Source organism: Malaclemys terrapin, chromosome 15 (genome assembly GCF_027887155.1).
Source record: "Malaclemys terrapin pileata isolate rMalTer1 chromosome 15, rMalTer1.hap1, whole genome shotgun sequence".
NCBI lineage: Eukaryota > Metazoa > Chordata > Testudines > Emydidae > Malaclemys > Malaclemys terrapin.
Window position 1 is genome coordinate 2,310,562 of NC_071519.1, and position 133,204 is coordinate 2,443,765.

Consider the following 133,204-nt stretch of genomic DNA (forward strand, 5'->3'; position numbering starts at 1 on the left):
CCGCTCTGCAGCACAGTAAGGGGGCCGGGGGGTCAGAGAAGCGGCAGGGAGGTTCTGGGGGGGGGGTAGTCAAGAGATAGGGAGCAGGGGGAGGGTTGGATGGGTCAGGAGTTCGGGGGGGCTGTAAGGTTTTGGGCAGTCAGAGTACAGGTGGGGGGGTCTCAGGAGGGGGCAGTTAGGGGACAAGGCACAGGGAGGCTTAGGTAGGGGGTGGGGTTGTGGGGGGCAGTTAGGAGCAGGAGTCCCAGGAGGGGGCAGTCAGGGGACAAGGAGCGGGGGGGGTTGGGAGTTCGGGGGGGGGGCTGTCAGGGGGCAGGAGTGGGGGAGGGATCGGAGCAGTCAGGGACAGGGAGCAGAGGGGTTTAGATGGGTCGGGAGTTTGGGGGGGGGCTGTCAGGGGATGGGGAGTGGTTGGATAGGGCGTGGGAGTCCCAGGGGTCTGTCTGGGGGTGGGGGTGTGGATAAGGGTTGGGGCAGTCAGGGGACAGGTAGGGGGTAGAGTCCTAGAGGGCCAGTTAGGATGTGGGGAAGGTCTCAGGAGGGGGCAGTCAGGGGACAAGGAGCAGGGAGGCTTAGGTAGGGGGTGGAGTCCTGGGGGGGCAGTTAGGGGCAGGGGTCCCAGGAGGGGGCAGTCAGGGGACAAGGCGTGGGGGGGAGGGTTGGGGGTTCTGAGGGGGCAGGAAGTGGGAGGGAGTGGAAGGGGCAGGGGCGGGGCTCCTCCCGTCCTCTTTTTTGATTGTTGAAATATGGTAACCCTAGCTTGGGCCCAGGGGATTGTGGGATCCGGGCGAGCCCAGAGGGATTGTGGGATACGGCGGTGCTTGGGCCCAGGGGATTGTGGGATACAGGGGGCGGGCAGAGGGATTGTGGGATACGGGAGTGTTCGGGCCCAGGGGGATTGTGGGATACAGGGGCCCCAGAGGGATTATGGGATACGGAGGTGCTTGGGGGTTATGGGATATGGGGGGGCTCAGGGGACTGAGGGATATGGGGGACCCAGAGGGATTGTGGGATACGGGAGTGTTCGGGCCCAGGGGGATTGTGGGATATGGGGGTGCTCAGGGCCCAGGGGATTATGGGATATGGGGAAGTGGCTCAGGCCCCTTTTTCCCCATATCCCATAATCTCCCTCGTGCAGGGGTGGGGATATTCGAACCCGTGACCTCAGGGTGCCTGGGGGGAGGGGACTGTGTCCCAACTGTCACTTTTGATTGACATTGCGGCGCAGCCAATCAGGAGAGCGGGGGAGAACGGAAGGGGGGGCCTCGGCCTGTGATTGGCAGTCATGGGCGTGGCCTAGGCGTCGGGCGTTTCCCGCTCTCGGTTTCGGACGGGCAGAGGCATGCGGCGGGGAGGGGCGGGGAGAGGGCTTGCGCCCAAATGTTAGTTGGAAGAGAGAGGCGCCTCCTGATTGGTCAACGGGAGTAGAAGGCGGCCTCATGATTGGTTGGAATTGCGAAGGGGCGGGGCATCGCCCTCGGATTGGAGAGCCCGGCGCTTGCGTATGGATCCCGCCGCCGCCATTGGCTCCCCCCCTCCTCGTGCTCCCACCGACGCCTTCGGATGGGCCGCCGGGTCGCGCGCGCGGCGTCTGAGCAACGCAACGCAACGCCGTCTCCGATTGGCCCCCCCAACCTTTCCTCCGCTTCCCATTGGCCACCTCCCGCGGGGCCCCGTCCTCCGATTGGCCCGTGGCCCCGGGCGGGCTCCCGCTGATTGGTTGGCGAGGCGCGCCCCTTCCCCCCCCCGCCTGCGCGCGCGCTGTGTGTGTGCGCGTCGGGGGGGGGCGGCCGCTCGCTCGCTCGCGCGCGCTGCTGTGTGAGGCGGCGGCGGCGGCGGCAGGTCGGGTCGGGTCGGGTCGGTCCCTGCCTCACGGTGGCGGAGCCGGAGCGGCCCGGGGCGCCTCCCATCCCCCCCCCGCTGCGGGGCTCCCCTCAGGCCGGGCCCGGCGGCGGCTCCTGCTGCTCGGCGGCCGGGCGGCTCCGGCCCGCGGCGGGGCCTGGGCCCCTCCCCGGGGGGGCGGCGGCCGGGCCCATGGAGGGGCTGCCCGTGGAGGTGCGGGGCTCCAACGGGGCCTTCTACAAGGTGAGGGGCGGGGCCGGCCCGGGGGGGGCATTATGGGGGCCGGGGGGCTGTGGGGGAGGGGGGTTGGGTGGGTGAGTGGGAGGGGGGTGGAGGGGGGTGATGAGGGAGGGGTATGATGGGGTGGGGGAGGGCCAGAGGGTGGTCATTGGGGGTGAGGCAGAGGGGTTCAGGTGGGGGGCTGTGGAGGTAATAGGGTGCGGAGGGAAGCATATAATGGGATGGGGGGTTGGTGTAGGCAAAGGGGGGAGGTAAAAGTGGGGGCAAGGAAGGGGTGGTGATGGGGTGAGGCAGAGGGGGCTGGATGGGGGCAAGGGAGGTAACTGGGGGAAGGGGAGGAGGTCTGTGGGCGAGGGAGGGGTGTGAGGATGGAGGAAATGGAGGTCTGGTGTGGGGGGGTCTGGCAGGGGTAGGGCACAAAGGGGGTTTAGGGTGGGGGAAGGGGGATGTAAGGGGGCATGGTGGGGGGAGGGAGGGGAGGCAGAGGGTTGGGTGCGGGAGGGTAGGAGCAAGGGAGGGGAGATGTATGGGTGGGTGGTAGTGGGGGTCTGGTGGGAGGTAGTGGGGGTCTGGGGAGGCATTGGGAAAGGGCATAAATTGAGGGCAAGTGAGTGGTTTGATGGGGGGCTGTGGTGAGGAGACGGGCTCAAGCATGGGAAAGGTGTACAGTGGGGCACAAGGCAGGGGTATGAGGGGAGGTAATGGGGTTATGGTGGGGGCAGTTGGAGGAGGGGGTTATGTGGCTGTGGGTTTATGATGGGGTATGATGTGGGAGGCTTATGGGGGGGGTCTGTGGGAGGGAGGGGAGGTAATCTGGGGTATGACGTGGGATTATGGGGCAGTAACTGGGGAGTGGGGCTATGTGGTTTGGAGGTTATTTAGGAGGAAGTGAGGGAACCAGGAAGGTTTTGAGGCACAGAGTGGACTAGAGGGCTCTAACTGGGGGCAAGACGTGGGGGGAAGGGGGTATGTGGGGGCTCACGGGAGGACATGAGGTATGGGGGGATTGGAGGAAAGATGTTGGGAGAGGAGGATTATGGGGGGAGTGGGTGGGTGTTTGGTGTCCCCTGGGGCGTGACTAAAGGGTCTGGGACTCTGCATAAAGCTGTAGGGACTTGTGGGAGGGGGGATGGAAGTGCCCCCCCCCCCCCATTAGCAATGAGGATTTCCGCTCCTAGGGATCCCCTGCAGTAGGTTACAGGGTCACTGGGGATCGGAGGCCCCCTAATATGGGATGGAGGGTCACTGAGCTGGGTAGGCATTCTTAGGATAGCGACCCTGCTTCCCCGATCCTTTTGGGGGGCGCTGACTGAGTGGGGCAATCAAAACCTGGATTTGGGGGGGTCTCAGAATGGTGGGGGTCTGAGAATGCAGTGTCACTGTGGGGGTGGGGAATCCCAATTTAGCCTGTGGTGCACTGTGCCTACGTCCCCCTTATCTCTAAGCTCCACATAGGGGCCCCCCTTCTTTCCTCCTTTCCCTCTGCACCCCTAGAAGTTTTGCGTTTGCACTGTGGCTCTTCCATCGGGCTGTCCTTTTCCCTCCCCACTTTCCCTTTCATTTTCCCCAAGACAACTCCCCTTTGCTCCTTCTCAGATGCGTCCCAAAAGCTCAGCCCTGCCTCCTAAACCCAGACATCACAGGGGTCAGAGCTCCCCTCCAACAATCCGGCAGGGTTCAAAATCCATCCCTGGGCAGTCGGGTTGTAGCGGACCTTTCTTGTGTGTGAAAGGAAAAGTGAGAGGCTTGAGACGCAGTCTGAATCAACCAGATGTTCATTTCAGCTCCTAGTTCCTTGCTGCCAGAGCGCCACAGGCAGGTGGATGTGTCTTGTACGGGGACCCAAAGTCAGTTGAATAGCAACCCCCCCCCCCCCAAATTTCTAATGCCTAATCAGTTGCTACATCTTCATTTCTGCCGCGAGATCCCTTGATGACGTCAGGTTGCGCCCCAGTCTGTATTTTTTGCGAGTGGACTGGAAACCGAGGATTTGAGTTCTCTCGCCTGGTGGGGAGATAAATATCGTGATTCCCCCCCTCTATAAAATGGGGGTCGTACCCACCTTAGAGAGCCTTGAAATCCGTGGTGGGCCCCATTGTCCAGCACTCTCAGTCATAGCAAGCACAATCCCTTTTTAAACAGACCTAGCATAGGGGGAAACCCACCTCAGAGAAGCGAAGGGACTTGCCCAAACCACACGTCAGGGTGGTCAGGGCTGGGAATAGCTTCTGAGTCCACTTTCTGCTAGCCCGTGCTACCTCTCAAGTGTAGCTTTTGGACCAGGTTGTGGTGGGCGGTCAAAGTACATTTCCTAGCTTCTGAGGCTACGAGCCATTGTGATGATTTTGTCTGACCTCCTGCGTAATTTGTGCTTTGTGGCTGCAATATACTTATTGCCTTAAGGAAGTCGATTTTATTCAGGAATGGCTTTCCTTTACCGCCCCAGAACAAAGTGGGATAAGACTTTGGCAAGCCGTGTTATTTTAATGTTTGAAGGCTGAGAATATCAAAGCCCGTAAAGCTTGGTTATTCTCCAAAAAAATCTCTCCGTGGGCTCCTAAACCAAAGGCAACGCGCAGATGCCGTTCTTCACCTGGGAACTCCGAGGCGCGTGCTCTCGCAGTGCCATCTCATCTTGCAGAGGAGGGTGGCGTAAATTTATGACCCTGTGTAAAAAATCGAAATGTTGCAGCTGGAACCTAGAGGGGTATTCCTGTGTCTGCGTCTACCCCTGGTGCCTGATGAGTTAATGTCACTAACTTAAGTCCAGATCTTCCAATGGGCCCGGGGACGTTGGGAGGCTAAATCCCTTTGAGAATCAGGGCCTTGTTTCTCAGAGGCAGAGCCCAGGGGTGCATGTGAGAAGAGCCATTGTTAGGTAGGCACCTTTCTGATTTGAGGTATTAGTTAGATTTGTACTGAAATCTGCTGTTCCCACAGAGGGCCTGGCATCTCAGCTCCGGACTGTCGGATCCTCTTATGCTATGGGCTGACCAAACATAGTAAGAGAGTCCCTGCTCACAACTGAAACCAACAAGACAGGAAGGATTGTGATTCCCATCTCCCAGCTGGGGAAACCGAGGCTCAGATTTGGTGACTTGCCTGTGGGCGTGCCGCGGGTCTCTAACCCTGATTTCCCGATTCCTTTCTCTTGCAGCAGCACCCAGGTTCAGAGCCCCTTTGCAAACATACACTGATTGTAGGGCAAAGCATGAGGATTGATTTCAATGGACTTTGCAGCACTGAATTCTTGCATCCTTTTGGCTTCCCATGCCTTAGTGGACCACAGGAATTATTTAAGTTTATGACCGGCTTCGACTGTTCCCCATTCATGCCGCCTTCTAACAGGCTATGGATCCAGGTAGTATTATCAGACAGTCTTGTTTTCTGCAAGCTCCTCTCAGTGGCGTGTTTAAATATGCCCATGATATGAGTTCCGTTACAGAGTACTTAGGGTTGTTGAGTCAGATTGCCCAATTTGCCAGGCAGGCTTAACCCTACAATTTTGCACTTACGGCACCTCCGTGGCAGAGCAGCGACAGGAGACCCTCTCGTGCCGTCTGAAAATCTGGTCTCCTCATTGAAGTGCTTGATAATTTAGCTGGTGAAGATGGTCTTGTGGTAAAAGCTGGGACTCCGGAGAGCCGGTTTCAGTTCCTGCCTGTGCCACACACTTTCTGCAGGAGCTTGAGCATATCGCTTTAATCTCTGGGCATCTGTAAAATGGGGCTGTTTCTTCCTTTGTCTTGTCTGTTCAGAGCATGCACTGTCTCTGACTACGTGTATGTCTAGTACAGCTGATCTCTAGCCCAGTCTTCCCGAGCCGCGAGACCGTCATGGTGACAGCTGGCACAGAGTCCCAATGCTGTCCTGTGTGTTCCCTTCATGCTCTCATTGGCTGTAGTAACGTGTCCGGTCTCTCGTCCCAACGCCAGAGTGGTTATCCCTGTCTGATCTCGTTCCATGCGGACATGGCATAATGTGACTTAGGGTTCTTAAACCAGGATTGGGACCCCATGATGCTAAGCGCTGTACGTTCACATGCAAGACCATTTCTGCCCTGAAGAGCTCACAGTCTCAATAGACTAGCTAGAGGGGTGGTTATTTTCCCTGTTGTACACATGGGGACCTGAGTCTCAGACTAGTATTCATGTTTTAATATATCAGGCTTTTCATCGGTCAAAGTGCTTTACAGAGGAGGTGTCAGCATCATCCCCATTTTAAAGATGGGGAAACTGAGGCCCAGATAGGGTAAGTGTCTTGCCTAAGCTCACCCAGCCCGTCAGCCCCAGATCCAGGACTAGACCCCAGGTCTCCAGTGCTCTATCCGCCAGTCCAGTGTTTTAGGTACAAGCCCAACCTCGGTTCATAGCCCCAAACTCCTCAGCTTGGACGTGAGGTGAAATTGTGTTTACTCCTTTTTGACCCATCTTGACAGTAAATTTGCCGAAAAATGTCTATCAGCAAGTTCAACAGGGTTAGAAACAAAAGGTTGTCTAAAGCCGCAGCCCCTTTCGAACAGGTCATAGCGAATTGGATTATGAAACCTGTTGCTCTTTCCCGTATTTAGATTTTGAAGCAATGAATGCTTTAGAAAGCGTAACGCTGGGAGAATATCGGGTGCAATTGACTCTACCCATCAATATTTCCTTTCCTTTTTGCTCCAAAATTAAAACATTAAAAAAAAAAATGTTGAGGTTAGCAGCTTGAAGCAAAATATTTTGTAAAACATCTTGATTTTTGGCTCCTAGTGACAGACCTAGATTGCGTTAACTGCTGTACAAACATCACAATGAATTTACAACCTATTTTACATATTTTATTTTTATGGCCCTTATTCCCACAGTACTTGACCACTTCACAGTTTTTAATATAGGGTAGGAATAGAATAAGATTAGTCCGCTAGATGAGTCTTTTAGTACCCAATATTTTCTCCCTTTGAAGGCACTTATACAATGTAATCATGTCGTCTCTTGATCTTTTTGATAAGTTAAATAGCCTGAGGTCTTTAAATTTCTGAGTATAAGGCATATTTTCCAGTCCTCTGATCATTTTTGTAACTCTTCTCTGTACCCTTTCCAGCTTTTTTCAACATTCTTTTTAGAAGAATGAGTGTCCATCATGTGAAAATTGGGGGGACATCAAGAATTGAAGTGCCTGAAATCACCCATCATTTTGGCCCAAGCCCTATGTCATTTTGATTGCGAATCTCAGTCAATTTCATGTCCGAACAGTTGCGAAGAAAAGACAATTGTCCCTAGTCTGGATAATGCTGCAGGTCACATTTCATAATTGAATAACTTGGAGAGGGGCTTGTCTTTCATTCAGGGTGGCAAAGCCAGGTTGGTCAATTTCATGGTTGATCCTCATCTCTTCCGTTAACAGATTCTCCTAGGTTGTGTCGAAGCTTTAAATCGAGTTTGAGTTGAAATTTGCTTGAGCTTTAACAAATGTTTGCCATGTTTCTTTTGCAGCCCCAGATATTTGGATCTAAGCTTTCCGTTAAATTAGAACAAGAGGTCAGTCATTTTAGCTCCTGGGATGTTTCTTTCCTATATTGGAAGAACGCAAGGATTGACCTGTTGTAGAAACCCGTATCTTCTCTCACGTCACCTACCGAGCTTTCTCTCTGGGCAAGTCATTCCGTGTCTGTGCCTCATTTGGGATGAGCAGCCTTTTCTCCCACCCTTTGTTTGCTTTGCCACTTTAGATGAGGTGGTCTTTGGGGCAGGACTGTTTTTTCCTGTATTGCATGTATGTACAGCTCCTAGCACAACGAAGCCCTGATCTTAGTAAGTGCTGCTGTAATAATATCCCTGGGAGTCTGCAGACTGTCTAAGATATCCAAAGAGTTCCGCACCTCCATTTGACATTTTTTAGGGGTCGACAAATGAAAAAAGGTTGGAAAACCACTATGATACGCAATCAGTTCTTTGCTTCTAGGTGTGTATTGTGCAAAAGGAGTAACTTTTAGGTGCTTTCTTAAACTGTCTTTAGCTTTCTTAGGCTGTCTTATGGTGTAAAAAGTAGATTTTGCATTGAACCCTCCACAAATTTCAAAGCACGATCGACCCAGCTGTTTTTAATCTTTGATCATATATTGTCCCCGGGAGTTAAGACTCAATTGTGTTGGGTTTTTTTTTTTTTCAGAGCAGACTTGCCTGCTTTATCTCATCTTCTAGTACTTCCTCATCAGCCATGAGTTGCTACAAAAATCTGCAGCTGCTCTGATTTTTATTAACCACGATGCTTTTAAGGGCCAAACTTGTCTCTCTGAAACTAGGGTTATGTTAAGCACCAACACGTGTTCTCCATGGTCTCAGTAAGGAAATAACTTTTTCTTAGTGACATTTGGCAACACTTTGAGCGGGTCCCTGGTTGTAGGAATTTGAGGATCGGTGCTGGCCTTAGGAAACAGTAAAGCAAAGACGAGAATTGGATATCTGTAAATAGTACCAGACGTTCGGAAAAAGCGAGAGCCAATGGGCTGTTGCAGGACTGTAGTAACCTGATCTGGGCCAAAGGGGTGTGTGGTATTGTCTCCGCTTTGCCACAAGGCTAATTTTAGACCTGTCTTGCCCCAATGGGAAAACAGTCGAACACCAACCGGTGTCTGGCATCAGCGGGTCTGCAGATCAAAGGTGTAAAAAATTCTTCATGGACTAATTCTCTGCTTAGAAAGGGGGGAAGGAAAGTTTTGTTTCAGATGACTTGCCTGCTTTTGTTAGGCTTGCTGCTTCTGCCTTCCTTCCCTTTCACGAGTAGGGGGTCTCTGATTCCCGACCGACTTCCGTTCGCATTTAAGATGAAGGATCTCTGGACTCTTGCGAGTGAGAGTTGTTAAGATTTCAAAGGTTATTTTCCCCTCCTGTACTTCACTGCCCAAGTCCCCTTTCGGTTTAAGTAATAGCGACCTGTCAGCAGTCGCTTATTCCACCAAAATCCGGTCCCGACTGGGCCTCAAGAGACCCGAATCCTATTTCTGGCTAGGCCACGGGCCTGCTGGGTGACCTTGGTTAAGTCATTTCACTGCCCGGTGCCTCAGGTTCCCCATCTGTAAATTGGGGGGCATGGTATGGACACCTCCCCTGTAAAGCCCTTTGACATCTAGTGATGAAAAGAGCTAGATGGTCTTGTTTGATTTGCCTCATTTGACATTTAACTGCCCTTAGAGTTAGTTTTCCTTGTATCTGACCTAAACCTCCCTTGCTGCAGATTAAGCCCATTGCTTCTTGTCCTACCTTCAATAGACATGGAAAACAATTGGCCCCCGTCCTCTGTAGAACATATTTGAAGACTCTTATCAGTTATTCACCCCTCCTCCCCCGCCCCTCCAGTCATCTTTTCTCAAGGCTTAAACATGCCCAGTTTTTTTCAAGCTCAGCAAAGATCAAGTTTTCTAAACCCTCGATCATTTATGGTGCTCTCCTCTGGACTCTCTCCGGTTTATCCACATCTTTCCTAAAGTGTGGGCACACAGAATTGGACAGAGCACCACAGCTGCGGCCCCTCCAGAGTGGGACAGCTACCTCCCGTGTCTTGCGTGCGACACTCCCGTTAAGACCCCACCCCCCGAATGATAATCCTTTATTTCAACCGCATCACACGGTTGATTCATATTCCATTTGTGATCCCTCAGTCCACTTCTCCCTTCTCCACTGCACCAAATACTAACTGGATCACGTTTAGGGCCTCTTGCCTTTTAGGTACGCAAAGCTACCACCGTGTCGTCGTCCCTGCTAGGTACAGGTTTGCCCGTGGTTCGTCGGCATGCTCATAACGCTTGCAGCTGTGCTGTAAGAACGCTATAATCCAGTCTCATGCTTCAGGTTTTCAGCATGTTGCCTCTGGGGTCAGGAAGGAATTGTTCTCCCTGAAGCACAATTGGCTAGACATATTCAGGGTTGGGTTTTTTTGGCCTTCCTCTGAAGCATCAGAGATTGGTCACTGGATAGGGTGGACCAGTGCTTAGAGGTGGTAAAGAAAGTCCTTTCTAGTGGCTTGGCTGGTGTGTTTTGCTCCTTTGCTCAGGATCACACTGGTCTCCACATTTAGGGTCAGGAAGGAACTTTCCCTCAGATCAGATTGGCAGGGACTTTTTGTGGGGGGGGCGGGGTTCGCCTTCTGGGGTCAACTGGGTATATATTGCCTAAATCATTTTCCTCCTGTAGCAGGGGCCATGGGCACTGGTGGCACTTTGGCCTCTCCTGTTCTCTCTCTCTGGCGTCTAGTTGTCTCCTGAGGACTGAAATGCTTCGGTTAAGCTAAAATTGGGCTCAAGGTTAAGGGTATGCGGGTGGGTTTCCGTGGCCTGTGTTAGATCATACAGCCTGAGCTCAGGTTATCGCTCCTGCCTGGCCTTCAACTGTGTTAAAAAACTATGACAATCCCTCTTTCTGTATGGTGATTGTAAGATCTCTGAGCACAGAAGGCTCTTCAATCCAACAGACTAAAGTGGAACAAGAGCCAATGGTGGAAGCTGAAGCTAGGCAAATCCCAACTGGAAATAGGGAGCAGGTTTATAGCCTATCAGGGTCCTTACCCATTGAGGCAGCTTCACAGGGGGCCTGGTGTACATGGACCGGTCCCTGAGATCTCGTTGACCCAGTTTAGGAAGGCAGCAAGACAGTATCACAAAGGTTGAGAAACACAGGACTTGATGACTTGTTGAGGTCCCTTCCAACACTACGTTTCCGTTTTTGTGGTGGATTTTGTCCATCTCTTGGAATTTTTAAATTGAAGTATAACTGGGTTCAAAAAAGAACTAGATCAGTTCATGGAGGATAGGTCCATCAGTGACTGTTAGCCAAGAAGGTGAGGGATGCAACCCCATGCTCCCTAAACGTCCAACTTCCAGAAGCTGGGGCTGGACAACAAGGGATGGATCACTTGAAAATGCCCCCATTCTGTTCATTCCCTCTGAAGCATCTGGCACAGGATAGTGGGCCAGATGGACCATTGGTCTGACCCCAGTATGGCCATTCTTATGAGACGGAATATCTTTCTAAAAGAGATGTTTTTAGTCCAACCACAAACGTGTAGGAATCACTGGCTGAAATTCTCAGGTGTCTGTTGCACAGGAGGACAGACTGGAGAAAGATTAAGACCAGAAGAGATGGATTGACCGCGACTAGATGGGTGGCGAGTGGAGGCTACTGGGGGTGAAGCACAAAGTTCTAATTTGCCCGTTTGCCCTTCCTTCCTTTGGTCCATAATTTCCCCTGATGTCTCCTCACAGATTGTGAGCTGCACAACAGATCTTTGTGGCTAGAAGGGACCACTAGAGATAAAATACAGGAAGTCAGACTATCTGAGGACTTCCGTAATGAGGCCAATAATTTGTGGTGGACTAAAACATCTCTTCCTGAAAGACAACCATCTGTTCTTGATACGAAGACCTCAGGAGGCAGAGAATCCACCGCCTGGGACTTTGTTCCAGTGTTAATCGCCCTTACTGTTAAGAGTTTGTGCCTTATTTTTAACTTGAATCTGTTTGGCCTTAGTTTCTGGCTGTCAGTTCTTGTTCTGCCTTTCCGTGCTAGGTTACAAAGCCCTGGAGAAAATATCAGGTATTAAACACCGTGATCAAGTCACCTGTTTGATCTTCTCTAGTCTTCTTAAGTCTCTCACTTATTTTCCAGGTTTGGGATAATTTGTGTGGGTCTTTGCTGCACCGTCTCCAGCGTTCAACCTTTATTTTAAAAAAGTGGACATAAGAATTGGATGCAGTGTCCCAGTCTTGGTCTCACTGAGTGACCCAGATCTTGCAGGGTTTGAAACTTGTCTTTGAAACCTTAGCTTAGTTTATTTAATGGGCTCTCAAACTGGGGGTCCTGGTCACCTGGAGAAGGCTGCGGGAGACTAGCAGGACAATGTTCCAGTTCTCCATGGCTAGACGAGATGGGAAGTGCTTGAAACTTTCATGGACTATCCCAGAACTCTCTCCTATTGCAACATAGAATCGCTGCATGGGAAAGGCTGAGACGCGCTGTTTCTTTTAGACCCCAGCAGTGCGTTGAGAAGCAGGGGGTGTGTGTGGGCTCTGAGTGGAAAGTGGAGATAAAATGTGCCACTTTGGTATGAGAGGGGCGCTGATTTGCTTCACGCTGAATGAATGATAAATGAGACGCCGTTTGCCAGTCAGTTGGCTAACTCGGGAATGAGACTGACGACATATATAGCCTCAGGCACAACTGCATTTAAAGGGGACCGGCCTGCCTGCTTGAGACAAATATAGAACTGTTACTCCTAGAGGATTTAATTACCATCTCTGGATTGGGGGGCAAATGTGTGGTGGTGCTGGGGGTCTGTGTGTGTGGGGAGCGGGCGAGGGGGGTTTATTCAGTTTCTCTGGTTAGATCAAGATTTGTAAAGCGAAACCCCACCCAACTTAGCGTCATCAGCAAATTTGATAAGCATCCTCTCCACTCAGTTATCCAAGACAGTCATGGACAATATCGGATCGTAACGGACTCAGTACTATATGCCCCCCCAAGTTTGGCAGCGAACCATTGATAACCGCTCTTTGAGTGCGGCCTTTCAATCAGTTGTGCGCCTTCCTTTAGACTGCACTTCCCTAGTTTGCTTTGGAGGCTGCCATGTGGGACGGTGTCAAAAAGCCTTCCTAAAATAAGGGATATCTCCTCTACAGCGCTCTCAGAACAGAGTCTCTGCCCCAAATTGTTTACAGCAGGGGTGGGCAAACTTTTTGTATACTGGGCCATGATTGCTCACAGCATTGGGGTTGGGGTGCGGGAGGGGGTGAGGGCTCTGGTTGGGGGTGCGGGCTCTGGGGTGGGGCTGAGGATGAGGAGTTTGGGGTGCAGGAGGGTGCTCTGGGCTGGGACTGAGGGGTTTGGAGGACAGGAGGGGAATCAGGGCTGGGGCAGGGGGTTGGTGTGCGGGGAGAGGCTCAGGGGTGCAGGCTCTGGGCAGCACTTACCTCAGGCATCTCCTGGAAGCAGCGACCATGTCCCCACTCCAGTTGCCCCACTTGCAGGCGCCGCCCCTGCAGCTCCCATTGGCCACAGTTCCCGGCCAATGGGAGCTGCGATGGCAGCGTGCAGAGCAGAGGCTCCTGGCTGCCCCTACACGTAGGAGCCGGAGGGGGGAACCATGCCGCTGCTTCTAGGAGCCTCCTGGAGCAGCTCCCAACCCTGCTCCCCGGCTGGAGCGGGGCAAGCCCCAGATCCCACTCCCCAGCAGGAGCTCAAGGGCCGGATTAAAACAGCTGCTGGGCCGGATCCGGCTCACGGGCCGTAGTTTGCCCACCCCTGGTTTACAGTCTGTGTGATGACAACAGATGGATACAGTCAGATAGGGGAGTACAAGGAAACAGGGAGACAATATTGAGTTTGAGGAGGGGTATGAAGGAGGTTTCATTCGTTTTTTGGGTGGCGCGTACGGAGAGTTCCGTTGGAGAAAGCACAATGGTGTGCATTTGAAAATTTAAGTGGTGGTTTGGAAGCTGGCATTGTGGGCTGATCGGAAGCGAGTGTCGGCATCTTGATAGCAGATAGCTTTCATCTCTAATGCAGATATCTTAGAGGTATCTTGGGTAATATCGGCCTCTGTAATAACTTGTCCAGGGAAATAATTGTTCTTGCTCGAGTCCCGCTTCCCTGATCTTTAATGTTTGAACTCTGAGTCAGGGTTGTCTGATGCCCTGTTCAGAGTTAGTGCCGGAGTTCCTGCGTTTGTTGGTGCTGCTCCGATTCACCAGTTGTTTTCCAGCACTTAGGAGCATTTGAGCTGCTTTTGTTGTCGATGGTGGCATCTTCTGCATGACTTCCAAAACGTCTGTCTCGCAGATCATGTTTTACCATTCCCAGCGGTGAATCCCCCTTAAAGCCCAGCGAGTCAGAAAAGCACCTGGCGTGAAACTTGTCCCATTTCAGGCTGTGTATTCAGAACAAAGAAAAAGAAAGCTAGCTATGGGGCTGAGATTCTGATCTTGCTCCCTCTAACCTTGGGCCGTGGCTTTATTTCTCTGTGCCTCCCTTCCCTATATGTAAAAACCTCAGATCTCCTGAGGAATTCTCCGTTTCTTGATGGTTTCCAATCAAGACTGTTTAGGCTAAAGATACGTTTTAGGCAGGCACAAGTTACTGGACTCAGGATACTGGGTGAAACTGAAATGCCTCCGATATACAGGTCGTGCTAGGTGATCTAATGGTCCTTTCCGGCCTTAAACGCTCTGAACTTAACTTCGGTGCTGTCATTGTTTGTTTCTATATTATCACTCCCATCCCGTAATATCTGAGCGCCTCCTGGAAAGAGATACTATTTCCCTCCCTTCCATAGGATAAAGCTATTTTCATTTTGTGGGTGAGGAAACCGAGGCACAGACAGTTAAGTGGCTTTCCCAGAGTCAGAGCTAGGAATCTACCCCAGACCAGAGTCTCTATCCAGAGCCTTAATCATAAGCCCGTTTGAAGAATTAGCTTCTGAGTGGGGGGGTATGGGGAGGTGTCTCTCTAAGCACCTGTTCACCCGTTCAACCAAGGCATTCCTGTCATAGAATCACAGACTAGCAGGGCTGGAAGGGACCTCAGGAGGTATCTAGTCCAACCCCCTGCTCAAAGCAGGACCAATCCCTAGACAGATTTTTTTTTTTTTTTTTTGCCCCAGATCCCTAAATGGCCCCCTCAAGGATTGAACTCACAACCCAGGGTTTAGCAGGCCAATCCCTGGTATCAGACTCCAAATGAGTATGTCCAGAAGGTGTTGACTGGGGGGGGTTAAAACATCCGGAAAAGGGAATTGGCTCTGGATTTTGTAGTCCCTATAAAAAATAAAATGATAAATACTGTAGCAATCGTCACTCTTTTGTTTTGTTTTGGGCAGTGTTTAGCGGCCCAACTGGGATGAGGGCCCCATCCTACATAACACAGAATATATTGTAATGCCTTTCTGGAAATCAACGGTGGTGCCTTATCTGGAGATGACCTTAAAAAGGAGGTGGCAGAGTTAGAGGGGGTTCAGAGAAGGGCGGTGAAAATGATCGATAGCCTGGCTTACATGAAGAGAAATTAAGGCCAGAATGGCCCATCAGCTCATTAGCCCGCCCTTTCCATCACGGCCACTGAACCCCGCTGTCACCCCTGTATTGAGCTGATGCCCTGGATTATATTAAAGCGTTACAGCCCTCGGGAGGTCAAACTGTTGTGTGCCACAGGCAGAGAATATGAGCTGACTGAGGTGACACCAGTGCCTAAGGCAGGGAATTAATTAGGTGAGATGTACCCAGATTATCCTAGCAGATAACCTGCCCCCCCTAAGCTGAAGAGGAAGGTGAAAGCCCCCAAGGGTCCCTGTCAATCTAACCTGGCGGAAGATTCCTTCCCACCCCTGAAAATGGTCATCAGTTTGTTGTGGGATTGTTACCCGAGAAAAGGGAGGAGTTAAGAGAACACAAGTCTGTAACGTAATGACGGGGAAAGAGACGGTAGAGTGGGACTTTCTCTTCCTTGTCTCTCAAAACCACAGCAAGGGGACACCGAGCGAAACGGAACGGCGGCAAACGCAAAACTGAGCAAAGGAAATGATTTCGCCCCCCCACGAGGCGTGTGATTAGCTTGTGGAACTCGCCGCCACATGAAATCAGTGAGGCCGAGTTTTTAAGGCCGGGAGGGATTTTATTCAGGAGCGCATCCCTGCTCCTGCAGCAGGCGGGTCTTGAGGCTTTTAACAGCGTGCTAGCGACAAACAGGCAGCTGTTGGCTGGGGTGGGCGGCGGTGCCGGGAGAGCGTCTCTCTCGGCACCTGTTAGTCCCGTCACCGGTTGGACTGGGGAGGCATTCTTGTCCCTGGCCTCAGACTCCAAATGCAGAACAAGATCGCCTGCCCCCACCGCACCTCGCAGAGTCTCCTGGGAGATGCTGATGGCTACAATCAAATAGCCCCAATCAGGAGTAGCGCCAGGTGCTGGGTGGGCCTCCTGGCCGAGATCTGGGCAGGCTGCCCCCCATTGGGCTGGGCCCCCCATTGGGCTGGGCACTCCACAGCTGCAGCGAAAGACAGCTAACAATCGAAATAGACAAAAGACTTTTAAATGAGGAACTGAAGCCAAACACCGTGTCGGTGGCAGAGCCCGGTTCCGAGCCCAATCCTGACAACGCATCCTGGGGATTCTAGCCGAAACTTTCAAGTGGCTAGGAGATTGCGGGGGGGAGGGGCTGATTCTGCAGAAAGTCCAGTGCACCCACCAAAACTTGCCCTGCACTTCCTGAAAACCAGGGCGCCCTGTGAAGATGCGTCAAGCAGGGAGAGGGGGAAAGTACGACAGTCTAAAACCCTAATCACTGTTTGGGGGAGGGAGGATGGTTATAAATGGAGCGCTGGATTGATACCATCTAGCTCTTAGATAGCACTTTTCCTTACTAGACTTCAAAGCTCTTTACAAGGGAGGTCAGGGGTGTCGTACCCATTTTACATATGGGGAAACTGAGGCACAAGGCCCATGTGGTTTGCCCAAGGGGGTGAAAGGGGTAGTAGCATAGGTCCCCCATATTCCCCCTAGAGATCTGGGGGCTGGGGTGTGTCTGCATGAATGAAGCAACAGGTCTGCTGTGCCTCCCCCCTCAACGCCACACAGAGCCCTCTGCTGGGATAGGGTTGGCTGGGGGGGTGAGGGGGAGCAGTGCCGCAGGGTTTGGAATTGACACCCCATTGAAATGCATGGGCCAGTTCCCCTTGCTGAGCGGGATTGGTTCAGGCTCTCTGCAGACTCAGGCAGCCTGTCTGAGTCAGTTATCCTGGGGGCAGTTCACCCTTCTCTGAGTTATAGTTTCAGGCAGACGTCGCTGTGTCCATCACACTCCGGTCACATGTTCGGGTGTTTCTTCACAACCGTGAGAGCTAGAAACTTATTAAAAAAAAAAAAAAACGAAACCCTAAATGCTGCTAAAGTCATTTGACTCCAGGAACCAGGGCTCTGGACACAAGGCTGTAATGCTGAGCTCTTAATTCTGCACATGGGCGGTGTGTGGCTGGCTGCAGATACAGCAGATTCTGCTTATTAGCAACCCCTTGGTTGCCAGCAGAAAGTTGCAATTATCCACCGATCCCTGCTACTGCCCTGCCCACAGCCTCCCCATGATGAAGTCGTTAATATCCAGGTTTGCTGTCAAACGGAACGTACTGCCCTGAGGATCACTCATGCTTTCTTCCGTTCTCCCTCTGCAGGGTTTCGTGAAAGATGTGCACGAAGACTCGGTCACGATATCCTTCGAGAACAAGTAAGTATCCGCCGGAGACTCCTGGTGAGAGGGAGCAGTCCTGGGCCTAGCCTCCGTTTGTCCTCGTTCCAAGCTTGGGCATCTGGGGGAGAACTGAGACGTTTTCAGACCGAGGCCATTACGGTCGCAGATCCCAATCCTACCTAACCCTGCATCTCCTTTGAACAATTGTCAGCTGTTTTCAGTGGCTGCTTTTCTGTGTCGAAAATAGTTAGGCCCTACAGCCAAGTTGGTGGCAGACTGGGGATAGAACCCAGGTGTCCTGGCCCCCCCAGTCCCTTCCTGTGACTACCCATTAGACCCCCATGCGCCTTCCAGAATTGGGGGATATCGTCCGGGGTTCCTGACTCCTAGCCCACCCGTGCTAACCCACTAGACCATTGGTTCCCAAACTAGGGGGCGCGAGGCTGCCTGGCCCTTGAGCTCCCGGCCGGGGAGGTTAGCCCCTGGTCCCTCCCCTCCCCTGCAGCTATGCCGCTGCGTGGGCAGCACAGCTTGTGCTTGCCCACCTCCCAAGCTTTCCAATAAGCCAGTCCTGGCGCTCTGAGTGGCCTGGTAGGGAGGTGGGCAGAGGGAGGGTTGGATAAGGGGCAGGAGGTCCCCGGGGGGCAGTCAGGGGACAGGGAGCGGTTGGATGGGGCGTAGGTTCTGAGGGGGCGGTGAGGAGACAGAGTGGGGGGATTGGATAGGCGTGGGAGTCCCGGGGGGGCCTGTCGGGGTGGGGGTGTGGATAGGGGTCGGGGCAGTCAGGAGACAGGGAGCAGGGGGGCTTGGATAGGGGGTGGGGTCCCGGGGGATCTTGGGAGGGGGCTGGTCAGGGGACAAGGAGGGGAGGTTTGGATAGGGGGTGGGGTCCCAGAAGGGGGTGGTCAGGGGACAGGGAGAAGAGGGGGTTGGATAGGCGTGGGAGTCCAGGGGGGGGGGCCCTGTCTGGGGGCGGGGCTGTGGATAGGGGTCGGGGCAGTCAGGAGACAGGGAGTAGGGGGTGGGGTCCCGGGGGATCCCGGGAGGGGGATGGTCAGGGGACAAGGAGCAAGGGGGGTTGGATAGGGGGTGGGGTCCCAGGAGGGGGCAGTCAGGGGACAAGGATCAGGAGCGGTTGGGTGATGGTAAAGGAGAGGTGTGGGGTGTGAGGGTTTCTCGAAAATTAAAAAGAGGGCGTGATGCCTCCTGCCACTTCCCCTCAACGGCAGGCTGGAGGTATCCAATCGTCTATTAAGATCGTTAGCGGGACCGGCGTGCGCGGAACTTCGGTGCGCCGCTGCGGGCAAGCTGTTGCTTTCGGTTCCATGGCCCTGGTGCAAGTGAGTGGATTGTAAATGTCAACCCTACGCTGTTCTGCGGTAGGAGGGTTGTTAGCGTGCGACTGTAGGGCCGATGGGCACCTCAGCCGACCCCGCTGGAGCCGGTGCAGGGTGGAAATGCAGGGATGCCACAGTCCCCGCTTCAGAGCCCTAAATAAAGCTGCTGCACTCAAGGTATCTGACACGGGGCCATGAGGCCCAGCATAACTAGCAGGCTGCCGCTTTTCCAAATTTAGTTCCTGCTGTTTGTGGCATGCGAATGAAACTGACTCACTCTTAATAAGCCAGCCGCCTGCCCCCGGGATTGCCTCTAGATTGGCAGCTGTCACTCTACCGCGTGGCGGGATTGTGTGGATTGATGCTAGGGCTGAGATCTCAGGGCCGCATTGTGCTAAGCGCTGTCTCTACAGGTACCAAGCTGCTCCCCTGTGAAATGTTTCTCTTTCCGACCGTCCGGGTTCCTTCGGTGATGTTAGTTGAGTGTTTGTGTCTCCCGACATCAGTGACTAGGAGGAAGCAGCGTCATTAGGAGCGTGTTTGTTGGCAGACCTCTCGGTGCACGGTGGGAAAGGAAAGGCAGACAGCCCGGTTTTTAAAACCCGGCCGTCTGCGTGCAGGAATATCAGAGCCCTTAAACGCAGCTTGGTAGGTAGCTGAGAATGCAGATGGCATGGCAGACAGGCCAACCCTGAGAGGCTGCCACCTCTGGGGTGTGCCATCTGTTCAGCCAGCACTGCGATGCGGCCACCTCTGGGGTGGAAGGGGGTAGGGCAGGAAGCAAAGAATATTCTCTGCCCCAAACTGTGCAGGGGAGATTGGGGTTTAAACAGGAGTCCAATTGCTCCATTTCGATCTACTTTGCCTGGCGTGTGGCTCTTTAACCGGGGAACTGGAAATGTTTCTGAACCAGTAACAGGCGAAACGAGGTTTAAATCAACTTACGCCACAAACAAACCGCTTTAAAAGCAGCTACAGGCCCTGGCTGTCTCTCTTAGCCGATGTGTAAGTAAAAGACCCCGGTCCCTACACGGCTTTGGAGTGGATTTCTCTCGTTCAACAGCTGATCGCAGGCAATCGACCTTTCCACATTTTAAAGCTTGGAGGCACTGCCTGTTGGATTGAACCTAGTTGAGCAGGTGCCGGTTTTCCTTGAATTTCTGCGCTTGCCTGGCTGATTTCAGGGCATCGTGTTCGCTCTGGGGCTCTATTTCGGCTCGACTGGTGAAAACTAGTAACGCTGGAGGACTGCCAGCTAGAGCAGCGGCCGGCGCTTCAGGGGGCGCACTCTGCAGCCAGCCTGCTGCTCCGCGATAGCTCAGCCGTCCGTAGTTAGGACGGTAGTGTAATTAACCATGCAAATCCCAGTGTCATTAACCTGCTCGCACCTAGATGGTGAGATTACAGCACTGTCACCAGTTCCTAGAGCCTGCTGGACACCCGGGTCAAATGCTACGCCGACTCCCTCTGCTTCTTGGCTGTGATTCTGTTTAAGCTGGGGGGGATGAGCCGCATAGATCCGAGCAGTCCACTGAGTGTTGAGTGCACTCCGTTCCTCAAATACCTCGGTTGGCTGCGGTGTCCTTATGGGGTTTCTAGCCGCGTTGCTGAGCAGGTGAATTTCCCTGCTGAGACAGCTGTAGCTTCCCCGCCTCCCGACAGCTGTTCACGTCTGGTTTCCAAATCCCAAACACACACGCGCATCGCTCTGACCGGGGGGCCCAGGGTTCAAGTATTGGGGGGAGGGATAGCTCAGTGGTTTGAGCATTGGCCTGCTAAACCCAGGGTGGTGAGTTCAATCCTTGAGGGGGCCATTTAGGGATCTGGGGCAAAAATCTGTCTGGGGGTTGGCCCTGCTTTGAGCAGGGGGTTGGACTAGAGACCTCCTGAGGTCCCTTCCAACCCTGCTAGTCTATGATTCTATTGCTTGGCAGTGCAGATGCAACCTCACGCTGGGAGTCCACCAAAAACATCCCGCAAGCCGACTTTCCTGGGGCCCGTTTTGTTCAACATCTTTATTAATGGATGATGGGATTAATTGCACCCTCAGCAAGTTCGCGGATGACACTAAGCTGGGGGGAGAGGTAGATACGCTGGAGGGTAGGGATATGGTCCAGAGTGACCTAGACAAATTGGAGGATTGGGCCAAAAGAAATCGGATGAGGTTCAACAAGGACAAGTGCAGAGTCTTGCACTTAGGACGGAAGAATCCCATTCACTGCTACAGGCTGGGGACTGACTGGCTAAGCGGCAGTTCTGCAGAAAAGGACCTGGGGGTTACAGTGGATGAGAAGCTGGATATGAGTCAGCAGTGTGCCCTCGTTGCCAAGAAGGCCAACGGCATGTTGGGCTGCATTAGCATTGCCAGCAGATCGAGGGATGTGATTATTCCCCTCTGTTCGGCACTGGTGAGGCCACATCTGGAGTATTGTGTCCAGTTGTGGGCCCCGCATTACCGAAGGGATGTGGACAAATTGGAGAGAGTCCAGCGGAGGGCAACGAAAATGATCAGGGGGCTGGGGCACATGACTTATGAGGAGAGACTGAGGGAACTGGGATTGTTTAGTCTCCAGAAGAGAAGAGTGAGGGGGGATTTGATAGCAGCCTTCAAATACCTGAAGGGGGATCCAAAGAGGATGGAGCTCGGCTGTTCTCAGTGGTGGCAGATGACAGAACAAGAAGCAATGGTCTCAAGTTGCAGTGGGGGAGGTCTAGGTTGGATATTAGGAAAAACTATTTCACTAGGAGGGTGGCGAAGCACTGGAATGGGTTCCCTAGGGAGGTGGTGGAGTCTCCTTCCTTGGAGGTTTTTAAGGTCAGGCTTGACAAAGCCCTGGCTGGGATGATTTAGTTGGGGTTGGTCCTGCCTTGAGCAGGGGGTTGGACTAGATACCTCCTGAGGTCTCTTCCAACCCTGATCTTCTATGATTCTAAGTCTTCTCACCCTGCACCATGAACAATGGGCTAGAGCGGCCATGTTTTGGGATATCGGTGGTTGGACGGGGTCCCACATAACGCAGTGTGGACGCTGGAGCCCCGGGTTGGGACAGTTCCTAACCCAGGGGGAGGTGCGGGGGGTTTACAAATGCGTGTAGACAGCACCAGCCCTGAGTCAGACTAGCGAGAAGCTGAAATGTCTTGTGCTTAAGCTACATGGTGGTGTTCAACGTGTCTGCTTCCTCTCCATCTGAAATACACCGACTGAGTCGCAAAAAGCCCTGGGCTGCATTGGGTACTGGCGTCTCGAGTCCGCACTGGGAGCAGCTAATTGCAAACGCACATACATGAATCATTAAAACAAACAGCGAGGTGAAAATCCCTCCTCGGGCGGAGATCCGAAGCGGCAGGAAGTTAAGCTGGGTTTAGCCGAAGGGAAAGTTTCTCCCCACCCCGTGTTCGGTGCCCTCTTTCTGTTGCAAAGTACATCTCGTGGCCGCGTGGGGGTTGTCAGAGTGCGGCGGTGTCTCAGAGTTGCAGGCTGTACGAACACAGATCAGAAAGCGCTTATGCTTGACATAGACGACAATCCCAAAATTGCGGGGACGAGGGCGGAAAGGCCAGTTATAAAACACTCTGGAGTCGTCTTCCCGCTTTCCAGAAGGGGGAACAATCCTTCCTTTGTCTGCATAGATGGTAAACTCTCCCCAGGCAGGGACCGTCTCCGGCCGTGTGGGTGCCCGGGGCCTGGTGCTGTCTCTTCAGCGTGTCCTGTCTTAGTCCCAGTCTGCGGTGCCACCTACAGGCGAATGCAATCTCGGTCTCATGTCTCCTAACAGCTGGCAGCCGGAGCGGCAGATCCCCTTCGGCGACGTACGGCTCCCCCCGCCCGCGGACTACAATAAAGAGATTATCGAAGGGGACGAAGTGGAGGTAGGGGGTGTGCTTTTTGGGGGGGCAGAGGGGTGCCTCTGTGAGCCCGCTATCCTCACTGGCTCCCCCGCTGACTATATTGACCTGTCTCTCTAGGTTTATTCCCGAGCCAATGAACACGAGCCGTGCGGCTGGTGGCTGGCGAGGGTCCGGATGATGAAAGGAGATGTAAGTTTCTGAGGATTTTTCTGCTCCTCCCCCCCATCTCCGATCGCTTGCATCTATCCCAGAATCCTTTGTGCTTCACGGGCCTGCCGTTTTACGCCGGCCCTCGAGCTCGGGTCCGGGGCTTGCCCTGCTCCAGCCAGGGAGCAGGGTCGGGGGCCGCTCCCAGAAGCAGCAGCATGGCCCCCCTCCGGCTCCTACCAGTGGCAGTGAGGTCCACAGGCTAATTCCATCTGAAAACGAAGCGTTGAGCACGGTTGTCCCGTCTCTCCCCCACCCGGCTATGTCTGAATGGCACAGCCCCTCTCGGGGCCTGCAGTCAGCTCGCCTCCCCACCCTAAATCCCCGGCTCTCACCCGATCTCTCTCTCCCTCCCCACCCTCAGTTTTATGTCATCGAATACGCAGCTTGCGATGCCACCTACAACGAAATCGTCACGCTGGAGCGGCTCCGGCCCGTCAACCCCAACAAAGTGGCCACCAAATCCAGCTTCTTCAAATACACCATCGCTGTGCCGGAGGACCTCAAGGAAGCGTGAGCAAGGGGATCCTGGCGCGCGGGCGGGGGGGGAAGCGCTACGCGGGCTTGGACAAAAGACAAGTTGCTAGCGTGGCTTTTCCTCTATGGGGAAGGAGTCAGAGACCAGGCGCTGTGGTCTGCCCAGTCTCTAACTTGGGGCTTGGCTGTGTGGGGAAACTGACTGACATTATTCTACTGTAAAGGAAAGTCCCCTAACCGCTGGCCAATCCAGTTCTGGACTCTGGAGATCTGGGTGCTATTCCCGGCTTTGCCACAGACCGGATAGGTCATTTTGGGGGGCTCCCGCTGCCCCTCGTCTCTGCTCCGCTCACCCTGTCCTCTCTCCGCTCAGGTGCTCCAACGAAAATGTGCATAAAGAATTCAAGAAGGCGGTGGGGGCCAACTGCATCTTCCTGAGCGTGGCCAGCAGCGAGCTCTTCATCCTGGTGAGCGAGGCGGCGGAGGGTAGCGGGTTGGGGGGCGCTCGTTGGAGATCGGCCGCGGCGGGGTGGACCCGACACTCCAGGCTGGTTCGGAGGAGCCTCTTTCCAGCTGCCCGCTTGGCTTGCCTTGCCCCACGCCATTCTTGGGGTCGGGGGGAGTTGGCGGGGACCCTCGGGTGTGGTCGGGGGGCTTCTCGGTCCTGCTGCGACCGTCTGGGCAGGTCTCGCCCGGTCACTGCGGCTGGCTAGCCCCCTGAGATTCCTGCTGGCCTGGTACTTCGGGATGTGGGGGCTACCTTGCTGATCTCCGACACCGCTCGTCTTCCTCCCCCCCTTCCCAGTCGACGAATGAATCCACAGTAAAGCGGGCGTCGCTGCTGGGGGACATGCACCTGCGCAGCATCCGCACCAAGCTCATGCTGATGTCGCGGAACGAGGAAGCCAACAAACACTTGGAGGTGAGGAACCCAGGCGTCCGGGCGACGGGGGAGGCGCCTCCGGCTTTCTTGCCACACGGGCGCTGCGAGGCGGGAAATAGGCGGCTGTACACGGCTCGCCCAGAGCTTCTCCGGTGATTGCCCAGCTGGTCACCTGATCTGGGCTCCATGGGGGGGCGGGGCGGGGTCACATGCCACTGGAGGCTCCCCCCCCCCCCCCCCCGACCTTCCGTTGACTCCCCGCTCTGCGTCCCAGCGCTCTTTCTCTCCCCAGACGAGTAAGCAGCTGGCCTCGGCGTTCCAGGAGGAGTTCACGGTCCGCGAAGACCTGATGGGGCTGGCCATCGGCACCCACGGCGCCAACATCCAGCAGGCCCGGAAGGTGCCAGGCGTCACCGCCATCGAGCTGGACGAGGAGACCTGCACCTTCCGCATCTACGGGGAGGTGAGGGCCGGCTGGGGCTCCTGGGTTCTATCCCCGGCTCCAGGAGATTGCGGGGGGCTGGCAGCCAGGACTCCTGGGTTCTCTCCCCGGCTCTGTTATTTGACCATTGTCTCCTCCCCGCAGACTCCAGAAGCGTGCAAGCAGGCCCGGAGCTACCTGGAGTTCTCTGAAGACTCTGTTCAAGTCCCGAGAAACCTGGTTGGTAGGTGTCATGACGGCAATCGTGCTCTGTAGTGACCTTCCGGGGGCCCGGCATTCACTTTCCTGGTGATGGGGACCTGGACACGTAACCATGGCACCGTGCTGGTGCGGGCGCCTCAAAGGGAAGTGGGCTACGAATGAGAGTGACCACGTGTGCCCTGAGAAGCTTGGGGTGCCAACAGAGGGCACCAATGTGGAGTCCATTCACCACGAAAGCCGGCGTCGCACCGGCGGTCAGGGCACCCGTGAGGAGTCGTGAACATGTTAAAAATAATGTTCTCTGGGTCTGTTGTTAAACGGGTCCCTCGAAAGTCGGGGGGTTGGGAAAAGCCTGGGGAGCAGGGTGGGCTGTTGTGGGTGTGTGTCTGGTCAGTGTGTGGGGGGGGGACCCTGTTGCTTTGGGAGCCAGGGTTTCTGTGGGTTTCACCTCTCCGCTCGCCCCACCAGGCAAAGTGATCGGCAAAAACGGCAAAGTGATCCAGGAGATCGTGGACAAGTCGGGAGTGGTGCGGGTGCGGGTGGAAGGGGACAATGACAAGAAAAATCCCCGAGAGGAGGTAAGTGGGGGCGGATCGGGGTGGGGGTGGCCGCTGGTGGGTTGGGGGGCACACGGGGGACGGCTGTGCCATGACCGAATCTCCTCTCTCCTAGGGAATGGTCCCGTTCATCTTCGTCGGCACGCGGGAGAACATCAGCAACGCGCAGGCGCTCCTGGAATATCACCTCGCTTACCTCCAGGTAAATCCGGCTCTGCCGAGAACGGGCCTGCAGCAGCGGCCGGAACAGTCTCGGAACCGGCTCGCTCGCTCCGCAGCGGTGGTGCGCGAACGCTGGGGGCCCGTCAACAGCAAAAGGGGAGGGGCACATGCCTGAGAATCAGCCAGGGGGCGGGGTCGATGTGGGTGTCTCGTGGGTGTGACCGTTAATCGGTTCCTCTGTTTCCTGTGCTTTCCTGGTTTCCCGCACAGGCAGGTGCATTTGCTTTTTGGTCCTCCCCCCACCCCCGACTGTGTGCGCAATTTGCTTTTGTTTCCCCTTCCTGTTCTGAGGCTGCACTTTAGACCTCCCTCCTTCCATCCCCCCAGCAACTGCTAATTAGTATCCCTGCTCTGGGGTGCAGTCACTAATTGGTTCCCCCTGCTGCCCTGCTGGGTGCAGTCATTAATTGGTTCCCTGCCCCAAGACAGCATGGGTGTCCTTGCTAATTGGTCCCCCCTTGCAGTGCAGTCACTAATTGGTTCCCCTTGCCTGGGCGCGAAGTTTACTGGGTTCCCCGTCTCACCCCGCGCCGTTCTTCCCATTCCCCAGGAGGTGGAGCAGCTGCGGTTGGAGCGGCTGCAGATCGACGAGCAGCTGCGGCAGATTGGCATGGGCTTCCGCCCCCTCTCCAGCCGGGCCGACAAGGAGCGGGGCGGCTACACCACTGACGACAGCACCTCCTCCTCCCTCCACGGCACGCGGACGTACGGGGGCAGCTACGGTGGGCGAGGCCGCGGGCGCCGGGGGCCCAACTCCGGCTACGGTAACGGGCCCCACGGCGCCTTGGCCAAAATGTCCCCTTCTTCACGGCGGGGGCGGGTTGACTGACGGGCCACACCCCATAGGTGGCTGTATTTCAGCAACGCTTCCCCGGGGTATTGTGTGTCCTGCCCCTCCTACAGCTTTGGGGATCCCCCCCCAGTACAGATCAGCCCCCACCAACGGCGGCTCACGCACCCCCCTGCTCTGCCCTCCCAGGTACCAACTCAGACCTGTCCAACGCTTCAGAGACCGAGTCGGAGAAGAGGGACGACGGCGAGCGAGACCCCCGCCCCGAGGACAGCCGGAGGCGCCCGGGGTTGGGGCGAGGGCGAGGTCCCACCCCGGCCCCCCGAGGGGGCGGAGGCAGCAAGTACAACAGCTCCTCCATCAGTTCAGGTGACCAGGTGTTGCTGTTAAATAGCGGCTGTGCCCCGCCCCAGAGGTGGCTGCATCTTGGCGCCAGCTCAGGGATCCCTGTGTAACCAGCTGCTGTGCCCCGCCCCAGAGGTGGCTGCATCTCAGCACCGGGCAACTGGTCCCCGTGTAACCAGCCACCTCGTCCCAGAGGCGGCTGCATCCCAGCGCCAGGTGAGGGGTCCCTGGGTAACCAACTGCCCCGCCCCAGAGGTGGCTGCATCTCAGTGATGTATAACCAGATGCCATGTTCCAGCGTCCTGACTCAGAATGAAGGGGAGTCCAGTCGGGGGTGGGGCTGGGATCCTGGACTCCTGGGTTCTCTGTGCCTGGTGTGTTACTCCTGCTGAAGTCTGCCCCCTCCCCCCCCAGTGCTCAAGGACCCGGACAGCAACCCCTACAGCCTGCTTGACAACACGGAGACCGACCAGACGGCTGACACCGATGGCAGCGAGTCGCAGCCTGTCAGCAACCGGCGCCGCCGCTCCCGCCGCCGCCGCACCGACGACGACGCCACCATGATGGACGGTGCTGCCGAGTCCGACAACATGTCTGTCAACGAGAACGGCATGGGTGAGCAGGGGGGCTGGGAGCCAGGACTCCTGGGTTCTCTCCCTGGGCTCTGGGAGGAGAGGGGAATGGAGTGGGGGAGGGGCTGGGAGCTGGACCCCTGGGTTCTCTCTCCAGCTCTGGGAGGGGAGTGGGGTGGAGGGGGCCAGGAGGCAGGACACCTGGGTTCATCTCCATCTCTGCTCCCTGCTTTCCCAGAGGATGAATCGAAGCCTCAGAGACGCAACCGGAGCCGTCGCCGCCGTAACCGTGGCAACCGCATGGACGGCTCCATCAGCCGGGACCGGCAGCCAGGTACGGGGGTCCAGCGGGGCCGGGCAGGGGATCCTGGTGCTCTGGGCTTAGCTCTCGCTTCTGCTACAGCCCTGAATGCCTCCGTGTGGGGTGTGAACGGTGGGGCAGGAGCTGCCCTGGGACCCCTCCCTGCGCCGGGTGTTGGCAGCGGGGCCCCATTTCCGGGACAGATCGGGGGTGTGGCCAGAACTCCCACACTTTAGAGCAGCCCAGAGGCTGCTCTGGTTTAGCCCGGTGGCCAGCGTCACCCCACTTTGGGCTCGCAGGACTCCTGGGTCTGTCTCTCACCCCTCCCCCTCTCCCCCGTTGGCGTTCTGTCTTTGCTGTGCGCGTGTCAGGGGGGCGGGCGGGAGTGGGGATTGGCAGCTGTCCCCAACCCGGTGCCCGCTCCCTCCCCTCCAGTGACCGTGGCCGATTACATCTCCCGGGCCGAGTCCCAGAGCCGCCAGCGGCCCCCGCAGAAGGAGCCCCGGGAAAAATCCACCGAAGACGACATACCGAGACAAAAGGTAGGGGTGGAGCCGGCAGTGGCGGGTGGAGCCGGTGGTGGCTGGGCGGAGCCAGCTTGGGGCGGGGCTTATTCCAAGCCCCTCTTGAGACCTTCTTCCTCCTCCTTGCAGGCAGAGCCAACCAGCAAGGTGGCCAACGGCCCGTCGGAGAACGGCGAGGAGCCGGCCGCCATGGTGAACGGGCTGTCGTAAGCACCGCGCCAGGAGAGCTGCGCCCACTGCTTCCTGCCTAACTGACCCTACTCCGCCCTGCTTGCGTCATCGTTAAACACGCCCACCGACCTCTTGTTAACGAACCATTTATTCAACGATCGATAATTCCTCTAGTGCTTGTCGGAAGCTTGCCAAAGATAGCCAAGCTCTTATGGCTCGTTAGGTGCCGACCAATCAAGAGACAGGCAACCGGATTCTTGCTGGGGCAAGGGGCGTGGCTCCCCCTTTCTCCCCCCCCCCCCAGGCAAGGGGCCTCAACAGTAAAAAAACAAATTAATTATCTCCTAATTGTGTGTCCGTTTTTGACGACTCCATTCGAGCCAGGAACCGCAATCCGGCCGCGGGTTGAAACCAGAGCGAGGATTTTTTTGTGCCTTCTGAACGCGCGTCGCTTCCCTTCCTTTTTTTCGGTCATTTTCCCTTCCGCCTAGTTCGCCCACGCAAGGATTTCGGTAAAGATGGAGCGGGGGGGGCGGCTGCCGCACTGTTTATTTCCCTCCCCCTTAAAAAAAAATCAGAAGGTACCACGGGGTGGGGAGCGCGGGGGGAATTTTTGTTTCTAGGCAATACAAACACAGCAGGTATTTTTTTTTTTTTTTTTGGGTACACTGTGGCAGACTGGGGGGGGCAGAGAGGGTAGAGCCGCGTGGCCCCCCCACCAGTGTCACTTTGCCAGGAAGGGGGGGCAAAATCGAGCTGTGACGGTTGAGACATTATTTATTTTTCACTGTACAGTATTTAAAAGAGAATAAAGAACCAAACTCGTACGCAAACGCTGCTGTGTCTTCCCCTCCCTGCACCCCCCCCGGAAATGTGGCGGGGGGGAGGGCAGAAAATCACCCCCCACAGACCCCCCCCCCCCTGCAATCTTCAATAAAGCCACCGAAAAGAACGGACATCAGCTCCCCGCCCTTCACTCGCTGCAGAGCGGTCACGGATTCACGCCCTAATTTCCCCCTGTCGTTAACCCCCAGCCCCCAATTTGGCTTCCTTTCCTCATTAGCCAGTTGGATTGGGTGGGGGCGGGGGGAAGCAAGCTGGCTGGTTCCTTCCCAAGGCACATTTCTCCCCCTTCCCCCCCACCCAAGAGCTGGGGGGCTGATGGTTCTGCCTGCTGGGGGCAGTGGATTTTCCAGCCTCGGGGGGGGTGCGGGGGTAAGCTGACTGGTTCCTTCCCATGGCATGTTCCCCTCCAGCGCTGGGGGCCTGGTGGACCCACGCACTGGGGGGGGGAAGGGGTCAGTGGATGAGCTCAGTGACAGCCCCTGGGGGGGGTCACTGACCTGTCTCTGGGTGGTGGGGGCCTAATGTGTTACTTGGTGGGGGGGCCCCAAACAGGAGCAAGGGTAATTCCTAGGACTGGTCACAGGGGGGAGATGACGTACTAGGCAGGGACCTGTGGGGAGGGAGGGAATATTCAGGGCTGAGCGGGGTGAGGTTCTGCCCCCCTGTCGTAGAGCCGGACTCCTGGGTTCTCTCCCCAGTGCTGGGAGGGGAGTGGGAGATGGTGGTTCAGAGCAGGGGGGGCTGGGAGCCAGGACTCCTGGGTTCTCTCCCCGGCTCTGGGATGGGGGTGGGAGCCAGGATATGTGTGGGGAGGAGCCTGGTGGGGGTGGGTGGGCCCATGGTTCCTGGCAGGGAGGCCCACCCCCTGGTGGGCGTGGTCCCAGCCCTGCTATATCTGGCTGCCCAGGTGCGGGCGGGCTCAGACGGGGCCGGGCATGGCCGAGGGGCAGGGTGCGGCGGCAGGGGGCGACCCCCCGGACAAGGTGAAGCGGCCCATGAACGCCTTCATGGTGTGGTCCAGCGGGCAGCGCCGGCGCCTGGCACAGGAGCACCCCAAGATGCACAACTCAGAGATCTCCAAGCGCCTGGGGGCCGCCTGGCGCCGCCTGCCCGAGGCCGAGAAACGCCCCTTCGTGGAGGAAGCCAAGCGGCTCCGGGCCCGGCACATGCGGGACTATCCTGATTACAAGTACCGACCCCGGCGCAAGGGCCGGGCTCCCGCCAAGGAGCCGCCGCCCCCGGGGGGCCGCCCGCCCCCCCAGCTGCCTGCCACCCGGGCCTGGGGCTACGGCGAGCCCCTGGGCTACCAGCCAGCCCGCTACCCGCCGTGCCCGGCTGCCGCGGGATACGGGAACGCAGCTGGAGGGTACAGGTGGGTCCCGCCCGCGCTTCCCGTCCCCTCGGGTGAATGGGAGACCCCCAACGGTGCCCCCTTACTGGGGAAATGGGGGGGATTAGCAAGGGGTGGGGGGGGCTGCTACATTCCCTCTTTCCCCAGGCCAGGCATGGTTGAAATTAGGGCCGGCTGAGGGGTCCGTGTATAACCAACCCCAGAGGTGGCTGCATCTCAGTGCCGGGCGAGGGGTCCCTGGGGAACCGGCCGCCCTGCCCCAGAGGTGAGCACATCTCAGCGCTGGGCGAGGGGTCCCTGGGTAACCGGCCGCCCTGCCCCAGAGGTGTGCACATCTCAGCGGCGGGTGAGGGGTCCCTGGGGAACCGGCCGCCCCGCCCCAGAGGTGAGCACATCTCAGCGGCGGGTGAGGGGTCCCTGGGGAACCGGCCGCCCCGCCCCAGAGGTGAGCACATCTCAGCGCCGGGTGAGGGGTCCCTGGGGAACCGGCCGCCCCGCCCCAGAGGTGAGCACATCTCAGCGCCGGGTGAGGGGTCCCTGGGTAACCAGAGGTGAGCACATCTCAACGCTGGGCACAGGGGGGGAACATACACCAGGTTCAGGTGCGGGCACCAGCCCCAGAATTTACATGTTAACTGTTGTTAACCAGGTGAGTCAGTGCCAGCTGCTGAGGGCATGATGGGGCACCAGTCCTTTGGTATGTGAACCCAGGAGTCCTGGCTCCCTGCTCTAACCACCAGCCCCCACTCCACTCCCAGAGCCGGGGAGAGAACCCAGGAGTCCTGGCTCCCTGGTGTGCCAGGATATGCCCACCCCGCCCAGGGCCCTAGGGCTTTGGGTCCCGGCCAGGAGCAGGGTGGGGTTGGGTGCCAGGCAGCACCCGCCCTGCGGCTGGTATTCACCATGCCCTGAGCGAAGGGTCATGACCCGGCCAGGCCTCAGCCAATCCCTGAGCTGGCTCCCCACCGCGGGGGTGTCTGGGTGCAGGAGCCAGTGCCCAGGGGAGGGGAAACCGAGGCACGAGTCACAGAACCCAGGACTCCTGACTCCCAGCATCCCCTGCTCTAACCACTCCATCGCCCACTGACGGAGAAGGGGAGGCCAGCAGGCGCCCAGGACTCCGGGGTTCTCTGGAGGGGAAGGTGGGTGCCAGGACCCATGGGTTCCATCCCGCCTGCGGGAGGGAGTGGGCAGGTTGGGGCAGGCCACGGGGGAGCTGCTCACACCCAGAACCGGATTAACAGGCCAGCTGAGGAATGCAGCCCTGGCTCACCCAGCCCTGGGGGGGGGGGAACTCTTCCTGCAGCTGCAGGGCGGTGTCCGTCCCCCCCATAACATTGTCCAGAGCTCGCAGAGAACCCAGGGGTCCGGGCTCCCAGCCCTCTCAGAGGGGAGTGGGGGCTGGTGCGTTAGAGCAGGGGGAGCTGGGAGCCAGGACTCCTGGGTTCTCTCCCCGGCTCTGGGAGGGGAGCGGGGGCTGGGGGTTAGAGCAGGGGGGGCTGGGAGCCAGGACTCCTGGGTTCTCTCCCCGGCTCTGGGAGGGCAGTGGGGGCTGGTGGTTTAGAGCAGGGGGAGCTGGGAGCCAGGACTCCTGGGTTCTCTCCTCTCCTCATTCTGCAACTGTAATTATCCAGCTGGTTAACCCCTCTTCTCTTCCCCCCCTCCACCCCCCACAGTGGCCTGTCCTATGGCCCCCCGATGCCCTACAAGCAAGACCCTGCCCCCCACCCGCCGGGGGTGCTGCCGCCCGACTTCCGCGACATGATGGCTGCCTACGGGCTGCAGGCCTGCGACGTGGGTGAGGGCTTCCCGCCGCTGCCCTACGAGCCCCCCGGGCCAGCACCGCTGACGCCCCTCTAGCCCGTGGCGGGCTGGGACTGAGGGGGGCGGGGAGGCTGGGTTTTTATACGGAAAGAAGAAAAGCCTCGAAGAGGAACAAAGTTTGGGGGAACGCTGGGGGGAGCTCTCTGCGACTCCAGCCCCAGCAGGGGGGGCTGTGGGGGCAGAGTGCAGACTCTTCCCCTCCCCCAGCGCCCCTTCTCCCCCCTCCACTTTAAAATCACCCCCTTTCTTAACTCTTCGCTGGCAGCCATCCCCCCCAAATCCATTCCCCTAGCACTGGAGCTGGAAAGGGGGGAGGGAGTGGTGGGGGGCCTGGAAAAGTCAGGGGGGACTGAAAAAGGGGGTGCACATGGAGGGACAGTCTGGAGCAGTGGGGGAGATTGTGCCCCCCAGAGAAGGTGGGGGGGGCGCGTCTTAATGCTGTTTGTCAACGTATCTTGTAAAGAGAATAAACCTGGTTCCTAGAGACGGCCCTGACCCCAGGGCGTTACTGGGGGGAGGGGGGGGGGGGAGGGGGAGGGGGTAAAGGAGAGATGAGATGTTCGGGGGGGCAGGAAACAGATCAAACCGCGCCCTGCCAAAAAAAATGCTGTGGGGTTTGACCCCCGTGAGCGAGAAAGACAATGGAGGAAAGGAAAATGCCCCTCACTCCGGACCCACAGCCCCTCCCCCTCCCAGCTCCCTGGCTCCCCCCAGCTCTGCCGATGCCCCCCACCCACAGCAACTCAGAGAGGCCCTAAAGAGTTAACCCCGCATGTGCCAGGGAAGGGGAGGGGGGTGGGACGGGATGGGGCCGTTGCCCAGGTAACGGTCTTCTGTCCTAGCTACAACACCAGTGCCTTCCTTGTCACCCCACCCAGTTGCCATGGTAACCAGGGAAGGGCCTGGTCCCCGCCTGTTCTGACATGAAGGGGTGAATCACATAGGGAAACCTGCTGGGGGGGGGCCCATGGGATGAGCCCAGCCTCTGGGAGAGAACCCAGGAGTCCTGGCTCCCAGCCCTCCCTGCTCTAACCCACCAGCCCCACTCCCGTCCCGGAGCCGGGGAGAGAACCCAGGTGTCCTGGCTCCCAGCCCCCTGCTCTGACCCACCATCCCCCACCCACCTCTGTGCCCGGTTCAGCTTTGCCCTGCCCCCAGTTCAGGATACCAGCGCCAGGAGGGGCAGGGAGGCAGAAGGGCAGTGACTAATTGGCATGATTAGCACCGAGCTCGTTAGCTGCCAGGGGGCAGGGGAGGAGGGGCTGGGGGTTTCCATGCCTGCTCCCCCCAACCGAATTCGACCTTCCGCACCCTGCAGCAGGGAGTCCCAGAGATTCTGCCCCGCCCCCCTGAGCAGGATGGGCACAGCCGGGAGCCCCTGGCCAATCAGCGTTTAATTACCTCACTGGGGGGGGGGGGGGAGAGGGGAGGGCAGTTTACAGACCTGCTCCCGCCTCCCTGCCGGAGCCCAGCTGCAGGGGGGGGGGGGCAGACCAGGCTGAGTGGGTTCCCCTCTAGGGGGCACCGGTAGAGCCAGACGGGGGCCCTGCCCACCCTTGATATGGCTCAGATGGCAGCGCGGGGCAGGGGGCAGCCCCCACTCCCCCTACAGGGGGCCCCGGTCAGACTCCGCGGGGGGGTCCCCTCTATTCCCGCTTCTTCCCGGCCCCCGCGCTGGCCGGCACGTGCCAGTAATAGAGGAGCTGGCCCGCAATGATGCCGTTGCAGACAGAGGAGACGACATACGTCAGAGCCATCAGGGGGTCGCCCGTCTCCTGGAGGGGGACAGATGGAGGAGGGTGAGGGGGGCGGGCAATGGGGCTGGGGGCCTGTCCCCTCTAGGGAGCGCCAGCTCCCATCCCGCCCCAGAGCGGGGTCAGGGGCCCGCAGACTGTGCCCTCTAGGGATCCCCTGTGCCCAGGATCATGACAGGTACATGCTCAGAGGGATTGTGGGAGGCAACACCCCCTCCCCAGTGCCCTGTGCCCCCCGGCTACCTGGATGGAGGTGAAGATCCGGGCCAGCGAGCCGCCGAGGAGCAGGAAGACAGTGACGGCTGACAGCTGCCCCGTGTGCCCGTTGCGGTAGTTGGTGGCCGCCTGGAGTAGCTGGGGGAGTGGGGGGGAAGAGACGAGACCCCCCCCAGATCAGTAGCTTGGACAGATTTCCCCCCCCCCCCCCATGCCCTGTGACCCCCAAGCCCTTTGGCGGGGGTAAGGAGCTGGTCCACATCCACTATGGCATGAATCCTGCTGCCCCCCCAAAATACACTCAGCCCCCCACCACTAGTGTGCCTCCCTGAGCCACAACCCCCTGCATGCAGGGCTGGGTGGGAGCCGGCGCCCCTAGAGGGGACAGGCCCCTGCCCCATTCCCCGCCCCCCTGAGCCAGCCAGTCCCCGCCCCGGGGCCAGGTGGGAGCCGGCGCCCCCCCTAGAGGGGACAGGCCCCTGCCCCATTCCCCGCCCCCCTGAGCCAGCCAGTCCCCGCCCTGGGGCCGGGTGGGAGCCGGCGCCCCCCCTAGAGGGGACAGGCCCCTGCCCCATTCCCCGCCCCCCTGAGCCAGCCAGTCCCCGCCCCGGGGCCAGGTGGGAGCTGGCGCCCCCCAGAGGGGACAGGCCCCTTACCCTGCTGATGACGATGGCGGGCATGTTGGTGGCTTGCAGGAGGGTGACCACGGGCCGAGGGGCCAGGGGGGAGAGCAGCAGGCAGAGCAGAGCGAAATACAGCACCAGGAAGGAGACACCTGGGCGGGGGGAGAGACGGGAAAGGGTTAAATTCCCCCCCCCTGCAGGGATCCACCCGCTCCCCCCCACCCTGGCATGGGAACCGCGCCCCACTCACCCTGTGCCGTGCGTCCCCCGAAGTGCAGGGCCAGGAAGCCGATGGCGACGGTTTGCAGCATGAGGAAGAGCGCCTCGCCCCAAGCGCTGCGGGGGGGGGAAACACGGGGTTTGGTCCGCCCGAAAAACCCTGCCCCCCGAGCCAGCCAGCCCCCTGCCCAGCGCCCCAATAGAGTCCCAGAGCCGAGGAGAGAACCCAGGAGTCCTGGCTCCCAGCCCCCCTGCTCTGACCCACCCGTCCCCACTCCCCTCCCAGAGCTGGGGAGAGAACCCAGGAGTCCTGGCTCCCAGCCCCCCTGCTCTGACCCACCAGCCCCCACTCCCCTCCCAGAGCCGGGGAGGGAACCCAGGAGTCCTGGCTCCCAGCCCCCCCTGCTCTAACCCACCAGCCCCCACTCCCCTCCCCGAGCTGAGGAGAGAACGCAAGCGTCCTGGCTCCCAGTCCCCACTCCCCTCCCAGAGCCGGGGAGAGAACCCAGGAGTCCGGGCTCCCAGCCCCCCCTGCTCTAACCCACCCACCCCCACTCCCCTCCCCGAGCCGGGGAGAGAACCCAGGAGTCCTGGCTCCCAGCCCCTCTGCTCTAACCCACCAGCCCCCACTCCCCTCCCAGAGCCAGGAGTCCGGCTCCCAGCAGAGCTCTCCCACCCCAGTGCTGACCTGGCCTGACCCCGCTTGGGTTCAGCTCCCTGTCAGGGGCGGGGGCACCCCCTGGTGCCGCGGGGCGGCGGCGCAGGCTCACCTGAAAGGGAAGCCGTTAGCAAGGCTGTAGACCATGGTACCGGTGATGGCCAGCAGCTCCAGCAGGATGGCTTGGAGACTGAGCCCCACGGCGCTCCTCGCCCCCAGGATTTTAAACACCTGGGGCAGCTTCACTGCGGGCAGACGGGGAGCACATCAGGCAGGGGGCCGGGTGGGAGCCAATGCCCCCTAGAGAGGACAGGCCCCTGCCCCATTCCCCGCCCCCCTGAGCCAGCCAGTCCCCGCCCTGGGGCAGGGTGAGAGCCGACGCCCCCTAGAGGGGACAGGCCCCTGCCCCATTCCCCGCCCCCCTGAGCCAGCCAGTCCCTGCCCTGGGGCCGAGTGGGAGCCGACAGCCCCTAGAGGGGACAGGTCCCTGCCCCATTCCCCGCCCCCCTGAGCCAGCCAGTCCCTGCCCTGGGGCCGGGTGGGAGCCGGCGCCCCCTAGAGGGGACAGGCCCCTGCCCCATTCCCCACCCCCCTGAGCCAGCCAGTCCCTGCCCTGGGGCCGAGTGGGAGCCGACGCCCCCTAGAGGGGACAGGCCCTTGCCCCATTCCCCGCCCCCCTGAGCCAGCCAGTCCCTGCCCTGGGGCCGAGTGGGAGCCGACAGCCCCTAGAGGGGACAGGTCCCTGCCCCATTCCCCGCCCCCCTGAGCCAGCCAGTCCCCGCCCTGGGGCCGGGTGGGAGCCGGCGCCCCCTAGAGGGGACAGGCCCCTGCCCCATTCCCCGCCCCCCTGAGCCAGCCAGTCCCCGCCCTGGGGCTGGGTGGGAGCCGGCGCCCCCTAGAGGGGACAGGTCCCTGCCCCATTCCCCGCCCAGAGAGGGAGCCGGGTCCGTACCCATCAGCGACCCCGCGACGATGGCGAGTCCCAGCCCTTTGCTGATCACGATCTTCAAGCAGGGAACTGGATGAAAACAGAGAGGGAGAAGGGGGGGGGCGTCCAAGTCAGGCCACCAGCGACCCTTGGCCTCCACAGTGGAGTTTATGCCCCCCGGGAACCTCACATCCTCCCCACCTGGGGATTTCACCGGCGCCCGCAACCCTACGGCCTCTTGGGGTGTCCTTAGCCGGCTGCCCCCTTTGCCCCTTCCCCAGCAGCCCCATGGCCGCCCTCTGCCCCCAGCCAGCATCTGCTGCCCCCTGGATATCCCTGGGACCCCGCCCCATGCTGACCCTACCGGTCCCCATCCCTCATTCCTCTACAACTGCCCCCCCCACGGGCCAGCTCCCCTGGGCCCCCCATGTCGGGTGTTTCTCTGGGCATCCACTCCCCGGCCCTCTGCGTTATGGCTCCCCCGACCCCTGACATCTCGGGGTGACTCCGGTTCCCTGTGCGCTGGGCTCCCCCAGCTCCTTCCCACCCCCTGCTTGCCCCCTTCCCTCCAGGCCTCAGCCCCCTAGGAGTGCCTGGCTCCCACCCCCTCAATTTCCCCCTTGGTCCACATGGTAGCTACTGCCCTGCCCCACTGAGCCCCCACCCTACCCCATCGCCACCCAACCAACCCCCACTGCTCCCCCGTCACCCTCACCCTACCCCACCGACCCCCAACCAACCCCCACTGCTCCCCTGGCACCCTCACCCTACCCCACCGACCCCCAACCAACCCCCACTGCTCCCCTGGCACCCCTACCCCACCGACCCCCAACCAACCCCCACTGCTCCCCCGTCACCCATACCCCACCGACCCCCAACCAACCCCCACTGCTCCCCAGCCCCCCTACCCCACCGACCCCCAACCAACCCCCACTGCTCCCCTGGCACCCCCACCCTACCCCACTGACCCCCAACCAACCCCCACTGCTCCCCTGGCACCCTCACCCTACCCCACCGACCCCCAACCAACCCCCACTGCTCCCCCGTCACCCATACCCCACCGACCCCCAACCAACCCCCACTGCTCCCCTGGCACCCCTACCCTACCCCATTGTCCCCTACCCAACCCCCACTGCTCCCCCAGCCCCCCTACCCCACCGACCCCAAACCAACCCCCACTGCTCCCCCGTCACCCATACCCCACCGACCCCCAACCAACCCCCACTGCTCCCCAGCCCCCCTACCCCACCGACCCCCAACCAACCCCCACTGCTCCCCTGGCACCCCCACCCTACCCCACTGACCCCCAACCAACCCCCACTGCTCCCCTGGCACCCCCACCCTACCCCACCGACCCCCAACCAACCCTCACTGCTCCCCCGGCACCCCTACCCCACCGACCCCCAACCAACCCCCACTGCTCCCCTGGCACCCCTACCCCACCGACCCCCAACCAACCCCCACTGCTCGCCTGGCACCCCTACCCCACCGACCCCCAACCAACCCCCACTGCTCCCCCGTCACCCCTACCCCACCGACCCCCAACCAACCCCCACTGCTCCCCCGTCACCCATACCCCACCGACCCCCAACCAACCCCCACTGCTCCCCCGTCACCCATACCCCACCGACCCCCAACCAACCCCCACTGCTCCCCCGTCACCCCTACCCCACCGACCCCCAACCAACCCCCACTGCTCCCCAGCCCCCCTACCCCACCGACCCCCAACCAACCCCCACTGCTCCCCTGGCACCCCCACCCTACCCCACTGACCCCCAACCAACCACCACTGCTCCCCTGGCACCCCTACCCCACCGACCCCCAACCAACCCCCACTGCTCCCCCGTCACCCATACCCCACCGACCCCCAACCAACCCCCACTGCTCCCCTGGCACCCCTACCCTACCCCATTGTCCCCTACCCAACCCCCACTGCTCCCCAGCCCCCCTACCCCACCGACCCCCAACCAACCCCCACTGCTCCCCTGGCACCCCCACCCTACCCCACTGACCCCCAACCAACCCTCACTGCTCCCCTGGCACCCCTACCCCACCGACCCCCAACCAACCCCCACTGCTCCCCCAGCCCCCCTACCCCACCGACCCCCAACCAACCCCCACTGCTCCCCTGGCACCCCCACCCTACCCCACCGACCCCCAACCAACCCCCACTGCTCCCCTGGCACCCCCACCCTACCCCACTGACCCCCAACCAACCCCCACTGCTCCCCTGGCACCCCTACCCCACCGACCCCCAACCAACCCCCACTGCTCCCCTGGCACCCTCACCCTACCCCACCGACCCCCAACCAACCCCCACTGCTCCCCTGGCACCCCTACCCCACCGACCCCCAACCAACCCCCACTGCTCCCCCGTCACCCATACCCCACCGACCCCCAACCAACCCCCACTGCTCCCCAGCCCCCCTACCCCACCGACCCCCAACCAACCCCCACTGCTCCCCTGGCACCCTCACCCTACCCCACCGACCCCCAACCAACCCCCACTGCTCCCCTGGCACCCCTACCCCACCGACCCCCAACCAACCCCCACTGCTCCCCCGTCACCCATACCCCACCGACCCCCAACCAACCCCCACTGCTCCCCTGGCACCCTCACCCTACCCCACCGACCCCCAACCAACCCCCACTGCTCCCCTGGCACCCCTACCCCACCAACCCCCAACCAACCCCCACTGCTCCCCCGTCACCCATACCGCACCGACCCCCAACCAACCCCCACTGCTCCCCAGCCCCCCTACCCCACCGACCCCCAACCAACCCCCACTGCTCCCCTGGCACCCCCACCCTACCCCACTGACCCCCAACCAACCCCCACTGCTCCCCTGGCACCCCTACCCCACCGACCCCCAACCAACCCCCACTGCTCCCCCGTCACCCATACCCCACCGACCCCCAACCAACCCCCACTGCTCCCCTGGCACCCCTACCCTACCCCATTGTCCCCTACCCAACCCCCACTGCTCCCCAGCCCCCCTACCCCACCGACCCCCAACCAACCCCCACTGCTCCCCTGGCACCCCCACCCTACCCCACTGACCCCCAACCAACCCTCACTGCTCCCCTGGCACCCCTACCCCACCGACCCCCAACCAACCCCCACTGCTCCCCCGTCACCCATACCCCACCGACCCCCAACCAACCCCCACTGCTCCCCTGGCACCCATACCCCACCGACCCCCAACCAACCCCCACTGCTCCCCCGGCACCCCTACCCCACCGACCCCCAACCAACCCCCACTGCTCCCCCGTCACCCATACCCCACCGACCCCCAACCAACCCCCACTGCTCCCCCGTCACCCATACCCCACCGACCCCCAACCAACCCCCACTGCTCCCCCGTCACCCCTACCCCACCGACCCCCAACCAACCCCCACTGCTCCCCAGCCCCCCTACCCCACCGACCCCCAACCAACCCCCACTGCTCCCCTGGCACCCCCACCCTACCCCACTGACCCCCAACCAACCCCCACTGCTCCCCTGGCACCCCTACCCCACCAACCCCCAACCAACCCCCACTGCTCCCCCGTCACCCATACCCCACCGACCCCCAACCAACCCCCACTGCTCCCCTGGCACCCCAACCCTACCCCATTGTCCCCTACCCAACCCCCACTGCTCCCCAGCCCCCCTACCCCACCGACCCCCAACCAACCCCCACTGCTCCCCTGGCACCCCCACCCTACCCCACTGACCCCCAACCAACCCTCACTGCTCCCCTGGCACCCCTACCCCACTGACCCCCAACCAACCCCCACTGCTCCCCCGTCACCCATACCCCACCGACCCCCAACCAACCCCCACTGCTCCCCCAGCCCCCCTACCCCACCGACCCCCAACCAACCCCCACTGCTCCCCTGGCACCCCTACCCTACCCCATTGTCCCCTACCCAACCCCCACTGCTCCCCCAGCCCCCCTACCCCACCGACCCCAAACCAACCCCCACTGCTCCCCCATCACCCATACCCCACCGACCCCCAACCAACCCCCACTGCTCCCCAGCCCCCCTACCCCACCGACCCCCAACCAACCCCCACTGCTCCCCTGGCACCCCCACCCTACCCCACTGACCCCCAACCAACCCCCACTGCTCCCCTGGCACCCCTACCCCACCGACCCCCAACCAACCCCCACTGCTCCCCTGGCACCCCCACCCTACCCCACCGACCCCCAACCAACCCCCACTGCTCCCCCGGCACCCCTACCCCACCGACCCCCAACCAACCCCCACTGCTCCCCCGTCACCCCTACCCCACCGACCCCCAACCAACCCCCACTGCTCCCCCATCACCCATACCCCACCGACCCCCAACCAACCCCCACTGCTCCCCTGGCACCCCCACCCTACCCCACTGACCCCCAACCAACCCCCACTGCTCCCCTGGCACTCCCACCCTACCCCACCGACCCCCAACCAACCCTCACTGCTCCCCTGTCACCCCTACCCCACCGACCCCCAACCAACCCCCACTGCTCCCCTGGCACCCCTACCCCACCGACCCCCAACCAACCCCCACTGCTCCCCCGTCACCCATACCCCACCGACCCCCAACCAACCCCCACTGCTCCCCCTGCCCCCCTACCCCACCGACCCCCAACCAACCCCCACTGCTCCCCTGGCACCCCTACCCTACCCCATTGTCCCCTACCCAACCCCCACTGCTCCCCCAGCCCCCCTACCCCACCGACCCCAAACCAACCCCCACTGCTCCCCCATCACCCATACCCCACCGACCCCCAACCAACCCCCACTGCTCCCCAGCCCCCCTACCCCACCGACCCCCAACCAACCCCCACTGCTCCCCTGGCACCCCCACCCTACCCCACTGACCCCCAACCAACCCCCACTGCTCCCCTGGCACCCCTACCCCACCGACCCCCAACCAACCCCCACTGCTCCCCTGGCACCCCCACCCTACCCCACTGACCCCCAACCAACCCCCACTGCTCCCCCGGCACCCCTACCCCACCGACCGCCAACCAACCCCCACTGCTCCCCCGTCACCCCTACCCCACCGACCCCCAACCAACCCCCACTGCTCCCCCGTCACCCCTACCCCACCGACCCCCAACCAACCCCCACTGCTCCCCTGGCACCCCCACCCTACCCCACCGACCCCCAACCAACCCCCACTGCTCCCCTGGCACCCCCACCCTACCCCACCGACCCCCAACCAACCCCCACTGCTCCCCTGGCACCCCTACCCCACCGACCCCCAACCAACCCCCACTGCTCCCCCGTCACCCCTACCCCACCGACCCCCAACCAACCCCCACTGCTCCCCAGCCCCCCTACCCCACCGACCCCGAACCAACCCCCACTGCTCCCCCGTCACCCCTACCCCACCGACCCCCAACCAACCCCCACTGCTCCCCCGTCACCCATACCCCACCGACCCCCAACCAACCCCCACTGCTCCCCTGGCACCCCCACCCTACCCCACTGACCCCCAACCAACCCCCACTGCTCCCCTGGTACCCCCACCCTACCCCACTGACCCCCAACCAACCCTCACTGCTCCCCCGTCACCCCTACCCCACCGACCCCCAACCAACCCCCACTGCTCCCCCGTCACCCCTACCCCACCGACCCCCAACCAACCCCCACTGCTCCCCAGCCCCCCTACCCCACCGACCCCCAACCAACCCCCACTGCTCCCCTGGCACCCCCACCCTACCCCACTGACCCCCAACCAACCCCCACTGCTCCCCTGGTACCCCCACCCTACCCCACTGACCCCCAACCAACCCTCACTGCTCCCCCGTCACCCCTACCCCACCGACCCCCAACCAACCCCCACTGCTCCCCCGTCACCCCTACCCCACCGACCCCCAACCAACCCCCACTGCTCCCCCGTCACCCCTACCCCACCGACCCCCAACCAACCCCCACTGCTCCCCCGTCACCCATACCCCACCGACCCCCAACCAACCCCCACTGCTCCCCTGGCACCCATACCCCACCGACCCCCAACCAACCCCCACTGCTCCCCTGGCACCCCTACCCCACCGACCCCCAACCAACCCCCACTGCTCCCCTGGCACCCCTACCCCACCGACCCCCAACCAACCCCCACTGCTCCCCAGCCCCCCTACCCCACCGACCCCAAACCAACCCCCACTGCTCCCCCGTCACCCCTACCCCACCGACCCCCAACCAACCCCCACTGCTCCCCTGGCACCCCCACCCTACCCCACTGACCCCCAACCAACCCCCACTGCTCCCCTGGCACCCCTACCCCACCGACCCCCAACCAACCCCCACTGCTCCCCCGTCACCCATACCCCACCGACCCCCAACCAACCCCCACTGCTCCCCCGTCACCCCTACCCCACCGACCCCCAACCAACCCCCACTGCTCCCCTGGCACCCCCACCCTACCCCACTGACCCCCAACCAACCCCCACTGCTCCCCTGGCACCCCCACCCTACCCCACTGACCCCCAACCAACCCCCACTGCTCCCCTGGCACCCCTACCCCACCGACCCCCAACCAACCCCCACTGCTCCCCCGTCACCCCTACCCCACCGACCCCCAACCAACCCCCACTGCTCCCCCGTCACCCATACCCCACTGACCCCCAACCAACCCCCACTGCTCCCCTGGCACCCCCACCCTACCCCACTGACCCCCAACCAACCCCCACTGCTCCCCTGGCACCCCCACCCTACCCCACTGACCCCCAACCAACCCCCACTGCTCCCCTGGCACCCCTACCCCACCGACCCCAAACCAACCCCCACTGCTCCCCCGTCACCCATACCCCACCGACCCCCAACCAACCCCCACTGCTCCCCTGGCACCCCTACCCCACCGACCCCCAACCAACCCCCACTGCTCCCCTGGCACCCCCACCCTACCCCACTGACCCCCAACCAACCCCACTGCTCCCCTGGCACCCCCACCCTACCCCACTGACCCCCAACCAACCCCCACTGCTCCCCTGGCACCCCTACCCCACCGACCCCCAACCAACCCCCACTGCTCCCCCGTCACCCATACCCCACCGACCCCCAACCAACCCCCACTGCTCCCCAGCCCCCCTACCCCACCGACCCCCAACCAACCCCCACTGCTCCCCTGGCACCCCCACCCTACCCCACTGACCCCCAACCAACCCCCACTGCTCCCCTGGCACCCCTACCCCACCGACCCCCAACCAACCCCCACTGCTCCCCCGTCACCCCTACCCCACCGACCCCCAACCAACCCCCACTGCTCCCCCGTCACCCATACCCCACTGACCCCCAACCAACCCCCACTGCTCCCCTGGCACCCCCACCCTACCCCACTGACCCCCAACCAACCCCCACTGCTCCCCTGGCACCCCTACCCCACCGACCCCCAACCAACCCCCACTGCTCCCCCGTCACCCCTACCCCACCGACCCCCAACCAACCCCCACTGCTCCCCCGTCACCCATACCCCACTGACCCCCAACCAACCCCCACTGCTCCCCTGGCACCCCCACCCTACCCCACTGACCCCCAACCAACCCCCACTGCTCCCCTGGCACCCCCACCCTACCCCACGGACCCCCAACCAACCCCCACTGCTCCCCTGGCACCCCTACCCCACCGACCCCAAACCAACCCCCACTGCTCCCCCGTCACCCATACCCCACCGACCCCCAACCAACCCCCACTGCTCCCCTGGCACCCCTACCCCACCGACCCCCAACCAACCTCCACTGCTCCCCTGGCACCCCCACCCTACCCCACTGACCCCAAACCAACCCCCACTGCTCCCCCGTCACCCATACCCCACCGACCCCCAACCAACCCCCACTGCTCCCCTGGCACCCCCACCCCACCGACCCCCAACCAACCCCCACTGCTCCCCAGCCCCCCTACCCCACCGACCCCCAACCAACCCTCACTGCTCCCCCGTCACCCCTACCCCACCGACCCCCAACCAACCCCCACTGCTCCCCAGCCCCCCTACCCCACCGACCCCCAACCAACCCCCACTGCTCCCCTGGCACCCCTACCCCACCGACCCCCAACCAACCCCCACTGCTCCCCCGTCACCCATACCCCACCGACCCCCAACCAACCCCCACTGCTCCCCTGGCACCCCTACCCCACCGACCCCCAACCAACCCCCACTGCTCCCCTGGCACCCCCACCCTACCCCACTGACCCCCAACCAACCCCCACTGCTCCCCTGGCACCCCTACCCCACCGACCCCCAACCAACCCCCACTGCTCCCCTGGCACCCCCACCCTACCCCACTGACCCCCAACCAACCCCCACTGCTCCCCCGGCACCCCTACCCCACCGACCCCCAACCAACCCCCACTGCTCCCCCGTCACCCATACCCCACCGACCCCCAACCAACCCCCACTGCTCCCCTGGCACCCCCACCCTACCCCACTGACCCCCAACCAACCCCCACTGCTCCCCCGGCACCCCTACCCCACCGACCCCCAACCAACCCCCACTGCTCCCCCGTCACCCCTACCCCACCGACCCCCAACCAACCCCCACTGCTCCCCTGGCACCCCTACCCCACCGACCCCCAACCAACCCCCACTGCTCCCCCGTCACCCATACCCCACCGACCCCCAACCAACCCCCACTGCTCCCCTGGCACCCCTACCCCACTGACCCCCAACCAACCCCCACTGCTCCCCTGGCACCCCCACCCTACCCCACTGACCCCCAACCAACCCCCACTGCTCCCCTGGCACCCCCACCCCACCGACCCCCAACCAACCCCCACTGCTCCCCAGCCCCCCTACCCCACCGACCCCCAACCAACCCCCACTGCTCCCCTGGCACCCCCACCCTACCCCACCGACCCCCAACCAACCCCCACTGCTCCCCCGTCACCCATACCCCACCGACCCCCAACCAACCCCCACTGCTTCCCTGGCACCCCCACCCTACCCCACTGACCCCCAACCAACCCCCACTGCTCCCCCGTCACCCTCACCCTACCCCACCGACCCCCAACCAACCCCCACTGCTCCCCTGGCACCCCTACCCCACCGACCCCCAACCAACCCCCACTGCTCCCCTGGCACCCCTACCCCACCGACCCCCAACCAACCCCCACTGCTCCCCTGGCACCCCTACCCCACCGACCCCCAACCAACCCCCACTGCTCCCCTGGCACCCCCACCCTACCCCACCGACCCCCAACCAACCCCCACTGCTCCCCCGTCACCCCTACCCCACCGACCCCCAACCAACCCCCACTGCTCCCCTGGCACCCCCACCCTACCCCACTGACCCCCAACCAACCCCCACTGCTCCCCTGGCACCCCCACCCCACCGACCCCCAACCAACCCCCACTGCTCCCCAGCCCCCCTACCCCACCGACCCCCAACCAACCCCCACTGCTCCCCTGGCACCCCCACCCTACCCCACCGACCCCCAACCAACCCCCACTGCTCCCCCGTCACCCATACCCCACCGACCCCCAACCAACCCCCACTGCTTCCCTGGCACCCCCACCCTACCCCACTGACCCCCAACCAACCCCCACTGCTCCCCCGTCACCCTCACCCTACCCCACCGACCCCCAACCAACCCCCACTGCTCCCCTGGCACCCCTACCCCACCGACCCCCAACCAACCCCCACTGCTCCCCTGGCACCCCTACCCCACCGACCCCCAACCAACCCCCACTGCTCCCCCGTCACCCCTACCCCACCGACCCCCAACCAACCCCCACTGCTCCCCTGGCACCCCTACCCCACTGACCCCCAACCAACCCCCACTGCTCCCCTGGCACCCCCACCCTACCCCACTGACCCCCAACCAACCCCCACTGCTCCCCTGGCACCCCCACCCTACCCCACCGACCCCCAACCAACCCCCACTGCTCCCCCGTCACCCATACCCCACCGACCCCCAACCAACCCCCACTGCTTCCCTGGCACCCCCACCCTACCCCACTGACCCCCAACCAACCCCCACTGCTCCCCCGTCACCCTCACCCTACCCCACCGACCCCCAACCAACCCCCACTGCTCCCCTGGCACCCCTACCCCACCGACCCCCAACCAACCCCCACTGCTCCCCTGGCACCCCTACCCCACCGACCCCCAACCAACCCCCACTGCTCCCCTGGCACCCCTACCCCACCGACCCCCAACCAACCCCCACTGCTCCCCTGGCACCCCCACCCTACCCCACCGACCCCCAACCAACCCCCACTGCTCCCCTGGCACCCCTACCCCACTGACCCCCAACCAACCCCCACTGCTCCCCTGGCACCCCCACCCTACCCCACTGACCCCCAACCAACCCCCACTGCTCCCCTGGCACCCCCACCCTACCCCACCGACCCCCAACCAACCCCCACTGCTCCCCCGTCACCCATACCCCACCGACCCCCAACCAACCCCCACTGCTTCCCTGGCACCCCCACCCTACCCCACTGACCCCCAACCAACCCCCACTGCTCCCCCGTCACCCTCACCCTACCCCACCGACCCCCAACCAACCCCCACTGCTCCCCTGGCACCCCTACCCCACCGACCCCCAACCAACCCCCACTGCTCCCCTGGCACCCCTACCCCACCGACCCCCAACCAACCCCCACTGCTCCCCTGGCACCCCTACCCCACCGACCCCCAACCAACCCCCACTGCTCCCCTGGCACCCCCACCCTACCCCACCGACCCCCAACCAACCCCCACTGCTCCCCCGTCACCCATACCCCACCGACCCCCAACCAACCCCCACTGCTTCCCTGGCACCCCCACCCTACCCCACTGACCCCCAACCAACCCCCACTGCTCCCCCGTCACCCTCACCCTACCCCACCGACCCCCAACCAACCCCCACTGCTCCCCTGGCACCCCTACCCCACCGACCCCCAACCAACCCCCACTGCTCCCCTGGCACCCCTACCCCACCGACCCCCAACCAACCCCCACTGCTCCCCCGTCACCCATACCCCACCGACCCCCAACCAACCCCCACTGCTCCCCTGGCACCCCTACCCCACCGACCCCCAACCAACCCCCACTGCTCCCCTGGCACCCCCACCCTACCCCACTGACCCCCAACCAACCCCCACTGCTCCCCTGGCACCCCCACCCCACCGACCCCCAACCAACCCCCACTGCTCCCCAGCCCCCCTACCCCACCGACCCCCAACCAACCCCCACTGCTCCCCTGGCACCCCCACCCTACCCCACCGACCCCCAACCAACCCCCACTGCTCCCCCGTCACCCATACCCCACCGACCCCCAACCAACCCCCACTGCTTCCCTGGCACCCCCACCCTACCCCACTGACCCCCAACCAACCCCCACTGCTCCCCCGTCACCCTCACCCTACCCCACCGACCCCCAACCAACCCCCACTGCTCCCCTGGCACCCCTACCCCACCGACCCCCAACCAACCCCCACTGCTCCCCTGGCACCCCTACCCCACCGACCCCCAACCAACCCCCACTGCTCCCCTGGCACCCCCACCCTACCCCACTGACCCCCAACCAACCCCCACTGCTCCCCCGTCACCCATACCCCACCGACCCCCAACCAACCCCCACTGCTCCCCTGGCACCCCCACCCTACCCCACCGACCCCCAACCAACCCCCACTGCTCCCCTGGCACCCCTACCCCACCGACCCCCAACCAACCCCCACTGCTCCCCCGTCACCCATACCCCACCGACCCCCAACCAACCCCCACTGCTCCCCAGCCCCCCTACCCCACCGACCCCCAACCAACCCCCACTGCTCCCCTGGCACCCCCACCCTACCCCACTGACCCCCAACCAACCCCCACTGCTCCCCTGGCACCCCCACCCTACCCCACCGACCCCCAACCAACCCCCACTGCTCCCCTGGCACCCCTACCCCACCGACCCCCAACCAACCCCCACTGCTCCCCTGGCACCCCCACCCTACCCCACCGACCCCCAACCAACCCCCACTGCTCCCCTGGCACCCCTACCCCACCGACCCCCAACCAACCCCCACTGCTCCCCTGGCACCCCCACCCTACCCCACCGACCCCCAACCAACCCCCACTGCTCCCCTGGCACCCCCACCCTACCCCACTGACCCCCAACCAACCCCCACTGCTCCCCCGGCACCCCTACCCCACCGACCCCCAACCAACCCCCACTGCTCCCCCGTCACCCCTACCCCACCGACCCCCAACCAACCCCCACTGCTCCCCCGTCACCCCTACCCCACCGACCCCCAACCAACCCCCACTGCTCCCCTGGCACCCCTACCCCACCCCATTGTCCCCTACCCAACCCCCACTGCTCCCCCACCCCACCGCCCCTGTCCAATTGCCCCAAACAACCCACACTGCGCCTCCATTGTCCCCCCACCTAAGTGGGAGGCAGTGGCCGGGATGTGTCATCCCAGGGGAGCGGGCTGAGAATTGGGGTCACCCTTCCCCCTGGAACCCCACTTCTGGGGACTTCCGCCCCTCACGAGCATGGCGGCGGCACGCCTCAGGCAGGACTTCCGCCCCGCACCAACATGGCGGTGGCACGCGGCCCTTCCGCCCCGCGCCTATGGAGCGCCGGAGGGCTGCCGCATGCTCCGCCATGCCGACCAGGGGGTGTGGTCCGGGCGGGAGGGGCGCGCGCTCACCGTGCAGCAGGTTGAAGCGCAGGAAAAGCTCGTCGTAGCAGCGCTCGGGCAGCAGGTGCGGGACCAGCAGCCCCTGCAGCGCCGCCGCCATTTTGGAAAATGGCGACACTCCCACACCGGCTTTGCCGGCGCTTCCGCCTTCATGGTGCCAGGGTTCCTACGGCGCAGGCGCGGAGAAGCCCGCGGCTCCACTCACTGCGCACGCGCCAGCCGCCCCGGAGTCGGTGCGCGCGCGGGAACCTCCCTGAGTTACACGCCTGGTGCGCACGCGCCCGCACTCCCTCCGCAGAGTCCCCCCTCCGCAGTAGGCAGGCGCCTGTTTCGCGCCCGCTCGCTGCGGCGCATGCGCAACGGAGGGGGGAGACAAAGGGGAAGCGCGGCCAAAGCCTAGTATGCGCCATGTGTCTGATGGGGCACGCATGCGCTCAGCCCTTCCACCGTCCCCATTTCCTCCTCGCGCATGCGCCCAGCCCTTCCACCGCCCCCTTTGCTCCTCGCGCATGCGCCGTTCCCCCCAACCATCTCCCATTCCTCCCCGCGCATGTGCTCTTTCCTCAAACCCTCCCCTTCTTTCCCTTCCCGCGCATGCGCCCTAGCGCCCCTCCCCCCACTCCGTCACTGCCTTGACCAAACTTTGGCCAACCCAAGATGGCCGCCCCAGCTCCGCCATCTTGCCCGCTCCCTGCCCTGAGCCGGGGGGCCGTGGCCCTCTGCCTCCTCTACTACCTGCGGCTGCAACGGGGCCGCCGCCTGCGGGAGGCTGCCCGCCGCCACCGGGCTGCCCGCCGCCGCCGGGCCCGGGCCCGCTGGGGCCGCCGCTTCGCCCTGCTCTGGCTGGCAGGGACCCCGGTGTCCGGGCCCGGCCCCCGCCCGGCCGGCCTCCCGCTCCTCCCACCGCCGCCGCCACCCGCCCCGGCCCGGGAGCGGCGGCTGTGGAGCAAGGCCCGGAGCTCGGCCTTCTGGGACACGGTGCGGGCCAAGGCCTTCGGGCCCGGCGAGTGGGCCGAGAACTTCCGCCTGGGCCCGGCCACCTTCGACTACCTCTGCGGGCGGCTGCGGGGGGCCATCCAGCGGCGGGACACCAACATGCGCCGGGCCATCCCCGCCGAGGTCCGCCTGGCCATGACCCTGTGGCGCCTGGGTGCATGCACCGAGTACCGGGCCGTGGAGCAGCAGTTCGGCGTCTCCCGCTCCACCGTCTGCAAGATCCTGCGCGACGTCTGCGAGGCTGTGGTGGCCATCCTCACCCCGGCTTACGTGGCCGCCCCCGCCGGGCCCCGGGCCGCTGGCTTCCCCGCCCCACCGCAGCTGGCCGGCGTGCTGGGGGCCCTGCACATCCCCATCCGGGCCCCCAACGAGAACGCCGCTGGGTACTTCAACCGCCGGGGCTGGCACTCGGTGGTGCTGCAGGCTGCCGTCGATGCCCGCGGCTGCTTCTGGGACGTCAACGTCGGCTGCCCGGGGAGGCAGACTGACGCCCAGGTGCTCCAGGCCTCCGAGCTCTACCAGCGTGCCCAGCAGGGGGAGCTCTTCCCCGGGGCGGCCCGGGACGTGGGAGGCGTACAGGTGCCCGTCTACCTTCTGGGTGGCCCGTCCTACCCACTCCTGCCCTGGCTGATGAGGCCTTACCGGGCCGGGGAGCTCACGCCGGCCCAGAGGCGGTTTAACGAGTACGCCGCTGCCGCCCGCACTGTGGTGGGGGTGGCCTTCGGGCGCCTCAGGGGTCGCTGGCGCTGCCTGCAGAAACGCAACGATACGGACGTCTCTTTCCTGCCCACCCTGATCGCCGCCTGCTCCACCCTCCACAACGTCTGCGAGATGCACGGCGACGTCTTCCAGCCCCGCTGGATGGTGGAGGAAGAGGAGGAGGAGGAGGAGGAAGAGCCCTTCGAGGACGGGGAGGGAGAGGAGGGCGCCGCGGCTGAGATCCGTGAAGCGCTGGCTCTGACCTTGCGGGACTGAGGGATAGAACCCAGGAGTCCTGGCTCCCAGTCCCCTCCCTGCTCTAACCCACCAGACCCCACTCCCCTCCCAGAGCCGGGGAGAGAACCCAGGCGTCCTGGCTTCCAGCCTTCCTGCTTAATCTGCTGAAGGTTCCCGGCCACAACCTGAAATTGCCTCTCCTGTGGGTGGGGGTAGGGAGGCAGGTGAAGTGAGGGTGCCAGGCAGGTGTGTGGGTAGGGGCAGGGTGTCAGAACTGGGGTGTGGGAGGGGACCTGGGACTTTGAAACCAGGCTCGGGAAGGGGCAGTTGAAGTGGGGGGTGGGCAGTGGGGGAGGGGATATTGGGAGGAACCAGACGCCTGGATTCTCTGTAGCCACAATAAACGAAAACTTCAACCCAAAGGAGCTGTGCTGTAACTGTCCGCCAACACCTGACCCTTTTCTCTGCCCCACTCCCACCCCATAGCTGCCTGGTCAGCCCTAGCCCGGCTCGTTCAGCAGCTCTGGCTGGCTGCCTGGCCTTCCAGATGGACAGCAAGGAGGACATGCAGGGAGGGGCTGTATCTGTCTGTCCAGCCAGTCTACCCATCCAGAGGTGACCGCATCTCAGTGCTGGGCGCAGGGTCCCTCTGTAACCAGCCTCCCTCCCCCCCCCCAGAGGTGGCCGCATCTTTATAAATGCCAATGGAATAAAGGACTTGTGGAGGGGGGCAGGGCTTGCTGCAGGACACTTGAAAAGGGGGCGTGGTTTAAAGGGCTCGGGGAGAATGGGATCCATGGGGGGGTGGAGCTAAAGAGCAAACTCATACCGGAGGCGTGGATTAGTCATGGAAGTTAGAAGAGGGTGTGGTTTGTGAGGCAAGGGGCGTGGCTTGATCATGGATCATAGAAAGGGGCGTGGCCTGAGGGTGCTGCCCCTGTCCCTGCCCTGCAATGACAGAAGCAGCCTCGTGACACCCCCACTTCCCCCTGGGAGTCGGGTGGGGCTGTTCCTGCACACGGCTGAGTTAACGGGACCCTGCTGGGGCCACCTGGGAGACTGGGCATCCCTTGGGGAGCCGGGATACAGCCAGGCTGCTGGGCTGCCCCCACACCCCGACACCCTCCCTGCAGCCCAGCATCCCTGGGGCCTGTGGGGGAGAGCACCCCCTGCTGAGCCCCACTCCCAGGAGCACCCCAGTCCTTGTCCTAGACTTATGTTTTCAACAGCCACCACCCCGCCCCAGAGGTGGGCGCATCTCAGCGCCGGGCGAGGGGTCCCCGTGTAACCAGCCGCCCCGCCCCAGAGGTGGGCGCATCTCAGCGCTGGCCAAGGGGTCCCCGTGTAACCGGCCGCCCCGCCCCAGAGGTGGGCGCATCTCCTTAAGACCAGGAGATGTAATCCCCATTTATTGTTGAACAGAATTGTTATGGGGGGGGGCTGTTTTTTGCGGGGGGGGCGGGTAATCTCATTGGGATGTTGCCAAGAGCCGGTGCACGGACAGTAACTGAGCCGTCCTCGTATTTACTAACAACCCCAAATTTATTTAATCAGTAAAATAAAATACATGGTTCTCTGACCCTGTTCCCTGCCCCCCGCCCCCTGAGTCAGCCAGTCCCCGCCCTGGGGCTGGATGGGAGCCGGTGCCCCCCAGAGGGGACAGGTCCCTGCCCCATTCCCCGCCCCCCTGAGCCAGCCAGTCCCCGCCCTGGGGCCGGGGGGGAGCCGGCGCCCCCTAGAGGGGACAGGCCTCATTCCCCCCCAGTGTCTCGGCCCCTCAGAGGGTCTGGTAGCCGCCCCGAGCCCTGCGCCGGCCCACCAAGTAGGCGATGACGATGATCAGGATCAGGACCAGCAGAACCACCCCGATGATGATGGGCACTAGCGCGCTGTGCTGCTCCTCTGGGCACAGCTCGGCTGCAAGAGAGGAGGGGCAGGGGGTGAGACCGGGGGGCTATGCTGGGAGGTGGGGGGCGGGGGAGATAAGAGGGCTATGGGGCAGGGCAGGGCTCAGATAGGGGGAATGGGGGGCAGGGGGAGAGAGGTTTATGGGGCAGCAGAGGGGATGTGGGTTGGGAGAGGGAGCTGAGCGTGGGGCTGTGAAGGGGCAGGAATGGGGGGCCAGGAGGGAGGTTGTGGGGGGCAGATCTGGGGCCGAGGGGGGCCGGTACCTTCCCCGAAGCCGCCCGCGGGCAGGGCGAAGGCCTGGATCCGCTCGTGCAGGGCGTCAAGGTGGAAGGCCGGGCCCAGCGCCAAGCTGCGGTTCTGGCACTGGTACGAGTGCCCCATCCGGGCTTCGAACTCCCGCAGGCTGGCGTTCTGCACCACGAATTGCCTCTCTGGGGGGGGCAAGGGGGGCAGAGATCAGAGCCAGCCCCCCAAATCACCCACCTCACCGACCACAAGCCACGAACCTTCCCTGAAAGGCACCCCGAGCCCCCTGAAGTCACCCCAAACTCCCAGTCACCACAAACCCTCCGATCCCCCAAAGTCACCCCTGAGCCCCCAAAGTCACCCTGAACCCCTCAAAGTCCCCCTGACTCCTCAAAGTCAACTGAAACCCCCAGTCACCCCAATCCCCGAGACCCCCCAAAGTCACCCCAACTTCTCAAAGTCCCCCTGACTCCTCAAAATCACCCCCAACCCCCAAAGTCACCCCGAAGCCGTCCGATTCCCCAAATTCACCCCAACCCCCTGATCTCCCAAAGTCACCCCACTCCTCAAAGTCACCCTGACCTTTCCGTCACCCCAAACCCTCAAAGTCACCCCGAACGCCCAATAACCCTGACTCCCCTGAACTCCCAAAGTCACCTCCAACCCCCCAAAAGTCACCCTAACCCCTCAAAGTCACCCCAAATACCCAGTCACCCCAACTCCCCCAAATCCCCAGTTACCCCCAACCCCCTGAGCCCCCAAAAGTCACCCCAACCCCTCAAAGTCACCCTGACGTCTCTGAAGTCAACCCTGAACTCCCAATGTCACCCCGAGACCCTGAACGTGCCCCATTGCCCTAAACCTTTCCCCCAACTCCTCCCAACCTTCCCCCGCACAGCCTCGACCCCCGTTCTCACGTGTGGCCCCAGGGAACTGGATGGTCAGGCTGGCTTGGACCTCATGCAGGTAGACGGAGTTCTGGGTTTTATTCTGGGGAGACACAAGGGACAGGAGACGTTTGTACCCTCAACGTTGGCCCAGCACAGTGATGCAGCCGCCTCTGGGGTGCAGCACAGCAGCTGTTTATACAACCCCCGCCCCGCTCCCTGCCCCACAGCACCCCCTAGCGCCGCCCTGGGGTCAGTCCTGCCTGCCAGGGGAGAGCGCCCCCACTGAGCCCAGTCCTCCCTCCCTGCCCCACAGCGCCCCCGGTCGGTACCTTTACGAAGGTGAAGTTCAGGAAGCCCTGAGCGAAGGTGAGCTCCATGGTGGCTGACTCGTCGGAGCATTTTCCCGACACCTTGGTGTGGTTCGGCTGAATGGCAAAAGCTCCCCAGAGCTGGAAGAGAGAAAGAAGTTGGGTGACCTGGTATCACCTTCATACCCGAACCCCACGAGTCCTGGGGAGAGAACCCAGGAGTCCTGGCTCCCACCGCCCCCCCTCCTCTAACCCACCAGCCCCTGCTCCCCTCCCAGAGCCGGGGAGAGAACCCAGGAGTCCTGGCTCCCAGCCCCCCCTGCTCTAACCCACCAGCCCCCACTCCCCTCCCAGAGCCGGGGAGAGAACCCAGGAGTCCTGGCTCCCAGCCCCCCCCCCACTCTAACCCACCAGCCTCCCCTTCCCCATACCTGCGCTTTGGAGCCGTTCTCATATCGGACCCAGATCTGGAGGCCCGATTGCACCCGGAGGCAGACGTCTGACCCATTCTGCACCGAGTAGTTCCCAACCGCCACATCCGGGGGCCCCGGCGGGCCCGCCGTGGTGAGGTGGGGGGTCGTGTGCACGGTGGTGTGATTGGCTGGATGGGACGTGGTGTGATTGGCTGGGTGGGACGTGGTGTGATTGGCCGGGTGGGTCGTGGTGGGGGGCGTCGTGTGGTGGGTCGTGGTGTGATTGGCCGGGTGGGACGTGGTGTGGGGCGTCGTGTGGTGGGTCGTGGTGTGATTGGCCGGGTGGGTCGTGGTGTGATTGGTTGGGTGGGTCGTGGTGGGGGGCTTCGTGCGGTGGGTCGTGGTGGCGGTGGTTTTGGTGAAAGACGGCACAAGGGTGGCCGATTTCTTATGGCGGGGGCAGCCGTCGCCGTCACACGGGGCCTCGAGTCCGGAGCCGGGCGTGGTGAGTTCCTGGGCCCCGTCGCCAGGCAGGGTGGAGATGCAGACTAGAGGGGTGAGGAAGATGGTGGGGAGGAACAATTAGACCTCCAAAGTAGATACAGGGCACGAATATGCCTCCCCTGGCTAGTTGTGTTACTGTGGCCATCATTAGGGTCCAGAGTAAACACACATGTTGCTAACCCAGTTGCTAATTTCTCTCCTCCCACAGCCTCTGCCCTCTGACTGCCCCCTTGCCCATCATGCCCATGTCAGGCACAATCTTTTAACTCACCTTCTTTAGGGAACCAAGTCATTTTGCCACCATTAGGGTCCAGAATTAACACCCCCGAAAAATCCAGGTTCGATCCTCCATATTCTAAAGGATGCGGGCCCCGCAATTACATTGTGCCCTCAAATCCTGCCCCCTAAGTGATCCTCTCTCAGCCGACACCAGCTGCTACATGAAATGTACCATCAGAGTTAACACCCCATTTAAGAATATAGGTCCTGTGAGATAGAAAGTAGGGGCAAAGCCCCTACCCCAGCTCCCCGCAAAATCCTTCCTGCCTTGTTGTCCAGCCACCCACTCTGATGCTATGTTTCATGTAGCAGCAGAGTTGGTGGCTCGTTTCCAATTGTGCCCTCGGTAGGTTTCAGAGTTAACCCCGCTTAACATTCTCTTGGGGACCAAAAAAATGGACTTTGAGGACGACTCCACAGATTGCGATGGTCTGAAAACGTTGAAATAACCTTGTTGGCAGCCGGGATATTCACAAGACACGGTGGGTGGGGTTACATCTGTTAGCGGATGATGGATTTATGTGTGTTTTGAAATCAAGTAGGTTTTCTTGCTCATTTTTCACCCAACATTTCAGGGAAAAGGAACATTGTCCCTGTTTTTTGTGTGGGGCGGGGGGAACTGATGGGGAAACAGAAAAAATCCCATTTTTTTCCACCCCAGATTCAGGCTTTCGTGGCCAAGTCGGAGCACTATAAATCTTAAAATATTTCCGTTGTCAGAATTGCGTAACGTTAACCTTTGGTTCGATACAAAAATAAATAAAAATCTCCTCTCTGCTGTGAAATTTTCGGAGGCTTTGTGCCACCCACGTGAATCGTCCAAATTTCAAATTTTTTCTGTGCCAAATGTGGGAGGGGGCAATATTTGGTTCCCCACCAAGATCTCAAGCAAACCCCGAATGCCCGGCCAGTTTTCTGCTGACTGCTGAAAACAATAACATGGAAATTCAATTTTGGGGGGCTGGGGCGGGGGAAGGGAGCTTAGCCGCTCCCCACCCCCCCAGTTTAGCCGCCTCCACCAACTTGTTCGACTTCGGTGAGTGCCGACCCGGCAGGAAATGCCCCTTTTCCCACCCAAATCTTTGCGGAAAACCAACATTGTTTAAAAATGACCCCGGAGCAAAACAGATTTGATCGCACAGGTGAACAAAGTTAAATGGAAGTTGGTGGGGGCTGGTAGCCAGGACTCCTGGGTTCTCTCCCCGGCTCTGGGAGGGGAGTGGGGGCTGGTGGGTCAGAGCAGGGGGGCTGGGAGCCAGGACTCCTGGGTTCTCTCCCCGGCTCCGGGAAGGGAGTGCGGGCTGGTGGTTTTCGAGCAGGAGGGGCTGGGAGCCAGGACTCCTGGGTTCTATCCCCGGCTCTGGGAAGGGAGTGGGGTCTGGTGGTTAGAGAAGGGGGGGCTGGGAGCCAGGACTCCTGGGTTCTCTCCCCGGCTCTGAGAGGGGAGTGGGGGCTGGTGGTTAGAGCAGGGGGGGCTGGGAGCCAGGACTCCTGGGTTCTCCCCCCGGCTCTGGGAGGGGAGTGGGGGCTGGTGGGTTAGAGCAGGGGGGGCTGGGAGCCAGGACTCCTGGGTTCTCTCCCCGGCTCTGGGAGGGGAGTGGGGTACGGTGGGTTAGAGAGATGCCACCTGTAGAAAAGAGCAGCACCCACCTGCCAGGCAGAGCAGCAGGGACAGGGTCCCCATGCTGGAGAGGCTGCTGAATTGTCCGTCTGTCCCTGGGTCCGTCCCTCGCTCCGTGCCTCCCTCCTGTCCCGTCCTGCACTTCACTGATAAACTGAAGGAAACGAAACCAGTTCCCTTTCCAAGGTCGTGCACCCGCCTCCCAGCTCCAACAACACGCACAGATAACAAGTCCTCGAGGCTGAGATGCGCCCACTTCTGGGGCGGGGCGGCTGGTTACCCAGGGACCCCTCGCCCGGCGCTGAGACGCGCCCACCTCTGGGGCGGGACAGCCGGTTATACAGGGACCCCTCGCCCGGCGCTGAGATGCGCCCACCTCTGGGGCGGGGCAGCTGGTTTTACAGGTGCTGAGATGACATAGGCCCTGGGGCCGGGCTGGGGGTGGCGGGACGCCGCGTAAGATGGACTCGTGCCTGTGATGGACTCTGGCTGCCTCGGACCACAGGCCGGGGGGTGGGGGGGGGCTGATGATTCAGGGCTTTCAGTTCCCCATGAAGATCCGTGGACGGCGCTGAGTCAGCCCCCAAGAAAGGCCTGTGACCTTCACGTGGTTGGCCTGCAGCTGGGGAGGCTGGTGCGTTAGAGCAGGGGGGGCTGGGAGCCAGGACTCCTGGGTTCTCTACCGGCTCTGGGAGGGGAGTGGGGGCTGGTAGGTTAGAGCAGGGGGGGCTGGGAGCCAGGACTCCTGGGTTCTCTCCCCGGCTCTGGGAGGGGAGTGGGGGCTGGTGGGTCAGAGCAGGGGGGGCTGGGAGCCAGGACTGCTGGGTTCTCTCCCTGGCTCTGGGAGGGGAGTGGGGGCTGGTGGGTTAGAGCTGGGGGGCTGGGAGCCAGGACTCCTGGGTTCTCTCCCCGGCTCTGGGAGTGGGGGCTGGGAGACACATGCTGGCCTTTGTTTTCTTTCAGGGGAGCTCAGGTGGTTTTAGATGCAAAGGGCGGGGTAGGAGATGAAACCCCCCCCCCCCACAATTCACCTCTGACCTGCACCAGGGCCCCAGCCCGCTTTGCTCCTGTCTCCCACTGGGGGTGCTGTGGAGGGAAGCAACTTACACCTTATCACCACCAGGGGGCAGCCTCATGGCCCCACTCCTGCCCCCCTTCAGCCCTGGGGAACGCTCCGCCCCTGCATCTCCTTGCCGGCCAATTGCCAGCTTATTAAAGCCTAAAGCGAGAGACCTGCGGAACTCCTGCTGCCAGGGGGGAGATTCACTAGGACACTCAGTGAACAGGGAGAGGGCTAAGGGGCTAGGAGTCACACGGAGGAGCCGGGGCAGGACCCAGCCGTCCTGCTACAACCTCTGTTGTAGCAACAGGGGGATTCAAGGCAAATAAACGGTCAGGCCTGGGAGCCCGGACTCCTGGGTTCTATCAGCCCTGTCCCCTAGTGGATTTGGGCTTGGACACCTGGGTTCAAAACTGTCAAGCTGGGGGACAAAGGCCAGGCCCTGTGAACTTCTGGGTTTCCTACCCCTGACCCAGGAGGAGGTACAGCTGGTCGAAGTATCGCGACAGCCTAGTAGAACAGGAAGCCCGGTTGTTCACCCATGGAACTCCCCGCCACAAGATTTCAGCAGTGGGAGAACTCCTGGAGCTCATTCAAACGGGGAAGTAAAGAATGGACCCTGCTGTATCCAGGAGCCTGTCCTTCCTCCTGGGTTGTTTGGGGGGACAGTAGCCATGATCCCCAAGTCACATTAAGAGCCCCAGTATCACCCCCTGCTTTTTTTTTTTAAGCCTTGAGGGCCCCTATGAGTCAAAGGAGTGTGAACTCCTAGCCCCAGTGTGTAGCAGGGGACACTCTGGCAGGAGCATCTTTACCATCCCTCCCCCAACTCATGAGTCCAGCTGCCAAGGAAATAGCTGGGATCCCACCCCTGCCACCAACCCCCTCCGCTATAATCCCCGCCTCTTGCTCTTCTAGTCAGTAGCTTGCAAGGCCCTCCCGCAAAAGGTGGTATCAGCTCAATGTCAGTGGGGAAACTGAGGCAAGGAGGGAGGACTGCTACATGCCAGGTGTCACTCAGCAAGGCCGGGGAAGAAGAGAGAAAAAAGGCAGCCCAGTGTAGTGTGAACTACCCCCTATTGGCTCTTAAGGGGACTGCTGTGGTAAGGGATTCTCCTCATCCCGCCCCATGCACCTGGATGGGCCATGCAAGACTCTGGAATCCCACCGCTCCCACCAATGCCTTCAGGAGATGATTAGCCATGCAAAGGACTGCAGGAACAGAGAGGACACCCCTCCTCCAGCCAACTGGGATTCGGGGGTGGGGGCCGGCCAAACTGCCTTGAGCCCCCCTGGGGGGGAGGGGCCACCCCCCCTTTACAAAAACAACCCACAGCAGCTGCCATTTTGAAAGAAGATTTTTATTTGGTACGTTTGTTTCCTTTCAATAAATACTATACAAAAAAAAGTAAGAAGGTCGCACACAATTTTGTTGGATGGGGAAAAAAATTGAGTGCAGGGGGGAGAAATTTCTAGCTTAATGTTTTGGGGGCAACTGATTTGGGGGGCTCCCTCCCCCAACAGCTACCAACCCTGAGGTAGGTCCAAGTCACAAGGAGTTCGATTTAGCACCAGGATCAGGGTGGTGTAGCTTTGGGGAAGGGGGGGCTCGTTAAGAGATGGCCAGATCTTCAGGGGCTGGGACAGCAGGACTCCTGGGTTCTACGTGGGAGCAGGGAACAGAAACTGGCAAATCCCAGGGAAGATGTAGGGGGCGTATTAGCGGATACAGGGGACAGGAGGGGGAGCCAGGATGCCTGGGTCCCACCTGCCCCCAATTAAAAGGAGGGAACACCTAGGTTCTCCCCCCCTTCTCTCTAGCCCATCACAGCCAGGACACCTGGGTTCTATGCTCGCTGTTGAGAACCCAGGAGTCCAGCCACACCCTGTTCCAGGAATATGAAGGAAACGGGAAGGTGGGGGGGGGACCCACAGGCCAGGACGCCTCCACTCCAGTTAAAGGAGGATCTGGAGCCCGGGGCCCCCCCAGGTTTGGCCTCCAGGCATGAGAGCGAAAAGTGGACAAACAAGAGAAATGCCACAAAACACTAAATTGGATTTTTTTCACCTCCAAAAAGTGACATTTATTCAAAAGAACAAAACAAAAAGAAACGAGAGAAAAAAAAAGGGAAAATAATTAAAAAAAAAAGTGTCCGGAGCCAGCGCGTGACAGCAGCTCGCGGGGGCAGCGCCCGGGGCGCCCACCGGGGGGCGCTCAGATGAGGTCGGCCACGTTCAAGGGCATCTCCTCAATAGAGGTGTTGTAGAAGGTCTCGATGTCGCGCAGGGTGCGTTTGTCCTCCTCGGTCACCATGTTGATGGCCACCCCTTTCCGGCCAAAGCGCCCCCCTCGGCCGATCCTGGGGGGAGGGGAGAAGGGGTGAGCGCAGGATGCCTGGGTTCTCTCCCCGGCTTGCTTGGGGCCTCGTGGCTGGGTTCTCTCCCCAGCTCTGGGAGGGGAGTGGGGGTTGGTGAGTTAGAGCAGGGGGGGCTGGGAGCCAGGACTCCTGGGTTCTCTCCCCAGCTCTGGGAGGGGAGGGGGGGCGGGTGGGTTAGAGCAGGGGGGGCTGGGAGCCAGGACTCCTGGGTTCTCTCCCCGGCTCTGGGAGAGTGGGGGCTGGTGGGTTAGAGCAGGGGGGGCTGGGAGCCAGGACTCCTGGGTTCTCTCCCCAGCTCTGGGAGGGGAGTGGGGGCTGGTGGGTTAGAGCTGGGGGGCTGGGAGCCAGGACTCCTGGGTTCTCCCCAGCACTGAGGGGCAGGGGGTACCTGTGGATGTAGTTCTCCCGGTTGGTGGGCAGGTCGTAGTTGATGACGAGCGACACCTGCTGGACATCAATGCCACGGGCCTGGGGTGTGGGGAGAAAGAACCACCAATGTTCAGACCCCAGCCCCCCCTCGTGGGGCAGCGCCCGTGTCCTGGCTGTTGGCTGCCGTTCCGTGGCTGAGGCCCAGGGATGGGGGCGCCCACCGAACGGAGCAGCCCCCCTTGGTGTGCCAAGGAGCTACATTCCGCACACAGCATGGGGGGCTGGGCGGAGAGGGAATCTCCTTGGAGGCCACACCCTGGACACCTGGGTTCACCAACACCTAAGATGGCTGCCATCACATGACAGCAGCCATTTTAAGTGTGGCCGGATCTTTCCAGCTTCCCCCCAATGCCCCTCCATAGGGCAGACCCAACCCCAGCCCCCAAATGCCCTCACACTGGCCCACAGGGAGCTTCCCCCAAATTAACTCACCCTGTAACTGCCCCCCCCAGGGTTTGCCCCCTCCCTGCTACACCCCCGCTCCACTTCCCCACAGCCCCCCCAAGTCTCCTCACCAGCAGGTCAGTGGTGATGAGGACCCGGCTGGAGCCAGAGCGAAATTCACGCATGATCACGTCACGCTCCTTTTGGTCCATGTCTCCGTGCTGGGGGAGGAGAAAAAGAGGGTCATTAGCGGGGGGGTCTCATGCTGTACCCCCCCACCCCAGATCTCTGGGGCAACCCCATCCTGGAGAATCCTGCCCCTTCCAGCAGCCACTGAAGGGGGAAGGGACAGAACCCAGGAGTCCTGGCTCTCAATTCCCACAACTGCGCTCAACCTGGCACACACAATTGTGGGACTCCAAGAACTGTGCCCCCCATTTCAGGGACCGCAACCCACAGGCACTAGGGCGGCCATGGTTCAGGGGGGCCAACTGCTTTTGCATGGAGTACACTATGGAGGGGCCATGGGGGACCCCACCATAAATCCACAGCCATGCAGCTGGAGTGGGACCCAGGTGTCCTGGCTCCAAGCACCCTCCGCTCTAACCCACCAGGCCCCACTCCCCTCCCAGAGCCGGGCAGAGAACCCAGGCATCCTGGCTCCTCCCCGCCCCCCATACCATGGCAGAGACGGTGAAGTCCCGGGCATGCATCTTTTCCGTGAGCCAGTCCACCTTCCGGCGGGTGTTGATGAAGATCACGGCTTGGGTGATGGTCAGGGTCTCGTAGAGATCACAGAGCGTGTCCAGCTTCCACTCCTGGGCGGAGGGGGGAGGGAGGGAGGGACAGGACCAGTGGGGGTGAGGGCTAGGGCTGACAGCCCCCGTACCCCACCCATGTGGGGGACTCCTGGAAAGTCAGCTCCCCACTCCCCCGGGGCCTCCAGACTCCACCCTCATGGTCAGAGCTCCCCTGCTCCCAAGACAGCAATAACCCAGAACTACAGTGTCCCGTCCCCCCCCCATTTTAGGGACCAGGACCCAGAGACATTGGGGTGGCCATGGTTCAGGGGGGCTGATCACTCTTGCATGGGGTACACTATGGAGATGCCATGGAGGGACCCCTCCATAAATCCAGGATCATGTGGCTGGGGTGGGAAGGGAACCCAGGAGTCCTGGCTCTCAACCCCCTCACCTCTCTCTCGACATTGATGTAGAACTGCCGGATGCCCTCCAGGGTCAGCTCCTCCTTCTTCACCAGGATGCGGATCGGGTCCCGCATGAACTTCTTCGTCACCTCCAGGACATCCATGGGCATCGTGGCCGACAGGAGCACCACCTGGGGTGGGCGAGGGGCAGTGAGAGGCGGTGCTGCCAGCCTGCCCCACCCAGAGATCCCCTCTGCTCTCACAGGTATAGCATCTCCCCCTGGGTTCTAGACCCCTCCACTGGTGGCTCCAGCTTCCCACCGACTAGCTCCTGCCTCCTGGGTTCTAGACCCCTCCACTGGTGGCTCCAGCTTCCCACCGACTAGCTCCTGCCTCCTGGGTTCTAGACCCCTCCACTGGTGGCTCCAGCTCCCCACCAACTAGTCCCTGGATTCTAAACCCCTGCCTGACCCTTCCCACAATTGACTTGCCCTTTGGGTTCTAGACCCCCCCCCCAATACTGCCAATTTTAACTCGTCATGGACCACCCCTGGCTCTAGGTTCAGAGCCCCTCTTCCGCCACTCGGCTCATCCCACTGCTCCTTGGGTGTAGACCCGTCATCACAACTCCAGCTCCTTATGGTCTAGTCCTGCTCCTCGGTTCTAGATCCCTGCAGCTGGGTTCAACTCCCCACGGATAATTTAGCTTCTAGTCCTACCACTTTATCTGGTCTTGCCACTTCCAGACACACCCTGCCCCTAATAACCTAGATTCCCATACTTAACCCCCCCCCCCACACCAGTTCTAGGCTCCCCATCCTCCTCCCCCTCAATTATGGGTGTCTCCTCCAGTGAGCCCAAAGCCTGGATGATGCCCCCCCACCCCACCCCCCCCAGTTCTGGATCCAGCTCCTCCCAGACACCAGTTCTTGGTCCGCCCGGATTCCAGGCCCACCTGGGTGTTCCCGCTCAGCTTCTGGAATATGTCGTAAATCTGATCCTTGAAGCCCCGGCTCAGCATCTCGTCAGCTTCGTCCAGCACGAACATCTTAATGAATTTGGGAGCTGCGGGGAGAGGCGGCCGTTAGCCCGAGCGAGGGAGTAGTCGGCCACAAGGGATAAAGCTAGAAGCTGTTCTCAGTCGGGAGAGCTCTGATCACACCCAGAAGCCCCTGTGCCAGGCCCGGATGGCAGAACGCCTAGCAGGGGGCACCAGGGGGCACTGGGATCAGCTGACACGCATGGGGAATCATCAGCGAACAGACACAGGGCAGATCCACCCCCCACCCGCCCAGGGGGCACCCAGAGAGGGGACTGCCCCACCCCCAAAACTTACACAGGTATCTCCTGTTCAACATGTCGAAGACACGGCCCGGAGTCCCCACAATGATATGGGGTGCTTCCATCTGCAGCTTCTGCACCTCAGCCCGGACATTGGTGCCCCCAATACAAGCATGGCACGAGGCCCCCATGTAGTCCCCGAGGGCCATCACGACCTTCTGGATCTGCAGCAAGGAAGATCCCCTTATAACTAGCCGCCCCTGCCCCAGAGGTGGCTGCATCTCAGCGCCGGGCAAGGGGTCCCTGGGTAACCAGCCGCTCTGCCTGAGAGGTGGCCGCATCTTGAGAAGCCCCGATAGCCGTGTGCCCCCAGCATGAACCAGCGACAGCCACCGCCCGGGATCCTGCGCTGGGATGAATGGGGGCTTGTTTCTCTCCCCCTGCTAGATTCAAGAGCTGCGCCACCAATCAGACGCCTCTTTGCCCAGGTAGCAAGGGAGGAAGTGGGGCTGATCCCTACCAAGCAACCACCTTCTTACACCACGGGGAAGAAAAAACAAAAAACAAAAACAAAAAAAACCCCCCACCACATGGGGAGGCTGGGAGCCAGGACTCCTGGGCTCTGTCACCTTTAATGTCACAGTTAAGAAAAGAGCCGGGCAGGGATCTTTACCGGGCCGAGTCACCGCTTTAAACGAGGGGGTGGGGCATTGTCCTGGCTCCCCGACAACTCACCTGCTGGGCCAACTCTCGGGTTGGAGCCAGCACCAAGGCCTGGGTCGCCTTGAGGTCCAGCTCGATCTGCTGGAGGATAGAAATGGCGAAGGTGGCCGTCTTCCCAGTACCAGACTGAGCTTGTGCAATGACATCGTAACCTGGGGGAGACGAGACGTCACCGGTCAGCTGCCCCGCCCCAGAGGTGGCCGCATCTCAGCGCCAGGCGAGCGGTTCCCAGGTAACCAGCCGCCCCGCCCCAGAGGTGGCTGCATCTTGAGAAGCCCCGATAGCCGTGTGCCCCCAGCATGAACCAGCGACAGCCACCGCCCGGGATCCTGTGCTGGGATGAACAAGGGCTGGTCTCTCTCCCCCTGCTAGATTCAAGAGCCGCGCCACCAACTGGACACCTCTTTGCCCATTAGCAGGGGAGGGGGGAAGAGTCCGCCACCCCACCCACCCTGCCAGGATCTACCCCCCCCTCCCCGAGGGCTGACTCACCCTTGATACAAGGAAGAATGGCTCGCTGCTGGATGGCGGAGGGCTTCTCAAACCCATAGGCGTAGATTCCCCGCAGGAGTGACTCCGACAGGTTCATGTCGTCAAAGCTGTCAACGATCTCATTCCAGTTGCTCTGAAAAGGGGGGGGGGGGAAGAGGGTTAACACCCCCCAATGAGGCCCCCCCCTGTATTCCCTCTGCAGCCCCTTGAGACTCCTGTCTTGATTCCCCCCCCCCCAAACCTCTTCTCAGCCTGCTGCTTTAATTTATTGCACCCGAAAGTCATCGCTGGGTACGCCAACATCTTGTGACACCGCATTAGCTCTCTCCTCCCTACAGCTCCCCCCTGTGGATGCCACCCCCGTCCCTGCACCTGAGAGCCCCTGCCACAGCCACCCCCACTGCTCCCCACACATGCCCCATCCCTTCCACTCCCCCATGAGTCCATCCAAGCCCTCGCACCTCACAGCTGCCCCCCCAAAACCTGCCCGACACCCCCCGCCCCCACCAGCCCCTGCCCACCTCAATGATGCCATCGGGGTCCATTCCCTCGGGGCCATTGTCTCTAGATCTGGAAGGAGATGGGGGGAGGGGGGTGTTAGACAAGGTTACTGAGAACCAGACAGCGCCGGCTACGGTCCCCGGCCATTGTTCCCACCGGCCTCGCCCCGCTGGGCTGCTCCCCCCCAACCCCCTTGAGGCCCCCCCCACTATTCACCCTACCCCCAGAAATACAATCAGGACCCCCTGCACCCATCCCCCACCCCAGGCCTCCCCCTGGGCAGGACAATCCCCCATTTCTATACTCCCCACCCCCACCCCCAAAACACCTCCTCTTCACACCCACTGCCTGAACAGCCAGGGGGTCTCCGCCCCTCCCGGGAATCCCTCTCCCCTTATGAGGCTGGGGGTGTCTCAACCCCACTCTTCCTACCTAGGCAGCCCCCCCTGCCTGGGGTCCCCCCCACCTCCTGCCTTCCCACTCCCTCCCTCCCCCCCAGCCTGGGCCCCCCACTCCTCCCATTGCCCCCCCCACCTCCTGCCTTCCCACTCCCTCCCTCCCCCCCAGCCTGGGCCCCCCACTCCTCCCATTGCCCCCCCCACCTCCTGCCTTCCCACTCCCTCCCTCCCCCCCAGCCTGGGCCCCCCACTCCTCCCATTGCCCCCCCCACCTCCTGCCTTCCCACTCCCTCCCTCCCCCCCAGCCTGGGCCCCCCACTCCTCCCATTGCCCCCCCCACCTCCTGCCTTCCCACTCCCTCCCTCCCCCCCAGCCTGGGCCCCCCACTCCTCCCATTGCCCCCCCCACCTCCCCACTCCCTCCCTCCCCCCCACTCCTCCCATTGCCCCCCCCACCTCCTGCCTTCCCACTCCCTCCCTCCCCCCCAGCCTGGGCCCCCCCACTCCTCCCATTGCCCCCCCACCTCCTGCCTTCCCACTCCCTCCCTCCCCCCCAGCCTGGGCCCCCCCACTCCTCCCATTGCCCCCCCCACCTCCTGCCTTCCCACTCCCTCCCTCCCCCCCAGCCTGGGCCCCCCACTCCTCCCATTGCCCCCCCACCTCCTGCCTTCCCACTCCCTCCCTCCCCCCCAGCCTGGGCCCCCCACTCCTCCCATTGCCCCCCCACCTCCTGCCTTCCCACTCCCTCCCTCCCCCCCAGCCTGGGGCCCCCCACTCCTCCCATTGCCCCCCCCCACCTCCTGCCTTCCCACTCCCTCCCTCCCCCCCAGCCTGGGCCCCCCCACTCCTCCCATTGCCCCCCCCACCTCCTGCCTTCCCACTCCCTCCCTCCCCCCCAGCCTGGGCCCCCCACTCCTCCCATTGCCCCCCCCACCTCCTGCCTTCCCACTCCCTCCCTCCCCCCCACTCCTCCCATTGCCCCCCCCACCTCCTGCCTTCCCACTCCCTCCCTCCCCCCCAGCCTGGGCCCCCCCACTCCTCCCATTGCCCCCCCACCTCCTGCCTTCCCACTCCCTCCCTCCCCCCCAGCCTGGGCCCCCCACTCCTCCCATTGCCCCCCCACCTCCTGCCTTCCCACTCCCTCCCTCCCCCCCAGCCTGGGCCCCCCCACTCCTCCCATTGCCCCCCCCACCTCCTGCCTTCCCACTCCCTCCCTCCCCCCCAGCCTGGGCCCCCCCACTCCTCCCATTGCCCCCCCCACCTCCTGCCTTCCCACTCCCTCCCTCCCCCCCAGCCTGGGCCCCCCACTCCTCCCATTGCCCCCCCCACCTCCTGCCTTCCCACTCCCTCCCTCCCCCCCAGCCTGGGCCCCCCACTCCTCCCATTGCCCCCCCACTCATGTCAAGCGGGGCCGGAAGTGGCCCCTCCCGTGGCCTCGCTCCGACCTCACCCCCCCCCGCGCCGCCGCCCCCGGCCCAGGCCTCTCCACGTGCTCAGGCCTCACGTCCCGTCCCGGAAGTCCCGCCCCCTTGCCCTGTCCATTGGCGGCGAGGCCGGCGTGACGTCACGGCCGCGTTCCCCGGATGCCGAGCGGCAGGACAATGGGGGCGCCCGGCGGGGTCGCGCCTTTCCCCCCCCCACCTCCGCGGGGAAAAATGGATTCGCCCACTGCTCCCCCCCCGATAATGAGCTCGCCCGGGAAGGGGTACCGCGGAATGGGTTCGCCCATTTGCTAACACCCCCCCCCAATCCCGTGGATGGATCCGCCCAGAAGAAACCAACGCGCACCCTCGCGCCGCATTACCCCCCCTCGGGCCGGATGGTTCCGTCCTGTGTCTCCCCCAAATTTTTTTTTACTGGACTAGACCGTCGTCGCCCGCCGCAGAATATCCCCCCCGAGTGGAATTGACTCTTCCACTCCTCCCCCCGCCACAGGATCAGATAGTTCCGTCCGGAGCCAGGCCGCATCCAGATCTCCCACCGTCACAAAATGGCGTCGCACGCCCCCCCCCCCCGCTCGGGCGGGGATGGTTCCATCCAGCCCCCTTCTCCGTGCCTCAAACTGCGCCCCCTCCCCCTTAGCGGGAATGGTCTCGGCCACTTTTCTCTTCCCCCCCCCCGCGCCGGGCCGAGATGGTTCCGCTCGCGTCCTCTGGGGAGGCGGTTTAAATGGACTCGCCCATCCAACCCCCTCCTCCCAAAAAAGGAAGGAAAATAAGAAACATAAGGGAATGGATTGGCCCATCCACCGTCCAAACGGGGATAACACCACCCCCTCCGCAAGAATGGACTCGCCCCCCCCTACCAAAATGGATGGTACCGCCCATGGAACGCGTGCGTGGGGGGGTCGATTCGCGGCCTAAAGGCTACTGTCCTGTAGTGGGCTCGTCCAACTCCCCACTGCCGCGGGATAGTTCGGCCCGTGGAACGGCCGCGAGCAGAACCCCGCGGTGGTTGCGCCCGGCCGCCCGCCGGCCCCCCCTCTCGGGGGCTGGGAAATGGTACGGTCCGGTGAGGCCTAGCCGGGGCCGCGCGCGAACTCACCGGCTCTCCAGACTCGCAGACATCCTGGGCAGGATCCTGCCCCCACCCGCCTCGCCCTGCCTTATAACCCCCGGCAAGCCCCGCCCCCGCCCCGCTCCCATTGGCCGCCCGCCCACTGGCCCCGCTCCCATTGGCTCCTACCCCCAGAGGACCCGCCTCCCGGCCCCGCTCCCATTGGCCGCCCGGCGCCCGGCTCCCGGCCGGTGACGTCGAAGCCGATTGAAAAGAGGCGTGTGACGTCAGGGCGCCCTGCTCCCCGGGGGATTGGGCGGCGGCCCCACCCGCGAGCGGAGTGAGTCAGGCGCCAACACGCCGGGCGGCGATTAGCTGGAGCGCACGCCCGTCAGGACTCGGCCAGCCAATGGGCGAGAGGGTCGGCAGGAAGGGGCGGGGCTGTAGGCCGGAAGTGAGGCCGGCAGAGAGCGCACACGTGGGTGGCGACAGGCTGTGGCCTCCCTTTGTGCGCGTCTCGCTCCCGGAGTTGTGACTCCTCCCGGCACCCGTACCCCAGCCCCCTCCTACCAGCTACAGGGTCCCCATTGGATCCCCTCCCCCCAGCCCCTGGGTTCCCCCCCCCGGATCCCCTCCCCCCAGCCCCCACCCAGCCCCTGGGTTCCCCCCCCCCCGGATCCCCTCCCCCCAGCCCCCACCCAGCCACTGGGTCCCCCCCCGGATCTCCTCCCCCAGCCCCCACGTCCCCTCCTACCAGCCCCCACCCAGCCATTGGATCCCCCCCGGATCTCCTCCCCCAGCCCCCACCCAGCCACTGGATCCCCTCCCCCAGCCCCCACGTCCCCTCCCCCCAGCCCCCACCCATCCACTGGGTCCCCCCCGGATCCCCTCCCCCAGCCCCCACCCAGCCACTGGATCCCGTCCCCCAGCCCCCACATCCCCTCATATCAGTCCCCACCCAGCCACTGGGTCCCCCCCGGATCCCCTCCCCCCACCCCCCACCCAGCCACTGGGTCCCCCCCCGGATCCCCTCCCCCAGCCCCCACGTCCCCTCCTACCAGCCCCCACCCAGCCACTGGGTCCCCCCCGGATCCCCTCCCCCAGCCCCCACCCAGCCACTGGGTCCCCCCCGGATCCGCAGCCCCCACCCAGCCACTGGATCCCCTCCCCCAGCCCCCACATCCCCTCATATCAGTCCCCACCCAGCCACTGGGTCCCCCCAAGATCCCCTCCCCCAGCCCCCACATCCCCTCGTACCAGCCCCTACCCAGCCACTGGGTCCCCCCTGGATCCCCTCCCCCAGCCCCCACGTCCCCTCCTACCAGCCCCCACCCAGCCACTGGATCCCCTCCCCCAGCCCCCACGTCCCCTCCCCCCAGCCCCCACCCATCCACTGGGTCCCCCCCGGATCCCCTCCCCCAGCCCCCACCCAGCCACTGGATCCCGTCCCCCAGCCCCCACATCCCCTCATATCAGTCCCCACCCAGCCACTGGGTCCCCCCCGGATCCCCTCCCCCAGCCCCCACCCAGCCACTGGGTCCCCCCCCGGATCCCCTCCCCCCACCCCCCACCCAGCCACTGGGTCCCCCCCCGGATCCCCTCCCCCAGCCCCCACGTCCCCTCCTACCAGCCCCCACCCAGCCACTGGGTCCCCCCCGGATCCCCTCCCCCAGCCCCCACCCAGCCACTGGGTCCCCCCCGGATCCGCAGCCCCCACCCAGCCACTGGATCCCCTCCCCCAGCCCCCACATCCCCTCATATCAGTCCCCACCCAGCCACTGGGTCCCCCCAAGATCCCCTCCCCCAGCCCCCACATCCCCTCGTACCAGCCCCTACCCAGCCACTGGGTCCCCCCTGGATCCCCTCCCCCAGCCCCCACGTCCCCTCCTACCAGCCCCCACCCAGCCACTGGATCCCCCCTGGCTCTCCTCCCCCAGCCCCCACATCCCCTCCTACCAGCCCCCACCCAGCCACTGGGTCCCCCCTGGATTCCCTCCCCCAGCCCCACCCAGCCACTGGGTCCCCCCCGGATCCCCTCCCCCCAGCCCCCACGTCCCCTCCTACCAGCCCCCCCGCCACAGGGTCCCCCCCCGGATCCCCAGCCCCCACCCAGCCACTGGGTCCCCCCCCGGATCCCCTCCCCCCACCCCCCACCCAGCCACTGGGTCCCCCCCCGGATCCCCTCCCCCAGCCCCCACCCAGCCACTGGATCCCCTCATATCAGTCCCCACCCAGCCACTGGGTCCCCCCCGGATCCCCTCGTACCAGCCCCTACCCAGCCACTGGGTCCCCCCTGGATCCCCTCCCCCAGCCCCCACGTCCCCTCCTACCAGCCCCCACCCAGCCACTGGATCCCCCCTGGCTCTCCTCCCCCAGCCCCCACATCCCCTCCTACCAGCTCCCACCCAGCCACTGGGTCCCCCCTGGATTCCCTCCCCCAGCCCCACCCAGCCACTGGGTCCCCCCCGGATCCCCTCCCCCCAGCCCCCACGTCCCCTCCTACCAGCCCCCACCCAGCCACTGGATCCCCCCGGATCTCCTCCCCCAGCCCCCACCCAGCCACTGGATCCCCTCCCCCAGCCCCCACGTCCCCTCCTACCAGCCCCCACCCAGCCACTGGATCACCCGAATCTCCTCCCCCAGCCCCCACCCAGCCACTGGATCCCCTCCCCCAGCCCCCACGTCCCCTCCCCCCAGCCCCCACCCAGCCACTGGATCCCCCCGAATCTCCTCCCCCAGCCCCCACCCAGCCACTGGATCCCCTCCCCCAGCCCCCACGTCCCCTCCCCCCAGCCCCCACCCAGCCACTGGGTCCCCCCCGGATCCCCTCCCCCAGCCCCCACCCAGCCACTGGGTCCCCCCCGGATCCCCTCCCCCAGCCCCCACATCCCCTCGGTCCCCCCTGGATCCCCTCCCCCAGCCCCCACATACCCTCGTACCTGCCCCTACCCAGCCACTGGGTCCCCCCTGGATCCCCTCCCCAGCCCCCACGTCCCCTCCTACCAGCCCCCACCCAGCCACTGGATCCCCCCTGGCTCTCCTCCCCCAGCCCCCACGTCCCCTTCTACCAGCCCCCACCCAGCCACTGGGTCCCCCCTGGATCCCCTCCCCCAGCCCCCACATCCCCTCCTACCAGCCCCCACCCAGCCACTGGGTCCCCCCTGGATCCCTCCCCCAGCCCCCACATCCCCTCCTACCAGCCCCCACCCAGCCACTGGATCCCCCCCGGATCCTGATCCCCTCCCCCACATCACCTCCTACCAGCCCCCACCCAGCCACTGGATTCCCCCCCCAGCCCCCACATCCCCTCCCCCCAGCCCCCCTGCCACAGGGTCCCCCCCCACATTCCCTCCTACCTATCTTATCTCCTAGAGCTGGAAGGGACCTTGAAAGGTCATTGAGTCCCAGCCCCTGCCTTCACTAGCAGGACCAAGTACTGATTTTGCCCCAGATCCCTAGGTGGCCTCCTCAAGGATTGAACTCACAACACCCTGGGTTTAGCAGGCCAATGCTCAAACCACTGAGCTATCCCTGCCCCCCGCTTAATGGAGAACCCACGGGCTCGGCCGCATCTCTGTCAGGGGGTGGGAAGGAGCGACCATCTCCCGGGTAACGCGTGTCCCTGAGCTGATGGCTGAGAAGGACACAAGCGAGGCCCGGCTACTGGCCACCATCCCCCCCACCCTGGAAGCCGCCAGTTCACGTGCTGTATCCCCACAGCGATGGCTGCCCACCCCAGCTAGGTTAGAAACTGGGTCCCTGGCTTGCCGGCAGATTTGGTGCCAGGTGATTACAGTGGGCCACCATTGGGCTGCCTGCTCCGGCCGGGCCCATGGATGGATTATAAATTGGGAGGGTGCGTTAGCCACCGCCCACGGGCCAAATGCACTCAGAGGCTGCCAGGCATCTGCTGAACGCCAAGGCAGAAAAGTTCAGGAAAGTGAATCAAAATAACCACCACCATCCCCCACCCCGCTTGGTGAAATATTTCCAAAGCCAGTGCATTTGTGTTTAGACGCTTCCGGCCCGTTTGGGTGAAAACCGATGCATCGCAGCCCCTTGGGCGAGGTGATGCTGTTTTCAGATCGCCTGTCCCAAGCCATTAACGTTACGTGAGACACGAAACCGCCCGTCTCCAGCTGCCCTCCGGCTCCGTGCCCAGCGTGGTAGCGCTGGCATTTGTCTAGCTGACAGGTGACCCCCCAGTGCCCCAAACGGGGCCAGGCTGGTAAATGAAGAGTGTGCTGAATTCGCTGGCTGCCTGGGTTCTTTCCTGGCTCTGGAAGGGGAGCGGGGGCTAGTGGTTAGAGCAGGGGGAGACCCCCCCACAGATCTCTTTCTGCCGTACTCCTGCCTAGGCAGTCAGTGCCCATTTTGTGTAACCGATTATTCCTTACGATGTGGGGTACTCTGCATGCATCAGTCCTGGTTGAATTTCATCCTCTTTCCTTCAGACCAGTTCTTCGCATCATTTTGAATGTTAAGCCCATTCTCCAAAGAACTTGCAACCCCTCCCAGCTTGGGTGGCGACTGTAAACTAGACGTGTTCTCTCTACGCCATTATCTAACTCATTGATGAAGAGATTGAACCAAACCGGACCCTGCAGATCCCTGCGGGACCCCCACTCGTTATATCCTCCCAACATGACTGTGAACTGCTGATACCGCCTCTCTGGGAACGGTTTTCCAACCAGTTCTGCACCCACCTCATAGTAGCTCCGGCGGGGTTGCATTTCCCTACTTTATGAGGTCACATGAGCCAGTATCAAAAACCTTACTTACGTCAAGATAGACCACGTCTATGGTGGCAGCCCTGTCCACAAGGCTTGTTACCCTGTCAAAGAAAGCCATCAGGTTGGTTTGCTGCGATTTGTTCTTGACAAATCAGAATAATAGACTGTCGGGGTAGAAGTCCAACCCCCTGCAAATCTCTACCGTCATCTTCCAGCCATTGGATGGTGTTAGACTTTTCTCTGCTAGATAGAAGAGCCCGTTATGCAGTATTTGTCCCCAGGTAGATACTTACAGCGATCAAGTCACCCTTTCACCTTCTCTTTGCCAAGCAAAATCGATCGAGCTCTTTAAGTTTCTCAGTCAAAGGCGGGTTTTGAATCATTCTTACCGCTTTTTTCTGACCCCTCTCCAATAGATCACAGAAGATGATTAGGGTTGAAGAGACCTCAGGAGGTCATCTAGCCCAACCCCCTGCTCAAAGCAGGGCCAACCCCAACTAAATCATCCCAGTCCGGGCTCCGTCAAGCCGGGCCTTAAAACCTCTAAATCCATGCTGACTGTCACTGGTCACCTTATTATCTACTAGGTGTTGGCAAATGAGTTGCTTAATTCTTTGCTCTGTTATCTTTCCGGGTACAGAAGTTAAGTTGACTGGTCTTTAATTCCCCGCGTAATCCTTAGATTGCCCCTCTGGAATTGCTCCAGTCTTCCATGACTTTCGAAGATAATGGCCAATGGCCCAGCTATCTCGTCATTCAGCTCCTTGAGTGGTCTAGGATGGACTTATGTTAGCAACAAGAAGAAGGTCAGGGAAAGTGTGGGACCCTTACTGAATGGGGGAGGCAACCTAGTGACAGATGATGTGGAAAAAGCTGAAGTACTCAATGCTCTTTTGGCCTCGGTCTTCACAGACAAGGGCAGCTCCCAGACTGCTGCACTGGGCAACACAGTATGGGGAGGAGGTGAGCAGCCCTCAGTGGTGAAAGAACAGGTTAAGGGCTATTTAGAAAAACTGGACATGTACAAGTCCATGGGTCCAGATCTAGTGCATCTGAGGGTGCTGAGGGAGTTGGCTGATGTGATTGGCCATTATCTTTGAAAATTTGTGGCGATCGGGGGAGGTCCTGGACGATTGGAAAAAGGCTAATGTAGTGCCCATCTTTAAAAAAGGGAAGGAGGAGAACCTGGGGAACTACAGGCCAGTCAGCCTCACCTCAGTCCCTGGAAAAATCATGGAGTAGGTCCTCAAGGAATCTGTTTTGAAGCACTTGGCGGAGAGGAAGGTGATCAGGAACAGTCAACATGGATTCACTAAGGACAGGTCGTGCCTGACCAACCTGATTGCCTTCTATGGTGAGATAATTGGCTCTGTGGATATGGGGAAAGCAGTGGATGTGATATATCTTGACTTTAGCAAAGCTTTTGATACGGTGTCCCGCAGTATTCTTGCCAGCAAGTTAAAGAAGTATGGGCTGGATGAATGGACTATAAGGTGGATAGAAATCTGGCTAGATTGTTGGGCTCAACGGGTAGTGATCAATGGCTCCATGTCTAGTTGGCAGCCATTGATCAAGCGGAGTGCCCCAAGGGTCGGTCCTGAGGCTGGTTTTGTTCAACATCTTTATCAATGATCTGGATTGATGGGATTATTTGGACCCTCAGCAAGTTCGCAGATGACACTAAGATGGGGGGAGAGGTAGACACGGGATTAGGTCCAGAGGGACCTAGACAAATTGGAGGATTGGGCCAAAAGAAATCGGATGAGGTTCAACAAGGACATGTGCAGAGTTCTGCACTTAGGAAGGAAGAATCCCAGGCACTGCTACAGGCTGGGGACCGACTGGTTAGGAAGCAGTTCTGCAGAAAAGGACCTGGGGATTACAGTGGACGAGAAGCTGGATATGAGTCAGCAGCGTGCCCTTGTTGCCAAGAAGGCTAACGGCATTTTGGCCTGTATAAGGAGGGTCATTGCCAGCAGATTGAGGGAAGTGATTATTCCCCTCTGTTCGGCACTGGTGAGGCCACACCTGGAGTCTTGTGTCCAGTTTTGGGCCCCCCACTACAGAAGGGATGTGGACAAATTGGAGAGTCCAGCGGAGGGCAACAAAAATGATCAGGAGGCTGGGGCACGTGACTTACGAGGAGAGGCTGAGGGAACTGGGGTTATTTAGTCTGCAGAAGAGAAGAGTGAGGGGGGATTTGATAGCTGCTTTCAACTACCTGAAGGGGGGTTCCAAAGAGGATGGAGCTCGGCTGTTCTCAGTGGTAGCAGATGACAGAACTAGGAGCAATGGTCTCAAGTTGCAGTGGGGGAGGTCAAGGTTGGATATTAGGAAACACTATTTCCCTAGGAGGGTGGTGAAGCACTGGAATGGGTTCCCTAGGGAGGTGGTGGAGTCTCCTTCCTTAGAGGTTTTTAAGGTCAGGCTTGACAAAGCCCTGGCTGGGATGATTTAGTTGGGGTTGGTCCTGCTTTGACCAGGGTGTTGGACTAGATACCTCCTGAGGTCCCTTCCAACCTTGATATTGTATGATTTCATCAGGCCCTTGATGACTTGAAGACATCTAACACGGCTGAGTCATTTTAAACTTGTTCTTTCCCTATTCTAGCCTCTGCTCCTACCTTGTGTTCGCTATGCGGGACGTCCAATCACCGTGAAACTTTTTGGTGAAAAACAAACAAAAAAAGTCATTTAGCACTTCCATCATTTCAACGTTTTCGGTTATCGTTCCCCCCCTCGTTGAGTAACGGGCCTACCCCCTCCTTGGTCTTCCTCTTGCTTCTAATGGATTTGCTGAATGTTTCCTTGTTACCCTTTATGTCTCTAGCTAGTTTGATCTCATTTTGGGCCTTGGCCTTTCTAGTTTTGTCCCTACATATTGGTTTATATTCATCCTTTTTCATTTCACCTAGTTTCCACTCTTGTGTTCCAGATCCTTGAAGATCTCCCGGTTAAGCCAGGGTGGTCACTTGCCATACTTCTACGATAGTTTGCTTTTGTGCCCTTCATAACGTCTCCAAAAACTGCCAACTCTCTCAAATTTGGACTTGCTTCCCACCGGAGCTTACCTACCACCTCCTTGAGTTTGCTAAAGTTTTCCTCCTTGAAATCCATTGTCTTTATTATGTGGTCTTCCGTCCTATCCTTCCTTAGAATCACGAACTCGATCACATCGTCCACCTTCAAATTCTCAACCCGCTCCTCCCCGTTGGTCAAAATCAGCCCCGACTCGCTTTCTCCACCTTCTGAATGAAAAAACGGACTCCAGGGCAGTCCAAGAATTGGTCGGATCAGCCGTCCCCTTCCACATTATTTTCCCGACAGACGGCGCGGTCATTGAAGTCCCCCATGGCCACCAAGTCCTGCCCTTCGGCTGAGTTTGTTAGTTGTTTAAAACTCCAAAGGAGCTCAGCGCGGCCTTGGCTTGGATTCGCTTTCCTTCTTGATTTCAGGGGAAAGGGGTCCATGCTGTACTCAGCACTGTGGGCACCCTGATCTCGCAGGGGTGGGTGTCTGTGCGGCATCCGACACAATGGGGGACCCCAATCTCGTTCGGGGAGGAGGCGTGTCCCATTCCCCACCCCGGCGCCCCCTAGCGGCCATTCTTCCTCCAACAGCCAACACAGGGAGAAAATCGGCCCCGCTCGGAGGGGGCGACCCAGGGGAAAGGACGCCGCTTCCCCGCATGACCCACATTTCAAACCCAGAAGATTCTCCAAAGAAAGGAAGTTTATTGCCCAGAACAATTTGCCGCCGCATTATATATATATAATATATATATATATATATAAAAAAAAAAAGCTTGTTTCTCATTTCACAGCCCAGTGTATAAACTTGTCCCCCCACCCCACCCCCCAACATACAACTTCACTAACACAAATAATCCCCCCGGGAGAAGAAAAGGTGGGGGGTGGAGATTCCAACCTCATCTCCCCTCCGTCCCCCGCACCCGCTCTGGTTAGAAATGGCTCCTCTCCCCCCCCCCCAAAGCCAGCGTGTCCCCAAAATTCAGGGGTAGGGGGTGTATTTACCATGCCCCACCCACCCCCGCCCCAAAATGTAACAAGGGAAACTGGGTTTAAATATGAAAAAAATAATACAGAACCAGGGGGAGAGGGGGATGCCTCCCCCCACAAGTAAAAAAAGGTCCCCCAAAAGTCTGGTTGGCAGGGGCGGGAGGAGCCGGGATTAGCTGCCTCCCTCACCCCGGTTTGAACAGTTCCAATGCTACAGAGTTAATGCCCCTTCCCGCTGCCCGTCCGTCTGGGGTTCGGGGTGCTCCCCCCCAGGAGCGGGGGGAGGAGGCGGTGTCAGCGTGGCCCCGTCCGGAAGGGAAGAGGTGGGTGTGTGGGCGGGCGACTCACACGCTGAGTTTGCAGTGGCAAAGCTCCTTGTACATCTGTCGCCGCAGCTTCGGCATGTCCTGCTGGGTGAAGCTGAACGCCCGGCCCAGCGCCAGGAACTTGCAGTACTGCGGGGGGAGGAGAGGGGAAGAGAAGCAGAGTTAACCAGGGGCAAAGAGAAAAGCTTTCCCCTCTAGGGGGCGCCGGCTCCCACCCGGCCCCAGGGCAGGGACTGGCTGGCTCAGGGGGGCAGGGAATGGGGCAGGGGCCTGTCCCCTCTAGGGGGCGCCGGCTCCCACCCGGCCCCAGGGCAGGGACTGGCTGGCTCAGGGGGGTGGGGAATGGGGCAGGGGCCTGTCCCCTCTAGGGGGCGCTGGCTCTCACCCGGCCCCAGGACAGAGACTGGCTGGCTCAGGGGGGCAGGGGCCTGTCCCCTCTAAGGGGCGCCGGCTCCCACCCGGGCCCAGTCTTCGGTGAGGGGAGCTTGTCGGGTCTCAGCCCAGTTCCCGGCCCATCACCGGTGGGGTTGGAGCGAGCCACTGCCCGGCAATCCAATGGGGAAGATGCATTGTGGGGGGAAAAATGCTAATGGCACCCCTGCAGCCTCCGCTATGGGTGGGGATGGCGAGTCAGTGAGCACAGGGGGAGCTCAGGGCTATGGCGGGGGAGCACGCAGCGAGGAACCGCTGCAGCCCCCGGCTCCTCCCCAGCCCCAGCCGCCGCTCACCTGCAGGACGAAGGCTCCACAGTCGCTGTCATTATTCTGCCTGGCCACATTCTGGGGAGACGGGAGCGAAGGGTGAACCACATCCAGCAACCCCCCCCACGCGAGAACAGAGCTCTGCCATTGGCTCAGGAACCCAGCCCCCCCCCCCCCCCAACTCACCAGCCCCCACTCCCCTCCCAGCCACAGAAAGAACCCAGGAGTCCTGGCTCCCAGCCCCCCCTGCTCTAACCCACCAGCCCCCCTCCCGTCCCAGAGCCGGGGAGAGAACCCAGGAGTCCTGGCTCCCAGCCCCCCCCGCTCTAACCCACCAGCCCCCACTGCCCTCCCAGAGCCGGGGAGAGAACCCAGGAGTCCTGGCTCCCAGCCCCCCCTGCTCTAACCACCAGCCCCCACTGCCCTCCCAGAGCCGGGGAGAGAACCCAGGAGTCCTGGCTCCCAGCCCCCTCTGCTCTAACCCACCAGCCCCCACACCCCTCCCAGAGCCGAGGAGAGAACCCAGGAGTTCTGACTCACCATTTTAAAGGAGCCCCTCCAGCCATCTCTGAAGTCCGGCCGATCCTTCTTGTCTGCTTCAGCCTGGAGGTACCTACAGATGTGCTGGGGGAGAGGGTGGGGGGGGGGGCAGGAGGAGCACAAAGGGGGTGACTCAAGAGGGGGGGGAAGGGGCCACCTGATGGGACTGCCAGGAGTTCAGGATGCGATGAGAGCTGGCGCCCCCTAGAGGGGACAGGCCCCTGCCCCATTCCCTCCCCCGTGAGCCAGCCAGTCCCCGCCCTGGGGCTGGGTGGGAGCCAGCGCCCCCTAGAGGGGACAGGCCCCTGCCCCATTCCCCGCCCCCCTGAGCCAGCCAGTCCCCGCCCTGGGGCCGGGGGGAGCCAGCGCCCCCTAGAGGGGACAGGCCCCTGCCCCATTCCCCGCCCCCCTGAGCCAGCCAGTCCCCGCCCTGGGGCCGGGTGGGAGCCAGCGCCCCCTAGAGGGGACAGGCCCCTGCCCCATTCCCCACCCCCCTGAGCCAGCCAGTCCCCGCCCTGGGGCCGGGTGGGAGCCGGTGCCCCTAGAGGGGACAGGCCCCTGCCCCATTCCCCGCCCCCCTGAGCCAGCCAGTCCCCGCCCTGGGGCCGGGTGGGAGCCAGCGCCCCCTAGAGGGGACAGGCCCCTGCCCCATTCCCCGCCCCCCTGAGCCAGCCAGTCCCCGCCCTGGGGCCGGGTGGGAGCCAGCGCCCCCTAGAGGGGACAGGTCCCTGCCCCATTCCCCGCCCCCGTGAGCCAGCCAGTCCCTGCCCTGGGGCCGGGTGGGAGCCAGCGCCCCCTAGAGGGAACAGGTCCCTGCCCCATTCCCCACCCCCTGAGCCAGCCAGTCCCTGCCCTGGGGCCGGGTGGGAGCCGGCGCCCCCTAGAGGGGACAGGCCCCTGCCCCCTTCCCCGCCCCCTGAGCCAGCCAGTCCCCGCCCTGGGGCCGGGTGGGAGCCAGCGCCCCCTAGAGGGGACAGGCCCCTGCCCCATTCCCCGCCCCCCTGAGCCAGCCAGTCCCCGCCCTGGGGCCGGGTGGGAGCCAGCGCCCCCTAGAGGGGACAGGCCCCTGCCCCATTCCCCACCCCCCTGAGCCAGCCAGTCCCCGCCCTGGGGCCGGGTGGGAGCCGGTGCCCCTAGAGGGGACAGGCCCCTGCCCCATTCCCCGCCCCCTTGCCCGGTTACCTTGGGGCAGCGGCGGTTGAGTGTTCGCTGCGAGTCGAAGTAGGTGATGCTCTTCTGCTTCACGTCCACGGAGACGAGGGACCAGTGCACCTCCAGGTGGATGGGGATGAGCAGCAGGTCCTTGTTGAAGATGTCCACCTGCGGGGAGCGCCACAGGCACTTAGCCAGCCAGCCACCTCCTCCCCGCCCCACAGCGCCCCCTAGGGCCTCCCCGGGGCCAGCCCCACCTGCCAGGGGAGAGCGCCCCCTAGCGCCGCCCTGGGACCAGCCCCGCCTGCCAGGGGAGAGCGCCCCCTGCTGAACCCCCCGCCCCACAGCGCCCCCTAGCGCCGCCCCGGGGCCAGCCCTGCCTGCCAGCCTGCAGCCCAGCGCCCCCCGACGCACTCACATTTTTGGTCCAGCGTTTCACCCCCTCGTACCCCTTGGTTCGTAGCTTATCGTAGAAAAAACTGTTGAAGAAATGGACCTGGGGAGGGAAGGAGCCTCCATTTAGACACCAAAAGCCCCCCCTGCTCCAACCCACCATCCCCCACTCCCCTCCCAGAGCCGGGGAGAGAACCCAGGAGTCCTGGCTCCCAGCCCCCCCTGCTCTAACCACCAGCCCCCACTCCCCTCCCAGAGCCGGGGAGAGAACCCAGGAGTCCTGGCTCCCAGCCCCCCCCTGCTCTAACCACCAGCCCCCACTCCCCTCCCAGAGCCGGGGAGAGAACCCAGGAGTCCTGGCTCCCAGCCCCCCCTGCTCTAACCCACCAGCCCCCCTCCCCTCCCTGAGCCGGGGGTTCTCTGACTCATATCAAGGCTCTGTTGAAGTGGTGGGGCAGGACTGATTTACAGCAGTGGAGGTTACGGGGTAGGGCTGGGGGGGAGCCAAGGGGTAGCAGGGGCCAAGGCTCCGGAGTGAGGGGTGAGTCCCGATCTTATACGGGTTGCCACCTAGTGGCAGTTCCTTAGAATGACGCCATCACTAAACTAGGGGAATGGGTCTCACCTTGTCTGGCACCGTATCCATGACGAGGTCTCCGTACATGTTCATGACCTGCGCACGCAACAGTGAGAAAGGACAGAGGGTTAGGGACACCACACCCCCTCCGGGACCCTCGCCTGGCGCGGAGATGTGGCCATCTCTGGTGCGGGGCAGCCAGTTACCCAGGGACCCCTCGCCCGGCGCTGAGATGCGGCCACCTCTGGTGCGGGGCGGCTGGTTACCCAGGGACCCATCAGCCAGCGCTGAGATGCGGCCACCTCTGGGGCAGGTTGGTGGGTTACATGGGGACCCCTCGCTCAGCGCTGAGATGCAGCCACCTCTGGGGCGGGGCGGCCACTTACCCGGGGACCCCTCGGCCGGTGCGGAGATTGTACTGGCCCCCAAGCCCCAGGGTGTCTACCAGGGGAGGGCTCCCTGCCCCGCTCCCAGCAGCTCAGCGCCCCCTTGTGGCCTTGCTGAGCGTCCCACCTGGTCGTTGAGCCAGTTGGGGCCGTAGAGCGTCTGCAGGTCATCCATGGTCAGCACGTGGCGCTTGTAATTCACCCGGAAGCCCCTCACCATGGCATTGCCTGGCATGCGCTGGTAGGACTGGATCAGCTGCTGCACTGTGCCCTTCCTGCGGAGGGGGGGAGTGAGGCAGGCCCGAGAATTGAACCCAGGAGTCCTGGCTCCCAGCCCCACCTGCTCTAACCCACCAGCCCCCACTCCCCTCCCAGAACCAGGGAGAAACCAGGAGTCCTGGCTCCCGGCCCTCCCCCACCCTGCTCTAACCCCTCCCGGGTACCTCTGTGGCGTGGAGAACTCTTGCTGGAAAATGTCTTCTAGCTTCTCCACAACCTCGTCCGTGCTGACGGGGATCAGGCTGCCGTAGGCCTGAAGGAACTCATCCAGAATGCCTGGGGGGGAGGGGGGGGGGCGAAAGCAGCAGGATAGAACAGCTGAGGTGACAGTGTCAGGGGCTGAGATGCAGCTAACTCTGGGGCGGGGCGGCTGGTTATACATTGACGCTTTGCTCAGAGACTGCGATTCGTCTTAGCTTGCATACGAAAAGCAATCGTGTTGCCATCACTGATCCTCATCCAAAACCCTCCCCCATGGCACCACGTGGCAGGCTGTCTGCCTGAGTTGGCAGGCAGCCTGAAACCCAGACAAACCAAATGGGATGTTAACCAGGCAGCATCACTAGGTTTCAGAGTTATCTCTGGGTCTTAGCTGAGCAGGGAAGCACTGAGGGTTGCCGAAGGGGAGGAAGCCAGAAAGCGGCACTGCCCAGCCGCATGTGGAGGGCATGGCTGCATCCTGTCCTAATCCCTCCCTTTTGCCCCCCCCCCCCGAGGCTGCTGAATGAAGCCTGACACCTTGTGGCAGGAGGTCAACGCTATACCCATTTTGGCACGACGTCCTCTTGTGCTAGCCCTCCCCTACCTTCTCCCCCCCTTTATATGGGGGGCACCCCCTCCACACCCTAGCGCCTCACTCTGTACGCAGGTGACGTGTTCCTCCCGCAGGGGGCTGTGTTGTGCCGCCTTCTCCCCAGGGGGCGCCTCTTTGTGGGGGGCCCCGGGCCCGTCCTTGGCCTGGAAGAACTCCTCGACCGCGTGGGCCCCGCCGATGCTGCACACGTTGCTGATGACAATGCTGGGGTCCGAGGAGGCGGCGGCAGCCAGGGTGTTGAGGTCGCCGTCCAGGGAGGCGAAGCCGTTGGGCAGGGCGCCCACGGGGCCTGGGCAGGAGAGGAGACACGGGGCTCGTTACGCTGGGCGGGGGCAGAGGATGGGTGTAAGGAGATTCCCTATGGGCCATAGCCCCTTCCCGCCCCCCTCCTGGTTACCTGACTCCCCGTCCAGCGTTGGTGCCTCTCTCCTGCTCCCAGGGGGCGAACGCTCTGCCGGGAGCCGGGCGCCGTCCTCCCCTCCCACCTCCATGGCGCCGTCCACCCGCTGCAGCTGGACGTACTGCGGGTACGGGGTGGAGCCGGGCTCTTCGCCCATCAGTGCCCCCAGCAGGCTGAGCCGGGGGGGCGAGGGGACGAAGGCCCCGCCCAGGTGGTAGTCCAATCGGGGCGAGGGGCGGGGCCGGAAGCGCAAGGGGCAGGGCCCCGGCTTGGCCCCGCCCTGGCAGTCCTCCTCCTCCTCCTCCTCCTCCAGGGGGCAGCCTTTCAGGTCGTCGTCGGGCTGGGAGCCGGGTGAGAGGGAGGAGCGAGTCTGCTTGGCGCTGCCCCGCCGGCGCCCCCGGCCGGCCAGCTTGCCCCACAACTTCCAGGGGAAGGCCAGGGAGGAGCATTTGGAATACAACAGCATGCGGAGAGCCCGCCGGGCCCGCTGGCGCCGCCGCAGCTGGCAGCGCCGCCGGGTGGCCTCCAGGAGCGGTGGCCGCCCCTCGGCCCCGCCGGCGAAGGGCCAGTCCGGGCCTCCGCTCCTGGCCACCTTCTCCCCGGTGGTTTTGCTGCGGGCCCAGCCCGAGACGCGAGGGAAGTCCCAGTCGTCGGCATGGCCTTCCTCCTCGCTCTCGAAGCCTGGGGGTTGCTCTTTGGTGTAGGCCAGCCGACGTCCGCCTTCGAAGCAGCCGCCGTGCTTGGGGGCTGGGGGCTCGGGCTCCTCCCAGTCCCGGGACGCCAGGCGCAGCCTCTCCCGCTTGTGGGGCTCACGGAGCCCGGGACCCCACAGCTTCTTGGCCTGGATGGTTTCCTTCATGGCTCCGATGTGCCTGTGGGGAGCGGGGGGACAAGGGTCAGGGCTGCCCCGGATGCCAGAGAGACCCTCAACTCACAACACCACCCCCTTTCTGTGCCTCAGTTTCCCCCACTCTGCTGGGTACTGAGAGAGGACGGGTAACAATACAGCCCACAATAGGGGAAATCACTGTCAGCGTAACGGGGGACCCTTGATCCCAGCTGGGACCTGGCACAATGGGGGAACCCTGGTCGGGATCTGACCAGACCTTGTTCAACAAGGGGCGTCTGGGCCAACATCCCTATCTTGGTGGCGGGGGGGACGGACGGACACCTCAGTGCCAAGGGGACTCCAATCCCAGTCGGACGGGGCCTGCGTAGCAATCAGCATAAGTCCCCACCCAGTTCGAATTCCTAGGTGCGACCATCATGGACTCTCTTGAATCAGTTTTGGGGCCGGTTTGGTCAAATTTGTTTCGCTCCCGGACAGGGATCCATTGATTCTGGACCAATTTTGGGAGCCTCCCTGCTTCTTCCGTCGGCATTTGTAGCCGCGTCACTCCCGGGATACGAGAGAGACGAGCTGGAGGAGGTCATATACCTATCGGTGAGAGAGACGAGCTCTCGGGTACCCAACAAACATCCTGGTGTACGCTCAAAATCCCGTTTCTTTTCCAGCGGAAATTGGTCCAATAAAATTGTCTCACCCCCCATTTGTCTCTATATTAAATCACAACGTATGTGTGCGCGTCTGACTGAAAGCTCTCTGAATCCTGCGTCCCATTGTGATGCCCACAATTAAGGACGAGGGTGGTGAAGCACTGGAATGGGTTACCTAGGGAGGTGGTGGAATCTCCATCCTTCGAGGTTTTTAAGGCCCGGCTTGACAAAGCCCTGGCTGGGATGATGTAGTTGGGGATTGGTCCTGCTTTGAGCAGGGGGTTGGACTAGATGACCAACTGAGGTCTCTTCCAACCCTAATCATCTTCTTCTATGATCCATCGGAGAGGAGTCACAGAAGAGCCGTAAAAATGATTCAAAAATCCGCCTTCGACTGAGAAACTCAAAGAGCTTGATCGATTTTGCTTGGCAAAGAGAAGGTGAAAGGGTGACTTGATCGCTGTAGGTATCTACCTGGGGGACAAATACTGCATAACGGGCTCTTCCATCTAGCAGAGAAAAGTCTAACACCATCCAATGGCTGGAAGATGACGCTAGAGACAATCAGAGGGGGAAAAAGGCCTACAGTTTGGAAAAGAGACAACAAAGGGGGGATATGAGAGAGGTCTATAAAATCATGACGGGTGTGGAGAAAGTAAATCAGGAAGTGTTATTTATTCTTCCTCATAACACAAGGACTAGGGGTCACCAAAAGCAACTAATAGGCAGCAGGTTTCCAACAAACCAAAGGAAGTATTTCTTCACACAACGCACTGCCAACCTGGGGAACTCCTCACCAGGAAATGCTGTGAAGGCCAAGACTATAACAGGGTTCAAAAAAGAACTAGAGAAGTTCACGGAGGATAGGTCCATCAATGGCTATTAGCCAGGATGGCATCCCTAGCATCTGTTTGCCAGAAGCTTTGAATGGGCGAAAGGGGATGGATCACTTGATGATTCTCTGTTCTGTTCGTGGGGCACGTGGCATTGGTCCCCGTCAGAAGGCAGGACACTGGGCCAGATGGACCTTTTGTATGACCTAGTATGGTCGTTCTTATGAGAATATTTGAACACTGGACCAACTGACCAAGGGTCGTCGTGGATTGTCTGTCACCCACAACGTTTAAATCAAGATCGGAGGCTGGGAATTCAGAGGAGGGGGAGAACCTAACTGGTCTGAAGATAGAGCTTCAGCAGTTTAAGAACGGGATTATCTGACGGGGTTGCCCGATACGGCAGGGGATCTAGTCTCCATGGCGTAAGAGGTCCCTTCCAGTTCTGTTGTGCGTCTGTGCAGTGCTGGAATAGCCAGACCAGATCCGACCACCCTCAGATGCTTCAAACAAAGGCGTAAAAACCCTACAGATGGGGGATAAACTACCCCCTACAAATGTCTCATCTTGATCGCCGATAATTAGAGATTGACTTATATCCTGAAGCATGAGGTAGGTTTAACTGCCCTTCCAAAACTCATTAATATTCATTATCCTAACTCTGGATATTCCATAGAGACGGTCAATCCTCCTTTGAATCTTGTTACATTGTTGGCCTGAAGCAAAGTGTTCCACCGGTTAACCAAGGTTAAACAATATGTGCAAATGAAAAGGTGGCGAATTCAAACCTGATCAAAGGAAATTCATTTCATGGATTGTACCCTTGTTCTTGTCTCAAGACAGATACAACAAAAGTTCCCAATCTGTCTTCTTTATCCCAATATGTTGAGGCATAGCAGAATTTGATTTCTTTTTTATCATTCCGATGGATAATATCGATGTTTATTTTTTAGCCTCTCTCATAAGTTTTAGCCATTTACATTTTCACAGTTATGCAAAATGATGAATTTAAAAAAAAAATTAAAAATGTAACCCATTTCAAATGTTCACAGCTGGGCAATAATTTAATGACAGTAAAAGTTGAGGTCCAAAAAGCTAACGATTTACAACCGTTTAAAACACAAACTGTCAATAGCACATGTCAAAACTAATGTAAGGATATTGGCTTTGTCGAACTTTAGTTGTCAAGCGGTATTTTTCTTCCTTCGCCTAGCCGTAAATTTCAGTGATCACTGATGAAAATATTTTCTCATCGGTTTGTATGTGTACAGTGAAATCAACTTTTACTTAATCGTCCCAAGTCTAATTATTTTATGGACTTTTAGCATCTCCCCTCTTATTTATCTCCTTTTGAAGAAGATTCTTTTTAGAAGATCGCTTGATTACAGACCTGGGGAGAAAATTACGGGGACTAAATTCTTTCAAGTAGCAGAGAAAGGCAGATCAAGATTTTAACGGCTGGAAGTTGAAGCCAGGCAAATACCGAGACGTAGGGCCCTACCAAATTCACAGGTCATTTTCACAGTCATAGGATTTTAAAAATCATCAGTTTCCTGATTTCACCTAGTTAGATCTGAAGTGTCACGGTATTGGAACTGTAGGGGTCCTGACTGAAAAAGGAGTCAAGGGGGGAGGGGGGTTTGCAAGGTTATTGTGTGTGTGTGTGTGGGGGGGGTACAGTACTGCTACCCTTCCTCCCACACTGCTGCTGGCGGCAGCACTGCCTTCAGAGCTGGGCAGCTGGAGAGCGGCGGCTGCTGGCCGGGAGCCCAGTTTTGAAGGCAGTGCCGTTGCCAGCAGCAGCACAGAAGTAAGGATGACATGGTTTGGGGTTGCCACCCATCTGTGCTGCTGCTGGTGGGGTGCTGCCTTCAGAGCTGGGCACCTGGCCCACAGCCACCGCTCTGAAGTATGGATGGCAATACCATGACCCTCCCCTCTAAAATAACCTTGTGATCCCCTGCAACCATTTTTGGGTCAGGAGTGGTGAAGCACTGGAATGGGGTCCCTAGGGAGGTGGTGGAATCTCCATCCTTAGAGGTTTTTCAGGCCCGGCCTGACAAAGCCCTGGCTGGGATGATATAGTCGGTGTTGGTCCTGCTTTGAGCAGGGGGTTGGACTCGATGACCAAGTGAGGTCTCTTCCAACCTACTCTTCTATGATTCTATGACCCCCGATTTGAGAAACCCTGGTCTCCCCTGTGAAATCTATAGAGTATAGGGTAAAAGCACACAAGAGACCAGATTTCACAGGGGGTGACCAGATTTCATGGTCTGTGACGCTTTTTTCATGGCCGTGAATTTGGTAGGGCCCTTACTATGGGGCCAATCTGTAACAGTGAGGGGGAAGTCGCCGTTGGAACAAACTCCCCCATGGTGGATTTTCCATCGATTGAACTCTTCCAAGCCAGAGCAGATGCCTTTCCAGAAGACGGTCCATAGTCCAACACAAGCTAGCGGGTAACATTTAATGGGGATATTCTTAAGTTCCTTCTGGCCTTAAATCTAACAAGCTGAAAGCAAAACTGGCATAAGCCCCTTTCTACCAATGTACTTGTGTCACACTACGCTCCGACTTACTATTACCGGTATAGCTTGTTTCGCTCCAAGAGGGTGTTTTTAATATACTCCCGTTTCTCCAAAACCCTTTTATCCGAACCTCTGCATTACCCAAGGAAGGGATTTGGAGAACACGGAGGTTCAGATCGTAAAGCGGAGACCCCTGGGGCAGGACTGAAGGGGACAGCCCATAGTGCTGATTCAATGTCTCTGCCCTCCTGCTTACCCAAATAAATTCCGGGTCCCGCAGGCGTTTCGGATAATCGGGAGCGTACTGTACCGGTATAAAGTGGGGCTTTGCCAGAAAAGCTGCGTCCAAAGCAGCAGCACTTTGTGGTATTCCTTATGCCGGTAAAGCGTGCCTAGTGTAGACAAGATCTGCTGCTGAAACAGAGGGTCTCCGTTGAGGAAGCTTTCCCCAGGTAGGCACAGCAAAGATGTGACCACCCTGCCATGGAGGAAAGAGGCAATGGGGTGGGGGACACAGAGCCATGGGCACAGGGGAAGATTGGGGAGCCCTGGCATGGGAAAAGGGGGAATGGAGAGAGAATGGGGCACCCTGATATGGGGGTAAGAAGGGAATCAGGGAGCACACAGAACCACTGGCATGGGGGAGATTGAGGGACCCCTGTATGGGGGAAGGGAGCAAAGGGGGGGCACAGAGAGCCGTGGCACCTAGGGACCCAGGCACAGACCGGGATGTCAGGCACTGCACACACCCAGACCAGAGATGGGGGCCCTGACGGGAAATTAAATGCATTTGAGCGAGGGCCGGGAAAGGCTGCGCGGCTCAGGGCACGCCTACGCTGCAAGACTCTGGGTGGGAACAGCAGCAACGATGCAGCAGCTTGGTTTTTAACTCAGGGGTCAAGCCTGGAGTTTCCGGTGTGTGTGTGTGTGTGTGTGTGTGTTAGCGAACCTGAGCCCAAGTTAAGCCCACACCGCAGTGTGGGCCACACCCCTGGGCCCCCGGCCGGATTCAGACACAGCCTGGGGCGGGAGGGGGGGTGGAGAGCAGAGGCCTGAGACCAAACCCGAAAGCCCCCAATCTTGCGGCGACGGGCCAGGCCCCCGATGGCGGCGACGGGATCCCTGGCGATCCGGGGAAGGGGTGGACCCGGGGGGGAGGAAGGGGGGGTGCAACACCTCTTCCTCCCCTTGTCGCAGCACCGGAGGAGGGGGAAGCCCGTCCACCCTGCACACAGAGGGCAACGCACTGGGCGCTATGGGGAGCGCGGGGCGGGCGGCTGCTCTGGGGGCCCCCCAGGGCCTGGGTATATGTGGGGGGAAGGGAGGGGCCAGAGGGGAAAGTGCCTCAGACTCCAGGCAAACCTCCCATGGGGGGGCTGTTGAAGGGGGGGATGAGCTCGGCACCGAGATCCCATCAGCCCCCCCCCCAATCAGGAGACGATGAAGGGAGGAAAGAGGAACTGGGGGGGGCAAAGCCTCTAACCCCCCAGAGCAGGGGGGCCTTGGGGGAGGGGCGGGGCGAAATCCGAAGGGAGCGGACCCAGTTGGGAGCAGGCCACGGGGGCGTGTTAGAGGGGGGGGGAGCGGACCCGGGTGGGAACAGGGCCGGAGGGAAGGGGGCTGGGGGGGGAGCGGACCCGGGTGGGAACAGGGCCGGAGGGAAGGGGGCTGGGGGGGGAGCGGACCCGGGTGGGAACAGGGCCGGAGGGAAGGGGGCTGGGGGGGGAGCGGACCCGGGTGGGAACAGGGCCGGAGGGAAGGGGGCTGGGGGGGGAGCGGACCCGGGTGGGAGCAGGGCCGGAGGGAAGGGGGCTGGGGGGGAGCGGACCCGGGTGGGAACAGGGGGGAGGGGGGAGCGGACCCGGGTGGGAGCAGGCCGGGGGGCGGGGCCGGTCACTCACCCCCCGGAGAGCGGGGCCTCGCTCCGGCTCCCTGCGCCGCCGCCGCCTCCCAGGACCCAGGAGCCGCCGGCGCCGCCCAATGGCGTCATCAACCCGCGCGCCCGAAAAAAAGGGAGGGGCCGCGAGCGTCGCGTCACCCCGCCCCGCCCCCCGACGCAGCCGCGGCGTCACGTCCCCGGCTCTCCGGCGCGTGCCTCCCCGCCCCCTCTTGGGCGGGGCCACGCCTCGCTCCTGGCGCTGTTACGTCACGGCGACGGCGTGCGTCAGGCAGAGGGAGGGGGCGGTGCCTGATCCTCCCCGTGGGAGGGAGGGGCTGGGAGAGGGAGCCTGTGAGGCCGCGGGGCATTGTGGGAGAGGAGGCCACCCCAGGGCATTGTGGGACACAGGTGGTCGCCCTAGGGCGCTGTGGGACAGGCAGCCGCCCCATGTGCCCCAGAGCATTGTGGGACAGGCAGTTGCCCCGGGGCATTATGGGACAGGTGGTCACCCCAGGGCATTGTGGGACACAGGCGGTTGCCCCAGGGCATTGTGGGTTAGGTGGCCACCCCAGGGCATTGTGGGACAGGAGGCCACCCCACAGCATTGTGGGACACAGGCAGTTGCCCCAGGGCATTGTGGGACAGGAGGCCACCCCAGGGCATCGGGGGACACAGGCAGTTGACCCAGGGCATTGTGGGATAGCTGGCCACCCCACAGCATCGTGGGACACAGGCCGTCGCCCCATGTGACCCAGGGCATCGTGGGACAGGAGGTCACCCCAAAGCATTGTGGGACACAGCCGGTTGCCCCAGGGCATTGTGGGTCAGGACACCACCTGACAGGATGGGGGTTGGGGCACAAGACCACCTCCTGTCATGGAGGGCTGGCAGAGCCCTGAACATTTTTCGGGCAAGTCAGTCCCTCCAGTACCTCGAAGCGTCCCCTAACAGCTTAACAGCAACACATGCTGTCACGTGTGGAAGTTGAGAGGGGTGACCCAATGACTCCCTTCTGGGACCTCCCCACACCCTGTACAAAACCCAATGGCCAAGCTGTAGCCAGGCTTGGAGATGAGGGCCACCCTGCCTCCACTTCCCCACCTACTGCAGCGAGGACTTAGCCTTCCACGGCGCTGTACATGATTTGTTGGGGAAAGAAACAACATGGCTGCTGGAAAGGGAAATCACGCCTCACTGATCTATTAGAATTCTTTCAGGGGGTCAACGAACACGTGGACAGCGCATCTAGCGTCCTTGGACTTTCCGAAAGCCTTTGACAAGGTCCCTCATGAAAGGCTCTTAAGCAAAGCAAGCCGTCATGGGATAAGAAGGAAGATTGTCTCATGGATCAAAAACTGGATAAAAGATAGGAAACAACGGGTAGGAATAAACGGTCAGTTTTCAGAATGGAGAGCGGTACCTCAAGGATCGGTATTGGGACTGTGCTGGCTGGAGTATGGAACAGCTTCTGTACGAGGAGGAATTAAAAAGACGGGACTGTTCAGCTTGGAAAAGAGGACTGCTGGGAAGGAGATGATAGAGGTCTCTCAAATCATGAATGGTGCAGAGAAAGTATATTTATTTCCCCTTTCACATAACCCAAGAACCAGGGGGACACCTGCTCAAGTTAATAAGCAGCAGCTTTAAAACCAAACCAAAGGAAGTGCTTGACCCAACCTGGGGAACTCCTTGCCAGGGGATGTTGTGAAGGCCAAAAATATAACATGGTTAGAAAAAGCCGGCTCTGCCCCTGGAGGATAGGTCCATCACTGGCTGTTAGCCAAGATGGTCAGGGGGACAACCCCATGCTCTGGGTGGCCCCGAACCGCTGGGATTGGACAACGGCAACTTTCCATTGACCCAGCCCCTGTTCTGTTCCTTCCCTTGGAAGCACCTGGCACTGGCTCCCATCTATAGACAGGATACTGGGCTCGGTGGACCATTGGTCTGACTCACTATGGCCATTGTGATCTACCAGTCAACCATTTTAGAGCGGTCAACCCCATCCATGGTAGATTCCTTTACAGAGATTAACAAAGGGACTTTCAACCCAGCCTCTTCCCTATAGCTGGACACCCATCTCCACCTTGTTAACAGGACTCTGATCCGCCCACCATCCAGTCCCCTCCCACCACGTGTTGTTATTGGGGGGGGAGGGGGGAGATTCAGCTTTTTGTCCAAATCCGTTTCTTGTCTCCCTTCCGGGTGTGAATTTCCCATAGAGCTTCCACACCAGTTCCCAACCCATTCAAAAGTGAACCCCCCCGAAACAGTCCATTGAAATCAGACATCGGAGCTGGTTTCTCCTCACTCTTTATTGCGCAGAAAGACAGAAATCACGCGCCCAGTTGAGTGGCCACATCTTTTGACCACGAAGACGAAACCCAGGGCGGAGACAGCAACAATGACAGCCGAGGCCACCAGCAAAATCAATGCCAGCACTATCTCAGGTGGGTCTTCACCACCTGCAAGAGGAAGAAGGGGGATAGAACCAGACACGGTGGAGTCTTGGATCCACAGACCCGCGTTACGGCCCATGGCTGTGCCAAGTGGTCTTTCAGGCTCAGAAGGAGCAATTAAGCCCCTTTAAAGTGTGAGAGAGCGATAGAACTTGGGAGAGATGACTGCCCAAGGCAATCTGCTGCTTGGAGTTTGCCTCAGCCTGTAATCAGAGGAAGCCAGGAGAAGGAATTTAATACCTAGCTCTTTTCATCTATAGATCTCCAGGTGCTTTAGAGAAGGTCAATATCATCTCCATTTTACAGATGGGAAAATGGAGGCACATAAAGGGACTTGAAAAATCTGGGTGACCTTTCACATGTCCCCGTTCAGTGCTCTATTCACTAGCCCACACTGCCTTTTGGGCACTCCAGGCCAGAAAGCCAGAGCACCGGTTGCTCTTTCTGCGTTCAGGGAAGCAGAACTTTGTAGATGGTATAAACAAGGGTACACCTGACTCATATCACCCCTGTCTCCTCATAGAGGCAGCCCCGTGAGGCCCAGAATATCTGCTAGCCACTGGGGCCAGTAGCAGATTCACAGCCGAAGGCCCAAAGGAGCCACTATGACTTCAGACAGCCTTGATAACTTAGGCTGCCAAAATTCGCCCACCATGCACTCCAGCCCGATTTAGGAGTGCTAGTTGAAACCTCAGAATTTTGTTTGAGAAATCCCAATATTTATATAGGACTGGAAAGGTCTCCTGGGTCATCCAGTCCAGGCAATGACATCAATTTAACCCCGATCATCAATTTATCAAGATCCATCTGAAGTCTCGTTAGGTTTCCCTCTGCTCTCCTGGTTACTTCTATTAGGAGTTATTCTTTACATCCACTCGGTTTGTTAGAGACCTTCCAACTTAAGTTTATTCATCGATGTTTTCCCCCGCAACACACAACGTCCACAATTTTTGTTCTGGATCCTTGATTTTATAATACCACTGCCCCGCCACACACACAAAATGTTCTGTTCTACTAAGGTAGAAATGGAATGTTTTGACCTTAATTGGAACATCCTTGTGGGGTTGTGTTGGAAGATGCTGTGGGAAATACGTTGCGTCTTAATAAGTCTTGGAGAAATGTTCTGTTGGATGACTAAAGTGAGAGCTTTCATCACAATTGGTCACACTTTCTGATGGCCATTTTGAGGACCCCAAGTGCTGGGAGAATTCACCCTGATTTGGTCCCTAGCGTTGGCCAAGATGGCCACTATTCTTGAGGTCTTGACGCCTGTTAACTAACCCATGCAGAGGTTGTGACTCCTTACCTGAAAGAACTCATAGACTTTAAGGCCAGAAGGGACCATTATGATCATCTGGTCTGACCCCCTGCATGCTGCAGGCCACAAAACCCTTCCCTGGACTCTGCTGTTGAAGTCCCCAATCCTGTGTTTTAGTGACTTCAATCGGCAGAGACCCTCCTGCTAGTGATCCCTGCCCCATGCTGCGGAGGAAGGCGAAAAACCTCCAGAGGCTCAGCCAATCTACCCTGGAGGAAAATTCCTTCCCGACCCCAAATATGGCTATCAGTAAGACCCCGAGCATGTAGGCAAGAGTCTCTAGCCTGGCCCTTGTTGGCCATTATACTATTTACGTACCATTGCTTGGTTTTCCTTGGCTACTATGTTTTACCATTAATCCATTCCCTCCATAAACTTATCTAACAATCTTAAAACCAGGCAGGTCCGTTGCCCCCACCGTTTCCCTCGGAAGGCCGTTCCAATATTTCACCCCTCTGACGGTCAGAAACCTTCGTCTAATTTCAAGCCTGAACTTCCCCACGGCCAGTTTATATCCATTCGTTCTCGTGTCCACATTAGTACTAAGCTGGAATAATTCCTCTCCCTCCCTTGTATTTATCCCTCTGATATATTTAAAGATAGCAATCATATCCCCCCTCAGCCTTCGCTTTGTCAGACTAAACAACCCAAGCTCCTCTAGTCTCTTTTCATACGACAGGTTTTCCATTCCTCTGATCATCCTAGTCGCCCTTCTCTGCACCCGTTCCAGTTTAAGTTCATCTTTTTTAAACATGGGAGACCAGAACTGCACACACTACTCCAAATGAGGTCTCACCAGCGCCTTATACAACGGAAGCAGGACCTCCTTATCCCTACTAGATATACCTCGCCTAATGCATCCCAAGACCGCATTGGCTTTTTTCACCGCCATGTCACATTGTCGACTCATAGTCGACTCATAGTCATCCTGCGGTCTACAAGGACCCCGAGGCGTTATAAAGCTATGACGGACAGGGAACAAGAGAGGGTCCTTGGGAAATGCGGAGAGGCGTGCATGCGCCTCCAGGGTGTGTGGGGAGACAGAGGTCCGCCGCTTGGGATCATAGATTAGGGTTGGAAGAGACCTCAGGAGGTCATCTAGTCCAACCCCCTGCTCAAAGCAGGACCAACCCCAACTAAATCATCCCAGCCAGGGCTCTGTCAAGCTGGGTCTTAAAAACCTCTAAGGATGGAGATTCCACCACCTCCCTAGGGAGCCCATTCCAGGATCACAACTGCAGAGCTGCCCTGGTCTTGCCCAGCTAGATGGTTGGAGGTTTCACCGTTCAGGAGCACTGGGAAGAGATTCCATGGCCTACGATGGTCTGAGATGATTTACAGATTTTTGCATGCACAGTGGAAACTTTCGGCACATGAAGTTTGTACCTGAAACAAACCACTCTTAGGAGCTAGCAGCTTCCCCCTAGAAGCTCAAAACAAAAAAACAAATAAAATAAAATAAATTCAGAAGGCAAATACCCCCGCCTCCAATTTGTCAGCACTTCAGGATTTGGGGTCCTTGACTCACAATCTTTGTACAGAAGAAGGGCCGCTTCTGAGATGAGAAGAGGTCTGGAAAGATTGTCTGCTTGGAATGCCACCACTTCTGAGTCCCCATCTGTGTAGAAAGCGGGGAAAATATATATACAGCAGTTGTGCCAGCGTCTAGACACCTTGCTGCTGTGCTTCTCTATAGGCTCTTCTCTTCTCTATGGGTCCTTCTCCATAGGTTCTTCTCTATACACTCTTCGCCTCTCTATAGGCTCTTCTCTATGGTCTCTTTTTTCTATGGGTCCTTCTCCATAGGTTCTTTTCTATGGGCTCTTCTCTATAGCCTCATCTCTATGGGTTCTTCTCTTCTCTATAGGTTCTTCTCACTATGGGTTCTTCTACCGTGCCCTCACCCCCCTTAGATGTATACAGTTTAAGGTCACAATCTGTGGTCCTGTAGGGGCCACAGGACTTCCCTGGGGTTCCCGCCTGGATGATCCAGGGAGTATCCGAGTTCCTTCCCGCAGGCCATTAAGCAACCAGGCCCCGTATCAGACACGTGATTGTCCTCTCCTGGAGAAAGAGGGGCGTGCATTGCAGGGGCTTGTTTTGGTAAGGTTTTATTTAATAAATACATGGGTAGATTTCTAGATTCCAAGGCCAGGACAGATGATTGTGATCTCCCCAGCCAGGCCTCCTGGAAGGAGGGTCTAGTGGTTAGAAGGGGGGGATGGCTGGGAGCCAGTAGACCTGGCTTCTCTCCCCGGCTCTGGGAGGGGCGTGGGGGTTGGTGGCCACGTCAGTGTCCCAGCTGCCCCTGCGCCAGCTGCTTCAGGGCATCTCCTTCGACGTGGAAGAAGTGCCAGCCCTCCGCGGTCGTGAGGTCCACCGCCCCCTGGCCCTGGTAGAAGTCGATGGCCGTTCGATTCCAGTCCAGCACCACAAACTTCAGCTGGGTGCATCTGTTCTCCACACCGATCTGAAAAGTATCAACAGGGGGTGGCTGGGAGCCAGGACACCTGGGTTCTCTCCCTGGCTCTGGGAGGGGCGTGGGGGCTGGTGGGTTAGAGCAGGGCGGGCTGGGAGCCAGGACTCCTGGGTTCTCTCCCCGGCTCTGGGAGGGGAGTGGGGGCTGGTGGGTTGGGGGGGGGGGGGGCTGGGAGCCAGGACTCCTGGGTTCTCTCCCCAGCTCCGGGAGGGGAGTGGAGGCTGGTGGTTATAGCAGGGGAGGCTGGAAGCCAGGTCAGTGCCTCAGTTTCCACCATGGTATAAGTGGGAACAATGATACCCCCTAGGGGGCTGCCTTGCAATCTGAGACCAAGTAAAGGAAGCGACCAGAAGGGGGAAAGGGCCCAATGTCCTGTTACCTCTGCAATTTTACTCATAAGCTTCTTGCCAATGCCTTTACCTGTGTGGGGAGAGAAATCAGTAATTTAACAGCAGGTCTAGTGGTTAGAGCGAGGGGGCGCTGGGAGCCAGGACTCCTGGGTTCTCTCCCCGGCTCTGGGAGGGCAGTGGGGGCTGGTGGTCAGAGCAGGGGGGACTGGGAGCCAGGACTCCTGAGTTCTCTCCCCAGCTCTGGGAGGGGAGCGGGGGCTGGTGGTCAGAGCAGGTGGGACTTGGAGCCAGGACTCCTGGGTTCTGCTCCACTTTTCTGTGTCCTAGCTCTTCCCCTGGGGTGACTGCCTTACAGGCATCGCAGGGGCTGTCTATGGTGGGGACCCCAAAATAATCCCATTCCCGCCCCATTCCCTACCTCTGAACTCAGGCATGACGTACAGGTCTTCCATGTAGATATTCCTGCCTTTCCAGGTACTGTAGGTGAAGAAATAGAGGCCATACCCTACGACGGTGTGTCCTGGGGCGGGGAAAAAAGTCCAACGACTGCCCCCACCTCATGTCCCCCCAAATTCCTCGTACTCTCCCAGCCCCCCCGAAACCTCTCCCCAGCCTCTGAGAAATCCCTTCTCCACCGAACCCCCAATTCCCCACCTCCCAGACCCCCAAATTCCCTTCCCTGCTCCCAGGCCCCCATTCTCCATCCCCAAAGCTCCCCAGGCACCCCCAATTCTCTCCTCGGCTCTAGGAGGGAAGTGGGGGCTGGTGGGTTAGAGCAGGGGGGGCTGGGAGCCAGGACTCCTGGGTTCTATTCCTGGCTGAGTGGGGGGCCTGGTGGCTGTTTTATGGGGGTCCCCTCCATCTTCCCCCCCAAACTCACCCCCCCATCCTCACTGCTCGACCCCCCGACCTCCACTTCTGACCCACCAGGATACAGAGCTGGGGTCAAGGATGGCCCTGAGGGGCGGGTGGGGGGGAGCTACATGTATCAGGGAAAACTGGGGGTCTGGGTTCCCCCAATCTGCCATGGGGCTGAGCTGGGGTGGGGCTGGGCCAGCTTCAGCCTCTTGGGGTCCCCCAAATTATTCCTGTGCCGGGATTCTGGACCCCACAGGTGTCTGGGGGGGTACCTCCCAGGGCGTTGCGGGGAGGGGGGCATTACCGTCTTGACTCCGATGCTCAGGCGGGACCTCGGCCACCAGACATCTGTAGAAAGGGTCGTTGGCGAAACCGTCTTCCCTGAGCACTGGGGAAGGATATTGGGGGGCGGGGGGAGACATGGGGGGAAGGGCAGGAGAGAACCCCATTGTCACTCACAGGCAGGACCCCCCCTTAGCCCCCCTCCCATATTGGGGCACCATCAAAGCCCCTTCTCCTGCCCTGGAAGAGGGGGTGCGTGCCCAGGTCCCAAGGGGGGAGGGAGGTATCGGAGGGGGGAAGAGCTCACCTTGGTCGCTGATTTGTACCTGGTCCGGGAGCTCCTCAAACTCCGCCAGCTCCTGGGGGGCAGAAAGGGACTCCCCAGGATCAGTCACCCCAAAATCTCCCCTCAATTCCCCTCTCCGTCTCCGTCCCCCAATTCCTCTCCCAGCCTGCCAAACCCTCCCTCCAGCCTCCGAGAAAGCCCTTCTCCACCCAGCCCTCCCGTTTCTCCCCAGCCCCAATTCCCCACCTCCTAGCCCCCCATTTCTACCCAGCCCCCCAAATTCCCTTCTCTGCTCCCAGCCCCACATTCTGCACACCCAAAGCTCCCCAGGTGCCCCCCTTCTATCCCCAGCTCCAGGAGGGGAGTGGGGGCTGGTGGGTTAGAGCAGGGGGGGCTGGGAGCCAGGACTCCTGGGTTCTCTCCCCGGCTCTGGGAGGGGAGTGGGGGCTGGTGGTTAGAGCAGGGGGCGCTGGGAGCCAGGACTCCTGGGTTCTCTCCCCAGCTCCGGGAGGGGAGTGGGGGCTGGTGGGTTAGAGCAGGGGGGTCTGGATACCAGGACTCCTGGGTTCTGCTGCCCCCTTACCTTTATCATCCGCATGACCTCCGCGCAGTCTTCAGCCCTGCAGGGCCGGAGAACACACTCCATTCCCTCTCCTTCGCCGATCGCCTGGGTTCAAAGTCACAGACGGAAGGAGCAGCACCCCGCCTCTCCCTGCGGCTCTCAGAGCTCAGCGGGGAGAGCAGCCGATTGGAGAGAATTTATTGCATTTCCCAGCATGCACTTGGCTCTGCTTTCTATGGGGCACAATTCCCCCACCCCGTGAAAGAGGCCCGACCTCCCGCTTTCAACACGGAAATAGCTAAATGGAACGCAGGAATCCTGGCTCCCAGCCCCCCCGCTCTAACCCACCCGGCCCCACTCCCCTCCCAGAGCCAGGGAGAGAACCCAGGCGTCCTGGCTCCCAGCCCCCCTCCTCTAACCCACCAGCCCCCACTCCTCTCCCAGCGCCGGGGAGAAAACCCAGGAGTCCTGGCTCCCAGCCCCCCCTGCTCTAACCCACCAGCCCCCACTCCCCTCCCAGAGCCAGGGAGAGAACCCAGGCGTCCTGGCTCCCAGTCCCCGACCCTCTATCCCACCAGCCCCCACTCTCCCACTTCCTAAAGCAGCCCTGAAGGGGTGGAAAGATACAACCCCCCCTCTCCCAGGCACAGAGTCATGCACAAGCGAGTTGACACCGTTCTTTATTGGCAAGGGTCCCGAGCCGCGTGGCAGGTTACGCCCTGTGGCGCCCCCAGGGGTCGCTGTCTCTGGGAGGGGAGTGAGGGCTGGCGGTTAGAGCAGGGGTGGCTGGGAGCCAGGACTCCTGGGTTCTCTCCCCGGCTCTGGGAGGGGAGTGGGGGCTGGTGGATCAGAGCGGGTGACTGGGAGCCAGGACTCCTGGGTTCTCTCCGGCTCTGGGAGGGGAGTGGGGGCGGGTGGGTCAGAGCAGGGGGGCTGGGAGCCAGGACTCCTGGGATCTCTCCCCGGCTCTGGGAGGGGAGTGGGGGCTGGTGGTTAGAGCAGAGGGGGCTGGGAGCCAGGACTCCTGGGTTCTTTCCCCGGCTCTGGGAGGGGAGCGGGGGCTGGTGGATCAGAGCGGGTGGCCTGGTAGTCAGGACTCCTGGGTTCTCTCCCCGGCTCTGGGAGGGGAGTGAGGGCTGGTGGATCAGAGCAGGGGGGACTGGGAGCCAGGACTCCTGGGTTCTCTCCCTGGCTCTGGGGGGCGAGTGGGGGCCGGTGGGTCAGAGCAGAGGGGGCTGGGAGCCAGGACTCCTGGGTTCTCTCCTCGGCTCTGGGGGGCGAGTGGGGGCTGGTGGGTCAGAGCAGAGGGGGCTGGGAGCCAGGACTCCTGGGTTCTCTCCCCGGCTGCCTCCTGGCAGCAACATTTCATTGTGTCACCCGCTCCGCCAGCTCCCGCATGGCCCGCCCCTCGATGTGCCAGACGACCCAGTTGTCCCTCGCTGTCACGTCGATTGCCCCCAGTTTCTCATACAGCGCCATGGCCGGCTGGTTCCAGTTGGCCAACACGAACCGGAACTGGCTGCAGCCGTGTGCCAGCGCGAGCTGCGGGAGAGACAGGGGGGCAGAGCTGTTTTACTGACTCACCCATTGGAGTGCGACCAGCAGCGTCCTATCTGCTCCGATGCCAGAAGGCAGGACTTGGCCCCAGAGGATTAACCTGGGGGGTCTGGCCCCATAGACTCTGACATAGCAATAGGCCCATTGACCCCAGATCTGGCCCACACAGTCCAGGGAGGGAGAGAGACTGAATTTCGGAGCTAATCTCACCTTGGCCACTTGGCTGAGTAAACTGGTGCCAATTCCTTTGCCTGCGGAGAAGCACATAAATCAATATGGATCTACCAACTTCACCCTCGCCCGGCGCTGAGATGCAGCCACCTCTGGGGTAGGGCAGCTAGTTACACAGGAACCCCTCGCCCGGCACAGATGATATGTGGGTTCAAACCCTGACCCTGTGGGTCTTGCGTAAAATCGCAGGTGTCTTAATATTGTTTCCATGAAAGGCAGGACAGTCTAACGATATTAATGTAGTGTCTGGGGAGAGCCCCCCCTTCTGAGCCCCCCCACCCTGCTCCCTGCCCCACAGCGCCCCCTAGCGCCGCCCTGGGACCAGCCCCGCCTGCCAGGGGAGAGTGCTCCCTGCCAGGCCCTCCCGCCCCACTCCCTGCTCGACAGCGCCCCCTAGCGCCGCCCTGGGACCAGCCCTGCCTGCCAGGGGAGCGTGCCCCCTGCTGAGCCCCCCGACCCCGCTCCCCACCCCACAGCGTCCCCTAGCACCGCCCTTGGGCCAGCTCCGCCTGCCAGGGGAGAGCGCCCCCTGCTGAGCCCCCCGACCCCACTCCCCGCCCCACAGCGCCCCCTAGCACCGCCCTTGGGCCAGCCCTGCCTGCCAGGGGAGAGCGCCCCCTGCTGAGCCCCCCGACCCCGCTCCCCACCCCACAGCGCCCCCTAGCACCGCCCTTGGGCCAGCCCCGCCTGCCAGGGGAGAGCGCCCCCTGCTGAGCCCCCCGACCCCGCTCCCTGCCCCACAGCGCCCCCTAGCACCGACCTTGGGCCAGCCCCGCCTGCCAGGGGAGAGCACCCCCTGCTGAGCCCCCCGACCCCGCTCCCTGCCCCACAGCGCCCCCTAGCACCGCCCTGGGACCAGCCCTGCCTGCCAGGGGAGCGTGCCCCCTGCTGAGCCCCCCCGACCCCGCTCCCCACCCCACAGCGCCCCCTAGCACCGCCCTTGGGCCAGCCCCGCCTGCCAGGGGAGAGCGCCCCCTGCTGAGCCCCCCGACCCCGCTCCCTGCCCCACAGCGCCCCCTAGCGCCGCCCTCGGGCCAGCCCTGCCTGCCAGGGGAGAGTGCCCCTGCAGCCCCCGCCCCGCTCCCTGCCCCACAGAGCCTCCTAGTGCCACCCCCTACCTCTGAACTCTGGCATGACGTACAGATCCTCCCCAAAAACAATCCGCCCTTTCCAGGTGCAGTAGCTGAAATAATGGAACTGGTACCCGACGACGGTGTGCCCTGGAGAAACCAGCGTTGAAGGCAGAGACAAGGGCACATCTGCCAGCAAAGATTTAGCCCCTTGTATGGCTTGCTATGCGCCCACCTCTGGGGCGGGGCGGCCAGTTACCCAGGGACCCCTCGCCCAGCGCTGAGACGCGCCCACCTCTGGGGTGGAGTCAAACACCTCACTCTGGGCAGAACAGCGCCCCCTGCTGAGCCACCCGCCCTGCTCCGTGGGGGCACGTGAGTCTCCCATCCAAACACTCCCCAGCCCCCTCCCTGCTTAGCCCTCCCCCCCACGCCCAAATTCCCATGTGTCACCGTCTTTGCTCCTCTGGTCAGGGGGAACTTCGGCTACCAGGCAGCCAAACTTGGGGTCCATCCCGAAGCCATCCTCCCTCAGCACTACAGGCAGAGAGAATAAACAGAACCTGGCTGGATCCAGGCGGGGTTGGGAGCCAGGGCTCCTGGGTTCTCTCCCCGGCTCTGGGAGGGTAGTGGGGCTGGTGGGTTAGAGCAGGGAGGGGCTGGGAGCCAGGACTCCTGGGTTCTCTCCCCAGCTCTGGGAGGGGAGTGGGGCTGGTAGGTTAGAGCAGGGGGGGCTGGAATTTGGACAAGGAGTGGGGTGAAGAAACTCCAAGCTGCCCCCCAGCACTGAAATCCAACCCTGAACATTGCTCATGGTACAGCCCCACAAGCTTACCTTCGGGAGTAGTTTTGACCTGATCCAAAGCCTTGTGAAATGTTGCCCCTTCCTGTTAAGAGATGACAGACCCTGTATAACCAGCCGCCCTGCCCCAGAGGTGGCTGCATCTCAGCGCCAGGCGAGGGGTCCCTGTGTCACCAGCTGCCCCGCCCCAGAAGTGGCTGCATCACAACGCCCCTTGTTAACATGCCCACAGCTCTGCTATCCTGGGAATGGGAAACTTTCCAGCTGAATCCAGGACTCCTGGGTTTTATCCTGGCTTGGAGAGGGGAAGGGAGGGGGAACTAGTGATCAGAGGAGCAGGAGGCTGGGAGCCAGGACTTCTGGGTTCTATCTCCACCTGTTGCTACCACCCCTGGGCAGCTCCATTCCCTCAGGGTGCGATTACGCTTCCATCCGCTGCTCACTCGAATCAGTCGCATGACATCCTTGAGGTCCCTCAGAGCCCAGGGTCGGACGACGTAGCTCATGGCTGCTGGCCTCTCTTCTCCTCTCTCTCCCTTCTCGACTTTTGGACTCCTGCCCTTTCGGTCAGATATCCAGGAGGAGGAGGAGGAGTCCTGGCCACCCCGAGAGCCCTCGGTGGCTGCGGTTCCCTATGGAGCCAGGAGGGGGCACCAAGTAGGAGGCAACCCCACCGGTAAAACCGACCAGACGGGATCCCACTGCTAACACCAATCGGAATCCAAGACACATTAGCCACAGCACCTCTCCCTCCGAGCCAGTGGGGCAGGGGTAGCCACGTAAAAGGAGCCAGTTTCCCCAGCTACAGGCACTCCTGGCCCAGAGACCGGTGTGCATCCGTGGGGACAGGGTGTGATGAGAGCACGGAACTGAGCCCTCGGGTCAAAGATGGGCCCAGGAGAAGCTGGGTGCTGTATCCATGGGGGAGGATGGATCCAGTGAGAGAGAGAGGTGTTTGGGGAGGGATGGATAGAGGAGTGTGTGGGAGGATGGATAGAGGGGTGGGTGTATGGATGGACGGATGGATAAATAGGCGAGTGGTGTGTATGGATAGGTAGGTAGGAGGAGGGATGGATGGATGGATACATAGGTGGACAGAGGGATGGACAGACAGAGGTATGTAGATTTGGATGGACAGATAGGTAGAAGTGGATAGCTGGGTAGATGGGTGGATGGACAGATGGACAGAAGTGCATGGGGTTGGATGGGTAGATGGGTGGATGGACAGATGGACAGAAGTGCATGGGGTTGGATGGATGGATGGATGGAAAGATGGACAGGGATGCATGGGGTTTGATGAACAGATTGATGGCTGGACATATGGACGTATGGGTGGATGAAGGGATGGATGGATGGGTGAATGGATGGATGGATAGATGACATGAATTGGGATGGATGGATAGAGGGGATGTATGGGGTTGGATAGCTGTGTATAGGGATTGGATGTATGGATGGATGTATAGCGGGGGTGTATGGGGATGGATGGATGGATGAGTGAGTAGGAGGATGGATGGACAGACGGATGGATAGCTGTGTGTGGGAGGATGAATAGAGGTGTGTGTGTATGGATGGACAGGTAGAAGGTAGAAGTGGATAGATGGATGGATGGGTAGCTAGAGATGGACAGATGGGTGGGTGGGTGGATGGACGGATAGATAGAGATTGATGGATGGATGGATAGATAGAGATGGATGGATGGATGGATGGATGGGAAGATAGGTATGGATGGGTGGATGGATGGATGGATGGATGGGAAGATGGGTATGGATGGGTGGGTGGGTGGATGGACGGATAGATAGAGATGGATGGATGGATGGGAAGATGGGTGGGTGGGTGGATGGACGGATAGATAGAGATGGATGGATGGATGGATGGGAAGATGGGTGGGTGGGTGGCTGGACAGATAGATAGAGATGGATAGATGGATGGGAAGATGGGTATGGATGGGTGGGTGGGTGGGTGGATGGATGGATGGGTGGGAAGATGGATGGGTGGGAGGATGGACGGATAGATAGAGATGGATGGACGGATGGGAAGATGGACATGGATGGGTGGGTGGGTGGATGGACGGATAGATAGAGATGGATGGATGGATGGGTGGGTGGGTGGATGGATAAATAGAGATGGATGGACGGATGGGAAGATGGGTATGGATGGATGGATGGATGGATGGATGGATGGGAAAATGGGTATGGATGGGTGGGTGGGTGGATGGATGGATGGGTGGATGGATGGGTGGGAAGATGGGTATGGATGGATGGGTGGGAAGATGGGTATGGATGGATGGGTAGGTGGGTGGATAGATAGAGATGGATGGATGGGTGGGAAGATGGGTGTGGATGGGTGGGTGGGTGGATGGATAGGTGGGAAGATGGGTATGTTTGGGTGGGTGGATGGATGGGTGGATGGGTGGGTGGGTGGATGGATGGATGGATGGGAAGATGGGTATGGATGGGTGGGTGGATGGATGGATGGGAGGGAAGATGGGTATGGATGGGTGGGTGGGTGGGTGGATGGATGGGAGGGAAGATGGGTATGGATGGGTGGGTGGGTGGATGGATGGGAAGATGGGTATGGATGGATGGATGGATGGATGGATGGATGGGTGGGTGGGAAGATGGGTATGGATGGATATGCATAGATGGGCTGGGGGGCTCGCTGGTGCCCCAGGCTAGCTCTGCCTGGTCTCAGGCTCAGCCCTGCAGCAGGTGGGCTAATGCCAGGCCGCCCGCTGGGCGCGTCCGTGGGCTGGCTCGGGGCCACGGGGCGGGGGGGGTGTCACGGAGTGAGGGGGAATCCGGGCCCTGTACTCCCCACTTCCTGCGATTCACCATGACTCTCAGCCAGCCAGTAACACAGAAGGTTTATTTAGACGACAGGAACAAGATCCAACACAGGGCTTGTAGGTACAGACAACAGGACCCCCTCATCTTGGGGGGCAGGGAGCTTAGACCCCAGCTCTGGGCCTCCCTCAGCTTCCCCAGCCAGCTTCAAACTGAAACGCTCCAGCCCCTCCTCTGGCCTTTGTCTCTTTCCTGGGCCAGGAGGTCCCCTGATCTCTTTGTTCTCCAACACCTTCAGTTGGCATCTTGCCAGGGAGGGGCCCAGGCCATCAGTGGCCAGGAGACAGAGTGTCGGCCATTCTCTGTGCAGACATCATCGCACTGGCCCCCTAGGCCTCTGCACCAATCACACCCCCTTATCCCACCACCTAGATACTGCTTAGGGGAAACTGAGGCACCCACACAGTATTCAGAGAAAACATTAAGAACAGTCCCACTTTATCATGGTGGGGGGGGGGGGGGGAGACAGATTCCGGCTCCCTCCTATCCCTGATCTGACTCTCAGGCCCCTGGCGGCAGAGAGGGGCAGGCCTCCAGACAGCGGGCACCCAACAATCACTAAGCTGGGAGTCGGGGTCCATCGCGGAGGAGCTGCCTCTCAGGGGGCATCGGGAGAAGGGGATTTGTCGGGTCACAGATTTCGCTGATCACATGCTGGCGGGGAAGCGATCCGTGTGGGGCAAAGATCTTGCTTGGCGTGGGGCACAGCGGGCTGGAAAGGAAGGTAAAAATTACCCAGCCCCAAAACTAGATGGTTTAATGATTAAGGGCTGGGAATAGAGTCACTGATTGCTAACCACTAGACCCCACACCCCTCCCAGCGCTGGGGAGAGAACCCAGGAGTCCTGGCTCCCAGGCCCCACTCCCCTAACCCACCAGCCCCGACTCCCCTCCCAGAGCCGGGAAGGGAACCCAGGAGTCCTGGCTCCCAGCCCCACTGCTCTAACCCACCAGCCCCCACTCCCCTCCCAGAGCTGGGGAGAGAACCCAGGAGTCCTGGCTACAATTTCTCATATCCATTACCCATCTATTTTTAGGGCCCCCCAGCAGGAATCATCCCCACTTTGAGCCAGGCCCACACTAGCCCCCCAGTAATTTTGGGGGGGTTGGAGCATTGGGAAAGCGAGCTCCCCGAGTCACACCAGGGCTAGGGTTAACCCCATCCCTATTGCCCCCCATCAGACCCCCCCATCCCCTCTTTAAACCCCTCAGCCCCCCGAAACCTCCCCCCATCCCCTCTTTAAACCCCTCAGCCCCCCGAAACCTCCCCCCATCCCCTGGAAGTTATGGAGACAACCTCTTCCTCCCAGCCCACTGGAACCCCCCCCCCCCGAGATGTTCTCTCTCCTCTGGGGAACCCCCTGTCCCCCCCAACCCATCTGGGCTTTGTCCCCCCCCCCCCGAGGCCCCTAAAATGTGCTGCGGGCTGCCAGTCTCCGCAGGGCGTCTTCTTCGAAGCGGAAGAGGGCCCAGCCCTCCTTGGCCGTCAGGTCCTCGCCCCCATGGTGGGCCAGGAAGCCCATTTCGTTGGCCTTCCAGTTGCCCACATGCATGCGCAACTGGCAACAGCCCTTGGCTATGGCTGCCTGTAGGGGGCAGCAAAGACAGAGGGGTTAGACCCGCTGCTGTGGGGGGCGGGAATCTCCGCTACTGGCGAGCAGTGCGGGGCATAGGACACATGGAGGAGCAGAGAAAGGGGTTAGAGCCACTGCTGCAGGGGAGGATCTCCGCTACTAGGGGGCAGTGCAGGCATAGGACACATGGAGGAACAGAGAGAGGGGTTAGACCCGCTGCTGTGGGAGGAATCTCCACTCCCTGGCAGCAGTGCGGGGCATAGGACACATGGAGGAACAGAGAGAGGGGTTAGACCCGCTGCTGTGGGGGAATCTCCACTCCCTGGCAGCAGTGCGGGGCATAGGACACATGGAGGAACAGAGAGGGGGGTTAGACCTGCTGCTGTGGGGGAATCTCCGCTCCCTGGCAGCAGTGCGGGGCATAGGACACATGGCGAGGGGTGCGCGATGGTGGGGGTCAGAGGGCTGGGGTGGCTCTCACACACACAGGTGAGTCACCCCAATCCTGGCCCATCGCTGAAGTGGCGAAGTGGCAAAGCCTCAGGCGATCCGGGTTGGGACTGGTCAGAGAGGTGGGGGGTGGGGCTGGCTTTGCTCCCTAGGGCAGAGTTGGGGGGCTCAGGGTGGGGTGGGGTGTTAGAGATGAGCAGCCCCCCCCCCCCAGTGACCGAAACTCACCTGGGCGGCCTTCTCTAGCAGCTGCTTCCCGATCTGCCGGCCTGTGGGAACAACAGAACTGAGCCAGGACTCCTGGGTTCTCTCCCCAGCTCTGGGAGGGGAGTGGGGGCTGGTGGTTAGAGCAGGGGGGGCTGGGAGCCAGGACTCCTGGGTTCTCTCCCCGGCTCTGGGAGGGGAGCAGGGTGGGCTGGGAGCCAGGACTCCTGGGTTCTCCCCCGGCTCTGGGAGGGGAGTGGGGGCCGGTGACTCAGAGCAGGGGGGCTGGGAGCCCGGACGCCTGGGTTCACCCCCTGGGCTTAGCCCGGCTGTACCTCTGAACTGGGGCTGGACGTATATATTGTCCATGTAGACGTTCCTGCCCTTCCAGGAGCTGTAGGTGTAGGTGGACAGGACGTAACCCACGATGCTGCCACCTGCTGGGGGAACGGCAGAGTCTTGGGCTGGGGCAGGATCTGCCAACGTCACCCCAGGACCCACCCGCCTCCAGCGCCAGCAGCCGGTAGCTGTACAGGGCCCATGACACACAGGGAGCCGTCAGCATCCTAGCCAGTGTGGGGCAGAAACGTGCACAACAGCACGGTGCGGCGTCGCACGGGTGCACACACCAAAGGTGAGCAGTGTTGCACGTGTGATTACACACCAGCAGGGGGCGGCGTCGCACAAGCGCACACACACCAGCAGGGGGCGGCGTCGCACAAGCGCACACACACCAGCAGGGGGCGGCGTCGCACGAGCGCACACACCTACCCTCCTTGTTCGTCTCCCCGGGGGGCAGCTCCGCCAGGTAGCAGTCGTACCGGGGTCGTGCCCCGAACCCATCCTCTCTCAGCGCTGGGCAGGGGAAGGAGAGACACACGTCAGGACTCAGCACGCGCCCCCCCCCAGGGTGTGGGAAAGGGGGGGCGCCGGAGTGGGGCACCACGGGGGGGCGCTGCTGAATGGGGGGAGCCAGAGCCGTGGGGCAAGCGGTGTGCAGAGCCAGAGACACCCCCCCAGCACCCCTCCCTGTTCAGACCTCCTCCCCCTCTGCCCCCATCCCTCCCCCTCTGCTAGGACCCCCCTCTGCCCAGGACCCCTCCCCCTCTGCCCCCCATCCCACCCCCCACAAAGGCTCTTACCTTCCAGGGTGACTTTCACATCGGTGGGGGGCACCTTGTAATCAATGGCCAACTCCTGCAACAGACAGCCTCCACCTGAGCGCCCCAGAGCCGCCGCTTCCCCCTGGGCCCCAGCCCCCCGCCCCCGAGGACCAGTCCCCTGCGCCCCCCATCCTGAGACTCTCCCTGTCCCAACCTCCAGACTCCTGGGTTCTCTCCCCGGCGCTAGGAGGGGAGTGGGGGCTGGTGGGTAGAGCGGGGGGGCTGGGAGCCAGGACTCCTGGGTTCTCTCCCCAGCTCTGGGAGGGGAAGGGAGTGGAGGCTGGTAGGTTGGGGTGGAGGGGCTGGGAGCCAGGACCCCTCTCCTCCCTCACTTTGATGAACTGCAGGATGACTTTGCAGTCTTTCACCGTGCACGGTCGGATGATGCAGTTCATGGTGCTGGCTCCCTCCTCTGCCTCTTTCCCTTCCTGGCCCTTGGACTCCTGCTGCCCCTTTAAGAGCAGCTGCCGGGGCGAGATGGGGGTGGGGCTACACAGGTGGGAGTTGTGTCCCACCCCTGAGTCTCAAGTGGCAGCGAATCAGTTCGCTCCAGCGGCAGGAGGGGGCGCCTGGCAGGAAGGAGCCATCCCACCGCCGAAACCAAACAGGGGATCCCACCGCTGGCACCAAACAGAGGGGATCCCACCGCCGAAACCAAACAGGGGATCCCACCGCTGGCACCAAACAGAGGGGATCCCACTGCTAACACCAAGCAACCTCTGATTCAAAGGAGCTTGGGGCCAGAGGGAAGGAGACTCCGTCTCCCCGCATAGGGAGTAATAGGGGACCTGGGGGTGGGGAGAGCAGGTCTGCAGCCACAACTGGGTTTGGGATGGAGGAAATATATGGGGCGCGAGGAAGGTGAGCATGTGCGGACAGATGGGGAACTAAAATGGAGCCAGGGCTCCTGGGTTATGGGCTGAGGTCTGGGAGGGGAGTAGGGTGGGATTCAGGACTCCTGGGTTCTCTCCCCAGCGGTGGGAGCGGGTTTTAGTAGGTCAGAGGGGAGTTCAAAACACACAATGGCCGCAAACTGGGGATGGAACCCAGGAGTCCTGGCTCCCAGCCCCCCCCCCTCTAACCACCAGCCCCCGCTCCCCTCCCAGAGCCGGGGAGAGAACCCAGGTGTCCTGGCTCCCAGCCCCCCCTGCTCTAACCACCAGCCCCCACTCCCCTCCCAGAGCCGGGGAGAGACCCCAGGAGTCCTGGCTCCCAGCCCCCCTGCTCTGACCCACCAGCCCCACTCCCCTCCTAGAGCCGGGGACAGAACCCAGGAGTCCTGGCTCCCAGCCCCCCTCCTCTGACCCACCAGCCCCACTCCCTTCCCAGAGCAGGGGAGAGAACCCAGGAGTCCTGGCTTCCCTTGGCCATTAGCTGGAGAGCCCCATTAATGTGTAAGGCCCCGAATGGGGGCCAACGGTGAGTCTCAGGGAATGCAGAGCTCTTGAACGTCACGGGACATGTCTGCTCTGTACCCTGACCCCTCCACCCGCCCTCCACCCCACAGGCAAAGGACCCACTGCGGCTAGGAATTCCTACCCCCTGCCGAGCAAGACAGCCCCCCAGAGGCAGCACCCCCTAGAGTGGACAGGCCCCTGCCCCATTCACTGCCCCCCAGAACCAGCCAGTCTCTGCCCTGTGAATCTTTTTCATTTAGGCATCAGCAGATTCCGATGTAAAACTTTAGCTGATGATTAACAACGCTGGCTTCCAGCCCCCCTGCTCTGACCCACCAGCCCCCACTCCCCTCCCAGAGCCGGGGAGAGAACCCAGGAGTCCTGGCTCCCAGCCCCCCTGCTCTAACCCACCAGCCCCCAGTCCCCAGTCCCCTCCCAGAGCCACGGAGAGAACCCAGGAGTCCTGGCTCCCAGCGGTGCCCCCTTCCCCAACTCTAATCCACTAGACACCGGATTCAATGAAGCTGAATGACCCGTTTTTACTGTGAACCAAATTGTGGGATTTATTCAGCCCCAGAAAACAGCCACCACCACCTCACAGCGCCCTCTGGAGGTCACAGGCAGAACTGACTCCATTCAGCTCCGGGGGGGGGCGGGGGGCTGAATCCGGAGTCACTCCGCTGATCCCCGGTGGAGTGTGAAAGCGATTGGGAGTGACTCCAGATTCACGGCGCAGCCCCATCACGGGAACGGGTGCGCGGGGGGCAGGTTGTAGCTGGCGTCAAGGAAGATGGTGAGGGTCCCGACGCTGGTGAAGGTGATGAAGGTCCAGAGGAAGAGACGGTCGACGACCATGGCCACGTACTGCCAGTCCTCCTTGAGCTGGGGGGAGATGGGGGCAGGGGGAGTGACATGGGGGGCTGCTCCTTGTGGCCCCCTAATGCTCTGCTGAGTAGGTGCACCTAGTGACCCCTAACCTAGCCCCACTGACCCCCATAAACCTCCCCACCCCCTGAAGTCTGTTCCATTTGCTGCCCCATAACCCTGCCCCATTGTGGCCCCCAACCCTGCCCCACTGACCCCCCTAAACCTCCCCCAACCCCCCAGGACTGCGCCATTGGGCCCCCTTAACCCTGACCCATAGGGGCTCCCAACCCTCCCCCGCCAACCCTCCCAAACCTGCCTACTGTGCTTGGCGCTGGACAGACAGACAAGCTCTGATCCTGTGGACCGGGGGTCGGGGGGCATTGGCTGGGGCCGGAGTCAGAGTCCACGGGTGATGGGCAGCCGGCCGGTCCCCACTCACCGTGTCATAGTCCTCCTGGTCCTGCAGCTGCCGGGCGATGTAGGTGACGGCGTCCATGGCGGACTTGAGGTCGGGTGGCAGGACGAGGCATTCGCTCGGCCCGTCGATGAAGCGCCGCAGGTCCTGCGAGAAGGGGTCCTGGGAGAACCTGAAGGGAGAACCAGAAAGAGCCGTCAAGACCTCCGTGGCCACCTCTGGGGCGGGGCGGCTGGTTACCTGGGGACCCCTCGCCCGGGGCTGAGATGCGGCCACCTCTGGGGTGGGGTGCGAGGGCTGCTTAACACCTGCACAGCCTTTTAGGCCAGGAAGGAAAGGAGAACCTCGCATCTGGCTGAAACGCCACAGGGGAATTCAGAGAGACAGAAGAAAACGCTGAAAATCCCTGCCCCACAGCGCCCCCTAGCGCTGCCCTGGGGCCAGCCCTGCCTGCCAGGGGAGAGCGCCCCCTGCTGAGCCCTCCGCCCTGCTCCCTGCCCCACAGCGCCCCCCATCTGACCTGCTGGGCTTGGGGAAGAGGAAGTCACAGGTGGGTTTGCGGATGAAATACTCGTCTGTGCCTCGGTTGCTCTTGACCCCCAGTTCCCGTCTGGGGGCTGGGGGAGGTTTCAGGATGGCCTCCGGTTTTGGCCGCTGCAGCCCCAGGTACCGTGGGAGCCGGTGAATGAAAATCTGCCCAGGAGAGAGAATCCAGAACCCCTCCATGAGAACCCGGCCCTGGGGCAGGCTCATATCCCATTCCCCGGCCCCCTGAGCCAGCCAGTCTCCGCATTGGGGCCAGGTGGGAGCCGGGGGTGGGGAAGGGAAGGGGGTGGCGGGGGCGCATTACCTGCCTGACCCAGAAGGGCATGTCGTGGGTGTTGGGCGAGCGGTGGTGCAGGTTGAGGACCACCACGCTGAGGATGACGGAGAAGGTCACCAGGATCATGGTGAACATGAGGTACTTGACAATGATGGGCACCGCCAGCGAGGTCTCCGGCACCTTGTCCGCCAGCAGCAGCAGGAAGACGGTGAGGGTGAGCAGGGCGAAGATGGACAGGGTCATCTTCTCCCCTGGGCGGAGACCGTGGAGGGGGCATCAGCCAGGCCCGGGGAGGACTGGGAGACCTGTGCCCATCTAGCCTGGCCTCTGATCTCTCCCCATGGAGAGAGGGTTGTGGGGCCCATCTAACATGGCCTCTGGTCTGTCCCCAGAGACAGGGGGTTGTGGGGCCCATCTAACCTGGCCTCTGGTGTGCCAAGGGGCCCATCTAGCATGGACTCAGGTCTGCTGAGGGAGACCGGAGTCCCGGCACTGGATTCCTCAGCCCCCTGGAAAGGGGGGCGGTTCCTGGGAGGAGAGGAAAACCTGGCACCGGATTCCTGCCCCCGCACCCGGAATGGGTCCGGCACTTCCCCCACCCCCCACTGCACCGGGGCAGCCTGTGCCCGTCTGCCCAGCACCCACCGGCATCGGGGGGCAGGTAGAAGACGAAGATGGCCAGGATGGTGATGAGGATGCAGGGGATGATGACATTGATGATGTAGAAGAGCGGCTTGCGGCGGATGATGAGGTAGAAGGTCAGGTCCTCGTGTTGTGGATCCCCAGGTAGCGTGTTGCGCCGCGCTGGCTTGTGCCGGATCTCCCACTGCCCGTTGTCTGGAGGGCAGAGAAGCGGGTCAGGGCAAAGGGGTGCCAATCCAGAGTCACCCCACTGGGAGTGGCAGGGGAGTGGGGCCCAGAGACAATTGGTGGCAGTAGTGGGATCACTATCCAGACTATGCAGGGATTGGCATGTTGTGCAGGTTGTGTCTGTGTGTCAAGCAACTGCGTGCATGTGGGTGGTGCTGTGTGTGTCATGTTGTATGTGTGTCGCTCCGTGTGAGTCACTCTGTGCGTGCTGTGGCTTTGTGTGTGTATCGCTGTGGGTGTTTTTTGCTGTGTGCATGACAGTTGTGTGTGTGTGTTGCTCTGTGTGTGTTGTGGTCATGTGTGTGACACCCTGCGTGTGTGTGTACCTGTGTGTTGTGGTTGTTCCTGTGTGCGTCGCTCTGTGTGTGTTGTGGTTGTCAATGTATGTGTGTAGCTCTGTTTGTGTGTGTGTTACTTGGTGTGTTGTGAGATATGGCTCTGTGTGTGTACCTCTCTCTCTCTCTGTAGCTCTGTGTGTGTTGTGGTTGTGCATGCCTGGCTGTGTGTGTGTGACAGAGAGATGGCCATGTGTGTGTAGCTCTGTGCGTGTTTGAGATGATAGTGTGTTGTGTGAGTAGCTGTGCATGTGTAGGGGTGTGTGTGTAACTCTATTTGTGTGTAGCTGTGTGTGTGTTGTGGTTGTGTGTGCGTGGCTCTGTGTGTGTGTAGCTCCATGTGTTGTGTGTGTGTTTGTGTAGGTGTGTGTTTTGATTGTGCATTTGTAGCTCTGTGTGTGTGTGTTTATAGCTCTGTGTGAGTGTTGTGATGGTGCATGCATGGCTCTGCAGTGTGTGTGCGTTGCTCTGTGTGTTCATGTAGCTGTGTGTAGCTGTGTGTCTCTGTGTGTAACTGTGCGTGCATGTAGCTCTGTGAGTGTGCCTCTGTGTGTAGCTGTGTGTATGTGTGTCGCTGTGTGTGTGTCTCTGTGTGTAGCTGTATATGTGTGTCTGTATGCATGTGTAGCTGTGCGTGTCTCTGTGTGTGTCTGCGTGTAGCTGTGCGTGTGTAGGTCTCTGTGTGTGCGTGTGTGTAGCTGTGTGTGTGCATAGCCCTGTGTGTGTAGTTGTATGTGTGTGTGTGCGGCGTGCCCGGCTCACCGATGAAGGTGTTGTCGAAGACAACGATCTCCCGCACCTCGCGCCCGTCCTCGTCTAGCGGGTGCAGCAGGCCGAGCTCGGCGGCACCGTAGGCGTACGACTGGAACACCATGCTGCAGTTCTGCCAGTCGAAGGGGAAGTAGGTCACCTGGGCAGGGGAGAGACGGTGTGGATACAGCGCCCTCTGCTGGGCCCCCCACTGCACAGCGCCCTCTGCTGGGCCCCCCACTGCAGCACCGCGCCCCTGCTGGCCCCCTCTGTCCCCTGCAGCACCGCGCCCCCTGCTGGGCCCCCCACTGCACAGCACCCCCTGCTGGGCCCCCCTCGGCACCGCGCCCCCTGCTGGGCCCCCCACTGCACAGCACCCCCTGCTGGGCCCCCCACTGCACAGCACCCCCTGCTGGGCCCCCCTCAGCACCGCGCCCCCTGCTGGGCCCCCCACTGCACAGCACCCCCTGCTGGGCCCCCCTCAGCACCGCGCCCCCTGCTGGGCCCCCCATTGCACAGCACCCCCTGCTGGGCCCCCCACTGCACAGCACCCCCTGCTGGGCCCCCCTCAGCACCGCGCCCCCTGCTGGGCCCCCCACTGCACAGCACCCCCTGCTGGGCCCCCCACTGCACCGCACCCCCTGCTGGGCCCCCCACTGCAGCACCACGCCCCTGCTGGCCCCCTCTGTCCCCTGCAGCACCGCGCCCCCTGCTGGGCCCCCCACTGCACAGCACCCCCTGCTGGGCCCCCCTCGGCACCGCGCCCCCTGCTGGGCCCCCCATTGCACAGCACCCCCTGCTGGGCCCCCCACTGCAGCACCGCGCCCCTGCTGGCCCCCTCTGTCCCCTGCAGCACCGCGCCCCCTGCTGGGCCCCCCATTGCACAGCGCCCCCTGCTGGGCCCCCCACTGCAGCACCGCGCCCCCTGCTGGGCCCCCCATTGCACAGCACCCCCTGCTGGGCCCCCCACTGCACAGCGCCCCCAGCCGGGTGCTCAGCTCACCTGAATGCTGCAGCTGCTGCGGTAGAGGGCTGGGGGAAGCCAGCGAACGGTCCCAACGTGAGACACCAAAACATTCACAGCCAAGGCGATGTCGAAATTCCCATCGTTACTGAAAGAAAGAAAGAAGGAAGAAGGAAGAAGGAAGAGGCGCCACGCAGGCGAAGGCCACCAGCTTGTCCCAGGGCCTCTGTCCCCCGCCCGGCTCACTTGTTCATGAGGTAGATATCCGGGAGCCAGACTTTGTCGGACGAGGTCCGGATGGACGTGATGTCGTCAAAGTCGGACACGTTCCAGCTCAGGCGATAGTCCGTCCACTCCTGGGTACGGCCAAGAGGGAGGGATGCAGGGAGAGGGGAAAGAGACAGGGGTGAGTGGGAAAGAAGGAAAGAAAAAGGGAATAGTGAGAAGAAAGAAAGAAAGAAAGAAAGAGCTCCTCCCCCTGTGTTTCTCCTCCCAGTCTCACCCCATCATGTGAGGCTGGGCAGAGCTGTTTGCCCCATGGCACAAATGGGGAAACCGAGGCACGCAGTGACCTGCCCGCCATCTGTGGCTGAGCTGGGAATGGACCAGCCCCGCCCCCCCGCCCCAGCTCCTGTTATAAATAAGGAAGCAGAGCTGGGGCCCCTTTCCTCATTGGCCCCCCCCTTTTATAACCCACAGAGCCCCCCCAACCAGAAATCTACCCCTGCACTTCCCCCCAGCAGCCAGCAGGTGGTGCCAGCTACCTGCGCAGGTGCGAACGCAGCCCCAGCCCCCAGTCTGGGATGGGATACGGGCGAGGGGGGCAGTAGGCATGGAAATATTTTGGGGTGGGTGGGGGGAAGGTACCCACCAGGTCCATATACACCTTCGTGGTCAGCTCCTCGTTTTTTTCATTCTGGGGTGTGTGTAAGAAAAGGTTAAAAAGTCATTCGGGGGATACCCCCTTCGCCTCCAGAATCCTGCCCCCTCCCCAGGATCGGTACCTCCCCCCGTGTAACCCCCTTGAGAATGCCCCTCCCGGTGGGGGGGGATCTTGGGAGGGATAGGGCCCTTTTGGGGGGCACTGGACAATGGGGGTGGGTTTATGGGGGGCAGATGGGACTGAGATGGACTCCCGCCTGGGGTGCCAACCCCATGCATGTATCCAGCTGCCCCTCCCCCTCCAGCCCCATTTCCTCCCCCTCTTCCCCATCCACTGCTATTTATAACGCGCCCGGGACGGGCTCCGTGACAGCTGCTGTCTCTGTCCGCGGGCCAAGGGGGCGGGTGAGAGGTCCTTAACCCTCTCCCTGCCAGAGCCGGGGGTCCTGCTGCCCTCCCCCACCCCCCACGGGCGCTAGCTGCCTCAAAAAGAAATCTAGAACGAGAGGCCCAGGTGTCACAGCTGAAGCAACTGCATTCTAGGTCGCTCTAGCGTGGCTTTGGGCCCTGGCGTGGAAAGAAACTACTGGAAATCTAATCTAGAACACAGTCAGTGCAGCACAGGAGAGCTGGGCCGCTCTAGAACATGGGCTAGAATGGCTCTGGAACGTCATTGGGGAAAACTGTTCTGTTCTAGGCTACTCTAGAGCAAGGTATAGGATAGCACTGGGGGGTGATTGGTCTAGGCTGCCGCCAGGGAAGTCATCTCAGAACACAGCACCCACTGGCCAGTATCGATCAGGAATTGCTATGTTCTAGGCCACTCTAGAACACAGCCTGAAACTGCCTTGGTAACCAGGGGGCAAACCTAGAGGACAGTCTTCTCTGGGCAGCGCGAGTGGCCGTGCCATACAGCTGAGCTAGAAAAGGTTTGATGGTTGAGCAGCCCCCCCGCCCCGAAGCCAATCTAGATTGCAATCCCTTCGGGGCCATCGAGGACCAGGAGCTACAGGCACTAGACTGGTCTAGAACATGGTCTAGAACAGTATGAGCGGCTGATCCACCATCCCACATGTAAGCTAATTTAGAATGGGGTCTCTTTTTGGCCAGCAAAGGACCAGGAGCTCTGTCCCAGTAGGCGACCTAGAACCTGGTCTAGAACATTCTAGGAGTGCTGGTGACTGATCTAGAACTCTGGTTCCTCACCAGGCTGATGAGCTGGGACAGTGACATGCCCACCCGGACGAACACCTTGTCGGTGAGGGTGCGGGCGGGGCGGACGTTGGGGTTGTAGTTCTCAAATATCTTCTCCAGGAGACGCTCCTCGGTCTCCAAGCCACCCGCCACTGCCGGGAGAGAAAATGTGTGTGTGTGTGTTTGTGTGTGTGTGTGGTTCCCCATCACACCCCCCTGCAGCCTGGTACTGCCCCATGGGACATAGCTAACTAGTGAGCCGACTATCTTTCCATCCATCATCCATCCACCCCCCCTCCCCACACGTTCCCTCTATCCATCCCCACCCAGACAAACCTCTATCTCTCCACCCATCCCTCCATCCCCCCACACCCGTCAATCCATCCATCCCCACGGCCCCTCTGCCTATCCATCCCCACCCAGACACACCTCTGTCTCTATCCCTCCCTCCCTCCCTATCCATCCATTCCTCCCCACATGTTCCCTCTATCAATCTATCCATCCCCACCCAGACACCTCTATGTCTCTATCCATCCCTCCATCCTTCCATCCCCATACGCAGCTATCCATCCATCCCCAAACACAGCCATCCATCCATCCACCCATCCATCTATCCGTCCCCAAACACAGCCATCCATCCATCCACCCATCCATCCATCCCCCTACACAGCTATCTGTCCCCTCCAGTCTTCAATCTGTCTGTCCCCACACCCCTCTATCTATCCATCCACTCCCACCCATACATCCATCCCCACACAACCTCTGTTTATCCATCCATCCCCCCATTCATCCCCATCCCCTCACCCAGTCATCCCCATCCATCCCATCCATCCATTCCCGCTCCCATTCATCCCCATCCACCCCATCCATCCATCCATCTCCCCATCCATTCATCCCAATCCACCCCCATCCATCCATCCATCCCCGCTCCCATTCATCCCCATCCACCCCACCCATCCATCCATCCATCCATCCTCCCCACCTGTCCATCCCCCAACCCTCCCATTCATCTTCATCCACCCCCTCCGTCCATCCCCCCGACCCCCTCTACTATCCCTCAACCGCCCCCACATCTACATCCAATCTCTGTTCCCATATCTCGCCCCAGTGCTCTACCTGCTCTAGCTGGGGCCCCATCTGTCCCCGCCTGCAGGGCCCCCTCTCTGGCCCCACGCCCTGCTCTCTAGCTGGGGCCTGGCTCGAGGGGGGGGGGGCTGAGCTTACCCACTGTCGGGAGAAGCCAGAGGGTCACCAGCACTGGGGCCGCCCGCGCCATGGCTGCGTCCGTGTGTCCGTGTGTCTCCTTGAGGCCCAGCTGCCACCCAGCACGCCCGCCCCCCACCAGCCGCCCCATTGGTCCCACCAGCTGTCACTGGAGTGTATGTGGGGGGGGGAAGGGGGAGGGTTCCGGGGCGGGGGAGGGGGCCACGTTCCACAGCTGCCATGGGAAGGCTGGAGGCACCACCTGTTCTGGACTGGGAGGGGGGGGGAAGCAGGGATCTTTAACCCTTTGGGACCCAGAGCCCGCTAGGGGAGGTGAAGGATCCCCAGCAGGATTCGAACACACGGCCATCTGTGGGGAATAGATAGATAGATAGAGGGGGTGGATGGGGATAGATAGATAGATAGATAGATAGATAGATAGATAGATAGATAGAGGGGTGGAATGGGGATAGATAGATAGAAGGGGTGGATGCGGATAGATAGATAGATAGATAGATAGATAGATAGATAGAGGGGTGGAATGGGGATAGATAGATAGAAGGGGTGGATGGGGATAGATAGATAGATAGATAGATAGATAGATAGATAGATAGATAGAGGGGTTGGATGGGGACAGATAGATAGAAGGGGTGGATGGGGATAGATAGAGGGGGGTGTATGGGGATAGATAGATAGATAGATAGATAGATAGATAGATAGATAGATAGCGGGGGTGGATGGGGATAGATAGATACATAGTGGGTGTGGAAGGGGATAGATAGAGGGGGTGGATGGGGATAGATAGATAGAGGGGGTAGATGGGGATAGATAGATAGCAGAGGTGGATGGGGATGGATAGAAAGATAGATAGATAGATAGATAGAGGGGGTGGATGGGGATGGATAGATAGATAGATAGCGGGGGTGGGTGGGGATAGATAGGGGGGGTGGATGGGGATGGATAGATAGATAGATTAACAGATAGATAGATAGAGGGGGTGGATGGGGATAGATAGAGAGGGGGTGGTGGATGGGGATGGATAGATAGATAGATAGCGGGGGTGGATGGGGATAGATGGATAGATAGATAGATAGATAGATAGATCGAAAGATAGATACATAGCGGGGGTAGATGGGGATAAATAGATAGATAGATAGCGGGGGTGGATGGGGATGGATAGATAGATAGATAGATAGATAGATAGATAGATAGATAGATAGCGGGGGTAGATGGGGATAAATAGATAGATAGCGGGGGTGGATGGGGATGGATAGATAGATAGATAGATAGATAGATAGAGGGGGTGGATGGGGATAGATAGAGAGGCGGGGTGGATGGGATGGATAGATAGATAGATTAACAGATAGATAGATAGAGGGGGTGGATGGGGATAGATAGATAGATAGATAGATAGATAGATAGATAGATAGATAGATAGAGGGGGTGGATGGGGATGTATAGATAGAGGGGGTAGATGGGGATAGATAGATACATAGTGGTGGTGGATGGGGATAGATGGATAGATAGATAGATAGATAGATAGATACATAGCGGGGGTAGATGGGGATAAATAGATAGATAGCGGGGGTGGATGGGGATGGATAGATAGATAGATAGATAGATAGATAGATAGAGGGGGTGGATGGGGATAGATAGGTAGATAGATAGATAGAGGGGGTGGATGGGGATGTATAGATAGAGGGGGTAGATGGGGATAGATAGATACATAGTGGTGGTGGATGGGGATAGATAGATACATAGTGGGGGTGGATGGGGATAGATAGATAGATAGCGGGGGTGGCTGGGGATAGATAGATAGATAGATAGATAGATAGATAGATAGATAGATAGAGGGGGTGGATGGGAATAGATAGATAGATAGATAGAGGGGGTGGATAGGGATAGATAGATAGATAGATAGATAGATAGATAGATAGATAGATAGATAGATAGATAGAGGGGGGTGGAAGGGGATAGATAGATAGATAGATAGATAGATAGATAGATAGATAGATAGATAGAGGGGGTGGAAGGGGATAGATAGATAGAGGGGGTGGATGGGGATGGATAGATAGATAGAGGTGGTGGACGGCGATAGATAGATAGATAGCGTGGATGGGGATAGATAGATAGATAGATAGATAGATAGATAGATAGAGGGGGTGGATAGGGATAGATAGATAGATAGATAGAGGGGGTGGATGGGGATAGATAGATAGCGGGGGTGGATGGGGATAGATAGATAGATAGATAGATAGATAGATAGAGGGGGTAGATGGGGATAGATAGATAGATAGCAGAGGTGGATGGGGATAGATAGATAGATAGATAGAGGGGGTGGATAGGGATAGATAGATAGATAGATAGAGGGGGTGGATAGGGATAGATAGATAGATAGATAGATAGATAGATAGATAGATAGATAGATAGATAGATAGAGGGGGTGGATGGGGATAGATAGATAGATAGCGGGGGTGGATGGGGATAGATAGATAGATAGATAGATAGATAGATAGATAAATAGATAGATAGATAGAGGGGGTAGATGGGGATAGATAGATAGCAGAGGTGGATGGGGATGGATAGATAGATAGATAGATAGATAGATAGAGGGGGTGGATGGGGATAGATAGAGAGGGGGTGGTGGATGGGGATGGATAGATAGATAGCGGGGGTAGATGGGGATAAATAGATAGATAGATAGCGGGGGTGGATGGGGATGGATAGAGAGATAGATAGAGGGGGTGGATGGGGATAGATAGAGCGGCGGGGTGGATGGGGATGGATAGATAGATAGATTAAGAGATAGATAGATAGTGGGGGTGGATGGGGATAGATAGATAGATAGATGGATAGAGGGGGTGGAAGGGGATAGATAGATACATAGTGGTGGTGGATGGGGATAGATAGATACATAGTGGGGGTGGATGGGGATAGATAGATAGATAAATAGATAGATTGGGTGGATGGGGATGGATAGAGGGGGTGGATGGGGATAGATAGATAGATAGATAAATAGCGGGGATTGATGGGGATAGATAGATAGCGGGGGTGGATGGGGATAGATGGATAGCGGGGGTGGATGGGGATAGATAGATAGATAGATAGATAGATAGATAGATAGATAGATAGCGTGGATGGGGATAGATAGATAGATAGATAGAGAGGGTGGATAGGGATAGATAGATAGATAGAGAGGGTGGATAGGGATAGATAGATAGATAGATAGAGGGGGTGGATGGGGATAGATAGATAGATAGAGGGGGTGGATGGGGATGGATAGATAGAGGGGGTGGATAGGGATAGATAGATAGATAGGTAGATAGAGGGGGTGGATGGGGATAGATAGATAGAGGGGGTGGATGGGGATAGATAGATAGATAGATGGGATGGATGGGGATAGATAGATAGATAGAGGGGGTGGATAGGGATAGATAGATAGAGGGGGTGGATGGGGATAGATAGATAGATAGATAGATAGATGGGATGGATGGGGATAGACAGATAGATAGAGGGGGTGGATAGGGATAGATAGATAGAGGGGGTGGATGGGGATAGATAGATAGATGGGATGGATGGGGATAGATAGATAGATAGATAGATAGATAGATAGAGGGGATGGATGGGGATAGATAGATAGATAGATAGAAGGGGTGGATGGGGATAGATAGATAGATAGATAGATAGAAGGGGTGGTTGGGGATGGATAGATAGATAGTGTGACAGACCCAGACCAGTGGGGTACAGGAGTCTGGTAGAGGGCAAATATACTGGTCACTGGATGAGTAGTTTTCTGTTCCCTGAGTGACCAGAGCAGGGGCTGCACTACAGCAATCAGGAACCTGCTAGAACCAGTTAAGGCAGGCAGGCTAATTAGGACACCTGGAGCCAATTAAGAAGAAGCTGCTAGAATCAATTAAGGCAGGCTAATCAGGGCACCTGGGTTTTAAAAGTAGCTCACTTCAGTTTGTGGTGCGAGTGTGAGGAGCTGGGAGCAAGAGGTGCAAGGAGCTGAGAGTGAGAGGGTGTGCTGCTGGAGGACTGAGGAGCACAAGCGTTATCAGACACCAGGAGGAAGGTCCTGTGGTGAGAATAAGGAAGGTGTTTGGAGGAGGCCATGGGAAGTAGGCCAGGGAGTTGTAGCTGTCATGCAGCTGTTACAGGAGGCACTATAGACAGCTGTAGTCCACAGGGCCCTGGGCTGGAACCCAGAGTAGAGGGCGGGCCCGGGTTCCCCCCAAACCTCCCAATTGACCTGGACTGTGGGTTCTTCCAGAGGGGAAGGTCTCTGGGCTGTTCCCCCAAATCACATGGTGAATCTCTGAGGCAAGAAAATCCACCGATAAGCGCAGGACCCACCAAGATAGAGGAGGAACTTTGTCACACTGGTGTCAGGGGTGGGATCTTGGGTGCACAGCGTGGTGGAAGAAGGAGGGTGATTAAAAAAAAACACACAACAACAACAAAAAAAAGGGAGAGGGTTTATTTTTTTTCACCACAATGGATGACGTAGTGCGGGCACTGATACAAGCTACGGCGGCCCAGCAGGAGGCTACCCATGTCCAGGCGGCTGCAGCAAGAGACTAATCGCCTGCTGATAGACCAGGCTGCTCAAGACCGAGCTATGCTGCGGGAACTGGTAAACCAGGTAAAGTCCCTTACAGAGCTGAATCGCAGCCATGATGGGACGCAGCTCATACGGGCCAGCCATTGGCTGCAGAAAATTACACTGGAGGATGGTGTAGAGGCATACCTTCTGGCCTTTGAGAGGACAGCCCTACGGGAGGCCTGGCCTCGAGATCAGTGGTCTGGTATCCTTGCCCCATTCCTGTGTGGGGAGGCCCAGAAGGCCTACCATGATCTGCCTGAAGAGGCTGCGGCAGACTACCCCCAGCTGAAAGCAGAGATCCTGGCCAGATCTGGGGTAACGACAGCAGGGCGGGCCCAGCAGTATCACGGTTGGAGGTACCAGGAAGACAAAACCCCGCGGTCCCAATTGTATGACCTCATCCATCTCACACGAAAGTGGTTGCAAACAGAGTCCCGGAGTCCGGAAGAGATACTAGCGATTCTGGTCATCGACCGATACATGAGGGGACTAACGCCAGACCTTCGCGCATGGGTAAGCCAGAATGAACCCTCCACCTATGACGAGGTTGTCGCCCTGGTAGAGAGGCGAAGGACAGCGAGGGAGCTGACCCGACCAGTTAAGGAAGAGGCACCCCGGGTTAAACTAGCAGCACCAAGCCCTAAAGTTCGGGTGACTGGGCCATCAGGAGGGCCCAGGTGGAAAAAGAGAGAGGCTGAAGGCCCATCAGAGGCCACAAAGAGTCAGAGCACTGAGGGAGAAGAGGATCGTGATGTTAGACTGCCCAAACCAAGAGACCGGGGAACGCCTAGGGCTCCATACAGATGTTATGCCTGCGGGGAGTGGGGACACATAGCTGCACAGTGTCCCAATGCTGAGGAGCCTATGCAGTGTAACCTGGGGACCTGGACAGATCCGTGCTCCCTAATCCACCTTGTGGGGGTCTCACTAACCCCACATATGTATACCAGACCAGTGAAACTAAATGGGATAGGGTCCACAGCACTGGTTGATTCGGGGAGTGCTATCACGCTTATCTCAGGGAAGCTCGTGAAACGTAGTCAGCTGCTGCAGGCTAAACGTACGGAGATAACATGTGTCCATGGGACAGTTAGTTACTACCCCACCAACCCAGTAAAAATCGAGATCCAAGGGAACACTACTGAGGTAGCAGCAGGTGTAGTCCCTAAACTCCCATACCTGGTGCTCACAGGGAGGGACTTCCCAGGGTTTGGAAACTTACTCCCAGTAGGGGGCTTGGAGAAAGATGGGGACCCTAAAATTGGTGAGGCATCCTGTCAACCCCCAATCTTCTCTGAAATATCCCCAGATTTGTTCTCCACTCCCAGACAGGGTAGAAAGACAAAAGGGAAAGAAGGACAGCTAAGGCCTTGGGAACCCGAATACTGACCCAAAGCCAGAGGGTCGCTCTTGTAGGTAGGCAGATCTGCGCAGCTGAAAAGGAGGCCACGCAGGAGGGAGAAGCATCTGAGTCTGACCCCCACCCTAATGCTTCTGAACCAGTAGAGGCAATAGAGACTGGGCCCCTAGATCTTGGGCAGATTAGCCCCGGGAGAGGATATTTTGGACGGGACCAGGCAGAAGACCCAAGGTATGACAACATTAGGAAGGAGGTGACTGAAATAGATGGGGTCCCCGTGGAAGGGAAAACCCAGGGACCAGGACCCTACTTCATAATGAAGAAGGATCTCTTATACCGGGTTGCACCAGTACAGGGGCAGAAGGTATAGCAGATCCTAGTACCTCAAAAACACCAGAATGTTGTATTAAGTCTTGCTCATAGTCATCTTTTTGGGGGGCATTTGGGGGTAGAGAAGACCCTGGCACGAGTCCTATGACGGTTCTTCTGGCCCGGAGTACATGAAGAAGTGCGGAGGTACTGTGCTTCCTGCCCGGAGTGTCAGCTGCACAGTCCCCATCCCCACTTGAGGGCACCTTTAGTACCCCTTCCCATCATAGAGGTCCCCTTCGAGCGAATAGCCATGGACCTAGTGGGACCCCTGGAGAAGACGGCTTGGGGCCACCAATATATACTTGTTGTTTTGGACTATGCTACTCGCTACCCAGAAGCCGTCCCCCTGCGGAACACGGCCTCTAAAACTATAGCCAAAGAGCTGGTGGGGATCTTTGCCCGAATGGGGCTACCGAAGGAGATATTAACTGACCAAGGAACCCCATTTATGTCGAAGTTAATGAAGGACCTCTGCACGCTGCTCCATATACATACCCTGAGAACTTCGGTCTACCATCCGCTGACTGATGGGTTGGTAGAAAGGTTTAACCGAACCCTCAAGGCTATGATAAGGAAGGTGGTAAGTCAGGATGGGAAGGATTGGGACACCCTACTACCCTACTTTATGTTCGCTATCCGGGAGGTACCACAGGCCTCAACTGGGTTTTCCCCCTTCGAGTTATTATACGGGCGTCACCTCCATGGCAAACTAGCTATCGCCAAAGAGATCTGGGAAGAGAAACCCAATGAGGGGCGAAATATAATAGAGCATAAAGTAACAGAGGGTCCTGTGGCACCTTTAAGACTAACAGAAGTATTGGGAGCATAAGCTTTCGTGGGTAAGAACCTCACTTCTTCAGATGCAAGTCAGGTTCTTACCCACGAAAGCTTATGCTCCCAATACTTCCGTTAGTCTTAAAGGTGCCACAGGACCCTCTGTTACTTTTTACAGATTCAGACTAACACGGCTACCTCTCTGATACATAATAGAGCATGTAATGCAGATGCGAGACCGGATAGCCCGGGTTACCCCTATTGTACGGGAACATTTGGAGAAGGAACAGGAGGCCCAACGAACCCATTATAATCGCCAGGCAAAAGTGCGACAGTTCCAACCAAGGGATCGGGTTATGGTGTTGGTACCCACGGCAGAAAGCAAGCTTCTGGCCCAATGGCAGGGGCCCTATGAGGTGGTTGAACCCGTGGGGGAAGTAACTTACAAGGTGCGGCAGCCAGGATGCCGAAAACAAGAACAGATTTATCACATTAACCTTCTGAAACCCTGGCATGCACAAGAGGCATGCACAACGGTCCAAAAAGACCTAACCCAGGAAAACAAGCCTTCCAAACAGGTGAGAGTGTCCCCGATTTAACACCAGACCAGAAGAATGAGGTGTCTGAGATGATCTTCTGGAACCAAGATGTGTTCTCGACAAAACCGGGTCGAACAACCGAGACCTATCACTACATCGTCACGAACCCTGGGGCCCGAGTAACAATGAGGCCCTATCGGGTGTCAGCGGCAAAAAGGGAGGAAATAAAAGCAGAAGTAAAAGAAATGCTGGAGTTGGGGATCATCGAAGAATCCCAGTCAGTGGTCCAGCCCAATCGGGCTGGTGCCCAAACCTGATGGCACCACAAGATTTTGCAACGACTTCCGGCGACTAAACGAAGTATCCCAGTTCGACGCGTACCCCATACCTCACATAGATGAGCCAGTGGACCGTCTGGGTAATGCCCGGTACTTGACTACCCTAGACTTGACAAAGGGGTACTGGCAGATTCCCCTTGCAGAAGACACAAAGGAAAAGACAGCGTTCTCTACACCAGAGGGTCTTTTTCAATATACTGTCCTCCCTTTTGGACTACATGGGGCCCCAGCTACCTTCCAGCACCTCATGGACAAGCTATTACGCCCGCATAACAGTTATGCTGCTGCCTACTTGGACGATGTGGTCATTCATACCCCAGACTGGGAAACCCACCTGAAGAAGGTGGAGGCAGTCCTCGATACCTTCAGGCGAGCTGGCCTTGCAGCAAACCCTGCCAAGTGCACTGTAGGGTTTACAGAGATCAAATACCTTGGCTACATTGTGGGAAAAGGTTTGGTAAAACGCCAAGTGAACAAGTTCGAGGCCATCCAAAATTGGCCCCAACCAAGTCACAAGAAACAAGTCCGGGCGTTCCTAGGTGTGGTGGGGTATTACCGACAATTTATCCCCCACTTTGCCACAAGGGCAAGCCCCCTGACAGACCTAGTGAAAGCCCGTGGACCTGATCTGGTGAGATGGTCTGACGCAGCAGAGGAAGCATTCACAGACCTACGGACTGCCCTCTGCAATAACCCTGTACTGATAGCCCCTGATTTCACCAAGGAGTTTATCCTGCAGACGGATGCATCGGAAGTAGGGTTGGGGGCCGATCTATCACAGATGGTCGGGGAGGAGGAACACCCAATTCTATACCTCAGTCGGAAACTCCTTCCAAGGGAACAAAAATATGCAGTGGTGGAGAGAGAATGCCTCGCTGTAAAATGGGCCATGGAAACATTGCGCTACTACCTGCTCGGGCGCAGATTTGTCCTCGTGACCGACCATGCCCCTCTTCAAGGGATGCAGCGGAACAAGGAGAAGAACACAAGGGTGACCAGATGGTTCTTATCCCTCCAACTTTTCCAGTTCCATGTGCAACACAGAGCAGGGAGCCGTCATGGCAACGCCGCTGGCTTGTCACGTGTGCACTGTCTGGCGTCCCAAGCTGCCCAACCCTTGGCGTTGAGCAGGGAGGAGGGATATGTGACAGACCCAGACCAGTGGGGTACAGGAGTCTGGTAGAGGGCAAATATACTGGTCACTGGATGAGTAGTTTTCTGTTCCCTGAGTGACCAGAGCAGGGGCTGCACTACAGCAATCAGGAACCTGCTAGAACCAGTTAAGGCAGACAGGCTAATTAGGACACCTGGAGCCAATTAAGAAGAAGCTGCTAGAATCAATTAAGGCAGGCTAATCAGGGCACCTGGGTTTTAAAAGGAGCTCACTTCAGTTTGCGGGGGAGTGTGAGGAGCTGGGAGCAAGAGGCGCAAGGAGCTGAGAGTGAGAGGGTGTGCTGCTGGAGGACTGAGGAGCACAAGAGTTATCGGACACCAGGAGGAAGGTCCTGTGGTGAGAATAAGGAAGGTGTTTGGAGGAGGCCATGGGGAAGTAGCCCAAGGAGTTGTAGCTGTCATGCAGCTGTTACAGGAGGCACTATAGACAGCTACAGTCCACAGGGCCCTGGGCTGGAACCTGGAGTAGAGGGCGGGCCCGGGTTCCCCCCATACCTCCCAATTGACCTGGACTGTGGGTTCTTCCAGAGGGGAAGGTCACTGGGCTGTTCCCCAACCCACATGGTGAATCTCTGAGGCAAGAAAATCCGCCAATAAGCGCAGGACCCACCAAGATAGAGGAGGAACTTTGTCACGATAGATAGATAGATAGATAGAGGAGGTGAATGGGGATAGATAGATAGAAAGACAAATAGAGGGGGTGGATGGGGATAGATAGATAGATAGAGGGGGTGGATGGGGATAGATAGATAGAAAGACAAATAGAGGGGGTGGATGGGGATAGATAGATAGAGGGGGTGGATGGGGATAGATAGATAGAGGCGGTGGATGGGGATAGATAGATAGAGGCGGTGGATGGGGATGGGTAGATAGATAGACAGGGGGATGGGGATAGATAGATAGAGGTGGTGGATGGGGATAGATAGAAAGACAGATAGAGGCGGTGGATGGGTGTGACGTTGTGCAGTCTATATGGTTTTATAAAAACATGATAATAAGTGAATATAATGTAACTGGGATAGTTTTAGAAAAATATGGTAAAAAGTGAACATAACGTAACTGGGATATGCTTCATGCATAAGGTCTCTTGTAAGGTATCATTACAAAGCTCATAATCTACTGAGTGTGATCATCCAATTTGTAGAAATGTACCACTCTTGTATCTAAAACTAGAAATATAAAACATAACTCTGAGGGCCTATTGTAATTATGTAAAGTGTGGGCCATTAATGGTGGTTTGGAATCTTGATGACTCCCATTGTCTGCAGATGGCTGTGTTTACCTGTGAGTCTTCCTGTATATGTGTGTGCTGGCAAGTGGGCAATGAAGTCTTGCAGTGACATGTGATCATGTCACCTGAACTGGAATCCATCTTTAACCTGGTGCTTTTCCGGGGGGGGGGCGGGGTGGAAACCCAGAGGGACAAAGGGTTCCCATCTTATGCAACAGATATATAAAGGGGTGGAAGAGAACAAAGGAGGGAGGAGCCATCATGAAGAATCCCCTAGCTATCACCTGAGCTGCAACAAGAGCTGTACCAGGGGAAAGAATTGTGCCCAGGCCTGGAAGGTGTCCAGTCTGAGAAAAACTTACTGAAGCATCTCTGAGGGTGAGATTATCTGTATTCAGTTTGATTAGGCATAGATTTGCGCATTTTATTTTATTTTGCTTGGTGACTTACTTTGTTCTGTCTGTTACTACTTGGAACCACTTAAATCCTACTGTCTGTATTTAATAAAATCACTTTTTATTTAGTAATTAACTCAGAGTATGTATTAATACCTGGGGGAGCAAACAGCTGTGCATATCTCTCTATCAGTGTTATAGAGGGCGAACAATTGATGAGTTTACCCTGCATAAGCTTTATACAGATACAGGGTAAAACGGATTTATTTGGGTTTAGACCCCATTGGGAGTTGGACATCTGAGTGCTAAAGACAAGCACACGTCTGTGAGCTGTTTTCAGGTTAACTTGCAGCTCTGGGGCAAGTAATTCAGACCCTGGGTCCGTGTTGGAGCAGACGGGAGTGTCTGGCTCAGCAAGACAGGGTGCTGGAGTCCTGAGCTGGCAGGGAAAGCAGGAATAGAGGTAGCCTTGGCACATCAGGTGGCAGCCCTCAGGGGGGTTCTGTGACCCAACCCGTCACAAACTGCCCCTCTGTGATTGGAGAGTTTTTGCCTGGGTTTGCTTTAGAATCATAGAAGATCAGGGTTGGAAGGGACCTCAGGAGGTATCTAGTCCAACCCCCTGCTCAAAGCAGGGCCAATTCCCAGCTAAATCATCCCAGCCAGGGCTTTGTCAAGCCGGGCCTTAAAAACCTCTAAGGAAGGAGATTCCACCACCTCCCTAGAGAACCCATTCCAGTGCTTCACCACCCTCCTAGTGAAATAGTGTTTCCTAATATCCAACCTAGACCTCCCCCACTGCAACTTGAGACCATTTCTCCTTGTTCTGTCATCTGCCACCACTGAGAACAGTCGAGCTCCATCCTCTTTGGAACCCCCCCTTCAGGTAGTTGAAAGCAGCTATCAAATCCCCCCCTCATTCTTCTCTTCTGGAGACTAAACAATCCCAGTTCCCTCAGCCTCTCCTCATAAGTCATGTGCTCCAGACCCCTAATCCTTTTTGTTACCCTCCACTGGACTCTTTCCAATTTTTCCACATCTTTCTTGTAGTGTGGGGCCCAAAACTGGACACAGTACTCCAGATGAGGCCTCACCAATGTCGAATAGAGGGGAACGATCACGTCCCTCGATCTGCTGGCAATGCCCCTACTTATACACCCCAAAATGCCGTTAGCCTTCTTGGCAACAAGGGCACACTGTAGACTCATATCCAGCTTCTCGTCCACTGTAACCCCTAGGTCCTTTTCTGCAGAACTGCTACCTAGCCATTCGGTCCCTAGTCTGTAGCAGTGCATGGGATTCTTCCGTCCTAAGTGCAGGACTCTGCACTTGTCCTTGTTGAACCTCATCAGGTTTTTTTTGGCCCAATCCTCTAATTTGTCTAGGTCTCTCTGTATCCTGTCCCTCCCCTCCAACGTATCTACCACTCCTCCCAGTTTAGTGTCATCTGCAAACTTGCTGAGAGTGCAGTCCACGCCATCCTCCAGATCATTAATGAAGATATTGAACAAAACCGGCCCCAGGACCGACTCCTGGGGCACTCCACTTGATACTGGCTGCCAACTAGACATGGAACCATTGATCACTACCTGTTGAGCCCGACGATCTAGCCAGCTTTCTATCCACCTTATAGTCCATTCATCCAGCCCATACTTCTTGAACTTGGCGGCAAGAATACTGTGGGAGACCGTATCAAAAGCTTTGCTAAAGTCAAGGAATAACACATCCACTGCTTTCCCCTCATCCACAGAGCCAGTTATTTCATCATAGAAGGCAATTAGGTTAGTCAGGCACGACTTCCCCTTGGTGAATCCATGCTGACTGTTCCTGATCACTTTCCTCTCCTCTAAGTGCTTCAGAATTGATTCCTTGAGGACCTGCTCCATGATTTTCCCAGGGACTGAGGTGAGGCTGACTGGCCTGTAGTTCCCCGGATCCTCCTTCTTCCCTTTTTTAAAGACGGGCACTACATTGGCCTTTTTCCAGTCATGAGGACTTTAAGCCATGAGGACTCATGTTCACCCTCAGAACTGTCGACATGAACTTATAGCCACAACATAACGATAACAACAATGTTCAGTGCAGCGTGAGCCTGCTGAAGACACCCGACACGACAAACTTTGCATTGGATCCCCCCAATCATTTTATAAGGGTGTCACAACCCAATGCCCCCCCTTAGGGAGTCCCCTGGGAAGGTAGAGCAGCATCGTATATTGCTAACACTGTTGCAAGCATCGCAAAGCATTTTGGGGAGGGTTAAAGGTGTGTGAGTGGAGAGGGGAACTTTCCTTTGTAGGTTACACGAGGGCGAGAAGTGGGGGTCCTGAGCTGGCAGGGAAAACAGAAGCAGGGGTAGTCTTTGCACATCGGGTAGCAGCTCCCAAGGGGTTTCTGTGATCCAACCTGTCACAATGGGGATAGATAGATAGATTGATAGATAGATAGAAGGGGTGGATGGGGATAGATAGGTAGAAAGATAGATAGAAAGATAGAGGCGATGGATGGGGATAGATAGATAGATGGTGTGTGTGGGGATAGATATATAGATAGATGGGGATAGATAGATAGATAGATAGATAGAGGGGGTGGATGGGGATAGATAGATAGAAGGGGTGAATGGGGATATAGATAAAGGGGGTGGATGGGGATAGATAGATAGATGGTGTGTAGGGGGATAGATAGAGGGGGTGGATGGGGATAGATAGATAGATGGTGTGTGGGGGAATAGATAGACGGGGTGGATGGGGATAGATAAATAGATAGAGGGGGTGGATGGGGATAGATAGATAGACAGATAGATAGAGGGGGTGGATGGGGATAGATAGATAGACAGATAGATAGAAGCGGTGGATGGGGATAGATAGATAGATAGAAGGGGTGGATGGGGATAGATGGATAGAAGGTGTGGATGGTGATAGATAGATAGAGGGGGTGGATGAGGATAGATAGATAGATAGATGATGTGTGTGGGGATAGATAGATAGATGCGGAGGATGTGGGTGGATGGGGATTGATAGATAGATAGAGGAGGTGGATGGGGATAGATGGATAGAAGGTGTGGATAGTGATAGAAAGATAGATAGAGGGGGTGGATGGGGATAGATAGATTGATAGATAGATAGAGGGGGTGGATGGGGATACATAGATAGATAGATAGAGGGGGGTCGATGGGGATAGATAGATAGCTGGGGTGGATGCGGATAGATAGATAGATAAATAGAGGGGATGGATGGGGATAGATAGATATATAGATAGATAGAAGGGGTGGATGGTGATAGAAAGATAGATGAATGGAGGCGGTGGATGGGGATAGATAGATAGACGGAGAGGTGCAGGAAGGGGTGCGGATGGGGATAGATAGATGGGGTGGATGGGGAAAGATAGATAGATAGCAGGAGTGGATGGGGATAGATAGACAGATAGATGGGGTGGATGGGGATAGATAGATAGATGAATGGAGGCGGTGCATGGGGATAGATAGATAGATGGAGAGATGCATGGAGGGGGTGGATGGGGATGGAGAGATAGATAGGTAGATAGCGGGGGTGGATGGAGATGGAGAGGTAGATAGCGGGGATGGGTGGGGATGGAGAGATGCATGGAGGGGTGTGGATGGGGATGGATGGATCAATGGAGGGTAGATGGGGGTGTCGGGGATGGGGGACAGACGGAGGGGTGAGGGGCGCGGATAGCAGGGGCTGAGGCCGCCTGGAGCCGGGGAAGGCCCGGATCCGGATTCCCGTGGGCACTGGAATGGCCCCTGGGGCAGGTTCTCCTGTGGGGGCTGAGGAAAACCCGGGGCTGGATCGTGTCCCCCTCGCCAGCGAGAGAAAGGGCCTGGAACTGGTTAGCGGTGTTGCCTGGAATGGAGTTAACTGGCAGCCCCTTGTCCCGGAGGCGTAGCGTGACCAGATGGCTCGATTTTATAGGGACAGTCCCGATATTTGGGGCTTTGTCGTATATAGGTGCCAATTACCCCACACCCCCGTCCCGATTTTTCACACTTGCTGTCTGGTCACCCTACGGAGGCGGCGGGTAAATCCCGGAGCTGGATCCGGAGCTGGGGGGTAGCTGCTCCCTCCCCCCGGGGAATTGGGTAAATCCCAGCGCCAGAGCCCGGGAACGGCATCAGAACAGCCCCTACTTCCCTCCTGGAGCCGGGGAAATCCCGGAGCCGGATCCCACACAGCCACATGGAGCCCGGTAGGATCATAGAAATGTGGTTTATTCCCTTGGTTGTGCAGGTCGGGGAGGGGGGGGCTGGCCCCTTTGCACTGGAGGGGTGGAAGGTTGGGGGGTTTATTGCAGAGGGAGGGGCTGGCACTCATGCAGGGACCCCAGGGTGCAGGCTGGGGGCCTTATTGCTCTCTGTGCAGGGAGAGGGTGGGGGAGGGGCAGGAAGGAGGAGGAGCCATAAAGGGGCGGGGCCGAAGAGGGGCGGGGCTGTAGGGGAGGAGTCAGGGGGCAGTATCGGGAGGGGCAGGCAGGAGCCGGAGCGGGAGTGGGGGTAAGAAAGGAGGGGGAGGGGCAGTAAGTGGGATCGGGGATGGGGGGAAGGGTCAGTGGGGGTGGGGAAGGGAATGGGGGGAGGCCTAGGGGGT

The 133,204-nt window shown here is 59.8% G+C and overlaps 10 protein-coding genes and 3 non-coding genes across 17 annotated transcripts; 2 read left to right on the forward strand and 11 right to left on the reverse strand.

Annotated features, from left to right (window-relative positions):
* The first annotated feature begins 1,817 nt into the window (after nt 1-1,817).
* On the forward strand, nt 1,818-28,505 carry FXR2 (FMR1 autosomal homolog 2). 2 transcript variants are annotated; one of them, XM_054005761.1, is made up of 17 exons: nt 1,818-2,085; nt 17,269-17,321; nt 22,399-22,492; nt 22,589-22,660; nt 23,043-23,191; nt 23,529-23,622; nt 23,961-24,077; nt 24,331-24,501; nt 24,625-24,703; nt 25,150-25,259; nt 25,354-25,440; nt 26,011-26,224; nt 26,440-26,619; nt 27,010-27,210; nt 27,406-27,501; nt 27,904-28,010; nt 28,122-28,505. In XM_054005761.1, the coding sequence occupies exons 1-17, from the start codon at nt 2,035-2,037 to the stop codon at nt 28,200-28,202; spliced, it is 1,956 nt and encodes a 651-aa protein (XP_053861736.1). In that variant the 5' UTR covers nt 1,818-2,034; the 3' UTR covers nt 28,203-28,505. The 2 variants fall into 2 exon arrangements, with proteins under 2 accessions (XP_053861736.1, XP_053861737.1); XM_054005762.1 differs by lacking the exons at nt 1,818-2,085; nt 17,269-17,321 and adding an exon at nt 18,556-18,625.
* On the reverse strand, nt 28,294-49,548 carry MPDU1 (mannose-P-dolichol utilization defect 1). Of its 2 annotated transcripts, none has more exons than XM_054005765.1 (7): nt 49,188-49,548; nt 36,607-36,672; nt 35,767-35,899; nt 35,028-35,113; nt 34,811-34,929; nt 34,182-34,292; nt 28,294-28,725 (listed from the first exon to the last, which is right to left on the reverse strand). In XM_054005765.1, exons 1-7 carry the CDS (start codon nt 49,276-49,278, stop codon nt 28,651-28,653), a joined length of 681 nt encoding a protein of 226 aa, XP_053861740.1. In that variant the 5' UTR covers nt 49,279-49,548; the 3' UTR covers nt 28,294-28,650. The 2 variants fall into 2 exon arrangements, with proteins under 2 accessions (XP_053861740.1, XP_053861739.1); XM_054005764.1 differs by lacking the exon at nt 28,294-28,725 and adding an exon at nt 32,719-33,959 and having other exon boundaries at nt 49,188-49,542.
* SOX15 (SRY-box transcription factor 15) lies at nt 28,632-32,668 on the forward strand. The gene is made up of 2 exons (XM_054005766.1): nt 28,632-30,381; nt 32,037-32,668. The coding sequence occupies exons 1-2, from the start codon at nt 29,945-29,947 to the stop codon at nt 32,218-32,220; spliced, it is 621 nt and encodes a 206-aa protein (XP_053861741.1). The 5' UTR covers nt 28,632-29,944; the 3' UTR covers nt 32,221-32,668.
* Nucleotides 49,549-52,633: 3,085 nt separating the features above from the next.
* Nucleotides 52,634-57,555, reverse strand: CD68 (CD68 molecule; the record flags this gene model as incomplete). The annotated part of the gene is made up of 6 exons (XM_054005577.1): nt 52,634-53,027; nt 53,282-53,449; nt 54,182-54,254; nt 54,484-54,603; nt 54,894-55,423; nt 57,309-57,555. Coding segments are annotated over 6 exons (1,278 nt in total), but the record flags the coding sequence as incomplete, so codon positions are not given.
* Nucleotides 57,556-59,682: 2,127 nt separating this feature from the next.
* On the reverse strand, nt 59,683-68,655 carry EIF4A1 (eukaryotic translation initiation factor 4A1). The gene is made up of 11 exons (XM_054005331.1): nt 68,616-68,655; nt 65,695-65,743; nt 65,174-65,306; nt 64,694-64,833; nt 64,014-64,182; nt 63,633-63,742; nt 62,725-62,868; nt 62,211-62,348; nt 61,662-61,751; nt 61,106-61,185; nt 59,683-60,699 (listed from the first exon to the last, which is right to left on the reverse strand). The coding sequence occupies exons 1-11, from the start codon at nt 68,636-68,638 to the stop codon at nt 60,555-60,557; spliced, it is 1,221 nt and encodes a 406-aa protein (XP_053861306.1). The 5' UTR covers nt 68,639-68,655; the 3' UTR covers nt 59,683-60,554.
* Nucleotides 61,954-62,087, reverse strand: LOC128824098 (small nucleolar RNA SNORA42/SNORA80 family). Its single transcript, XR_008442327.1, has one exon. It is a non-coding gene; the product is annotated as a small nucleolar RNA SNORA42/SNORA80 family (small nucleolar RNA).
* Nucleotides 63,811-63,938, reverse strand: LOC128824101 (small nucleolar RNA SNORD10). Its single transcript, XR_008442329.1, has one exon. It is a non-coding gene; the product is annotated as a small nucleolar RNA SNORD10 (small nucleolar RNA).
* LOC128824100 (small nucleolar RNA SNORA48) lies at nt 64,966-65,105 on the reverse strand. The gene has a single exon (XR_008442328.1). It is a non-coding gene; the product is annotated as a small nucleolar RNA SNORA48 (small nucleolar RNA).
* An 8,359-nt stretch (nt 68,656-77,014) lies between the features above and the next one.
* Nucleotides 77,015-89,730, reverse strand: SENP3 (SUMO specific peptidase 3). 2 transcript variants are annotated; one of them, XM_054005767.1, is made up of 11 exons: nt 89,647-89,730; nt 82,885-83,759; nt 82,531-82,776; nt 81,838-81,949; nt 81,522-81,669; nt 81,057-81,104; nt 80,457-80,534; nt 80,069-80,206; nt 78,887-78,970; nt 78,374-78,424; nt 77,015-77,774 (listed from the first exon to the last, which is right to left on the reverse strand). In XM_054005767.1, exons 2-11 carry the CDS (start codon nt 83,744-83,746, stop codon nt 77,664-77,666), a joined length of 1,878 nt encoding a protein of 625 aa, XP_053861742.1. In that variant the 5' UTR covers nt 83,747-83,759; nt 89,647-89,730; the 3' UTR covers nt 77,015-77,663. The 2 variants fall into 2 exon arrangements, with proteins under 2 accessions (XP_053861742.1, XP_053861743.1); XM_054005768.1 differs by lacking the exon at nt 89,647-89,730 and adding an exon at nt 88,002-88,221.
* A 5,766-nt stretch (nt 89,731-95,496) lies between these two features.
* On the reverse strand, nt 95,497-98,603 carry LOC128823257 (thialysine N-epsilon-acetyltransferase-like). Of its 2 annotated transcripts, XM_054005454.1 has the most exons (6): nt 98,240-98,600; nt 97,678-97,729; nt 97,393-97,476; nt 96,649-96,750; nt 96,260-96,300; nt 95,497-95,871 (listed from the first exon to the last, which is right to left on the reverse strand). In XM_054005454.1, the coding sequence occupies exons 1-6, from the start codon at nt 98,300-98,302 to the stop codon at nt 95,692-95,694; spliced, it is 522 nt and encodes a 173-aa protein (XP_053861429.1). In that variant the 5' UTR covers nt 98,303-98,600; the 3' UTR covers nt 95,497-95,691. The 2 variants fall into 2 exon arrangements, with proteins under 2 accessions (XP_053861429.1, XP_053861430.1); XM_054005455.1 differs by lacking the exon at nt 96,649-96,750 and having other exon boundaries at nt 98,240-98,603.
* Nucleotides 98,604-98,882: 279 nt separating this feature from the next.
* LOC128823258 (thialysine N-epsilon-acetyltransferase-like) lies at nt 98,883-102,430 on the reverse strand. The gene is made up of 6 exons (XM_054005456.1): nt 102,322-102,430; nt 101,912-101,963; nt 101,530-101,613; nt 101,125-101,226; nt 99,986-100,026; nt 98,883-99,760 (listed from the first exon to the last, which is right to left on the reverse strand). Exons 1-6 carry the CDS (start codon nt 102,382-102,384, stop codon nt 99,584-99,586), a joined length of 519 nt encoding a protein of 172 aa, XP_053861431.1. The 5' UTR covers nt 102,385-102,430; the 3' UTR covers nt 98,883-99,583.
* A 3,680-nt stretch (nt 102,431-106,110) lies between these two features.
* On the reverse strand, nt 106,111-108,589 carry LOC128823268 (thialysine N-epsilon-acetyltransferase-like). The gene is made up of 6 exons (XM_054005483.1): nt 108,445-108,589; nt 108,092-108,146; nt 107,721-107,804; nt 107,285-107,386; nt 106,974-107,014; nt 106,111-106,307 (listed from the first exon to the last, which is right to left on the reverse strand). The coding sequence occupies exons 1-6, from the start codon at nt 108,505-108,507 to the stop codon at nt 106,131-106,133; spliced, it is 522 nt and encodes a 173-aa protein (XP_053861458.1). The 5' UTR covers nt 108,508-108,589; the 3' UTR covers nt 106,111-106,130.
* A 1,384-nt stretch (nt 108,590-109,973) lies between these two features.
* CHRNB1 (cholinergic receptor nicotinic beta 1 subunit) lies at nt 109,974-117,900 on the reverse strand. The gene is made up of 11 exons (XM_054005429.1): nt 117,834-117,900; nt 116,622-116,761; nt 115,405-115,449; nt 114,780-114,889; nt 114,573-114,681; nt 113,582-113,729; nt 112,260-112,451; nt 111,642-111,865; nt 111,312-111,484; nt 110,816-110,963; nt 109,974-110,391 (listed from the first exon to the last, which is right to left on the reverse strand). Exons 1-11 carry the CDS (start codon nt 117,883-117,885, stop codon nt 110,251-110,253), a joined length of 1,482 nt encoding a protein of 493 aa, XP_053861404.1. The 5' UTR covers nt 117,886-117,900; the 3' UTR covers nt 109,974-110,250.
* Nucleotides 117,901-133,204: the final 15,304 nt, after the last annotated feature.

Coding starts and splice junctions, on each gene's coding strand:
- FXR2 (XM_054005761.1), top strand. CDS start 2,035: ATGGAGGGGCTGCCCGTGGAGGTGCGGGGCTCCAACGGGGCCTTCTAC. Junction 22,493..22,588: donor TCGAAGGGGACGAAGTGGAG/GTAGGGGGTGTG, acceptor CTGTCTCTCTAG/GTTTATTCCCGAGCCAATGA. Junction 23,192..23,528: donor CCGGAGGACCTCAAGGAAGC/GTGAGCAAGGGG, acceptor CTCTCCGCTCAG/GTGCTCCAACGAAAATGTGC.
- SOX15 (XM_054005766.1), top strand. CDS start 29,945: ATGGCCGAGGGGCAGGGTGCGGCGGCAGGGGGCGACCCCCCGGACAAG. Junction 30,382..32,036: donor AACGCAGCTGGAGGGTACAG/GTGGGTCCCGCC, acceptor CACCCCCCACAG/TGGCCTGTCCTATGGCCCCC.
- MPDU1 (XM_054005764.1), bottom strand. CDS start 49,278: ATGGCGGCGGCGCTGCAGGGGCTGCTGGTCCCGCACCTGCTGCCCGAG. Junction 35,900..36,606: donor CGTCGCGGGGTCGCTGATGG/GTACGGACCCGG, acceptor GTCTGCCCGCAG/TGAAGCTGCCCCAGGTGTTT. Junction 33,960..34,181: donor GGATCTTCACCTCCATCCAG/GTAGCCGGGGGG, acceptor GTCCCCCTCCAG/GAGACGGGCGACCCCCTGAT.
- EIF4A1 (XM_054005331.1), bottom strand. CDS start 68,638: ATGTCTGCGAGTCTGGAGAGCCG. Junction 62,869..63,632: donor AGCTGAGCGGGAACACCCAG/GTGGGCCTGGAA, acceptor CGCCCACCCCAG/GTGGTGCTCCTGTCGGCCAC. Junction 60,700..61,105: donor CGGGAGAACTACATCCACAG/GTACCCCCTGCC, acceptor CCCTCCCCCCAG/GATCGGCCGAGGGGGGCGCT.
- SENP3 (XM_054005767.1), bottom strand. CDS start 83,746: ATGAAGGAAACCATCCAGGCCAAGAAGCTGTGGGGTCCCGGGCTCCGT. Junction 78,425..78,886: donor GGAGGGGCTCCTTTAAAATG/GTGAGTCAGAAC, acceptor CCGTCTCCCCAG/AATGTGGCCAGGCAGAATAA. Junction 77,775..78,373: donor GTGGAGCCTTCGTCCTGCAG/GTGAGCGGCGGC, acceptor CTCCCCCCGCAG/TACTGCAAGTTCCTGGCGCT.
- LOC128823257 (XM_054005454.1), bottom strand. CDS start 98,302: ATGGAGTGTGTTCTCCGGCCCTGCAGGGCTGAAGACTGCGCGGAGGTC. Junction 97,730..98,239: donor AGGTCATGCGGATGATAAAG/GTAAGGGGGCAG, acceptor TCTGCCCCCCAG/GAGCTGGCGGAGTTTGAGGA. Junction 97,477..97,677: donor GGTACAAATCAGCGACCAAG/GTGAGCTCTTCC, acceptor ATCCTTCCCCAG/TGCTCAGGGAAGACGGTTTC.
- LOC128823258 (XM_054005456.1), bottom strand. CDS start 102,384: ATGAGCTACGTCGTCCGACCCTGGGCTCTGAGGGACCTCAAGGATGTC. Junction 101,964..102,321: donor ATGTCATGCGACTGATTCGA/GTGAGCAGCGGA, acceptor ATCTCTTAACAG/GAAGGGGCAACATTTCACAA. Junction 101,614..101,911: donor GGTCAAAACTACTCCCGAAG/GTAAGCTTGTGG, acceptor CTCTGCCTGTAG/TGCTGAGGGAGGATGGCTTC.
- LOC128823268 (XM_054005483.1), bottom strand. CDS start 108,507: ATGAACTGCATCATCCGACCGTGCACGGTGAAAGACTGCAAAGTCATC. Junction 108,147..108,444: donor TCATCCTGCAGTTCATCAAA/GTGAGGGAGGAG, acceptor TGTCTGTTGCAG/GAGTTGGCCATTGATTACAA. Junction 107,015..107,284: donor CGTCCAGCCCCAGTTCAGAG/GTACAGCCGGGC, acceptor TTGTTCCCACAG/GCCGGCAGATCGGGAAGCAG.
- CHRNB1 (XM_054005429.1), bottom strand. CDS start 117,885: ATGGCGCGGGCGGCCCCAGTGCTGGTGACCCTCTGGCTTCTCCCGACA. Junction 113,730..114,572: donor GCAGCAGCTGCAGCATTCAG/GTGAGCTGAGCA, acceptor TCCCCTGCCCAG/GTGACCTACTTCCCCTTCGA. Junction 111,866..112,259: donor CTACCTGCCCCCCGATGCCG/GTGGGTGCTGGG, acceptor GTCTCCGCCCAG/GGGAGAAGATGACCCTGTCC.